The 143,823-nt window shown below is 42.2% G+C and overlaps 9 protein-coding genes across 11 annotated transcripts; 2 read left to right on the top strand and 7 right to left on the bottom strand.

Annotated features, from left to right (window-relative positions):
• Positions 1-6,178: 6,178 nt before the first annotated feature.
• Positions 6,179-8,568, top strand: LOC134464036 (uncharacterized). The gene is made up of 2 exons (XM_063217483.1): positions 6,179-6,705; positions 7,247-8,568. The coding sequence occupies exons 1-2, from the start codon at positions 6,295-6,297 to the stop codon at positions 8,384-8,386; spliced, it is 1,551 nt and encodes a 516-aa protein (XP_063073553.1). The 5' UTR covers positions 6,179-6,294; the 3' UTR covers positions 8,387-8,568.
• A 94-nt stretch (positions 8,569-8,662) lies between these two features.
• On the bottom strand, positions 8,663-10,773 carry LOC134464039 (uncharacterized). The gene is made up of 2 exons (XM_063217485.1): positions 10,303-10,773; positions 8,663-9,856 (listed from the first exon to the last, which is right to left on the bottom strand). The coding sequence occupies exons 1-2, from the start codon at positions 10,694-10,696 to the stop codon at positions 8,802-8,804; spliced, it is 1,449 nt and encodes a 482-aa protein (XP_063073555.1). The 5' UTR covers positions 10,697-10,773; the 3' UTR covers positions 8,663-8,801.
• A 10,825-nt stretch (positions 10,774-21,598) lies between these two features.
• Positions 21,599-44,998, top strand: LOC134464035 (adhesion G-protein coupled receptor G5-like). The gene is made up of 14 exons (XM_063217482.1): positions 21,599-21,691; positions 23,709-23,761; positions 26,151-26,346; positions 27,426-27,567; positions 28,285-28,428; positions 32,484-32,591; positions 33,072-33,117; positions 34,168-34,262; positions 34,463-34,590; positions 40,363-40,634; positions 40,850-40,940; positions 41,760-41,928; positions 44,256-44,382; positions 44,910-44,998. The coding sequence occupies exons 1-14, from the start codon at positions 21,684-21,686 to the stop codon at positions 44,996-44,998; spliced, it is 1,668 nt and encodes a 555-aa protein (XP_063073552.1). The 5' UTR covers positions 21,599-21,683.
• Positions 44,999-52,386: 7,388 nt separating this feature from the next.
• On the bottom strand, positions 52,387-67,510 carry LOC134464032 (zinc finger protein 436-like). Of its 2 annotated transcripts, none has more exons than XM_063217477.1 (10): positions 67,426-67,510; positions 62,097-62,333; positions 61,913-62,005; positions 61,092-61,271; positions 60,803-60,873; positions 59,979-60,033; positions 59,763-59,847; positions 56,212-56,279; positions 55,844-56,003; positions 52,387-55,599 (listed from the first exon to the last, which is right to left on the bottom strand). In XM_063217477.1, the coding sequence occupies exons 2-10, from the start codon at positions 62,106-62,108 to the stop codon at positions 54,413-54,415; spliced, it is 1,911 nt and encodes a 636-aa protein (XP_063073547.1). In that variant the 5' UTR covers positions 62,109-62,333; positions 67,426-67,510; the 3' UTR covers positions 52,387-54,412. The 2 variants fall into 2 exon arrangements, with proteins under 2 accessions (XP_063073547.1, XP_063073548.1); XM_063217478.1 differs by having other exon boundaries at positions 61,092-61,268.
• Positions 67,511-71,637: 4,127 nt separating this feature from the next.
• Positions 71,638-79,729, bottom strand: LOC134464038 (zinc finger protein 227-like). The gene is made up of 9 exons (XM_063217484.1): positions 79,450-79,729; positions 79,266-79,358; positions 78,063-78,242; positions 77,673-77,743; positions 76,744-76,798; positions 76,483-76,567; positions 74,041-74,108; positions 73,680-73,839; positions 71,638-73,520 (listed from the first exon to the last, which is right to left on the bottom strand). Exons 1-9 carry the CDS (start codon positions 79,459-79,461, stop codon positions 72,703-72,705), a joined length of 1,542 nt encoding a protein of 513 aa, XP_063073554.1. The 5' UTR covers positions 79,462-79,729; the 3' UTR covers positions 71,638-72,702.
• Positions 79,730-81,245: 1,516 nt separating this feature from the next.
• Positions 81,246-88,982, bottom strand: LOC134464266 (zinc finger protein 23-like). Its single transcript, XM_063217736.1, has 9 exons — positions 88,782-88,982; positions 88,378-88,470; positions 87,414-87,593; positions 86,472-86,542; positions 85,817-85,883; positions 85,223-85,307; positions 83,578-83,645; positions 83,129-83,288; positions 81,246-82,970 (listed from the first exon to the last, which is right to left on the bottom strand). The coding sequence occupies exons 1-9, from the start codon at positions 88,833-88,835 to the stop codon at positions 82,159-82,161; spliced, it is 1,590 nt and encodes a 529-aa protein (XP_063073806.1). The 5' UTR covers positions 88,836-88,982; the 3' UTR covers positions 81,246-82,158.
• A 2,406-nt stretch (positions 88,983-91,388) lies between these two features.
• LOC134464043 (zinc finger protein 135-like) lies at positions 91,389-92,828 on the bottom strand. Its single transcript, XM_063217489.1, has 2 exons — positions 92,154-92,828; positions 91,389-92,093 (listed from the first exon to the last, which is right to left on the bottom strand). Exons 1-2 carry the CDS (start codon positions 92,816-92,818, stop codon positions 91,802-91,804), a joined length of 957 nt encoding a protein of 318 aa, XP_063073559.1. The 5' UTR covers positions 92,819-92,828; the 3' UTR covers positions 91,389-91,801.
• A 3,343-nt stretch (positions 92,829-96,171) lies between these two features.
• On the bottom strand, positions 96,172-98,834 carry LOC134464265 (zinc finger protein 239-like). The gene is made up of 2 exons (XM_063217735.1): positions 98,807-98,834; positions 96,172-96,917 (listed from the first exon to the last, which is right to left on the bottom strand). The coding sequence occupies exons 1-2, from the start codon at positions 98,832-98,834 to the stop codon at positions 96,172-96,174; spliced, it is 774 nt and encodes a 257-aa protein (XP_063073805.1).
• LOC134464030 (uncharacterized) lies at positions 98,207-141,481 on the bottom strand. Of its 2 annotated transcripts, none has more exons than XM_063217472.1 (16): positions 141,271-141,481; positions 141,044-141,136; positions 140,705-140,884; positions 138,826-138,896; positions 137,945-138,005; positions 137,581-137,659; positions 136,383-136,450; positions 131,192-131,366; positions 114,585-114,646; positions 113,720-114,061; positions 111,427-111,768; positions 108,725-109,264; positions 101,602-102,081; positions 100,597-100,749; positions 100,183-100,275; positions 98,207-99,748 (listed from the first exon to the last, which is right to left on the bottom strand). In XM_063217472.1, exons 1-16 carry the CDS (start codon positions 141,280-141,282, stop codon positions 99,392-99,394), a joined length of 3,108 nt encoding a protein of 1,035 aa, XP_063073542.1. In that variant the 5' UTR covers positions 141,283-141,481; the 3' UTR covers positions 98,207-99,391. The 2 variants fall into 2 exon arrangements, with proteins under 2 accessions (XP_063073542.1, XP_063073543.1); XM_063217473.1 differs by having other exon boundaries at positions 99,516-99,744.
• Between the last annotated feature and the right edge of the window lie 2,342 nt (positions 141,482-143,823).

Raw genomic sequence — 143,823 nt, 5'->3', positions numbered from 1 at the left:
GCTGGAGAGGGCTTACTGGCACGCAGCAATTTATTTTTAAAATATAATTTGAGCGGGTTTTCACATGGCATGTGAGCGGTGTGCCATTGAAATTGGCAAAAGCACACACGACTGTCTATTAATGTAGTCTATTTAATGTAGCCTATTTAATATGGACTATGTCGACCACTTAAGACTTATTATGAGGAAATAAAAACACCAAACTGAAGCCTATTTTCCCCTGCTGCGCTGGTCCGATATCCTGCAGGCAAACTGTTAAAGCAACAACGTTGCCGACCTAGAGCTCTGGTATGATGCACACAGAACTTGACTTTTAGGTTACTTATTATGTCTAATGTAATATGGCAAAAAAAACAATGGCATAACGGAGGGTCCCGAGGCAACACTGCTATTTACTTTTTTTCCACACACCAACTCGCTTCGACTTGCAGTGTCCAATAGTCTAGACACATTTTTCATATTTGTGAGTGTTAGAAGCATTTTTTAGTAAAAGTTGGGAACCTATGTACTTAACATAATTTAAGTGTGCTGAATTCAACTAGACTGGTTCCCAAGCTGGATTTTGAGGTTTTGACAGTTAAATTTGAAAAACAAAATGGCTGCCAAAATACGCTATTTTTGACAGAGCATTTTTACCAAGTATTGCTGTACTTGGAAATAAATGCTCTTTTCTAACATTTTGTGTCCCATTAATGTTTCTTGATGAATGTATCTACTATAGAGGATTTTAAAAAGTATAAAATAGCTTCTAGAATGCTAATAATGCTAATATTGTAGGCTAGGTGTTAGCCTAAACGTTTTAAATATTTAGCTTTTCTAATAAGATATTTGTAGCCTATGTGTGTTTATATGGTTAAGAAAATTGATGTAAGTATTTTAGAAATACTTTGCATAATTCAAAGTATTTAGTGTTTCCAAAAAAACACTGAAAGTTGCTATTGGCTCTCTGAAAACTGTCCAGAAATCGTTAGATGACACCATGATGATATTACATATAACGTACATTTTGAAAAATGTTCAGACATATTTTACATATTCTATCAGATACTATTGCATACATTCCAGATAGTCTATACATGCTACTCAGCCTGGTTGTTAGTGGCCAGACATCTCTTGAAGATGATGGAATTGGTGGCAAGGAAAAACTTCCTCAAAGAAGAGTTCTGAATGAGGCTAAAGTCCTTGTTTATTGTGTCAGTGATGGCAAAAAATGGACTCCGAAACATGTAAGTCTTGCTTGTACTCTTCATCAAGCTATTGGGTAAAATATCTAATATGACTATTCAATCAGGCAGGTCATTGTCTGAGTTACGACCAGGTCCTCCAAGTCCAGATCCTCCTTAGCTGAGAGCACTCTAAAACACTGAACCAAGAGAGTGGTGCCATTATTCCAACAAACATTGTGGCAGATAAATTCATCCACTACACATGTGATAACATTGATATCCTGGATGAAACACTTGATGGGAAGAATACTTTCCATGCAACACAAATGGCAGCATGGCAGAGAGGCCAACCAATTGATGATTGTGTTAAATATATAGAGGTGTCTACTAGACATACATTAAATGTGCCAAATGCCCTGATGGAGCTACATCCTCTCTGGATTACTCATAGGACATTCAAGCCAACTTTTTCAGCACCCATTGCTTAAACATGCTTTGGAAAATCTGGAGAGGAGCATAGGTATGCTAGACAAGCAAAGGCTACGGATCTAGCTTTCTTCTTGCACTGTCAAAACTTAGACATGAAGATTTCTTGGTCAGTGTTCAATCAGTCACTGTCATCAAAGGAACAATTATTTGCCAATAGTCCTCGCTACTGCACACGTTTTGATACTTTGAATACAAATGCATTGTCATATCTTAACATTTTGGACAGGAACAGTTATCACAGTTGACCAAGCATTGTACTGCAGACTTAAAGAGTTAAAGTGGGCAATTTCAGAATAGAACAACAGATGAATACCTCGCCTAGGAGGACTTAACTTGTCAATCAACTTCCTTAAGGCCATAGGAGAACATATGAATGGATCTGGACTGACCAATGTATGGATGGTGGATTGCTTGGATAAGGCCCTGTTGAACTTGTTCTGGCAGGAAAGGCATCCAACAAAGCCATGGCACACAAGTTTGCTCTGCAATCCCTTTAGGGTCTTCTCATGCCAAGTCTTCTCTACCTGCCTTGCTAGGATGGCTAATGGTGATGATCCTCAGACAATTAGTGAACTGATTTCATTCCAGTATCAGGAAAAGGACAGAAATCTTCTGCATGATATTGCTGAGAGTCAATCTGATGATGTGAACTGGTGGCAGTATATGGATATGGTTACTGTTCTGCTGCAATACACAAGAGAACAACGTGAAGCTACCTGGGATCTGAATTTTCACTCTTTCAGCCTAATGTTACCCTACTTTAAGCGGTATGGCCATCTTAACTATGCACAATGGGGCCCAGTGTATCTACTTGATGAGTCAGCTTCCAGAACCATTTTGTCTGAATTCCAAAAAGGCCACTTTGTGGTCAAGAGATTGGCTCACAAGTTTAGCCAGATTCTGATCAGGCTATGAAGTGGGTAAATGTCACAGGCAATAAAAGAGCATAATTGTGATCACTGAGACAGCCTCAGCTTTGTGTAGGTGGACACTCTCTTTTAACCTGAGATCACACATTGCAGATCAAACATATGAAATGTACAGTGTCCTCCCCATGGCAGCAAGAAACTTCACAATGACGGAATCTACTCACGGCAGATTAGAAACAATACGGAGTAAAAGTTCTTTACAAACATTTGTGCGTACCCGGTTCCTTGGACTCACGTCTCCTGACTGAGGTCACGAGTACCCTGAAGGACACGAGTTACGAGAGCTTGAAAAGTACTAGCCTGCTCTGTCCCTTTGTTCTCTTGACTACGGTCGACTGCTGGCAAAGAATTTCAGTGGAGTCAGACTCTGACTCCCCCCTGGCAAAGTGCTTCGATCTCCCGCCTAAGGTGGACGACTCTTTATCCCAACTCCCTGCCACCACAGAGAATCTCATACAGTACTGACCACCACCCTAGTAGCTGATGTGGCTTCCCCAGCTCGAGCAGCTGCCTTGGAGCCCCTTGGGCATCACGGCAGGCCACTGCGCTTGGCACGAAAGCGCACCCTGTCACCAGGCATGGCGCGCTCCAAAAGTCCTGCATAATGCTAGCCTGGTGAACCAGCGCCACCCACTGGACGGCAAAATGTTTTGTCTACGGGTGGGTCTGGCCTCGCATAATGATTCAATGAAGCCAGAATGCCATGAATCTGGCAAACCATTTACAACGCAAAGGTGTGTTTTGAATCAAAGCGGGCAGGGTTTTGAGGGAAGGTTGTTCTCATCAACAATCTTCGGATGTATTATGCATCGAGGCCAGACTAAATTAGACATCCACATTTAGTCTGGTTTATCAGGCTAGCATAATGCACCACGAGCGCCTTCGCCTGACGCCTCCCTTTTTCCCCTCCTGCAAGGAAGCGAGATTTCTCAGGGTTTGTCCCCCCTTAGCCCACGGGGCTCAGGGGCCTCGGCTGAGAGCCCCTCCTGCTACTTTCCCCTCTCCTGCAGGTTGGAGTCTGGCAACGGACCAGGAGGAGGACATACTCCAGCCCAGGGGCCACCTGCCCCTATGGGTCTGGCAAGGGAACATTTGAACCTAACCGCTTTTCTGGATAACGTTATCAGGACAATTAAAAGGGCCAGGGCCCAATCTACTTTGACACTGTATAACCTGAAGTGGTCTGTCTTCCAACGCTAGTGTGACCAACGCGAAAGTGTTCAGTACCGATGGTGTTGTCCTTCCTACAAGACTTATTCGGGGGAGACTTTACCATTTAAGTCTACTTTGCAGCGATTTCATCGTGCCATGTAGGATTCGGTTCCAACACTCTGAGTGCCCATCCACTAGATACTTACGCCCCGTGCTACATCAGACGATACCCTCCTGGGATATCTCTCTAGTACTGGAGGCTATATGTGGGGCCCCTTTCGAGCCCCTCCAAGAGGGTTCTCTCCAAATTGCTTTTGCACACCACCTTTCAGATCCGTGGAAGAGAGGTGACAACACAACTTGTGCCCTGTGCACGCTTTACACATCTACATGAACAGGACTCACTCTTTTAGGAACACTGAGCAGCTGTTTGTGTGCTTCATCAAGCCCTCTACAGGGCTCACAGTTTTGAAATAGAGGTCTCCAAATGGTTGGTTCAAACCATTGCCCTGGCATATGAGTCCAAGGGTCGCCAACCCCCGGCTCAGATTAGGGCTCACTTTACTAGTGCAGGTCTCTACATCTTGTCCTCTCTTCAAGGGTGCAGCAGTTTCAGAGGTGTGCAGAGCGGTTGGTTGGGCCAACCCCGCCACCTTTGTCCTGTTCTACCGGCTAGATGTGACCAAGTTGCCACAGGAACATAGGGTTCTGGGCAGGACCACTGATTGTCTGTAGGGTGATAGGAACGCTATCCTTACAGGATGCTCTTGGAGTTCTGCCTAGTTTGGACCAGCATATGCGAACGATTCGACTGAAAGAGAGCATTAGGACATGAATATGTCTCCGTTCTCTGAAGGAGATGAGTGAGCCATCTCTCAAGACAACCTTATTGACGACAGCCGAAGAGATGTTTGGCATCAACGTGGCTTAGTTGCGCGCAACCATTCGGTTTTGACAAAGTGGACATCCTGCCCACACAGTTGATTGGACCTTTGGCGTGATTGCAAAGGTCTTCAGCTAATCGTACAGCTGAGAGTGCGCTCCCATAGAGATGGCTCACTCATCTCCTTCAAAGAACAGGGGACATATTCATGTCCCAATATTTAGTCTTTTAGATAATACTATCTTCTTTGCCTCTCTTTTTCCTTCCAAATCTTATTGAATGACAATTTTGTATGATAATGTGCTTCATGGAGGCTATTGCTATTGAATGCCAGTTTACGAGAATATCTTATTATTAGAACGGCATAATTATAGTATTTTTTTTATCTTTTTGCCATGACAATTTGCCTTTGTGTAAGTGTAGGAATACATGATAAATGCAAATATGTGAGCATTGCACATTTATTTCCATGGAGAAGTGGTACTTTCTACATATTCTGCCCAAAATCAAGAATTTCGGCGGCCATTTTGTTTTTTGCCCATTTCATGGTCAAAAACTCAAAATTCAGCTTGGGAACCAGGCTAGCTGAATTCAGGGTACTCTAATTGTCTTAGAAAACTAGGTTCCCAACTTTTACTAAAAAATGCTTCTAACACCCTTATAAAGGGCCTTTTTCTGGAAATGCTTCTAGACTATAACTTGAAAACACCTTGACACTTTAAAAAGAAAAAGAAAAAAGAGTTGTGCGCGATTCGAAACGCATCGGTGCCTGAGCACCTGTGCAATAAAAATCTAGCTATGCGATAGGACAGGCGACGGCTACATACCCAAATACGGGAGCCGGCGCGGCCACCAAGTTGGTCGCTCCACACAGTCGCACCGCCGTAATAGGCCTCAACTCCACGGAATACCTCTCCCGCGAAGGGCCCTACACGGATTCGACTCAGCGACACCAAACACAACAAAGGCACACTTGCCACGAGCACACAATCAATCTGCCGCTTCCCTACGAGGGGGCTGTGCCAATCTTTTATAGATGTGCCTAATATTGCCAATTGGTGCCTAATGGTCACATGGCAGACTAAATTATGCGGCTTAAAGGATTTATCCGGAGTTGGAACAAGTTTGCCTGATTTTTGCATGTTTGGGATGAAATACAGTCACTCTAGAGCAAAATCAAGGCAAAAGGATGCGTTTTGAGAAAGTTTGATAATATCACGTTAGCCTCGTTAGCCATATCAGCTATGCAATATGAAAGATGCGGGCATCGTTTTTCGGCGGTTACACACATTTCAAAAACACAACATTTTAAAGTCTTGCACAGCTCAAAACAACGTCACACTTACCTCGTAATATGTTGAGGGTATCCACACATAAACCAAAGTGTCCAAAGTCCTTCATGTATTCTTGAAAGGTCTGCAGAATGTGTTTTGTGAACCTACTACCTTGAGAATATCTAAATTACGGTCAAGACAACTATTTGACACTAAAGCCCACCAAGTAGATTGCCGAGTGCGTCGCACCATCAGCTATGATTATAGACAAGTTTACGTCACAAACACTGGGTGGCGCCATTACTCTTCTAAATGCATGGAACTTCCGCCGGAAAAGGGCTGCACAGCGTTTTCCAATGTAAACAAACCTTGACAGCCCACACTTAGACCGCACGCTAATAATGTGGGAACACAGTTTAAATACTTTAACAGGAGATGGCGTTACTATCCCCCACCCGGATTATGTGCAGAACTGGGAGGATAGTATGACAACATGGCCGAACGTAACGTATGGAAATATTTGTGCTTATTTCGTGGACTCCCTAGCAACGGATGGAAAAGCCATGGACAACTTAAAAGCCTCCGAGGCATATCAGTATTTGCACAGTCAGAAAGTTGGTCGCATAATGTCTTACAAGCACGAACGTTTTGTTTATTTGAAAGCCGATGTTGAACCAAGTCAGTGCTTGAATAGCGCCTGGCACAATGCTTGGGTGCTAACCACAGAAGCGGGAGACATCAAAACAGCTGGATGTACGTGTGTCGCTGGACCTGGAAGATCTTGTTCCCATGCAGCTGCGATCCTGTGGAAGGTAACTATTTGACCATTGTACTGTCTCTAGGCTTATATATCTTTTTATGACTTTAATTAGTTGAACTACATCATATTGACTTGGTTAGTGTACGTGTGTGATAGAGGATGATCATGATAACACATAGGGTTACAACTTACCACCTCTGTCTGAAAAAAAAAATCTTGGACATTTCAAACTCAGTCGACCTCTTTGCTTGTACACAATGGTAAGCTATCCTGAATTCATTGTCCAGGAAAGTTTTTTTTTTCCTGGAAAAATTGTGCGCGTGTGTGAGAGAGGATGATCATAATAACACATAGGGTTGCCACCTCTGTCTGAAAAAAATCCTGGACATTTCAAACTCAATTGACCGCTTTGCTTGTACGCAATTGTAAGCTATCCTTCATTCATTGTCCAGGAAAGGTTTTTTTTTTCTCCCCAGGATAGGTCATTAAAATTCTGGACAATCAGTAAAAAATGTGGACAGGTGGCAACACGAATAACACATTTCTTAACTCATTACAATACTAATGCCCTGTTTTTAAATATCTTTCTCTAGGTAGAAAATGCTGTGAGACAGGGCAAAACCGGGCTCGCCTGCACAGACGGACAGAACCAGTGGAATGCTGGGTCTAAAAGAAATGCTGGACAGAGGAAGATGAAGTATGTGAGCTTCAAGAGACATAAGAGGACAGACCTCTACCAGCTGCAATCAACTGCACAGCCATCCTCTTCCTCTCCAGAACCAGCACAGGAGGTGAGACTCTTTAGAAGTCATGAAGAGTGGAGGAAGAACGCACTTGCCTCACCAATGGCAGCACTTTTCAATTGCCCTGGGGATAGCCTCCTTCAGCTCTGCCTTAATGCCGACACCACCAACATCACTGATCCAACACCATGCCCACACCTCCATCTCCTAAGCCATGATGAGCACCACACACCACTGGCTTGTGAAAAATGCAGAACTTTTTACAATAAATACATTGATATGCCCACACCCAAGTTTGAGGAGATTGAGAGGGCTACCAAACAACAGAGCAAAGAACAGGTTTGGCATGATGCAAGGAGAGTGCGCATTACAGCAAGCACAGCAAAAAAGGTGCCCATTCGCTTAACCACAGCGCCTGAGAAGTTTTTGTCAGAGCACTTACATCCATCCTTCCGTGGCAATGCCGCAACTCGCCAAGGAGCAGAGGGGGAGGAAGTGGCAAGGGACCATTTGGAAACTCTGGGCAACCGCATTGAGTGTAAAGGGTTAGTGGTGTGTAAAATGGAGCCGTGGCTTGCAGCATCACCCGATGGAGTGATTAACAAAGACACTCTTTTAGAGATCAAAACACCAGTGATGGGAAACAAGTCAATGGATGAATTTTTGGCAACAAAGGGCTGTGAAATCACAACTGTGGCAAACGGCGATAGGGTAGAATACCTTATTGCCTCTAACGGTCAAAAGGGCTACTACATGCAGGTTCAGCTTGGGATGTACTGCACAGGGCTTCAGCACGCCAAGTTGGTCATCTGGAACAAAACGGAGCACCTAGAAATAGAAGTACCCTATGACCAAGACTTTGTTGAGGAGCATATCCCAAGGTTGCGCACATTCTACTTTTCCCACATGCTCCCAAAAATTGTTGATGATTTTGTTGAGGGAAGGTTACAGTTCTGCAGTAGGTATCTCAGCATTGTAAAACCAAAATAAGCTGCCTTATGTAGATGCATAAGGGTGCCTGCCAGCAGATGTCTGGTGTTTAGAAAATGTAATATATTAATGAATGTGATATATGTTTGTTGTACAGACTTGAAAATAAATGTTGATTAAATTTCAAATCATTATGAAACTACAATCATGTGTTCCCCCATCTTCTTTAGAGTGTTAAGCTTACAATTTCTTCTAACACAATTCATTCATAGTACACTCATCCTGGACATTAATAACAAGATTAATTAAATGTTTTGAGAAAATGAAACGAATGGCTTCAACAAGAAATACCATGTATTTAATTCTTACATTAAAAAGTGAAGTACAAAACAAGACCACACAATAACATCACTATAAAAATCATTTACAATATTAACAAATTACAATATTGTGCACAGGGATACAAGGCAAAATTCTAAATCTCATTAGGCATTCTGATCAATGGGCTTCTCAGGTTAACTAGGCCAGCACAGATGATCAAGATGTTGTCCAGTTTACATGCCATGCTGATGGGAACGGTCTGGGATAAAATCTTAAAGACCTTTAGTCTCTGGATTGCTCTTTCCACATGTATACGGACATTGGCTACTCGCCTGGTTCGCGTTATCTCCTCATTGGTCAACTGCTTACGCCTGTAGGTGAATGCAGGGATGTTCAAACTGACCTTTCTTTCACTAAGCAGGTCTCGAATGGTGAACCCACGGTCCGCCATGACCTCATCACCAGCCCTAAGATAATCAAGGAAACCACTGTCCATGGTGATGAACTTATCGCTGCTTCTGCCAGCATATGACTCAGATATAAACATGATTAGCCCATTAGGGGCCACAGCGACAAGATATTTAACAGTATTGCGTGATTTATACTGACTGAACGTGTCACTCCTCGAATCTTGGTTTGTTGCTCTCTGCATGGCACTTTCGGCACAGTCAATGATGCAGGTGGTTCGGGGATAGTTCCTCTGAAACGGTAAGGGCATGGTGGCACGAATGGTCTCTCTTGGAAGCCAGGGGATCAGGACTTTGAACTGTTCACCCATCACACAAATCCAGTGACTAATCACAATGCTCGCCATGGATGTAGACACACTGAAACGGTGAGAAATATCTCCTAATATTAAATTTAGTTTTAGCTTCATCAAGGTCATCAGGATTTGGTCTACAACAGGAAGGGTAATTGATGGCTTACTGAAAGGCAACAACGCCGTCACCATGGTGAAAAATTGAACCATGCGCACTCCTGTATACAGCCGAGACCTGGAATCATCAATGACTGTGGTGCTAGTCACAGTAGGATCCTCGCACTGCGTGGCCTTATCTACTTTAACAGACTGATATGTTGAACAGTATGTGTGGTCAGTCAGTGACGGATCCTCCCACTGGGTCTGGGCATCTCTGTATTTTGGTGTGGCAGGCTCGGTCTCGCAGGCAGGCTCTGTCTCGCAGGCAGGCTGACAGGTTTCAGGAGCATCTAAAAAGGGGAAGAGAACACAAGTAGCTGACATTAATATGTGCAAAAAACATAAGCTTATACTCTAAGTTGAGTAGTAGTCATCTATCTGAAAACATCAGCTGCATAAATTGTACTACAACATTACACTGTAGGCAAATTGTAAATTACTTTGACAATACAGAAGGCGTGCACATTAAAATGTTACTGTTACTGAGAGTTACTGTATGCTACGCCCTACAAACTTCAGGTGAGGTGATTTGACAGCAAATGAGCAAGTGAACAGACACTCAGTCGCCAGGTCTCCCATCTCTCCCCTAACATGAACAGGGCAATTTAAATATGAAAGTCCAATGATGACTTGATACACGGATATGTTGCTTACCCTCATAAGGTTAACAAGTTCATAATTTGTTAACATTTGCGCTAAGCGGAGCTAGCTAGCATGCTGAGGTTGCTGTACTTACCATCAGATGGAAGTCTACGTTTCTTTGGGGGGGCAGGGGTCCGGTCGGTGACTCGCCTCCTCTTCGGCTGGGTTAAGCGACTGTATCCCAACCACAGCTCTGGATACGGATTACCCTCGGTTGGCCTCTTGTCCACAAAGTGATGAGAACACACAAACACGTTGCGGGGTGGATTCTTTAAATTTAATGCCTTCAGCCAGGCCCGTGATTCTGCGTCGGCATCAGGCTTGCGAAAGAAAGTAAACAAAGGAGGGCATGGACATTCCCTCTTTGTGGCTGGTTTGTGGTCAAAACACTCTCGACCTAACCACTCGTTCAGGCGTTTCCTTGAGTTTGTGCAGCCAACCACTGCACACGTAGTTCCCGAACCACTTTTCCTCTTGACATTTTCCATGACAATGACCTTTTTTCCCCACTGCGTCGAACACGATCAAAGCTAACTTTCAATCGGAGCTCGTTAGAACGGAAGTGGCGGGCATATACAGGGGTAGTTAAGGAAGTAAACCGGAAACGGGTCAAAAACTTGCGTATTTCCATAGCGAGTAACCACAGCCAGAAATGTTCTAAGCTATGAGATAGCCGTCTCTCATTGGCTCCCATTATAGCCCCGTTGGCGCACGCAGCCAAGTAAAAGATGAATGGGAGCCTATTGGGCTAAATGGCTCAGCAGGGATTTGTGACGATTCTGTTCTCTGGTTTGTAACGATGTGTGCACATTCTGTACCTTATCATGGAAGTTGTATTAGAAGTGAAGTTAAAGGTTCCTGACATGGCTTTGTTCTCCCAAAGACGTGTTAGTTTTGTCCTGCAACACGCTAGCATTCGGCTAATACCTGCTGGCCGAGGAATCTCTGCGACTATTCACGACCAGAGCTGACGAGAGACGTACTCTGACTGATCCTCCTAGCAGAGACATCTACGGTCACACACCTCAACCCCCACCACCGTCCAACATGTTAATTGAAGGTGCCCAAATTCTTAAGGATGAGCGCAGTCATTTCCTTTACCCCATGTACACATGCTGCTTTTCCACCACCTTAAATGCAATAAATAACAGGTGTCCGCAACAATCCTAACATAACTTTAAACACATCGACATCTGAAGTCAGACTTAAAACTACAAAACAAATGGCGTATGCCGTAAAGTCGATTGTCACGTGCTATGTCATTGCTATAGTTGAAATAAGGGTCATTTTCACGAATCTAACACTTGACAAGATGCAAACGTGTCGGCAAATGCTTTCACTTACTCATATCTATCGAACGCGACTTCATTGTTTCCAGGGAAAAAATCACGCGGGCAGATAGTTCTAAGAGAAGCGTACAGCCCCATTGGCACCCATTCATTATTTACTTGGCTGCGATAACATAGCTGCAGTGCCACTCCTGGCCACACCAGCTAGTTGTCGTTCTTGTACAAGATTCCATTTTCTTTGCCACAGCTGATGGTGCGACGCACTCGGCAATCTACTTGGTGGGCTTTAGTGTCAAATAGTTGTCTTGACCGTAATTTAGATATTCTCAAGGTAGTAGGTTCACAAGACACATTCTGCAGACCTTTCAAGAATACATGAAGGACTTTGGACACTTTGGTTTATGTGTGGATACCCTCAACATATTACGAGGTAAGTGTGACGTTGTTTTGAGCTGTGCAAGACTTTAAAATGTTGTGTTTTTGAAATGTGTGTAACCGCCGAAAAACGATGCCCGCATCTTTCATATTGCATAGCTGATATGGCTAACGAGGCTAACGTGATATTATCAAACTTTCTCAAAACGCATCCTTTTGCCTTGATTTTGCTCTAGAGTGACTGTATTTCATCCCAAACATGCAAAAATCAGGCAAACTTGTTCCAACTCCGGATAAATCCTTTAAAGGCACACATCAGTATCTGCCACGGAAGTCGTGCAAGCAGGAGCCTCATTTAGAAGGTAAAAAAAAAGAAGAAAACCATGTGTAACACAAGGCTGATTGAGTTCTCTCTATTGCAAGCGCGTAATAGCCTACATAATAAGTAATATTACAGCAGAAGAGGGTGTCATTTTACAGGTAGGCTAGACCGGCTGTTCACGCATCACAAATGAACCGATATGGGCTATGTCCCATGCACGTCAGACTGTGGCAGAAAGTCATCCATTCAATTTACAAAGTTCTGTAGTTACGCGCCCAAGTTGGTGCTTTTTGTATAAGAAAGTCTCAGGATTTAAGTCTCATTATTTAAAAAAACATATTAATTATTTAAATTTAAATTTAAAATATGTCACAGGTGGGAGGTGCGCGTTTGAAAGCGGCACCCCCTCTTATTACCAACTCCCCCGAGGAACATTGTACACACCAGAAAACACCAAGACACAAGTCATTTCATTCAAATATTTATTTTCCATTTGAGAACATAGTCCTGTGTGCATGTGTGTGTGTTTGAATACAACCAGTCCATTCACGCTCTGTCCTCTGTCGTCTCTGCCAGCTGCAGCGATAGAGCCAGAGAGAGAGCGAGAGGGTGAGAGAGAGCTGAAGGCGGCATGCACCGCGGGTAGGGGGCTTGCTTCTAGTGAAGGCTATGGCGGCCAGGTGTGGGCACTTGACGGCCTGTTCCCACTTTGACGGCCATTTGACGCTCATAAACGCGACGCACCTCCCTTTTTTGACTGAATGCAGGGGCGTGACAGAGTACACTGAACAGGAATATCTCTTTCTGTCTTTCTACACGTTTATATCGATTAAGCAAGCTAACCAGCGATAGTAACATCAAAGTCTGCCCTTACCTTACTGTGGACATGTGTTTACTTCACACATTTCATAGCCATCACGTAGTTTTGAATGTCGTCAAAATGTACATAATCCTTTGAACATAAGCACAAAGACCTTGCACTTCATAGTTTCTTGTAGTGTATTGCATTAAAACGTATGATAACCAGTCATAAAACTACTTTTAAGCAGCAAAACATAGCCCTTGGTTTCATGGGAATTCCTCATGTACTCGACAATCATTGGATAACGCTCCGCGTTGGCCGCGAGTAATTAGCATAAAGTAGAAGCTCGCTCAACTTTTTTGACGCGCGTCAACTGTCAAAGTAGCCGCGCCGCGTATCCCAGAAGCCTTTGCGAGGGCGTCGCCGCTTTCCATTGAAAATGAATTGAAGGCGTCGGCGTCAACGCGCTCGCCGGCAAAGTGGGAACGGGCCGTAACTCTTCGTTGGTGAGCGTCCTCATCCACCAACTTCCCAACGATGCGGCCGTGCGTCTCGCTCTCTCTCCGGTGTGTCACCGTCCATCTTAGCACCTGCACATAAAAAACCCACACCCATCCTATTGGCCCAATCACCTTCCTCCCTTCTCTCGCTGGCACCTGAAATCAATGTAATCAGTGAGTGCGTGAGTTCTCAATTTGTCACCCTGTGACAAATAAATCCACTGCACCTTCCTTCAGCCCTGAAAGGCTGCTGAGAGTTGGGTTCTCTCCGTGGAACCGGTGGTGGATGAACAAGTCATTTCAATGAGATGGATTGAGTGTAGGCTATGGCATGTGCTAAACGGGGAATTAGAGGCGGGACCCGACTTCAGATTAATAGGCCTATTGTAGTCTAAATGTCTGTCTGGATTTGTAAGACTTGCCTTTTGGAATTTCTCACAGTTTGCTTTTGTTTTGCCTCGGTTTGGACACGACAACGGCTCTTCTCTCTGGAACTTCAAAATAAGGACAAGGGTTGTGTGCTCCATCATGTCGCTGGATGTTTTGGTAGGCCTTACATTGTTGCGATATAATTCGATTGAGTAACTTGGAATGTAGGCAACAAAGTTTATCTCTTCAAAGCAGTAACGTGGGAAAGTGTCTTACATCGCTGATTTCAGCACCACACCCGCGTGGATAGCTCATTTAGATTTAGAGTAGAGTAGAGTAGAGTAGAGTAGAGTATCGTTTATTGATCCCAGGGGGAAATTAAGGTGTCAAGTAGCATACACACATAAATACAGACATAAAGACATTGTCCACAAGACATAACACACATATTTACACATAAAATAAAATAATCATATATAGCTCGCTGTTGCATACTTATTGCCAAGGCATCTCTCTCTCTCTCTCTCTCTCTCTCACACACACACACACACACACACACACATACACAAACACACACACACACACACACACACCAAAAATATAAAATGTAAAGTGTCCACAGTGTTCACATGTGCCTTAGCTAAGTGGCACATAGTAGCCAAGACAAGGTGGCCATAAAGTGTCCAGGAGTGTCCATAGTCTCTTTCCTAGAACAATGTCCATTGTATTCCTTAGAAAAAGAGATGGGGGGTTAAACACAAGTCACCCCCTGTGTCACTCCACACACACACACACACACACACACACACACACCAAAAATAAAGTGTACATAGTCCAGGAGTATCAGTAGTCAGGGGGGTTACACACATCGCAAACTGAGTATCTACACACACACACACACACACACACACACACACACACACACACACACACACACACACACACACACACACACACACACACACACACACACACACACACACACACACACACACACACACACACACTCAGCTGTGCATTCCGCTGAAAAGGAGTCGAAGGGTAGAGAGTCCAGGTAAAAAGAGTATGCAGGAGTGGGATCTGTTTATGCAGTCCAGTCCCCTATGATGATCTCTCTTTGTGTGTCCTTCTGTGCAATGTTGAAAAGCTGAATGGCCCTGGGTACAAAGGACTTCCGCAGCCTGTCTGTCTTGCAGGAGATGGCGCGCAGTCTGTAGCTGAACAGGCTTCTCTGGTTGTTGAGGACTGGGTACAGTGGGTGCTTGTCGTTGTCCAAAATAGAGTCCAATCTGCCAAGTGTCCTCTTGTCGGCTGTGGTTGTGAGGGCGTCCAGTTCTATGCCTACAACAGACCCTGCTTTCCTCACCAGCCTGTCGAGCCGTCCAGCATCTCTTTTCCTAATGCTGCCACCCCAGCATGCCACAGCATAGGAGAGCACACTGGCCATGGCAGACTGGTAGAACATCTGCAGGAGTCTGTTGCAGACATTGAAAGATCTCAGCTTTCTCAGAAAGTAGAGTCTGCTCTGGCCTTTCTTGTACAGTGCATGTGAGTTGGCAGACCAGTCCAGTTTAGAGTCCAGGTGAACACCCAGGTACTTGTATGTGGAGACTGTCTCCACAGTCTCCCCCTCGATAGAGACAGGCACCAGGGGTGGGGTGGTTCGCCTGAAGTCAATCACCATTTCTTTGGTTTTGGTGGTGTTCAGCCACAGCTGGTTTGTTCTGCACCATTTGACAAAGTTCTCCACCAGTCCCCTGTACTCCCCCTCCTGCCCATCTTTGATGCATCCAACAATGGCCGTGTCATCCGAGAACTTTTGCATGTGGCAGGTCTTCGTGTTGTAGTTGAAGTCAGTGGTGTACAGGGTGAACAGCACGGGGGAAAGCACCGTTCCTTGTGGAGCTCCAGTGCTGCTGACTACAGTCTCTGATGTGAGGTCACCTAGTCTGACGAACTGGGGCCTTCCTGTGAGGTAGTCTGTGATCCAGTTCACCAGCCCAGTCTCCACTCCCATCTGCAGTAGTTTGTTTCTCAACAGTAGTGGCTGTATTGTGTTGAAGGCGCTGGAGAAATCAAAGAACATGATTCTAACAGCACTGCTTCCTTTGTCTAGGTGAGAATGCACTCTGTGCAGCAGATACAGAATAGCATCCTCAACTCCCACCTTCTCCTGGTAGGCAAATTGTAGTGGGTCTAGTGCGTGGTGAACTTGGGGTTTCAGTATGTTGAGCAGAAGCGCACGCTCGAATGTCTTCATTATATGGGATGTGAGGGCTACCGGTCTGTAGTCGTTTAGTTCTTTGGGGTGTGGCTTTTTGGGTACAGGTATGAGGCATGAGGTTTTCCACTGTGTGGGCACCTTACCCGCATGCAGACTCTTATTGAAGATGTGTTGCAGTGGCTCAGCTAGCTCTTCTGCACAGGTCCTGAGGAGTCTGGCGCTGACCCCATCAGGTCCGTTGGCCTTCGGCTTAAGCCTCCGCAGTGCGCTCCTAACTTGTCCTGTCGTAATGGTGGGGGGTGGCTGCTCCGTTTGTGGTGGGGGATGGGTGGGGAGAGGTTCCATCAGTGTAGGTGTGTCAGTGCAGGTTACTTCAGAGGAGGTGGGAGAAGGAGGAGGGGAGTCCAGTGTGAAAGCTGAGGGGAGAGGGGGGATGGAAGAGGTGCAGGGGACTTCAGAGGAGGGAGGAGGAGGAGGGAGGTCCAGTGTCAAAGCTGGGGGGAGAGGGGGGATGGGAGAGGTACAGGGAAATTCAGAGGAGGGAGGAGGAGGAGGGAGGTCCAGTGTCAAAGCTGGGGGGAGAGGGGGGATGGGAGAGGTACAGGGGAATTCAGAGGAGGTAGGAGGAGGAGGAGGGGGGTCCAGTGTGAGTGCTGGGGGCTGAGGGGGGATGGGTGAGGTGAGGGCTGCACAGACCAAAGGTGTTGAGATGTCTTCAGTGGTGGGAGAGTGGGGAGGGGGGCACTGCGTGGTGGGAGTTGTGCCACTAGCCGTGCAGTCTACAGATGGGCAATTAAATCTGTTGTAAAACAGATTAAGCTCATCTGCTCTGTCTTTGTTGCCCTCAGCCCCTCCACTCTTGGCGCCAAAACCGGTCATCGCTCTGATGCCCTGCCATAACTGCCTTGGGTTGCTTTCCATCTTCCTCTCCACTTTCCTCCCATACGCCTCCTTAGCAGCCCTCAGCTCTCTCTTCAGTTCTCTCTGGGTACTCCTCAACTCCTCAGTGTTGCCCTCCTTGAAGGCCCTCTTCTTGCTGTTTAGGAGTTCTCTCACCCTCCTAGTCACCCAGGGTTTGTTGTTGGGGAAGCAGCGCACAGTCTTGGTTGGGACTGCGACATCCATACAAAAATTGAGGTAGTCAGCTGTGCAGTCAGTGATTTCCTCCAGGTTTTCACTCTCCTGCAGTACACTCCAGTGTGTGGACTGAAAGCAGTCTCTTAGAGCCTCTTCTGCCTTATTTAAGAGCCTTATATGGATATGGAGGGAAACGTTGGCTGCCCTGATGACAGTGCTACACAGTAGAGTGGCAGCATTCTCAGAATGGTTCAATATAGGCCTACTTAAAAAAATGTAGGAATAGCGGCATGTAGGAATAGCGGCATGTAGGAATAGCGGCGGACGGTGGAAAACGTGTCGGTATTCCGACAATAGACATTAACGTCGGAATAGCGCCATGTCGGAATAGCGCCACGTAACAGTCTTGCCCCTCCTCATAACACTGAGTTTATAAACAACAACAAAAACATGTTTACTGCAGGACAATCAAAACGTTAAGTAATTCAAGCTCCCTTAATTTTCTGCAGAAGTGTGATACAAGGAATGGACCACTTTCATAGTAAGCTGCTTTTGGGTGCCTGAGAACCTTCAAGAAGCAGGAAATTATTACGCTGGCGGGCTATTACGTCTGAAATGCTCTTTTTTATTACATTGGCTGGGTTATTACGTTGGTGGGAAGTTATTACGTTGGTTGGTGTTACACTTCCCACCAACATAATCATTTCCTGCCAACTAAATTAAGTTATCAGAAAGCTGTCTATGTTGGCAGGAGGCAAGAATTATTATGTAGACAGGAAATGATTATGTTCGCCAGGCTATTATGTCTGAAATGGACATTTTTTTATTACATTGGCTGGGTTATTACATTGGTGGGAAGTTATTACGTTGGTGGGTGTCACACACCAACGTAATAATTTTCTGCCAAAGTAGTACTTATTACGTTGGCAGGAAGCTGTGTATTACGTTGGCAGGAGGCAAGAATTATTATGTTGGCAGGAAATTATTATGTTGGCCGGGCTATTACGTTTGAAATGCATTTTTTTTTTATTACGTTGGCAGGGTTATTACGTTGGTGATAAGTTATTATGTTGGTGGGTGTTACAGCGCGGAGCCCTGGAATCCGAGGATACGCTGACCTGCTGCCCTTCCCCCATCTGAAAGCTTAATATTTTAAAATCGCATATATATTATTTACAGACTGTTGACAGGGAAAGAGAGCGCATTAGTGTAGGACATAATTATGAACCTATGATGAATGATGAATTATGAATGTATGGTTTAAATGTCCATACTCATCAGTGGAGATTATCAGATCAGCTGTTGTCGATGTGAGAAATAGCAGACCTTTCAGTCAGGTTTTAGGGGTTTAAATAATAATAGAAATGTATCGATATATCGCGACATAATTTGACGATTGAATCAAATCGCATCGTATCATGGGTCACCTAAACGCGGCATGGAAATCTACAGGTATATTGAAGAGTGAAGTGTGGGTCACCAGACCAAACAAACAAAAACAGCTGAGAGCAAACTTAAAGCATCAAGGATATCTGGGCTTCCATAACTCCCATGCAATACCCTGCCATTGACTTCAATGTTAAACGCAGCATTCCAGTTACTAAGGCAAAGGGCTTATAACCAAATATTGAACATTGAAAGGTAATTTAGAAGGTACAAAATTCCAGCTGTTTTGATGTAAATGGGAAAGAAGAGAGAAATTTGGATTACAACACTACAAAACTGTTTTCCGTGATAATTTGGAACAGAGTTTTTTAACAAAGTTTTTTTTATTATTTTAAAAATTACCGTTATCATTGGAAGGTTCATTAAAAAACTTTTTGATTGTACTCCAATGGCTGATGATTTGAAAATTATGGTGACTGTCATTTATATCGATTATTTAGGGAAACAACAAATGTCATTTGCGTAATAATGTGTAATGTAGTGTAATGTAATGTAATAATGTGTCTGTTTTGATTTGGTCTGTTTTATGACCTGTCCTGAAGAAGATCTAAGGGGATGGCCAGGACGCGATGCAGTACCTCACCAGCGTTCGAACGTGCCAATGCTCCAGCCCCGAGAGTCATCTATGCCGACAACAACTGCTGCTGGTACATTTTCTTTTTTTAAAAGATTTTGGTCTTGGATTTTTGGTCTTTTACGACTTTTATTAATGATGGGACAGCTTGAGAGGTGGACAGGAAGCGAATGGGGAGAGAGACGGGTAGGAGTCGGCAAAGGACCCAGGCCGGGAATCGAATCCGGGGCGGCCCTATGGCAGACGGCAGGGCCGCCGATACATTTTCATTTCATCATAGCGTCCTCCGTAATGATATTTAAAAAAATAATTCAGATAATTATAATAATAAAAAGTTATTTAATGAAATACTATTGCATAGATCAGGGGTATTCAATTAAAAGTCACCAAGGGTCAGTTTTTCAAATTCCCTCCAGTGAAGGTGCCGAACATAGAATCTGTATAACTGTGAGCAGCACGGTGTCTGAGGTTATGGTGCAAAACAAGCTTTCTAGACAGAACAGATATTCGTCTCTATTTCTTAGTAGCCTTAGGATGGTCTGATTATGACACTGTTTTAGATGAGATTTCAGACTCATGTGAATGCATAGCAGAGATATCCCCAACCTTCACAGCTAGTGATCGCAAATTATGCACGGCCACAGATAGCACATGTATTTGTTTTTATTTTGTTCTGACCTTATGGGGGCCAGAATCTTGCACTCCCAGGCCGCATCTGGCCCCAGGGCCTCCATTTGAATAGCCCTGGCATAGATACTTTGTAGATGCATGCTATTTTTCCCATGTCATCTCAGTGACAGTAGCTCATTGATCCTGACGTGGGGTGCAGAGGGGTGCTGTGGCCCGTCTGGACGTCCGCCACTGGCTGCACCTCTGGGATGCTGTGGTGATCAAACAGAGCCACGCTAAGTACGGGGTCTTCATGAGCGCTATGGCAGGGGGCGGTGCTGGCCTACAATAAGGGGGACATGATGCCCTTGGTCCAGGCAGTGCGGAAGGGCAATGAGGAGCTGTACGCCAACCACAAGGACCAACAGATGCTCGCCTGATAGTTATGTGCTGCCCCCTTGTGAGGGTTGGGCAGTAGAACACACTGATCTTCAGCTTAGGCCTTTAATCCAGAAGAGAACACAGAAACATCCCTCATTACAACACCCACAAAGTGTACAAACTTCCTGTTTAGCAAAAGCAGGGCTGGCCTGGTAATATGGCATACAAGGCTTTTGCCTGGTGGGCAGACATGCTCTTGTTGTTATTTTTTAAGTCTGTTGGTCTTTTGTTTTTCTCAGGTACTGGCCCACAGTTAGTTTACATGGGGCGGTCCATTGGTCTATTTTTAGTAGACAGTGGACTCCGATGATCATATCGTAGAAGAGTAGGGGAATGTGCAGTGGTGTGCAAAGACATTTTGGAAGGGAGGTGTTGGGGGCATGTGGAACTTCCGACTGCCTTACTAGGCTATAGGCTATGTATTATATTTGGGGCATTATTTGTAACATGCTTTTGATCGTGAAACATTTGTAGATTATTTTGTCAACATGGACAATGGTATACATTGTGACAAAAACTTTTTTTTTTTAAATGTTCAAAAAGGTCATTTTTATCCAGTAGGTCAAAGGGGCAGCTGCTTTAGCTCCACCTCGTCCCTATCTGTGCACACCTAGAGTGCGTTTTAATATGCGACCTTGCCTCCTCCACTTGCGCTTGTCTCCTCGTCCCACCTCCTGGCCCCTCCTCGGGTAGAAAACGATATGTTTCCCAGCTGTCAGCCTAGCAACAACAACTTTTGAGGGACTGTTTTTCATTCACCATCCCAATTGCAAATGAGAAAAAGGCTCTACAATTGAGCTTTTGCAAGATATTGAAATATAATGCTGTTGTCAGTGATGTCATCATGACATTACTTCCTGGCACGAGGAGAGAAGCAAGTGGAGGAGGCAAGTGGAGGAGGCAAGGTTGCATATTGCAACGCACTCCTAGGGGAACGTGTGAGGGGCTGGTCTTGGCCAAAAATGCCCAGGCTGTTTTTGGTCCCAGTCCAGCCAGGTCATGTCAGACGTGTGACTGACACAGTAGGTTACACACTCCAGTCAGTGAGTGCGCTGCAATATGCGACCTTGCCTCCTCCACTTGCCTCCACCACTTGCTTCTCTCCTCGTACCAGGAAGTAATATGTCATGATAACATCACTGACAACAGCATTACATTTCAATATCTTGCAAAAGCTCAATTGTAGAGTCTTTTTCTCATTTGCAATTGGGATGGTGAATGAAAAACAGTCCCTCAAAAGTTGTGGCTAGGCTGACAGCTGGGAAACTTTATCGTTTTCTCCACGGAGGAGGGGCCAGGAGGCAGGACGAGGAGACAAGTGCAAGTGGAGGAGGCAAGGTCGCAAATTAAAACGCACTCCCTAGGTTACACACTCCAGTCAGTGTCAGAGGAAGCAGCTCTGGTCTCACCCATCACCTGCCTTTCAGCCAAACACTCCAGCTGTCAGATGGAAAGGTTAGTGCTGCTTACCAAGCTTAATTTCCTAAAATGAATAAAGCTCATTTCATGACCTCTATTTAATATTTAACCCCTTAAGACACGGCGTTATGTATTTGTTCTTACCAGAATGATAATGACCGAGTCATAGTGCATTGCTAAAGGCCCTGTTATGTCATAGCAGAGTAATACTACGGTAATTAACCTTTCAATTATTATTTTTTTTACATTCCTTTTTAAAAATGTTTTTTTTTGGGGGGGTGGGGGGTGTCGTGCCTTGTTGGACATGATAGGACAGTGAAAATTAGAGGGGAAAGTGGTGGGGACTGGGGAGACAGATGGGGTAGGGCACTGGGAAATGACACAGGCTGGATTCGACCCTGGGTCCTGATGTTCATGGTATGGGTGTCCTGTGGTGCACCACAAAACCCTCCTTTGATCCTGCTCATACTTGTTCAGTACATCCTTGTGTTCAACACTTCACCACATCGTCATTGTAACTTATTTGTGTATATAGTTGCAGGCTATTTATACGTTGACTCGATTAGAATCCTGACTACTTTGAATTAAGAAAAATCACCAGCTATGCTGTGTGGCAATAAAGCACTAACTTAAACTACTTAGGTATAAACAGAGTAGGACTTATTTTTATTGTTATTTTTTGTTTGTTTGTTTTATCTGTTTATTGTCACAAAATACATGATTGGCAACTTCTGCTTTTTCTAGATGTGTGACGCCGGTATATGCAAATATGAGTTTTAGTCAGTGCTAGTGTGTGGGCATTAGACAGCCCTGTCATGGAAATTTAAACATGCCCTGCCCTTTCACTCCACTACACAGTGCATAAACTCTCCAGAATACACTGGATTTGTTTACCATTAATTTGTATACGGTACATTTCCTCCTCAATTTGAATAGCACGAATACAGAATGTAGATGAGCTGACAGATAATGTACTGTAAGCTTATATCAGAGGTCCCCAACTTTTTCCAACTTTCGGCCCACTTGAACGTTTTTCGCAAATGGTCAGGGCCCACCTCTAACCCAGTAAACAATACAAATCAAATGAATAGTCAACACACGCACACACGCACACACGCACACACGCACACACGCACACACGCACACACGCACACACACACACACACACACACACACACACACACACACACGAGTTCGATATTTTTTTTTAAAATATTTCAAGACCCATTTGGAGTACTTTGGTGGGCCCTGTCCCACAGTTTGAGAATCACTTCTGTATATTACAGTATGTATACACTGGAGGTGGGACCAAGTCACAAATCTGCAAGTCAGCAGACCTGACGTAGTGTCTTAGGCGGTACTGTAGGCAGCATCTAACCCCGCAAATACACCAAAGGAGGCCTAGGAATCACTGGAATGTGTTCATAGCAGAGACGGTTTAAATGGATTATGAATTATAATAGAGAATCTTTGTTCATAGCAAGAGTGATCTGAGCTATGGAACCGCCAGAGTACGCCCATTAAGAGCGGAATGTAAATATTCCGACATTCCACTTAGCCTAGCTGTGGCGGCTGTTGCTGCACCACATCATAGCTAATTAGCATAATATTCACTGAAATATTCACTGTCACTCAAATCCCTCAAATCACCCTCTTGTCTCCCAAATCGCCTTTGTCTCTTCAAAGTCCATTACTTCTGTCGCCGGTGTCACTCTAGTTGCTTCTGATCCGTTCGTGCCATAACTGTGCCAATGTCAGTAATAATCAGTGTTGCCAGATGTACGATAATTATCGTATTTGTACCATAATTTTGTTAGTTTTGTCCTCTGTACTATCAAAAAACATGATGTATGATCATTTCAGAGTTGTCATTCAGTTCATTTAGATGCCTTGAAACAACAATTTGGGTCTTGTACGATAATTTCCTCCCAAAAAGCCCCCAAAAAAGATCATTTGCGGTTTTGGTACGATAATTCAGCATTTTCCATCTGGCAACACTGGTAATAATGCTGCTACCTGTTTTGGGAAGTGCAACTCTCTTCTGTCCATGCAGAAACGGAAGATGGATGATGATGGCTGTCGTCGTAATGTGTGTCCTGGTGAACGGTAAGCAGTAGGTGTGTGTGTGTGTGTGTGTGTGTGTGTGTGTGTGTGTGTGTGTGTGTGTGTGTGTGTTCGTAAAATGCACTTGTTTGTTTGTAAATACCGTATTTTGTTTGTAAATACCGTATGTGTTTTAATATAGATGACCTACTGTATTTTAGTGTATAACATACTATGTGTACAATATTTGGCTTTTTATTTGCCTGTCTGTGTCCTGTAATGTAGCATGTCACTTTGTGTATGAGGAGGTGCTTCTGTGTGTACGTATTGCTTGATCATCTGTGTAGGTTTCTTGAGTGTGTGTGTGTGTATGTTGGTGGTTATGGTGGCTGTTGTAGATGAAGTGATACTGACCCATTTTTGGAAATAAGCCTATTTTGCAAATTGGAGCCAATTTGGATTGGAGCCAATTTTGGTCCCCTAGCATTTATCCCATTTGGACTAGTGAATCCCATTGAAGTACACACACTAGTCCGTAGCAGTGGGCTGCCTGCTGAGCGGCGCCCGGGGAGCTGTGTGGGGGTTGGGGTTAGGTGCCTTTCCCAAGGGCACTTCAGCCGTGGTCCGGTTGGGCATTGAACCGGGAACCCTTGGGTTGCCAACCCAGTGCTCTAACCACTGAGCCACGGCTGCCCCCCTTCACGTACACCTCCCCTTGAGTTAAATGACTGGGGTTTACCTTTCTCCTGTACTTCCTGCCGTTCTGAGTATGGCAGTGCAAATTTTACCTCAAAGCTAGCAATTAACATTGAGCCCTATGAGACCAGCTGGCGGCTAACTGGTATCATAGGACTCAATCTTAACTGCTAGCTTGGAGGTAACATTTGCACTGCCATACTCATAGAACGGTTGAAGGTACAAGAGAGGTAAAACCCAGTCATTTAAGTCAAGGAGAGGAGTAAAATAGGCTTATTTCCAAAAATGGGACAGTATCACTTTAATGTGTGTGAATGTGTGTCTATCTTGGACAAGGCAACCATGGAAATGGGCGAGGCAACGGTGGGAATGGAACAGGGTACCCAGGAAGTGGACACAAAAAGGAAAAGGTAGAGGGTATGGATGGAGACGGGCAGGGCATGGATGGAGAGGGGCAGGGCAACGGAAAGGGGAAGGACAACGGAAAGGGGAAGGACAATGATGGAAAGGGGCATGGCAGCAATAACAAGTCTCTCCGGGGTAAGCTTCTGTGGCCCCCTTATGTTTGTGCTCACAAATTATGTCATAACTCATGTCGTCACTCTGGACAGAAAACTTGATGAAATAACTTTGAATTCACAGTACTGAGTGTCTGACAATTCGGATGGTATTTAGACACGCATGTACACATATAAAGCATGACACAGAGGACAATATTCCTTTTTGATGGCTTTTATGCCTTTATTTGGTAGGATATTGTGAGCTGGTGACGGGAAGCGAGTGTGTGAGAGAGATGGATGAGGATTGGGAAATAACCTCATGCCGGAATTAAACCCAGGTCCCCGGTGTAACACTGGGTGCATTCCAATATGCGACCTTGCGTCCTCCACTTGGGCTTGTGACCTCACGTTTTGCTGATGCCCCGCCTCCGTGGAGAAAACAATTAAGTTTCCCTGCTGTCAGCCTAGCCAAAACAGTTTTTGGGGGACTATTCATTTACCATCCTGTTTGAAAATGAGAAAATTACTTTGCAGTTGAGCTTTTGCGGGATATTGAAGTATAATGCTGTTGTCAGTGATGTCGTCAGGTCGCATTTTGGAACACGCACACTAACACTACTGAAGTAACACTACCACGGCCAAGGCCAAGACTAATATTGTAATATAACAGTTCTATACATCAGGGTCAAAAATGAGAAGGAATTCTCTGACTACACTCCAAATTAACATGTCTTAGGTACTCCAAGTTAACATGTCTGAGGTACTCATGCCATTACGTGTGGGCCTTGTTTTTAATGTTTCCATGTAGGACTTGTCATATTAATAAAGACATGTTAATTTGGAGTGCCTTAGTCAGAGAATTCATTCTCATTTCTGAACCTGGAAGTACTATACCTTGGACTAAAGAGCACCCAAAGCCAAGAAGCCAACAAACAATCTGGATAAGAGCATGCCGTGCTCCACAATCTGTCTTCAGTTCACACAAGAGCGAGCGCAACACTGCTTCTTCACAGTTCACCTCTTTTTAATTTTTTTCTTTGGTGCTGACGTTTCGGCTCTAGGCCTTCATCAGAGTAAATAAACTTCTTAAATAAACAAGTGCATCATGGGACACCCAATAGGAAGTCCCTTCCAATAATTACAACATGGATGTGAATACTATTTACATATATACATAAAAAGGGGGCACGAAGTAAGACACAGCATCAGTACTCCACAAACTGTAAATTCTCTACATCAATCGTTTTTGTTTCCAGATGCTGACTCTTCTCACTGTGCATGGGAGAACGAAAATGAGCAAGAACATGGACAAGCATGGCAACAAAACAGTGAAGAAGAAGATGGAAGAGAAGATAAAAGCGAAGAGAAGATAAAAAGAGAACGCATGGAAGATTGCGTGGAAGACATTGTCAACATCACAAAAGCTGATCCGCCATTAGATGACTTCATGAGGTTTGTAGCAAAATTTAAAGCCAGGGCTCAAGGGGTCAGTTGTCCCGGGCCTAGGAGAGAGGGATTGGAGGGGGTAAAATTGGGTTCCCATTACGTATTGAGTGGGGCTGCCTTTGAGATGAGTTTGTACTGGTCCTGGCCAAACCTGTCAGCTCAACTACCAAAGCCCAAAGGTTCTTTCCAATATGCGGACTCCCGTCCTCAACCTCTGCTTTGTGGCCTCGCGTTTCACTGCTGTCCCTCCTCCGGGAAGAAAGCAATTAAGTTTCCCCGCTGTCAGTCCTGCCAACAACAACTTTTGAGGAAGTTTATTTTTCATTCACCGTCCTGATTGCAAATGAGAAAATGACATTAGAATTGTGCTTTTGTGAGATATTGAGCCACACTTTCTATCGTCAGTGACGTCATCACGAGGTCACAAGGAGTTCAGGGAGGAGTAGTTAAGGTATTAGAAAGAACCCCAACTCGCCACCAATTACAACACTTCTGCTGAAGCTGATGGTTGATAAAGCTATAGAATAGATTGTTATCGTCGATATAGAGAAGGGTGCATCAAACCCAATTTGAGGAATACAAACACAAGCAGATAATCGGAGTGCTTCAGGGCATACCCTGAAGAAGGGTTTTAAGGCTGAAATGTGTAGGCAACTGTAGCCAAATAAAAAGTACAAAAAAAATCGCAACCTTGAGTGCATCAAACATAATTTGAGGAATGCAAAATCCTACTCTCCTCTTGCGGTATTGTTCCTTTTTACTACCATAACTTCCTTGCATCATTCATCAGTGACGCCCTGAGGCGAAACGCGTTGTTCACTCTAATAAAACGAGCATAAAATCAAGAAAGTGTACGGTAGATTTCTTTTTTTGAAGTATTGAACAATCCTGCACCACCTAGGTGATAGTGATGGTAGCATTGTGGAATAATAATAAATATGAAGTAAGATATTTGTAATGTCCAGTATTTACAACTTGTTGGTACTAGCTACAGGCAACAGGCAAGTAACAGGCATTCAAGTAACATGCATGAAGCAGCAGCAACGTGTGTGCGTGTGCGTGTGTTGTCTTACTGTCTACTACAGGCATGGGGATAAACTGAGGAAGTTTGTGGAAAAGAAGCCCATTGGCCGCTCTGAGTCATTCTCAAAAGATAACGTCTTCGTGTATCTCTACAAACCGGACAAGAAGTTCAGAGGTACCCGTCTTCATGCCAGCGACACTCCGGTGAGTGACTATTCCGGAATATTGTCAGTATTCAGTTTAGAAGAAATCCAGAGTATTCCATGTACATGTGAAGAACAGTACATCCTGTACATTACAGTACATTTGTACATTTCATTAAGCTGTACATTACATTACAGTACATTTGTACATTTCATTTTAGCTGCCCCTTTTATTATTTACAGGGTATTGGTTACAGTCCCTGGAGCAATGTGGGAGTTAGGTTCATGGCTAAAAGGCACTTCAGCCATAGATGGAGGGGTATGGGTTTGATTCAAACCTGCAACCCTCTAATCATTAAGACCACCTTTCTATCCATTAGATTGCCTCTCTCCCCACTCGTTTCCTGTCTCTGTTTCACTGTCCTGTCACAAAATAAAGGCACAAAAGCCCTAAGAAATATCTGAAAAAAAGAAAGATGGAGTCATTGAATATGAACACGTCAAGGGTAGCGTGTGCAGTACAACTGCACATTGAAATGGACAGGAATTGGCCCTACCGTGGCGCATATGGTGGGGCACTTGTTTGCTATGCAGGCGACCCGGGTTCGATTCCCAGCACGGGTCCTTTGTCCATCCTTCCCTGTCTCCCTCTCCCAACTCATTTCCTGCCACCATCTACACTGTACTATCGTGAATAAAGTTAAAAAGACCACACAAATTCTTTAAAAAAAAAAGAAATGGACAGGAATTGTCCTTTAAGTGTCTTAATGGTTTGCAGGCTGGTGTGGCTGCTGAGGGTGGTGCTGAGGCTGAGGATGCCGACAGCAGCAGGGTGCATGTGGACCTGCCAACGGAGCTCCTGGAGGATGGAGAACAGAACAGCATTGTCTTCTGTGTCATCAACTCAGTCCCTCAGCCAGAGGCAGGCCTACTGTGTGTGTGTGTGTGTGTGTGTGTGTGTGTGTGTGTGTGCGCGTGTGTGCGCTGCGTGTGCGTGTGCGCGTGCCTGCCTGCGTGCGTGCGTGCCTGCGTGCCTGCGCGCTTGTTCATAACTGGACTGTGTGATAGATGGGCATGTGTGTTTATGTATAACTCCACGTGTTGTGTTGTGCAGAAGAGGACCCCGTTTCTTGAAAGTGCCGCTGCTAACCAATTAGCAACTTGCAAATGAGACATTGCGCAGGGATTAAAGTTTTCCGTCGCTACGACGGAATTCCGTCAACTGGATTTTCGTTTGGACGGATTTCCGTCCGTATAATTTATGTCAATTAATTCACAATTTTTAGTTTCCAACTGATCTCAAATCGAGAGCACTCCTGGTCATGAGAAGGGGACGAGAGGTGTGTTTGGTGTAGGCCTACGGATGTATGTGATACAACATTCACTCATCAGTAGCCTAGTTTTGGGTCATCCCCTGTTCTTCCGTGTTCCAAAAAAAAGTACACGAGCGGTCAACAATTCTGTGGCAGCGCAACGCGAGAGATTAAAAAAAATAAATAGCCAAAATTGTTGCTGATGGCAGAAAAGAAAATAATTGTAATACAATGTATAAAGTGCAGTGACGTTTCCATATCATTGCACCTGCCGTGGCAGATATTTAGAAAAAAATGAATAGTTTACTTCGACTGCGTATGATGTCCTTTTCATGAAGGGTTTGCCTTTTAAGCATTGTGACTCTTACTAGCATTATTCATAGCCCCAATGGGACGACTATGGCAGCTAACTAGGATAGCCTACCATGCGTTTCATCCTCAAAGTTTAGCGCGTTTGACTGGCTGCGTGTAGAGCTAGTTGTCTTTTTGACAACGGATAATTCACAGTCTCATCTGTACTCATAGCAGATTAACTTTGTTGTTGCCGATATATATATTCAAGAAATAAGTTAAAAATGGGTTGCATTTGGGTCAAGGATAGGCTATCCCTGGCAGAGCCAATTTATGCCACGTCTTGTTCTGGGAAGCAGTGTTCTGATGGGTGGACTCATGGTCGATAAATGCCGTTTCGACGTTTGTTTCACTTTCCAGGCTGGTTACTGTGTGACGCTATTTCTGCTAACTGGAATAGTGTGCAGCAGCAACAGTTGTGTGCGCGCTTTTTTTTTGAGTGGCTCAACGTCTGTGCCCATCTTCTCGTACTATGCGTTTCGTGAGTTCAGTTAGCCTATTTGCGCACTGCGCACTCAGGACTGATGGGTGGGTGATTTGCCTTGATTCGAGTGGAAAGCTGCGCGACAAGCTTGGGAAAGTGTGTTACTTTTGTAAACGATAGACGTATGTCTGTGACTGTCGTGTCTGCTGCGTCCTGTCAGCTTGTAGAACACGTGCGCATAGGAAGAATCGGGGACGTTTTTTAAATCAATGGTAAGCGTGTGCTTGCAGGGCTCCAGACTAACTTTTTGCACTGGTTGCACTGGTGCGCCTAAACATTTTTTTTAGGTGCACCAGCACAAAACTTAGGTGCACCGAAATGTTTTCACCACCCCATACACACACGCACCTCAGCTTTAAAAAATAATTATTAAAAATAATAACAATAGCAACAATAATCATTATCATTATTATTATTGCTATTATTATTATTATTATTATTATTATTATTATTCTATTATTTTAAAAGACCTGGAGCCTTTCATATGCTATAGGTTAGTCTTCCAAATGTGCTCCTTATAAAAGACATGAAAGTAGGCTACTGGCTACCTAACTAACACATCTTGGCTACAAGCAGTTTGGCTGGTAGAAAAGACCAAATTAGTAGCCTTTTAGTCAGTATGTGTTTGACTAGTAAGATCAACATACCAGCCTTTTCTGAAATAAGGCTACGCACACGGCACAAGCACAGAGTTACAATATGAAGATGGATGGATGGATAGATAGTTTTTTTTAACAAACCCTGCTAAAAAATGTAATGATTTTTAAAATCATTACACACAAATAGCCTAGCCTATGTTTACAGTGGAATCTGAGGTGAATTGGGTTTCGTCTATTTCCCAGTTTTTGAGCGCTCTCCCTCTGCATAATGATTGTGGTATCTTAGCAAGCGCTACGAACAGACACGACAGCACTAGTGCGCTTGTTCGCTCACTCTCTCTCGCTCTCTCTCTCTCTCCCTCCCTCCCTCTATCGCGTGCTGTCTCGAGGTGCATGAACGATGCCTTGCCGACTGATAGTCAGTATGTAGCCTGCCCTAGTGGCTATCAAAAAACTCACAGAAGTTCCGCGTCACCTGTTGTTTTGCCAGCTCTGCACACGACTGAAACGGGCAATTATCCGCGCACCCGTCTGCGTTTTTGTGTGCCAATGTTTAATATCCGCTCAAGCCATTTAGTTTTTCCCCGTGATTGTGACTCTCTCGTGTTTAAAATATCCTCAAGTCATTTTGCTGTTTTTACCGTGATTTTAACTCTCTCGCCCATTGCAAAACTCGCTGGCACATGTGAACTCGGATAGTTGAGCGAAGTTGAACATTCTATTCTGAAATGTCGGGCTGCCTGTGAACGAGGAAGGGGGAGAAAGCTACCGGTAGTTCAGCGGAGTTGAAGGAATGACCGCATCGACACGCTTTATTGTGTGAGGATGGGCCACTTCTGTAGAATGACTATTAATTTTATGTCCATTAAAACGGTTGTTTGGTAATTGATTTTGTTCTACTGATGGCTGGTCGCACCGGTGCGCCTAAAAATATTTTTTAGGCGCACCATTGAAAAAAATGGGCGCATATGCGACCAAATTGGTCGCACTCTGGAGCCCTGGCTTGGCACCGCACATCGAGAAGCAAAAAAGTAGCCAGTAGTTTTCAAAACGGTAGAACACAGAGGTAGACATACCGCACCCTGTTTGTAAACGTCAACAAGTTATTTGTAACAGGATGAATACTGAAAAAGGCCGAAGGGTGAAAAACATACAAATAATTAAAGCTAGTTTTCTCCCTCTGATTGCTATGATCAGGGCTTTTTAAATGTCAGAAATACAACTGCAAGCAATGCACACCAGTGCTTTCACCAGAACAGTGTTTGCCCATTCTAATGTGAAAGACAAAATATAGCCTACTACTACAACAAAAAAACCCACAATGGGATCACTCACTGTATCAACACATTGCAATTCCAAGTCAATAATTCTGTGAGATCAGCTACTATTTTGAAGCAGCATTCATTGTGAATCCATTCTGCATGATGTTGTGAACAATTCATAAACAATGGGTAGAAATAAGAGGGAATAACCAAAACATGCCCCAAATTTCAGTTCAATCTTTGCAGTCTGATATAGTATCCATTATCCCTCCATTCTCGGCCAGTTCTAGTCAATCTGGTGAGCGGCCTAGGCCTGCCCGCCCTCTTTCCTTTTTTTTGTATTTAGAAATTGGCATCTGTAAACATAGCATTGTAGGCCTACATCTGATTGAGCACATCTGATCAAGTACCTACAGGTACACTCATACTGAGTCTATATAGGTCTACTGAGTGTATAATGAATATTCATTGTTCATGTGAAGTGTAAAGATTTATGTTGGTTGAAGTTCTGATTTTGTGGCACTTTTTGGTATTACTGGCGCCCTCAAGACATAGGCCTATTCTGCTCTAGGCGACTGCCCCGTCTGCCTATGCCGCTGGCTCTGGCACCATTCCTTGCATGTATGTTTCGTCATGAGGGCAGAGCCTGGCTACATTGGTTTTCGTAGGGTTACGGAGTGATACTCGATCGGGTGCCTAACCGGTAAAAAAGTTCAGTCAGATTACTTTTTTTTGCTTTAATCCCTGCATTGCGTTGCAACCTGAAATAAGTTGTTTAGCCTAGTTAGCAGTGATGCTGGCAAGTAGCGCATCCTTGGACTGAGTGGATGGATGTGTGCGTGTGCGTGTGTGGACTCTGTGTGCTGGTTTTGTGTGCAGAACTGGAATGTGCTAGACTGACTGACTGACTGACTGACTGAGTGTGTGTGTTTGTGTGTGTGTGGACTCTGTGCTGGTTTTGTGTGCAGAACTGGAATGTGCTAGATGGGCGTGTGTATGGACTCAGCGTCTCCAATAAGACCATTCAAGGATTACAGGAGCCCATCAACATCACAGTTCCTCTGCAGAGCATTAATGTGAGTTTCTCAATCATACTTACTGTACTAGTCTTACATCATATATTATATTACATTGCGTTACATTATATTATATTATAATTATATTATATTGTGTTATGTTATGTTCTTACCTGTATATACATGTCCATGTAGTTGCTCATTTCCCATGTTTATAACACAATAATATACTTATTGTTCTATTGAATTATATTATATTTTATTTCATTAATCATTATATTATATTATGTTATTTTATTAATCGTTATATTATATTATGTTATATTATATTAGCCTATATTATTTTATATTGCATTATATTATGTATATTATATTATATTAGCCTATATTATATTGTATTGTATTATATTATTTATATTATATTATATTAGCCTATATTATACTATATTTGCCTATATTATCGTGTATGTCCATGTAGTCATACATTTTCCATGTTTATTTTACCACAACATCCTGGTCATCACCATCTCCTACCTGTAGGGCACACTGAAACCACTCTGTGCCTTTTACAACTTCTCAAACAGCGGTAGGCCTTCCCTTTGTTACTGTTAAATATAAAGCCCTCCAGTATATGGACAAAATATCAGTGTTAATATGACTCATAAAGGTACACTGTGCAGGATATGGTCAAAAAAGGTACTGCAACTATGCTGCTCATTGAAACTGGGCTGCCTATTGCCAAATTTGATCTTTAAATGAAAGTTTACTAAGTAATAAACTAATATTTCCTTGGATGGCCCAAGTTCAGTCATTTTTGCAGCTAAAAATGGCTATTTCTGGAAATTCAAAATGGTGAATGGGTAGCATGATTTCTGGAAATAAACAACTAAAAATCTCACACTGTGTACCTTTTTAAAGAGTTGAAATTAACTCTGATAACATTTGGTCCCACTCAAAAATAGTGTTCGTTTTACGTTATGGTCAGTGTAACATTTTCAGAGTTAATTTGAATAAACTTTTACTGCCACAGTACTACACAAGGCCTTATGGCAATGTGGTCATTGCCACTCTGGTGAGAGATACTTTACAGCTACTTTACTACTAACAGGGGCAATGTCTTACAGGGTTAATTGTTTTTAATATGTTCAGTTTGTTTAAATTGATCAGCATTTCATCAGGTCTTTTCCTGTGTTCTTGTTTAATTTGTGCTGTGTTAATCTATGTGCACCTGCTCTATTTTCTTGATCATTGTTGTGAAAGTTATGTTTTGCTGGTCTATTACTTTGTAGGGATGTACTGAATCCATGATTCAGTTCCAGATTCGACCGGATTCACCCTTGTTGTTGGGGTTCGGTTTCGGGGATCGGAGTAGGATTTGGTATTCTGTTTCGGATTTGGCCAAATCTTAAGCAGTGGATAAGGTATTCGGCAGAACCTTTAAGCTATTTGTCACCGTAACCGAATTCGGGTGGATTCGGCCTTGTTGACGGGGGGTTGTATTTGGCAGAACCTTAAAATCAGGATTTGGTACATCCCTACTACTTTGCATGTAAAGTGTTTTGGGAGCATGTTCGTTGTGATACAAAACTCTAACAACCTGAAATGAAATTGAATTGAATTGTTTTATCTTGTGCAGATTTCAGTATGGATGGGTGTGTGACGCATTGGAGTGAGGGGGACGTACAAGTGATCTGCTCCTGTGACCATCTCACCTACTTCGCCATACTCATGGTACACTGGTGTGCGCGTGTGCGCGTGTGCGCGCGTGCATGCATTTTGTCATCTGTCATCATTGTGTGTGTGTGTGTGCATGAGCAGCACATGCGTTTTGTCATCATCTGTCATCACCGTGTGTGTCTGTGTCTGTGTGCGCGTGCACGCATGCGTTTTGTCATCATCGTGTGTGTGTGCGCGCGCTTGTGTGTGTGTAGGTGGTGAGGGGAAGTGAAAACCAGGTGGTGAAGGACCATGAGCAGTCTCTGACTTACATCACCCTAATTGGCTGCAGCATCTCCATTGTCTTCCTCATCTGCACCGTCCTCCTCTTCCTCATACAGAGGTGCGTGTGTGTGTGCGAGAGAGAGACCACAGAGAGAGACCACAGAGAGAGACCACAGAGAGAGACAGACAGACAGTGTGTGCATGAGAGAGAGAGAGAGAGAGAGAATGTTTGTGTATGCATGAGAGAGAGAGAGAGAGAGAGAGAGCGCGAGAGAGCGTGAGCGAGAGAGCGTGAGCGAGAGAGCGTGAGCGTGAGCGTGAGCGTGAGCGAGAGAGCGCATTAAATTGGTTTGATTTGAATCCAAGAGAAGTTAAAAATACAAAGACAGAAAAGGTCAATGACAGGATGACAGATCTTGAAAGACCTTAAAGGTGCACTGTAGGATGTGGCCAGAGTAGGTATTGCAACTACCTTGCTCATTGAAACTATGCTGGTTATTGTCAAATATGATCTTTTCATGAATATTTACTCAATAATAAACCAATATTTACTAGTATGACCAAAGTACAGCAATTTTCACTGCTAAAAATGGCTATTTCTTGAAATTCAAAATGGCGGACCATGGAGAAGATCCCCCTTTTCATGTATGAAAAACGCAATTTTCTCAGTCATAATGAATACTTAGAATGAAAAAGGTAAATTTGTGAATGGTCAGCATGAATTCTGGAAATAAACAACTAAAAGTCTTACACAGTGCACCTTTTAAAAGGTTATGTTTGAAAATCGAAAAATGCACCAATCTTTTGTTTTCTTAGGTTTTCTGAATAATGATGGTGTTTGAAAAAGTGTATTCTATCTCCAAGCTAGCATATAAATCTAGCCTGGTAAACTAGCTGGCGGTCATTTTTTACCTGCGAGAGGTCTAGCCTTGCATAATGATTCAATTCTGCCACTATTCCCTGAATCTGGCAAACCAATCACAACGCAGAGATGTGTTTTGAATCAAAGCAGGTGGGGTTTTGAGGGAGTGGTGACGAAGCTTGTGACACTGGGAAAGCACAACAACAAGAAAGATAGCGCTGATTGGTCAGAGTGTTGGCCTAATAGGCACAGGCACAGTTTGAAAGACAACGGGTTGTTCTCATGAACAATCTTCGCATGTATTGTTCATCGGGGCCAGACTAAATTAAACATCCAATCTCTCATTTAGGCTGATTGATCAGGCTAATATAAATATTATGTTTCCAGACTGGAGCTATATTGGACCTACTGTAGCTCTAGATCTATAAGCAGGGCTGGACTTGGGGAGAAATAAAGCCCAGGCACTTTTTGCTTAAAGAGGCCCTTCATAATTAGTGGCGCAGAACTGACTCGCCTCGTGGGCCCCTATTTATATATATAAAAAAAAAAAATAATAAAGAAAATGGGGGCCCACGAGGGTGCAGTTCAATTCAGCTTGCAACTAGAAGTAACATCACCAGAATATGAGACCGGCTGAACGAACAGGTGTAAGGTCCACCTCAATCATTTAAGGGAGGTGTAAAATGAGCTGATTTCCAGAAATGGTGTGGTATTACCACCAGTGATGGTGCTTTGACAAAGCAGTTTCAAGTTTGTCAGAGTACACGCTCAACTTCTTGGAAAAAACGTATTGACTTTGGGTGCGCGATAAAAAGGTATCAACTTAAAGGGACACTGTGCAGGAAATGGTCAAAAAAGGTACTGCAACTATGCTGCTCATTGAAACTGGGCTGCCTTTTGCCAAATTTGATCTTTACATGAAAATGTTGTAAGCAATAAACAAATATTTTCTAGTATGGTCCAAGTACAGTCATTTTTGCAGCTAAAAATGGCTATTTTTGGAAATTCAAAATGGCGGACCATGGAGAAGATCCCCCTCTTCATGTATGAAAAGTGAAATTTTTCCAGTCATAATGAATACTTAGAATTTGATGCTGGTGGTAAGTATTCATGAAAAAGGTAACATTAGTGAATGGGAGGCATGAATTCTGGAAACAAACAACTAAAAATCTCAGTGTCCCTTTTAAAGATGAAAAATCCGCACTCACAAGCTACTGTATGTCTCATTATTCCTTTATAAATTACCACCATGTCCACAAGCAAATGCATTTCGGCTCTCAAGCCTTCATCAGTGCGTGGCCATGTCCACAAGCAAACGCGTTTCGGCTCTCAAGCCTTCATCAGTGTGTGGTAGCTTGTGAGTGTGGCTTTGACAAAGCCGTCAGTGACAAAGTAGCTCTGCACTCCACCACACAATACAAATTTCCCTTTTTCGCTCAGGGTCCACAAGTTCCACAATATTATAACAAGAACTAGAACAAGTTGTCTTCCCTTTATAGTTTTCCCTCTTTGAATACATCAGAATGCTTAATTTACAGTTCCTCATAACCAAAACATTTGCCTGGGAGTTTGTTGCCTCTTGCCTGACACAAGCTATGATGGTGTATGAAATCCTGCTTACCAAATACTGGGTCAGGGCCTACAGATGGGTAGCCAAGCTGTGCCCTCCTAGTGACGCAACACTTTCAGCGTTGCAACTAGTCAGGTCAAGAGCAATGCACTTTCTGATTTCCTGAAAATACGGGAACTCCTCGCACTTTGTCGGTAAGCAAACATCCATAAGCAAACCAAGGGAGGCTGGTCAACCATGCCGTTTGGGAAATTATTATGCTCTTGGTCAGACCAAGTCTCGAAGAGATTTGAACGTTGATGATAATCAGGCTAACAGATGGGCTGCAGATCACCTTGTATCAGGGCTGTTATGGGACCCCAAAAATGGCCCGGGAAATGGGCCAGCCAGGGGCGTGAAGTATACCCCCACAGTCCCCGTGAGGCAGGGGAGCCATACGAGGCGGGGGGCCCTTGACTTGAAGAAACGGGCCCCCCCTCCACATGATATTAGGCCCTCTTTTTTCGTTCGGGGGCCCATTCTTGGTAGCTTGCAGGGGGGCCTGAAGTACTTGCGTTATGCCAGTGGGGCCACCGCATCCAAATGGTGGTGTGGTCCTAAAACAAACAGCCACGGAAGACGGCTGCCCTATATACCAGATGACCAGTTCAGCCCTGACTTCATTCCCCTGTTCACAGTCATCCCATCTCTCTGCATCCTGGCTCAAAATTAGCCTGCCTTCTGTATATTGCCAGATTATATCACAACTAAGGTACTTTTTCCACGTAGCAGAATATTTTTTTTCTCCTGTTTAGGTGTAAACACATCATGTGGATGAAAATAAATACTCCATTGTAACATCCCTTTCAGACCCCTAAATAGGATATTTTTAAAGCCTGCTTTTTTATATCTGGATTTTATATCGGCTATGTGGAAACGGAAGGCCAAAACCAATGTAACCAGAAGAAAAAAAATATCCACATATAAAAATATCCTGCTACGTGGAAACAGCTCCTAAGTAAGTGGTATGTAGTCTGGCAACCATCATGTTCTCGTAGGAGGTCGATCTCACCCCAAAGGAATTTAAAACATCTACTGTACATCCATATCTGATGGGAAGCTTGATGAAATGCTGGTTTCACATCTGGTGTCCACATGGTGGATCTGCCAACAAGCTTCCATCCGTCTAATAAATAATACAGCACATACAAAAAATAACTGGGTTAAAAATAACGCAAATTGGGTATTCTTATTCCCAGTCACTGAGTAACTATTCAACAGCACACATACTGGGTTATTTTTACCCGTTGGATTGGGTTAGTATTTTAATCCCAGTAAAATGGGCTCATTGAGCAATCCAGTCATGGGTGATTCTGCTACTGGGTTAATTTAACCCTTTTGTCAAATAAATAATACATGTCTGGCCCTCTCCCCATTCTATGGCCAGACACTCGGGGGAAGATTTCAGGCAGGGTTTCCATGCCTCAAAGGCTAGTTGTGACTTTAAAAAAAAATACTGCCTTTTCATGCAAAGCGCTTCTGTGGTGAAATTATAATCACAGATGCAGTCAGTTTGTCTGCTGTGTGTGTGTGTGCATGTGTGTGTCCTAAAAGGTGGAAGTTCCTCAGACAGGTGCACGAAACAAATACAGGTTTGACTGATTCAGCTTCCTGAAATACAGAGCAACTGCTCTCTCTCTCTCTCTCTCTCTCTCTCTCTCTCTCTCTCTCTCTCTCTCTCTCTCTCTCTCTCTCTCTCTCTCTCTCTCTCTCTCTCTCTCTCGCCTTATTCAAGAATCCGCAAAGTCTGTTTGCGCATGCATGCAGCAATGCATTCTAGATGAAAATGTTGCATGATGGTTAGATTTCTTTAGCAAATTTCAGTCATGTTGAGCAGACAACGTGACCTGCCACATGGCTTCAGACTATCGCAAGATCAATGCAACTGCAGACGGACCTTGCAACTCCCGCAGTTGCTTATCCCCGTTGATGCTCGTCTGCATATCACCTCTGGGAGATGCACCCCTGAACTGTGGCCAACAGTTCACTCACGTGTGTGTATAGGCTATTTGTACACCCCTAGGAAAGTTTGCACTGCAGCCCACTTCAGCTCCTCCTGCCCACCTGTCACCCCACACCTCACACGTGGTGTGCAAGTAGATCAAATTGGTGCGAGCTCATCGTTTCGTGCACATTTGTGGTCGTGTGTGTTTCTGCTTGTGTGCGTGCATGCGTCCGTGCATGCATGCATGTGTGCACTGTGCATGTGCCCTCGAAGGTGATTGAGTGTAGCCTCGCACACCATCCTACGTACTTCCGCCAAGAGACTTGGCTCCGCACTACGTCTGGTACCTGTTTTCTGTGGAGCGATGTTGAGCGGCAGAATTTGGCCGGTGTTCTGATAAACGGTCCTACATTGTAATTTTATCCTAGGATGTTCTGTCAGATATGTCTGATATGTCTGTTAAAAGGTCCTACATCGCCAAAGATACGGTCAGACATGTTTGTTGTTGGGGACCCCCTCGAAAACGAGGTATCCTATCTTAAGGGGCTATCCCTCTAAACTAGCGTTTCTCAACGGGGGCGGTACAGCCCCCCAGGGGATGTTGGAGAGCTCTTGGGGGGGCGTTGAGAAGGAGACAGCTGATAGAGGGCGGTGCTTAGTTGCCATTGGGGGGCATTAGTCCATTTCATTTTTTAATACTAAGGGGGGCGTTGTCAGTCTTATTATGATGTCAAGGAGGCGTTGGCAGACTTGTGAAGAGGCCAAGGGGGCGTTTCTTCAAAAAAGGTTGAGAACCACTGCCCTAAACAAATAAATTGAATTCAACAATTTATCCTGATTTTTCAGAAAATTTCCTTCCCGCTTCCTGCAATCGCGTCAGATCAAACGACCTCCAGACCATGAATACGAAATGAAATGGTAGTATTATGGGATTGTCAGGACCAGGCTAGCTTGAGTGTGCTGAGTGTGTGTTTCTGTGTGCATGCGTGCGTGCGTGTGTGCATGCGTCCTACAGACATATGCAGAAGTTTGACGTCTCCAGGCGTGTACATGTGAATATGGCAGGAACTCTATCTTGATCGAGTGTGGTGTGTGTGTTTCTGCTTGTGTGCGTGCATGCGTCCGTGCATGCATGCACGTGTGCACTGTGCATATGCGTCCTCTAAGGTGATTGAGTGTGCTGAGTGTGTGTTTCAGTATGTGAAGAGTTCAGATGCAAAACCCCCTAACTCCATTTCTGAAGACCTGCACTTCTATATTTTTAGGGAGCCCCGTTGTTGGTTTGGTTTACATTCATGTACTTGATAATACATATAAATATTTAAATTACATGCATAAAATAAAACATGTGCAATTTTGATATGTTTTTATTACATACAAATGAATAATGAAATGTTTTTGAAAAGGCACTTAGGGGGTTTTGCCTCTGAGCTCTTCATGTGTGCGTGCGTGCGTGCGTGCGTGCGTCCTACAGACATAAGCAGAAGTTTGACGTCTCCAGGCGTGTGCACGTGAACTTGGCTGCTGCCCTGATCCTGCTGAACGGCCACTTCCTACCCAGCTCCTGGGTGGCGTCTCTGGCAGCCCCTGCTGGCTGTGTGTATGTTGCGCTGGCGCTGCACTACTCCCTCTTGGCCACATTGGCCTGGATGGCAGTAGAGGGCTTCCACCTCTACATGCTGCTGGTCCGAGTGTTCAATATCTACATCAGGAGATACCTGCTCAAGCTGGCTCTGTTCGCATGGGGTAAGACACACACACGCACACACATGCAAAATCAGATAGATAACACATGCAGGCACTGACGCACACACACACACGCACGCATGTAGAAATACACACACATGCAGAAACACATACACCTGTACTACTGTTCAGAGCCTTCAATATTTACTGTCTGTGTGCGTGCCTGCGTGTATGTGTGTGTGCATGCGTGCGTGTGCACTGGCACTCTACTGTAGGGGTACCTGCTGTGGTGGTATTGCTGGTCTACGTCATTGACAGAGATGCTTATGGACTCCCCACTGCCTCCAACAGCACCACACTAGAAATGTACGCATGTCTACACACATACAATCCCCTCCTTAAGTTTTGGAACAGCAAACCAAACGTCCTTGTTTTTGTTGTCCAACGTCAGCAATTGGGTTTGAGACGCAACGATGTGCATGACAAAAAAGTTCATAATGTATTTAAAGCTGGATATGTTGAATATTTTTGGATTCATGGTCTACATCATTGACAGAGATGCTTATGGACTCCCCACTGCCTCCAACAGCAGCACACTAGAAATGTATGTCCACACACATGAGAGTAGAGTAGAGTAGAGAAACTTTATTGATACCTAGGGGGAAATTAAGGTGTCAAGTATTATGCCCACATGGACATGAAGATTTCAAGACATGTAACACACGTTCACATGTGACTAGCCACAAGAAAGCAGGCTGCCAGTAGGCCAGGGGGAATATTGAGTTTATCATATCAAAGATGCTGAAATATCAGATTCTTACACATGGAAATCTGGTGATTCATCTGATGAATTTCTGGCTTTTTCTGGCACTTCTTAAAGCAGAAAACAGAGAATTCAGCTCTGAACGTTCCTCGTGCCCATACACAAGACGTAAAGCTAGCCCTTATAAAGACAATTTTTTTAGGCAAACCAACACTGTTTTCTTTATATATAATATACTGTTTTATGACTGTGAAACAGAATGTAAAATACAGTAAATAGACTGATACATTATATAACTTTGTACAGTATGTTGTAATGTCATATTTATCGGCAATGTTACAGTACTAGTACTTTGTATAATATAATGTTCATATATACAATACATAATATATAGTGTGTGTGTGTGTGTGTGTGTTTGACAGGTGCTATGTGCATAACGATGCTGTGAAGTGGGTGAGTGTGTGTGTGCCGGTGGCGCTGCTCTACCTCTGCAACGGTGCCGTGCTACTGGTGACGGTGCGACAGCTGTGGCGCATGCGTGCGAGTGGCGCCTCCTCTGGTCAGGACCGGAAAGGCGCCTGCAGTATCATGGTATCGTACAGTATAATACAGTATTCAACACAAGTGTATAATACCTACATTCATATCACTGTCAGGCAGAAACTTTGTATCTCCACTTTTGATGTTTTTTTTTTAATTTATTGATTTATAAATCATTATTTTCTAAATAAACAATCATTTCTACATTAAACTTGGTTATTAACTAATGTATCATTGACATACACTTAAAGGCTGACGAGTAGTACTGATTTGTATTTTATAATGACTGAAGAAAGAACATTAAATAAAAAATAGTTGAGATGTGAGGTTTCTCCTGGACAGTGACGATATGATATCTGATACAGTATGTGTGCATCATGACTGGCGCCCCCTCTGGTCAGGGCTTGAAGGACGCCTGCTGCATCATGGTATCATACAAAGTGAAAGTGAAAGCCCATTGGGAAACTCCAACTCCCATTGTCATTGTGACACAGCACTCCACAGCACACAAGTGAACACTGCACACTGCACACAACGAAATTGCATTTATGCCTCACCCGTGCAAGGGGGCAGCCCTCAGTGGCGCCCCATGGGGAGCAGTGCGGTGGGACGGTACCATGCTCAGGGTACCTCAGTCATGGAGGAGGATGGGGGACAGTATATAATACAGTATGCATTAGGGCTGTAACGATCTTGGATCGAACTGAGAAATCGCGATACTCAGAGTCACGATACTGTGTCGTGACCTAGTGGTTAGAGAGTTGGTCTTTCAATCTAGGGGTTCACATGCCTTCCCCACATGACCCTCTCCGATTTACCCGATATCTCACATACAGATACCTTTTGATGTCAATTGAAAGAATACCAAGTATTAGCACCCTGCGTCTAACGGTTGCGGAGATTAAGCCCTTCAAAGTTGGGGTGCCATGCCCACCTTTCAAGCATGTGAATTGCATACAAAATTTACAAGCAGATTTTGACACCTCTGGTTTTAGTTTGAAGGAAGATACAGGCCTAAAAATCACCATGGCCCCTCGATATGACCCTGTCTACTAGATGATGTACTTACAAATAGCATGCGTTGATTATTTTTGGCTATATTAAGCCTTAAAAACTGAATTTGTGAAAAGCGTGATGAAGAGTCTTGCCATTTTGGGGTTCCAGATCTTAGAAACTATGTATGCTTTGGGAATTCTAATTGATTTTCCATCATATTTGGGAACTGTACAGTGTATTCCAAAAAAGTACAGCACTCAGACTTTTAATGATGGAATAGGAGGGACTCAAAAACGGCTTTTGGCCAAAATGACCTTACGGTACCCTCTACTTCAGGCCTCAAATTAACCATGTGGGCACTTGATGACTGGAACGCCCTTTTAACCCCATATACAGTAGCACTATATCAAACATTCAAGCAGATGGCAGCAGGCAAAACAGACACTGTGAAAAGATATAGAAAAAACATATACTTTGAAGGCCAAGATTAATATGAAGAACTTTATCAAACATTCAAGCTTGGAAAAATGTTGTTTTTCAAAGTGCTACTGTATATGGGGTTAAAGGGAGTTCCAGTCAAGTGCCCACATGGTTAATTTGAGGCCTGAAGTAGAGGGTACTGTTTTTGAGTACCTCCTAATTTATCTTTTAAAGTCTGAGCGCCCTACATTTTTTGGAATACACTATACAGTTCCCAAATATGATGGAAATCAATTATAACTCCCAAAGCATACATAGTTTCAAAGATCTGGAACCCCAAAATAGCAAGACTCTTCAACACGAGTTTCACAAATTCAGTTTTTAAGGCTTAATATAGCCAAAAATAATCGGGGCATGCCATTTGTAAGTACATCATCTGGTAGCCAGGGTCATATTGAGGGGCCATGGTGATTTTTAGGCCTGTATTTTCCTTCAAACTAAAACCAGAGGTGTCAAAATCTGCTTGTAAATTTTGTATGCAATTCACAGGCTTGAAAAGTGGGCATGGCACCCCAACTTTGGAGGGCTTCATCTCCGCAACCGTTGGACGTAGAGTGCTAATACTGGGTATTCTTTCAATTGACATCAAAAGGTACCTGTATGTGAGATATCAGGTAAATCGGAGAGGGTCGATTCTAGGGAATCATGTGAATTGACATGGAATGACCCAGGTTCGAATCCCCCCTGACCTCTCCCTACATCTCCATCCATGGCTGAAGTGCCCTTGAGCAAGGCACCTAACCCCACATTGCTCCAGGGACTGTAACCAATACCCTGAAATATAATAACTGTAAGTCGCTTTGAATAAAATGAAAGTGTCAGCTAAGTGCAATGTAATGTAATGTAATGTAAGATATCTGATACAGTATGTGTGCATCATGACTGGCGCCCCCTCTGGTCAGGGCTGGAAGGACGCCTGCAGCATCATGGCCCTCTCCTGTATGCTGGGCGTGACCTGGGGCATCGGCCTGCTCAGCTCCCTCTCCCTCACCGCCATGTACCTCTTCTGCATCCTCAACTCCCTACAAGGTGTGTGTGTGCGTGTGTGCGCGTGTGTGTGCGCGTGTGCGTGTGCGTGTGTGTGCGCGCGCGTGGTGTCATTGCCATGAACAACTGGTTATGATGGCATGGAATCATATGATGTGATGTACAACATCATAAGACATAATGTATTATTACCATGGGACTGCATCATTTGACGACATAGTTTGGTGAATAACAACAAAGTAACCGATGAGGCAAAACAGTCAAAGCTTGTTGCCCCAGACCACAAAACGATCCCTGAAGCCTAATGTTATTAACATCTCGGCGAGGCAGCCGAGCGAACAAGTTAAGCGTCCAACCATTCAAAACACAGGAGGTGCTATGTCATGGCAGAACAGTGTTGAGGGAAAAAGATGTGCAATATACTATCACAATGCCCTCTGGTTAGAAATTTCCAACCAGAATGCATTGTAATTTAGCGTGCGCACAGGCACACTGCACACATTCGCGCAGCCTGTGACATGATGTTATAATGTCATCATGGTCATGTGACAATGCTCCGCCCCCTGCAGGTGTCTTCATCTCTGTCTGGTTCTTTGCATCGCGACGGTCTCAAAGCAAAAACACAGAGAGCACCACCAGCACACACACACACACATAGGCACACTTACACACACACACACACACACACACATACACACACACACACAACACAACGTGACACACAACATCATCATCATCATCATCATCATCATCATCATCATCATCACCATCACCACCACCACCACAAGGGCCGCTGACTGCTTTGGCTGGGCACAGGATAAAGTCATCTGAAAGGGCCCCCTACCCAGAACATACAAAGTAATGAGGATTCAATTCTGCTGCCGTCTCAACTGACCCCTTTGTTCCCCACTGCTGGCTTCACTGATCCATCATCATCATCATCATCATCATCATCATCATCACCACCATTATCATCATCATCATCATCATCACCACCATTATCATCATCATCATCGCCGTCGTCATCATCATCATCACCACCACCATTATCATCATCATCATCATCGCCGTCGTCATCATCATCATCACCACCATCACCACCACCATTATCATCATCATCATCATCATCATTTGAGCTCAAATGCAGTGACACTGGCTTCACTGATCATCATCATCATCATCATCATCGTCATCGACTCACTCAGCTGCTGCTACCGCATACTCTAACAGTATGTGGTATGACTGTGTGTGTGTGTGTGTGCGCGTGCGTGCGTGCGTGTTGTGACTGTGTGTGTGTGACAAAATCTTTCACTAATCTATTTTCTTGTATAGTATATGGTATGTGGATCATTGACATTTTTTAGTAGCAGATGTCAGGTGGTACAACCATAGCTAATGCCCATAAAATCATTAATCTTTGGTAGTTAATGTACAAGCGATGAATTTGATTCATAGATAGTCCAGTAAAAACAAACATTAGCTGTAGTTGCACCATCTGCTGCTAAAAAATGTCAATGACCCATGTATATGCAATATCCAATGATATTTATAGAATTGTTTGGCTTATAAAACAAATGGATAACACTTTACAATAGCGTCCTATTCACAGCTTTATGAACACTTTATAAATAATGAACTAGTTATCAACAAAATGTTAACAAATGTTTATAAATGGACAAGAAATACTATGCTAACACAGCAGACACAGCGCAGTCTCAGCTGTCCTGGAAGTTTCTCCTCCAAAAACCAGAAGGAATGAAACCACATACAACTCACACAGTATAAGTTGATTCCCACGCCACTGCAGTCAGGCGAGGTCTTTGCATTGAGGCGTTGCTAGGCAACCGCCTTAGGCTCCTCGAGCTGTAGGGCCCCCCTCTGACCCCCTCGGCAAATTTCACATAGGCCTATAGCTGGTAATTGGGACCCTTTGGACAGTACTTCACAGATAAATGGTGGTTTTCATAAATAACGAATTTTGTATGTTTAAATTGGAAGCAAGAACAACACAATACATTACCAAAAATACAGATTCCGTGCACACCCTCCCTTTCGCGTTAAAATGGAATATTCTATCCATGCGTGCCATGTGCACTAGGCGAGTTCCTAAACACAGGGCTGATAGTATTTAGGCTCCATGCCTGATTTCAGGATTTTTTTTTTTACGATCACCCCTGTAAACATTCACACAACAACGTCTTCAGATAAGAAGGATAACGGTCAAGCGCCACACTCAACAAACTCTTCATGATCAGTAACATCAAGCGGAGCACAAAAAATGCAGAGCACAAAAAATAGTGTAAAACTTAAACATGAACGTTTTTATGTTGAAAGGAAAGAGCAAAGTTTTGGGACTTTTGCGGTGAGTATTTTGGAATGCTGGGGTGAAGAACTGACTGAGATGACGGAGATCTCACTGGAGGGAAACGGGAGACTGGGAGTGAATTAGTCAGATGGGGAGCAGTCAAATGTTGTGTGCTGACAAATGGATAATAAACCGTAATGGCTACCTACACACAAGTATTTTTAGAAAAGAGGCTCACAAGAATACTGTCTTACATGCGAAAAGTTTTCATCCCCCCTCATTAATTAAGAACATCCCTTTCGGGCAGTTCCAAAGATTACGACGAATTTGTGATGACTCGCGGGACTATGACTTAAAAAGTAAAGAAATGTATGGTCGTTTTGTTCAACGTGGCTACTCCTAATACATTGAATATGGCGCTGGAGAGGGCCAACTCCATTGAACGTAGCTCCTTATTGACACGTAAACCCGCACCTGCTAAACAGGATAGGGTATTCTTTTCCACGCGCTATAGCACCAATGCACCTTCTATAGTCAATGCGATTAAATCTAATTGGGATTTGTTAAAATTCGATACGTCCTTGCAAAATATTTTTCATGAGCGACCTATTTTCACGTATAGGAGAGCCCCCACATTGAGGGACAGACTGGTGAGAAGTTATACGCCGGCAAAAGAAAAAAGTACATGGTTACTTACGGTGCCCAATGGCACTTTTAAATGTGGACACTGTAATGTTTGCGACATTGTCTCTAAGACAAAGGGATTTACCCACCCTGTCACTCTTTCTACATACCCTACCAGGCACTTTATAAATTGTAAGAGCACCCATGTGGTTTGAGGCGCACTAAGAGACGCTTCCAGGACCGCCTTTCTGAACATAAATATGCGGCACTTTGTTGTGACCCACAATAACAAAACGGTTAAGTTCAGTGCTATGGGCATTGACTGTGTCCCTTCTACCCCTAGGAGAGGGGACAGACAAAAAATATTAAATCAGAAAGAGAATAGGTGGATATATAAATTAAATGCGACATCAACTCCTGGACTGAATGATTCATTTTGAGATGATGCCTTTTCTATAGTAGCCTACACTGCGTTGTAATTTTGATTTGGTATAGGGGAACCCCCTTTTTTATACAGTTTCATGAATATTGTATGGATTTTTTTGTTTCATTTTGTGTGTTTTTAGGACGACGAGGAGGCGGTGCGTCATGACCAGTTTCCGCCTTCCTGTCAATCACCCGTTAAACCCCTGTCAAACTTTTCTTTTGTTACCTGCGCTAGTGACGCTTCAGTATTGATTCTGCCCTGATGAAGGCCACTCCTTGGCCGAAACATGTTGCCGTTTTTAACTTTTCTACAATGATTTAGCCATTTAATAAAGCTATTTTAACTTTTTTGGGAAGAGTGCCTTGGATACTTTGTTTCTTTTGCATCCTATTTTTTGACCAAAGAGCACCTTCAGACTACCAACCAAAAATGCTGTAGCCCTCCAGACTACCAACCAAAAATGCTGTAGCCCTCCAAACTTTTCCTATTGTTCCGGTTAATAAACCCTTTTGAAGTATTATGTAAGCCACCAGATAATCGACAAGACACCGGATAGACCTGCTGGCAGCTATATGTTTCACTTTTTTTGCAATCCGATCCTTATTTATGATGTAAAATACCATAAAATATGTATAAAACCAAAACATTGACTGCATGTTACTATTGCGATCGTGTCATTTGTCATTCAATGTGCTTAAGAGTAGAGAAAAAGAAAAGAGAAGAAAAAGAAGATGATTTATCGAAGATAATTAACCAAATCAGCAAAGGAGATGAGAATAAAACTGTATTTAATTTCTTTTAAAACAATATCTTGTTGGGGCAGTTCTAATTCGGACAGGAAGTTGGTTCCAGAATTTTGCAGCATACCGACTTGCCATTTCCCCCCGTCTACTAGACCCTAGTAGCTGGGAGGCTTAGACCCTTTTTAAGACCAGATACTTCAGTTTGTGATACAAGCGTCAAACAGGTACAGGTACTCCTTAGACCTTACTATTTTCAAAAAGTACGCGGGCCACTTCAAATTCAAGATGGCTGCCCATTTTCCAAGAGGGCCGCCATACAGATATGAATTAGCAACTGAAACAACTGTTCAAATGGTCATACAAGCACCGAAATCGTCATAGATAGGCTACTCCTTAGACACACATCTGTTGAAAAGGCATGCAGGCCACTTGAAATCCAAGATGGCCGCCCATTTTCCTAGGTGCCCACCATAAGTGTAAGGTGACTGAAACATTTGATAAAATAAGTGTTATCAAGTACTTAGTGATACAACATCACACTTGGTACAACTCCATGACATGACAAAAAGATGTCGGTCAATTGAAATACAAGATGGCTGCTCATTTTCCAACATGACTGCCACAAGCACAGTAAAAGTGACACAAGCGCCAAACTTGGTAAAAAAAAAAAGAAAATGTTGAAATAACTAGAGATGCACCAGATCCTGATTTTTAGGATCCTGCCGGATACCGGATCCACTGCTTAAGATCCTGCCGGATCCGGAACCGAATACCGGATCCTACGAAAGGGTTGAAACACACAGCCTACTGGGGGCCCTTTTTAACATGTTGTCTCAAACTATTTTGACTGAAAAGCCTCGGCTACCGGATCCTGGATCCTGGAACCGGATCCTGTGAAAAACCCTATTATCCTGCCGGATCCAGAACCGGATCTTGGATCCGGTGCATCTCTAGAAATAACTCCGTTGAAAAAAATAGACAGTTCGCTTGCAATTCAAGATGGCCGCCCATTTCCCAAGATGCCTACTTTACAGACCAGTTACGGATCCGACGTTAACTGAAACAGTGGTTCATGGTGTGATGCATGCATCCAACATGGTATAAATACTCCGTAGACATTACACTTTTGAAAAGTAGCCTACTTGGAATTCAGTATGATCATCTTGTGTACCTATGTAGGCCTATAGGGACATTTTTACAGATCTACACACCACTTCGATGAAACTAGATACCGGTAATCGTACTGTTAAAATACTGTTTGCTGATACCAGCGAACCCAGACTTAAGTTTTCACATAGTTTGCCTCACCAGGCTGATGTTGAATGACACATTTGATCCGCTGTTGGAAAATCTCTGCGATGGATGGATGGAGTCCAGAAGGCTGTACAGTATATCTACACTCTTTTCTAATCCCCAGTCAACAGGACTCTGTGTCTCTGTTTGGCACCGTTTTGTCTCTATATGCCTGTGTCGAGACGTATTCCCAAGCTAGATCAGCACGGGCCAACAGTACTTGATAATGATATTGATTTCTTTGAGAGATTTGATGTGACGGGTGTAGATACCAGACTGTTTGCTCAGAAACGGACTGCCTTGTAAAGCCATTTCTCCAAGTCTTACATTACAAAAGGTGTGGGGGTTTCTGCATTTGGTACAATAACTGTATCCATATTTGGAACTGGTTGTGAGAAGGTAGATTGAAAACGATATCCAAGTGTGCTAAAATTACATCATTCTGTGTTTGACATTAAGCTGCATTTTGGCTGAGCAAAAGCCTATGCGTGATGTCATGAATGCTTTGTCCAGTTATAGGCCTATACAGTCTATGGTACAAGCATGACTGGAGATACTGTATGAACACAATTTTCTGGACAGCCCTTCCACCCATTGCACATTTCCCAACAATTAACAAAATATGGATGGCATTCATAATACTATGAAAGGTACGATCCATATGATCTTCTGACCTGCAGATGGCTATAGCTGCCAGTGTGAGGATTGGGACATTTTAAAATTCCTGTACTAGACAACAAGATAACATAAATTCATCGAAGGGATTATGGTAATCTCTCAAATGTCCTGAAATCAGAGATTATGAAAATGTCTCCATTAATAAGAAGCAATGGAAGCCATCTTGGATTATACATGGCCTTGTCATGTTTAAAGTAGGCTATTTTTTTTTCAAAAAGGATCATGTCTAAGGAGTATTTGTGCCGAGTTTGGTGCTTCTATCACAATTCAAACTTTTTTCAGTTATGGAACTTCTGTAGTAGGTGAATGGGTGGCCATCTTGAATTTCAAATGGTCCATACACCTTAACAACAGAGTTGTGTCTGAAGAGTATTTGAAGGGTTTATTTGCAAAACGGTGTATCTCCATTTTGTAGAATGTTGGGAAATTGACATTTTATATTGGGCATTCCATTGAATTGCATTGCAAAATACATTTTATATAGGTTAAAAAAGTATGTTCTCAAAATCTTTGAATGGTAAGAATTCACACATAGGTGATAGGACCTCTGAACAGTCATTTCCAATAATAAAATGCAAAAGCCAAAAAATGGAGATACACCGTTTTGCAAATAAAGCCTTCATATGTAACACGTTTGGTGCTCATATCACTATTTGAACAATTGCTCTAGTATCTCCTGCAGTATTCCCACAGGACTTTCTGGCAGCCATCTTGGAAAATGGGCGGCCATCTTGAATTTCAAGTGACAGGCATGCTTTTTCAAATGAGTTAAGTCTAAGGAGTTTTTGTACCAATTTTGGTGCTTGTATCATTATTTGAACAATTGTTTTATTTTCCTATGACACATCTGAACGGTGGCCATCTTGGAAAATGAATCATCTTGGAAAAGTCACCGGCATGCTTTATCAAAAGAGGTACATATAAGGAGTATCTGTTCCAAGTTTGGTGTTTGTATCACAAATTGTTGCCAATTTATATGTATGGCGGCCATATTGGAAAATGGGCAACCATCTTGAATTTGAAGTGGCCTGCGTACTTTTTGAAAATAGTAATGTCTAAGAAGTATCTGTACCGATTCTGGCGCTTGTGTCACAAACTGAAGTATCGGGTCACCTATCTCCCTAGCTATAGGCACAGCCAGTAGAGGAGATTCTGAAGACCAAAGACACCTGTTAAGATGATATTGCTCAAGCGTATTTACAAAATACTTAGGGCCTAAGCTAGCTTAGAAATCTAGACGCCTTTAATTTGCATTTTGCTGTGGGGGTTTGGCGCACCAAGCTAGGCCTCAGCCATTTACTGACATGAACTATCAAGAGTTTTAAACTCAATTCTAAATCTCACTGATAGCCAGTGCAATGACCAAAGTAGGCTACTGGAGTGATGTGGTCTCTTTTCTTTGTTTTAGTCAGGATTCTTGCTCCAGCATTTTGTATAAGTTGCACTTGCCTGAGTGATCTTTTAGGGTATTGCAATAGTCAGTTGACCATCCGTTCCGTAGCCGTGATCCGTATCAGGCCCAAAGCCGGGCCCTTGTAAAAAAAGGAACCAGGCTAGACTCATTTTGCGTATCTGGCCCAAATGCCAGATGGTCAACATCTGGCCCGGACCCGGCCCAAACCTATTTTGCTGTCTGCGGGTAGGTATTGTGCTGTCTCTCCTTATTGCTTTAAGATGAAGGGAGACTGCCTGGGTATGAAAGTAATACAGGGATAGTAACACCACCTATTTCACCAAATAGAGGAATAGGGTTTTTTTTACACTTTCAATGTCATAAGACTTACTTTATGATCTCTTGTGGAAATGTTCAAGTAATTATTAAAAATAAATGTGCTTAAAAAATGTTTTAAATATTTCTGAGTTAAAAAAGTGAACTTTTTTTATTCCTTCTTAATTTTTGTCTACTGTTTTTATTACTACATTACATTACATTGCATTTGGCAGACGCTTTATACCAAAGCGACTTTCAAAAGAGGACATAATCAAGCCAACATCACAAGCAAATACAAAGTGCACAGGAGATATACAGAACAACAAGTGCAATTGCAAAGAGGGGTTAGTTTTTTTTTATTTTTTAATAAAGAGGAAATAACGAGTACACACACACACACAAACACACACTCACAAACTAAACTAAACATCATGTCAGGAGTCTGCCCTGGGGCAAGGCCAGTTCAAGCATTAGTCTAGTAGATTCTCTCGAAAGAGGAATGTCTTTAGTTGTTTCTTGAAGGCTGCAAGAGATGTGCTTAGTCTTGCTGCCTCTGGGAGACTGTTCCACCACTTGGGTACCACAACGGAGAACAATTTTGACAGGGAGTACCTAGAGCGACTGGATGGCAGAGCCAGACGGCTTGTGCTGGATGAGCGCAGTTCTCTTCCAGTAACATAAGGCGTTAGTAGGTCCTTCAGATAAGCTGGGGCCGTTCCTGTGATGGTTTTGTAGGCAAGGGTCAATGCCTTGTGCTTGATCCGGGCGGCGATTGGTAACCAGTGCAACTCAATAAATAGAGGAGTAACATGGGTCCTTTTGGGTTGATTGAATATCAACCGTGCCGCCGCATTCTGGATCATCTGCAGAGGCTTTAGCGCACAAGCAGGTAGACCTGTCATGAGTGAGTTGCAGTAGTCAACGCGGGACAGGACCGTGGCCTGGACCAGTCGTTGTGTAGAATATTGTGTCAGCACAGGTCTGACATTCCGTACGTTGGACATCTGGATTCGACAGGTCCGGGTGTCACTATTGTGAGTTACTATTATTGATAATGTATGAGTTATATTAGGTAAAACAGCAGTTCCTCTAGAAAATAATGGTTGCATTGCTACTTGTTAATCTCTGAGCACCCTGCCACTACAAACAGCAAAGCCATGGATGACATGGTAGGTTGTAACAAGTTCTTTCCCAAACAAGCCAGAAGGTCGAAAATGTATTAGCATTGCATATCAATACTGTTAAACAAGTACAAATCTTGTGTTTGTTCATTTAGTGTTTCAAATCTTGTATATCAACTTGCTTGTTAATTGTCCTTGTGAGGAATGGATGAGATACATGATGGTAAATCTATTTTCAAAACTCACTGTATACCTCAGGAGGGGTGGTTGACGTTTAAGGGCGTAACACGATTTCTTAAAGAAAAAAAAAAATCCAATTCCTGAAAAAATGGAAAAAAATAAAGCTCTTAGTGGTCCATGGAATTTCGCCTGATTTTCGCCATTTTTGGGAAAACGTGTCCTGCGGTGTGACATCATTGGTGTGACATTTCTCTAAGATACAATAACATTATTAATATTCTGCACAAACATATCCCCCATGCTCTTTCTACTATTGTTCCTTAAACCCCCACCCCACACACACACTAATACCCACCACCACCCGCCTATGCATCGTATAGGCAGACAGCTGTGATTTCAATGCATGGTATCACTGTATTACTTGTAATAATTGTGTGAATGTGACAAATACATTTCCTGGTATCCTTATATCCTTGCATGATACATGAAAAACAAGTAAGGATTGATTAACACATTGCATAAGCATGTCACACCGCAGGACATTTGACATATAAACCTTAACATGAATCTTAATAAAAATGTTTCTTATCATCTAAGACTAATATGAAACATACATCTTCTTACGTTTAAATTTGTTTCTAAGAGAAAAGTAACTGTTTTGTAGGTTTTTAACCAATGTTACGGAAAAACAGGGTGTTACGTCAACCACCCAGACATACATTTCATTACAATTTTGCAAAAGAATAGAACTGTATGATTTTGGGTAATGAAGTTTGCACGTTTCTACAAGGTAATAACTTTACACACATGCATTTACAAGTTACTGTAGCCTATTTATAAGAATAAAACTTCAGAACTAGCCTCATAAACTAGATGAACGCGAAACAAAATTTGCCTGGCGAGTTGGTCTAGTAGTTCTTCCCAAGTGTAACACGCATGTGTGAATGTGTGGTGAGATGTCGTACATTTACACAGCGTTTGACACACTTTTTACAGCGGTTGGGTGGGCTGGTTTCCTGTGTGAGTGCGTAGGTGTCTTCTTAGATGCCCCAACAGAGAGAAAGATCTTCTACATGCTGTACACTGGTGGCGTTTCTCTCCTGTGTGGATGAGCTTGTGCCTCCCGAGGGTTCCATCCTGCCGGAAACTCTTCCCACATTGTCCACAGGAGTACGGTTTCTCCCCTGTGTGAAGGCGCTGGTGTTCTTTGAGATGTCCCGATCGTCTAAAAGATTTGGTGCACTGTGTACATTGGTACGGCCTCTGTCCTGTGTGGATGACCTGATGCCGCCTGAGTGTTCCCGATTCCCTGAAACTCTTACCACACTGTCCACAGTGGTGGCGCTTCTCCCCAGTGTGTGTGCACTGGTGCTTTTTGAGAGCTCCTGATTCTCTAAAATACTTTCCGCACTCAGTACAGTGATACGGCCTCTCTCCTGTGTGGATGAGCTTGTGTTTCCTAAGGTTTCCTGCTTGTGTGAAACTCTTACCACACTGTCCACTGTGGTGGTGCTTCTGCCCTGTGTCAGTGCGCTGGTGGGCGACGAGAGCATTGGCCCTCGTACCACGTTTGCCGTGGTGGTGTGTTTTTCCTGTCTGTGTTTGCTGGTCTTGTTCAAGATGAGGTGTCTCTCCTATGTCAGTGCGCTTGTGTGAGGACAGATCATTGGCCCTCGTAACACGTTTGCCGTGATTTTTGTGGTGGTGGTGTGTTTTTCCTGTCTGTGTGAGCTGGTCTTGTTCGAGATGAGGCATTTCTCCTGTGTCAATGCGATTGTGTGAGGACAGAGCATTGGCCCTCGTAACACGTTTGCCGTTTTGTTTGTGGTGGTGGTGGGGTTTTTTTCCTGTCTGTGTGTGCTGGTCTTGTTCGAGATGAGGTGTCTCTCCTGTGTCAGTGCGCTTGTGTGAGGACAGAGCATTGGCCCTCGTAACACGTTTGCCATGGTGGTGGTGGTGTGTTTTTCCTGTCTGTGTGTGCTGGTCTTGTTCGAAATGAGGCGTCTCTCCTGTTTGAGTGTCCTGCTGGGGCTTTTCCATTAGTGACTTTCTGGAGAAATCCTCTCCACAAACAGGAGACTTAGATGGCCTCCCATTACCCACCTCTGTCTCTGGGACAGCTGTGAATTTGGGGACTGCAGACGATGGCATTTCTGATCCCCTTCCTGCTATTCCTACTGAAAACACACACACACACACACACACACACACACACACACACACACACACACACACACACACACACACACACACACACACACACACACACACACACACACACACACACACTTAACTGAACAACTGTGAACAGAACGTGTATAATAATCACAATTAAATAAACAGCATTTTTTTTTTAAAATAAACAGTCTTTTTTAAAATACACTCTTAATTTAGTGATTGCATGAACAGTTAAAGTCTTACCATAATTGGGGTTTTCTTCTACTTCATTGTTCTCGCTGGTTGTTTTTTGCTGACCTTGTGTTTCACAACAGTCAACCAATTCAACTGACAATCTCAAACACTTGATCGCATCTGGATCAGAGCTGATGATTTGAGTCATGTCTAACTTTTTATCTTCCTCCTGAAATGCATCGACCAAGAACAAAAAGTACAATTGCTCAGAAAAAGTACATTTTCTGTGAACAGTTTCTGTACAAAATAGCTTAATATTCATGTAATTTGACACTTATGGAAAGAGATAACTGAACTGCCATTGGTTCAAAATGTACATTTCAATTGTTTACAAAAACTTAATAATAATAATTTCATGTTAAAAATATGGTGACTACCTGTACCAGTTCCATTCTAATGTCTGCAGATGAGGAGTGTGTCTGTTCTGTGGAGGTGTCCGTTTCCTCTAAAGAACAAGAAAATAACCGAAGTGACATACAAATACAAAGAAACATATATATAATTGTTCATTAGGCAGCAGGTAGCAGACATTGGTCCTTGTGACGGTGAATAACATAGCGCAGACCTAGTGATCGAGCAAAAATCAAAACTGTCTGCGGAGACCTGTGGGCCACAGGTTGCAGCGAGAGCATACACAGCCCTTGATGGTTCAGGTCAAGGACTTAAAGGAATGGTTCGGAGTAGATTCACCCTAATGCCATTTGAACCGTGATATCTATCCAGTAACCCACCCGTAGTGTTTTCTGGCTTGGGCGAACATTAGCACAGCTACCGAGTTATTTATGGTTATTTCGAATAGTTTGCCGCTGCATTCGCAGTATCTCCAAACTTTACCCCACAAAAATTATATGTCATGACACCAAACGCCTACAGTAGTACAAATATGGTCTCTACTAACAAAACAAAACAAAGTTTATTATTATCCACACAAGCCGATTGTATTCCGTCTTTCTAAATCTGCGCCGTCTTTACTGCCGTAAATCCGTAAAAGTCCTCAACAAAGTTTCAGAAGAGAGTATTAAAAACGTTTTCTTTGAATTGTGATTAAGGCTTATATTTTCAAGGCAACACTTACTAGATATTTCAAATGTTACCTACTATCAATTAGACAAGGATTTTTTTCATTGTGCATTGATGAGTTTCGTTGAGGACTTTTACACGCTTACGGAAGTAACAAGGGCGCTGCTTTAGAAAGACAAAATACATTCGGCTTGTGTGGATAATAATAAACTCCTGGACTATTTTGAAACTTTCAAATGCATCATTTTGTGACCATATTTGAACTACTGTAGAAGTTGGGCGTCATGGCATGTTATTTTACTGTATTAAGTTTGGGGATACTATGACATGGTATATATACCAATATTGATGTCAAATTTACTACCATTTAATACCCTTTTTCACTACCTTTTAGATTTTTTTAAAAACCATCACGACACTCCGATGCGGGTATATCTTTTGTAATTTCTACCTCCTTAACATTACATTACACTTTAGTTTTTTTGCTAAAAGACGCACGAAAGGGAGCAGTGTGGCGGGACGGTAGGCTACCATGCTCAGGGTACCTCAGACATGGAGGAGGATGGGGTAGAGCACTCGTTAATTATTCCCCTCACCAACCTGGCAGGTTGGCAACCTGATGCCCTAATGATAACTTCATAGATTCCAGAGTGCTGTTCAACAGTCTGCTTTCTACAGCATAGACCTAGGGCACGACTCTGCTATGAAGAAGGTCAGGTAGGGCTACTGTTGCGCGAATCACTGGTGTATGAAAAAAACAGTGATAAACGGTGAATAAACAAAGATTCTTTTTCATCAAAATGGTACGACTACAAAAATCAATACCTCGTTTTTCAAAAAATAATACCTTATGAGCAAATATACTACTTTTAAGGCCATTAAATTTTGGATTTTTAATTTATCACCTTTTAATACTATTAAAAACCCTGCATACACCCTGCTATGAATGCCCAAAGGCGCTTGTACTAAGCTATTCGGGATCACTCGGCAACTCGGCCAATGTTCTGCCAAGGTCGGAAACACTCCAGCTGGGGTACTTGACTGATGTCACGGTTCAAATGACCCTAAGTTGAATCTACTCCAAACCATCCCTTTAAGATCAGAGGGCTGCAGGTTTGAACCCCACCCTTCCACTCCCATACACACTCCATGGCTGAGCCGCCCTTGAGCAAGGCACATAACCCCCATGCTGCTCCAGGGACTGTAACCAATGCCCTGTAAATAAGTCACTTTAAATAAAGTGTAATGTAATGTAATGCATGTGATCCTGCCCTGTTCTGCAGACACACTGCCCTGACCCAAATCCTAGCCTTACCTAGCAGCCCTTATAGGGAGCACCACTGAAGCACATTGTAATGGCTAGGTAGGACAGCTTGTGTGATGAAACGGTCTGCACACTGTGTATTAACTCCAAAAATACTTTATTTCATTTTATCATACAGCAACGTTTCGATCCAACAGAGGGATCTTCCTCAGGCAATGAGAACAATGGTCTGGGATGACTCATATCACATGACCTACAGGTAGGCCACCTGGCAGAAAGGTGAGCCTAAGGTGACAAGTGGCATAGCATGCGCCTTGACGCGCTGGCATACAAATTCAAGACCAGTGATCACAAGAAAACAAAAAAACAGAAAAACTAAACAGATTAAAAAGATAAAAAACACACTGCAAAGACAATCAGTCATAATGGTCTGCACAATCATGAATAAGGATTTTTTTTCTGTGCAGAAGACACATTACATCAGTATATCATAGCCTAATCATAGTAAGGGCTTCAAGTCAAATTCCATGTTGAGACCTTTGGGGGACAAAGTATTTAGCATGTAGATATAGTATGCTTCCCTTCTCAGTAGAATATTATCAATGTCTCCTCCGCGTCGGGGGGTGGGGACCTGCTCAATGGGGCTCTGTTCTCATGCTCCACATCAGTTGGTCCAGTTCAAGTGACTATCTTTTCTAGTGAGTGACCTGTTCACGCGCAGCATGGAGCTTTCTGATTAGTAGCTGATACAGAGCCGTTCTATCAGAGCTATCTGTTGCTTTCAACACCACAAAGCAGGGGCAATAGGTAGAGCATACATGAGTGCAATTATTGACGAAACAAAACATGGATCAGTTTAGGAGCGTGATTTTTCTGGCTTTGACGATCCCAAAGCCGGGTTCTCTGAGATCGCGATTTTCGTCGATTCGATCTTTCAGCCCTAACACTGGATGAACCTGCTAGCAGCTATGGTGTCGTTACAGTTTGTTTGTTTTTTCAATTGGATTCTTATTTATGATGTAAAATATCATAAAAGCTGTACAAAACCAAAATGTTCACTGCATGTTATTACTGCAATAGTGTCATAGTTTATAAATGACGTGTTTCCTGCAAGCATTTACTTGCCCAGATGAATGGTGTTTCATGGACATCACCCAATATCACCAAACCCAATACCTTCAGGAATGTTCCAAATGGCAGACACAAAGCCATCATGGGTGAGTAGAAAAATGCATTTTATACCATAATACTGTAAATAAGGGCCAGATTGCAAAACAAATGGTCTTGTCCTTCAATGGCATGGCATGCTTCCAAAATGTTGTTGAGTTTTCCAAACTTTTGGAAGCTTATGAGATCTTTCCTTTCCGCCTGCACTTTCCCCTTATTGTTTGACTTTTTAATAAACTACCACTTATGTCCTATCGTCTTCCATTTATGTTATTTGGGTTGAAACCATGTTGGAGTACTTTACAAGCCATGAAAGCTTCCCCCAAAGGCCCAAGGTAAACAAACCAGACTCATTGGTTAAATCCCTACATGTCTTTGTTCTGCCTGCTATGGATGGCTAGAACTGATACAGTGTGCACTGTGTGTGTGTGTGCGTGTGCGTGTGCGTGTGCGTGTGAGTGCCTGAGCGCATCATACCTGATTGACTGCACAGATATGCATCATTAGCATCTTCCTCTTTAACTGCAACAAGAACATTCTGCTGGACACCATCCTCCTCTTTCTGCAAAACACACAGCAGACATTCACTGTTTGTGTGTGTGTGTGAGAGAGAGAGCGTGAGAAAGAGCAAGAAAAGGAGAGGGAAGGGGACAGAGAGAGCATTTGTATGTGTGAGCGCGCAGGTTTGCGTACCACAATATTGGTCAGGCTCTCATCCTGTTGCCACTCAGTCACTTCCTGAATCGTCCTGCAGCAGATAGAGATCTCAGAGGTCAAAGTTCAAAGTGATGACAATAGCTGTGTTTGCAGACGCATACATTTGCCCGATCACAACGAGATCTGCTTGGTCGTAAAGGGGCAGGGATGAATGCTCAGCAATCAACGTAGACAGTGTATTTTGTACTTTGAAAGTTACATAGACATTTCTGAGTGCGTTACAATATACAAGCTTGCCTCCTCCACTTCTCCTCCACGACTTGCCTCCTGGCCCATCCTCCGTGGAGAAAACGATAAAGTTTCCCAGATCTCAGCCTAACCACAACAACTTTTGGGGGACTGTTTTTCATTCACCATCCCAATTGCAAATGAGAAAAACACTTTACAATTGAGCTTTTGCAAGATATTGAAATATAATGCTGTTGTCAGTGATGTCCTCATGACATATTACTTCCTAGTACGAGGAAACAAGCACAAGTGGAGGAGGCAAGGTCGCATATTATAACGCACTCACTGCGTTCTGTTTGAAGCAGCGAGTGAACTGCCTCACAGACGTGTGAACTGCACACATAATTCAAGTCAGCTAGATGAGTGCCAATCAGGGCCGGTACTGACCACAAGGAGGAGGTCCCATGCCAGTGCAGCGAGGGTAGAGAAGCTGTCCATCTCCACAGCACTTGTGTGTGTCTGTGTGTGTGTGTGTGTCCTGCCTAGGCCAACCAGGCTAATCATCAAAGACAATGAAAAATGAATGAAGAAATGAAAGTTTTTAAATGGGTGAAACCAAATGATATGATTACCCATGATTACTCTGGTGGCTCTGCAGCTGCTGTTTCAGGTCCCCCAGTTCATTCTTCAGGACAGCAATACTCTGCATAAAACAACAGCATACACACTCACTCATTGTGCATCTATAAAAACTCACGTCATTGCTCTAATTGTTATAGAAGCGTGATCTCTCAATCTTGTGTATACTGGACCTGACACATTTTCAATGTAGTAGACATTGTTCTCTGAAGAGGTAGTTGAACTAAAAGAATTGCCACTACCAAGTAAAATTCATGAGTTATGACGGAGACAAACACACACCTGTTTGGCTTGTGTTAGAGAGTCATCTTTCTCCTCCAGTTGTTTCTGTAGCTCATCCACCTGGAGCTTCAGCTGTCGGTTTGACTCCACCTGCTCTGATAGGCTCCTTCCATTCTCAGCTGCGCTCTCTTCCACACGGTGGATTAACATGCACAGAGTTGTATTCCTCTGGATCTCCTTCTGATTGAAACACACACGTTCTAATTATGCATTGTAAAACAGATTCCCTAGGACAGACTACCCAAAATCAGTGATAGCATGACCTGACACATTTCCTACCACTGTTGACACTCTAGGGATGCGTTCCAATATGCGACTTTGCGTCCTCCAGTTGTGCTTGTGGCCTCATACCAGGAGTAATACGTCATGATGACATCACTGACAACATCATTATAATTCAACATCTCGCAAAAGCCAAAAGCACAATTGTAAAGTCATTTTCTCAGTTGCAAACTGGATTGTGAATGAAGAATAGTAACCCAAAAATTGTTGTGGCTAGGCCAGTGCAATGACCAAAGTAGGCTACTGGAGTGATGTGGTATCTTTTCTTTGTTTTAGTTATGATTCTTGCTACAGCATTTTGTATTAGTTGCACTTGCCTGAGTGATCTTTGCAATAGTCAACTCTACAGTAATAAAAGCATGAATTAACTTCTCCAACTTTACATACATACAATTTGTGCAAGAGGGTGCATGCTGAATGTGATGCCTCGTGCTAATCTTAACAAGTGAGTTATGGTGCTTTTGACAAGTGTAGCCTACCTACATTAGAGGGTTGATCATTGACGTTGTAGTTTTGTAAAGAAACAAAGTGCTGCTTACCTGCAATGCTTCTGTTATGAATAGACTGGCCTTCTCAAGGTCACTACAGGCTTGCTTGTGATTCACATTAATATGGTGAGAAATCCCAATTATCTACAACAACAAAATACATTTCAGTTGAAATGAAACATTTGTATAAATTACAGCTAATCTGTTGAAAATGCTAATTTGCCTTAGAACTCACATCACAGGCCATTGTTGGTGCTCTGGTATGAAGCTGAACGTCAAGTCAACGACAGGTGTATCGAAAATATGTATGGAAATATATTAGGCCTAGCATGCAGCCTGTTGATTTGAAAGTACCGATTTCCACAACAATAACAGAAGCCCAGTATGCACGCTTGCTAATTTCCTTCTCGTGAACTTCAATGAAAACAAGTGGACACGTGCCTTCAGTTCGACAGACGTATGGGCTACTGACCTTTTTTTTTTTTTTTTTTTTTTTTTATTGTACAATTTTGAGCAATACAAAACATACGAACTTGAGACAGAAGACAATAACAGACAAAATAAGGTCAAATAAATTAAATAAATAATAATAGCACAGGACAAAAACAAAGAAAGAAAATATTTTTAAAAAGGAAAAAAAGAAGAGGGGGCTATCTTACATTACATCGAAGCTGTCAAGTGTATTAATGAGTTGGATACTCTTCTTAGTCTTTACAAATTTAAGGGATCTAATGTACAAAGACCATTCATTCTTAAATGCCACCAGTACAGGAGTTGTTTTGACACATTTACATCTGTGGATGAAGAATTTCCCTAAACAGATTATTACATTTAGTAAGAGCTCTATGTTCTTATCTTTGTGTAAGTACCCATATTTGATTATGTTCAAGTCAAAGAGAGGAATGTCTGGAAAGCATTCACACAGCCAGTCGTACATATCACTCCAGTAAGTATTACTATACACGCATGTGAAAAATAAATGATCCGTGGTTTCTATAGTGTCATCACAGAATATACAATTATTCAGTTCAATGTTAAATCTGTGCTTTAGGAGCTCCCTAGAGGGGTAAATGTTATTAAAAATTTTAAAATGTAATTCTTTTGTCTTTGGAGGGATAGGAAGTTTTAGGGATAGAGTGCGTAGCTTTTTAAGAGTAAGTGAGTCTGTATACTGGGGATTGTCTTTGCGTTGATGGTAAGGAAATAAGTGAGATGTGAATAGCCCACGTATGACTTTGTTAGGGATGTCTTTACTGGTAAAATCATCTTCACCAATTCTTAAAGTACTGGGAAGGGCTGGGGTGGAAACTGCAGGTGCTGAGTTTTGGATCATTAGAAGGAAAGCTGGAGGGAGACATTTTAAGACCTTGTTGTATTGTTGCCGGTTGCATTGGAAATTATATTTTACACAGAATTGTTCAAAAGAAAGGACATCCCCATGCTCATCCAGCAATTGCATTGTTGTCCATATGTCCCTCTCCAACCATTCATCAAAGCACAAAGATTTATTTCTGTGGAGGATATACCTACAGTTCCAAATGGGTGTGTTATGTGGAGTAAAGTTGTGTTTGTACAGAAGATTCCAGTATAGTAAGACTTGAGAGTGAAAAGAGGATATTTTAACAGGCAACTTATTGGGAGTAAAATCACAGTGCAGGAGAAATTTGATACCGCCAAGCTTTTTAAATATTTCCCTAGGGATACAAAACCAGAAACTATTGTAATTACTAAGGAATGTTTTTAGCCATTTAATTTTTAAAGTACCATTAATGCATTCAAAATCTATTGCTTGTAAGCCACCATCTTCATAATTTCTTACCATTGATGCCTTTCTTAGGTAATGATTTTTTCTTCTCCAGATATAGTCAAAATTTAATTTGTTGATGGATTTTATCATTTTATCAGGGAAGGGTAATGAACTGGCAGGGTAAACACAACGGGAAATACTCTCAAATTTAGTTACATATATGCGACCATAAAGTGATAGATCTCTATTTAGCCATCTATCTAATCTGGATTTGCATTCATTTAATTTGGTATGCATGTTTAAAGATTCACTTAGGTTCGTGTCTTTTGTTATATGTATTCCAAGATATTTAACTGAGGATTTTATGGGAATGCCATACACAGAAGAGTGGTGGGAGTTGTGTAAAGCTAAAAGTTCACATTTTTTAAGGTTAAGTTGTAACCCTGAGGCATTTGAGAACCCTTTAATGTACTCAATGGCCTTTGGGACTTGTTCGTGATCTTTTAGAAATAAAGTGGTGTCATCAGCTAGTTGACTGATTTGAAGTTTGGTATTGAAAATTGTCATGTGCTCAATTTCTGAGTTTTTAATTAGGATAGAAAGCATTTCTGCAGCAATTAAGAATAGATAAGGAGAGATGGGGCACCCTTGTTTTATACCTCTACTTGTGGTGAAACGGGGTGATGTACCTTTGGAGAGAGAGACAGAGCTGTTGGTGTCATGGTAGATGCATTTGATTATGTCCCTGAAAATTGTTCCAAACCCGCAGCACTCTAGAGCCTGAAAAATAAAATCATGTTCTAGAGTGTCAAATGCTTTATAAAAGTCAAGGAAAAGAATAAAACCATCATCCTGTATATAATTGTTATATTCTATTAAGTCTAATACCAGACGTACATTGTTATGTATAGATCTGCCTCTCATAAACCCTGATTGTGTTTCACTTATTATTTGGGGGAGACCGTTTTTCAGTCTATTTGAGAAGACATGTGTTAGTAGTTTATAGTCATTGTTAAGGAGAGTAATTGGTCGCCAATTTTCAAGATTTTTTTCATCTTTACCAGGTTTGGGAATAAGAACTATTACACCTTGTTTCATGGTGTTAGGGAGTGACAAGTTGGTCATTATTTCGTTTAAAGTCAGGAATAGAATGTCTTTAATGTCTTCCCAGAAATGTTTGTAAAAGTTTGCCGTGAGGCCGTCTTGTCCAGGTGAGCGATCTGGTGTTAAACATTGCATAGCCTTATCTAATTCGTCATGAGATAGAGGTGCATCACAACTTAATTTGAAATCCTCTGAAATAAGTGGGATGTGCTCTTTAATTGTATCAAAAAAGGTGTTAGCTGCCTCTGGTGAGAAGTGGCTTGAGTATAATGAGTTGTAAAAGGTGAACACCTCGTTTGCAATAGTTTTGTGGTCAGAACATTCTGTGCCATTTATAATTAATGTTTCTAAGTTGTTTTTCTCCTGTCTCACCTTTTCTAATCTACAGAAGTAGGCAGAATTTCTTTCACCTTCCTCTATCCATTTGGCTCTTGATCTGATATAAGCCCCTTTTGCTTTTTTGGTGTAGATGTTGTCTAACTTAGTTTGTAAATTAAGTAGTTTTCTTTTGTCAGTGTCACACATAGTGGGCTTGTTACAGCATACATAAATTTCCCTTAATAAATCATTTTCCTCTAGCTGAGCAGTGTGCTTCAATTCTTTGCTAAAAGATATAGAGAAACATCTGACCTTATATTTGATAAATTCCCATTTTGAGGTAAAAGATAAAAGGCTTTCATCCTCAGAAATGTCTTTGATGATGCTTTTTATCCCCATGCAAAATATTTCGGAATTCAGCAGATTTGCATTGAATTTCCAGTAACCCCTATTGCGTTTAACAGAGTTGGAAGGCTTTAGTAGTAAACGTATGAGACAGTGGTCTGATAAAGGGGCAGCAGAAATTGAACAGTCACTGATAAATTCGTTAAGAGAGTCAGAAACAAGCCAGAAGTCAATTCTGGACTTACATGAGCCATCTGGCTTGAACCAAGAGAATTCTTTTTTGTCTTGATGTGAAGAACGCCAAGGGTCTATCAAATTGTGAACATTACAAAAATTACTCAGATGAGGATTATAGTGATGGTTAACAAACTTGGTAGGACAACGGTCTAACCATTCATCACAAACCATATTGTAATCCCCCCCCAGTGCAATGATGTCTGTAGGGTAAGTAAGTTTAAGTTCTTTGATGATGACGTCAATTTCAGAGAGCAATACCTTGTTTTGGTTGAGGTTGTTGTGACCATAGACATTACCCAAAATAAAAAAGGAGTGTCCAATTGAGAATACACAAAGAATCCAATGTCCATCTGAGTCTTTTCTGGTGGTGAGAATTTTGCCAGGAAAGTTGTGCAGAAGAATAGCAGTACCAGCAGAGCGGTTAGTACCATGTCCAAAAATGATTTTGTCGCCCCATTGGTTAGACCAGAGCTTTTCGTCAGCCTCTATGGAGTGAGTCTCTTGTAGTAAAACAATGTTCGGCTTCTTATGTTTGCAAAAAAGAAAGACAGCTTTTCTTTTGATACTGTCTCTGAGGCCCCTTGCATTAAAAGAAATTAAATTAAAATCTTCTTTGATAGAAAACATAATGGAAAAACAACAAAAAGACACAAAACAAGTAAGGGTGGAAAAATAGAACTCTGAACTTGAAGTAACTTCTGGGAGTTACAGGAATAAACCTTTCCTGTAGTAGGTAACTAGGCAAAATGAATCCCCTTTAGGTAATCAATACAAGCATGTCCCTCTATACTTTACCACTTTAGATGGTTTCAATTGCAACCCCGTCGATGTATCCTATCGGCCCCTTGAAGTAACCACGTTGACCAGCATCTCTTGCCGCCTTGATCTGTGGCCACACAGCCTCTCTTGCCTTCATGTCCTCCGGGAGAAGGTGTTCAGCGAATTTGATCTTGAGCTTTGAGCACACCGGTGAGCCTTTGGATAGGCTCCAAAGCTCGTCTCGGAAATGTCGCATGGTGAACTGTATGATGATGTTTCGATGTTTGTCGTCCTTCTTTTGGCCCAGACGGTGCACAGAATCGATGACAAAGCTGACCTTCTCCGACCAGTGTGGGACAATCTGTGTGATGATACGGAGCACTCGTTCCCGTGTGTCTTCGTCGCCATTTTCCTTTAGCCCACGCAGTTTCAGGTTCCATCGACGCTTGTAGCGCGCCAACTCCAAAACCTTATCTCGGAGCGCGGCGTTCTCTTTCTCCAGATTAGTAATTTTGTTTTTTACAGCAACATTTTCGGATTTGCATTCTTCGATTTCTTTGGCATTAAATTCAACAGCTTTGGTCACCTCAGCTATGTTTGAGGTGTTTTCTTTCAATTGCACGTTCATTTCTTGTAGCATAGCTGAGAGGTTGTTTATAGCAGCAAGTATTGTGGCATTGGTTACCTCAGAGTCTTTCATGGTGGACTCGCGCAGTTTCATTTTCTTTGGATCATTTGATGGTTTAGTTGGAGTTTCGGGCAAAGGACGGGAGTTTTTCGCAGCCGAAGTCTCCATGTCCACAGGTGCCACGCTGTTGCAGTAATCGTGTGGGGCTAGAGCATCAGCGGTTGACTTCTCAGCGACGTTGTCCATGGTCAAGATTTGCGGTGAAATACAACTTAATACGTTCGGAAATTACTTAAGAGGTTATTTTTGAGCTTTGTGACGAGAGGGACTTGATTTATAAAAAGTTTGGGGAATGAACCGCGAAGAGCACTGGATGAAGTGTGCACTCAGTTCGCCATCTTGCCGGAAGTCCCCTGGGCTACTGACCTACTCTAGAGAAGAAAAACATGTTGAATCACAGAGGCGCTCTATCAAACCTTTACAGGCTACTGTAGTGGTGTTCCTTGTGTTGTTTTCAAAACACATGAGCAGTGCACTGCAGTCTTCTTTCAACCTGAGCTTCAGCTGTTCGACAAACGTTTATCGCCCCCTGCTGGTACGGGGGAAAAAATCTAGGGACAACCAGTGGTTCTCAACATCACATTTAGCCGACTGGTGATTTCATCACAATATTCTAATTTTGTGAGCTGCTTAATTCATGGTTCTTTGGAGCTGGAAGCCCAAAATAGGCAAGAATAAACAAACAAATTATTGGCATAGTTTAAGGTGAGCCATGGATCTAGGCCTATAATCTATGAAAGTGTAACATTATTGATGGAATTATGGAAATTTTACAATGTTGTAATTTTATGGCCAGCACCTGTATTTGTCAGTTAATTCACAATCGTATGTAATTTGTGCCTGCACACATACATTTGAGTATTAACTCTAATGTTTCTCTTCTGCTTTGTGTGCGATCTAATATCTTACAGTGTGAAGAGGCAACAAGGGAGAGATGGACACCATCAAAAATGTGGAGATGGATCTGGTAGCCAATCGCTCTGGCACACCCAACAAGAAACAAAACAATAAAGAATAATGAAATGCATACATTGTGAGCAGCTCATTTTTTAAAAAAAAACATTATTTGCCGTTGCTTAAGGTGCAATGTGTAAGATTGTGGCCAGAATAGGCATTAGTATCTGCTGCTCATTGAAACTGTGCTGTCTACTGCCAATTTTGATCTTTGCATGAATATTTACTAAATAATGAACTATTTACTAGTATGACCAAAGTATAGTGACGTTTGCAGCTAATAATGTCTATTTCTAGAAATTGTAAATGGCAGACCATGAAGAATAATATCAATGTAACGGAGGCTAACTAGCACAGAGTTGGCGTGGAACGTTGGTAAAACCTCCCTCCAATAGCCTCATACAGTCTCGTGCCGTTGGGCCGAGAGACTAGTCTCTTGGCCCAGCGGTATCGTACTGTGTCTCCCATTGCCGAACCGTTGTAGTTGACGAGGATGCAGGTTCGATCCCCGAGGGGGGTGAACAGGTGCAAGATGACCTCCGTCACAGTGGTGCCGTGACCCGGATGGGAGTGAGGTTTAAGGGGGAGAGTGTAACGGAGGCTAACTAGCACAGAGTTGGCGTGGAACGTTGGTAAAACCTCCCTCCGATAGCCTCATACAGTCTCGTGCCGTTGGGCCGAGAGACTAGTCTATTGGCCCAGCGGTATCGTACTGTGTCTCCCATTGCCGAACCGTTGTAGTTGACGAGGATTCAGGTTCGATCCCCGAGGGGGGTGAACAGGTGCAAGATGACCTCCGTCACATCAACATGCTGTTAATTGTCAGTGCTGTTAATTGGAATGAATGAGATACATGATGGTAAATCTATTGCAGATTTTGGAATATATCACATTGAGTTCCATTGTTTTCTATGCTGTAACAACCTACCCCAGCATGTTTCTACGCTGTTACATACCCCAGTAGTGCATGATTTCAGACTTTATGTGACGTAATTGAGGGCATTCAGTTGTCATTTGTAGTAAACATAGTGTGTGCTTTGCTAAAAGTTATCGAAGTGTAGCGTTTAAATAAACAATTTTAGAGATTATAAAGTGCTTTCCAAAAAAATGTTACACAAATCACTGATCTAAGTCTCATCAGTGTTGCTTCCTTAAGTTATCACAAACTACTTATGGTATAGTTATTCCATCACATTAGCATAACTTCTAATCTAACGCTTCAGTGATAATTATTAATCTATGCCGATTTGATGACGCTATCACATTTATAATCAAATGGTGGACTTCATCTTAACCAATGCACATTTCACCTCAATTTCATTTAATCTTTTCATTTCCCATTGCTTACATGTGTTATGTATATAATGCCCTGTACATTTTTCACATTTTATTTAGCTTTTTTCCATTAGCATCAGAAAAAACCTTGTGAACATTGAAGTGGTCTGAAGCATATAGCTGCATTACCTACATTTGATGGAAAACATATTGATGGTGACATAGCTCTGTCTGATGAAGGTCTAAGGGCCGAAAGCTTGCAAGTCAAGTAAAGCTTCTTTGCATAAAAATATACCTGAAGTGTGCGGATTGTCTTCTTTTTATAAAGAAATTTCTTCTGAATCCTGCACCTTCTAAACAGATGAGCAGTGGCCTATCACAACTTAAGTTGACATTGTGTGACATCTCCAAAATTCTAGAAAAAATTGTAGCTTCTCAACTCCATTCCCATCTAACTCTTAACTCCCTCTATGAGCACTTCCAGTCTGGTTTTCGCCCCCGACATAGCACAGAAACAGCCCTAGTTAAAATCACTAATGACCTGCTCATGGCTGCTGACTCTGGCCTACTCTCTATTGTCATTCTCCTTGACCTCAGTGCAGCCTTTGACACCATCTCGCATTCCATCCTTCTCCACAGACTCTCCTCAATTGGCATAAGTAACACACCCCTTGACTGGTTCCATTCTTATCTCTCTGGCCGTTCTCAATTTATTCAAATGAAGTCTTTTAAATCCAAGCCCTCCCCTGTCACCTCTGGTGTGCCTCAAAATTCTGTCCTGGGGCCCCTCCTCTTCATCACCTACCTCCTTCCCCTTGGTAATATCTTCCGCAAATTCAAAATTAATTTCCATTGCTATGCTGATGACACCCAGCTCTATTTATCTGGCAAACCCTCTAACACTCTCCCTCCCCCCTCCCTCACCACCTGTCTTTCTGAAATCAAATCCTGGTTCACCTCAAATTTTTTGAAACTAAATTCGAACAAAACTGAAGTCCTACTTATAGGCACCAAATCCACCTTATCCAAAGCAAATAGTTTCTCCTTCTCAATTGATAGCTCTCCTGTCTCCCCCTCCCCTCAAGTTAAGAGTTTGGGTGTCATGCTTGATGGCTCTCTATCCTTCCTCTCCCACATTAACAACATCACACGGTCTGCTTATTTCCACCTACGCAACATTAACCGTCTCCGCCCCTCTCTCACCTCCCATTCTACCTCCATCCTTATACACAGTCTTGTCACCTCTCGCATTGATTACTGTAATTCTCTCCTCTTTGGTCTCCCTCAAAAATCTCTCCACAAGCTCCAACTGGTCCAGAACTCAGCTGCCCGCATCATAACTAAAACCCCTTCCTGTCACCATATTACCCCTGCACTCCAACATCTCCACTGGCTCCCTATCAAATTTAGAATTCACTTTAAAATACTTCTCCACACCTTCAAGGCTATCCACAATCTTGCCCCTCCTTATCTATCTAATCTTATTCACATTGCTATTCCCTCCCGCCCCCTCCGTTCCTCTTCCTCCATTCTCCTCTCTGTCCCTTCTGCCCGTCTCAGCACCATGGGGAACAGAGCTTTCAGTTGCTCTGCTCCTCAGCTGTGGAATGCGCTTCCCCCTGACATCCGCAACATTGAGTCTTTACCCCTGTTCAAATCAAGACTTAAAACTCATCTATTTCAATTAGCCTATTCTTTATGATTCTTTAACTGTATTTTGTTTTATTTTATTTTTATTTATTTTCTATATATTTATTTTTGTTTACAATCTGTTTATCTGTCTTGTTTTATTTTGCCTCTCTCTGTACAGTGTCCTTGAGTTTTTTGAAAGGCGCTTTTAAATAAAATGCATTATTATTATTATTAAAAAAAAATCAAATGGTGATTTCATAATACCAAATAACAATACCAAAATGATGTTATGCACAGATTAATGTATGTAGACCATGTCCTCCTAGTTTGGTGGTCATACAGCATTCCGTTCACAAGTTATGAGCCCCCCAGGCTCAGGAATGCCAAAAAATCCCAGTCTGGATAGGGTTAAAGGGACACTGTGTGAGATTTTTAGTTGTTTATTTCCAGAATTCATGCTGCCCATTCACTAATGTTACCTTTTTCATGAATACTTACCACCACCATCAAATTCTAAGTATTCATTATGACTGGAAAAATTGCACTTTTCATACATGAAAAGGGGGATCTTCTCCATGGTCAGCCATTTTGAATTTCCCAAAATAGCCATTTTAGCTGCAAAAATGACTCTACTTGGAACATACTAGAAAATATTTGTTTATTACTTAGCAAACTTTCATGTAAATATCAAATTTGGTGATAGCCAACCCAGTTTCAATGAGCAGCATAGTTGCAGTACCTTTTTTGATCATGTCCTGTAGGCCTACAGTGTTCCTCTAAGTAAGAGACGTGAAGAAGTGGCTGCACATTATTGCAGTATCTAAAACAATCTTGGTTGTTATTTTACGGGACAATTTAAGAAGGGCTACTAAACTGTTGTGATGACAGCTGCGCATTTTCGCCCAAGTGAAATTTTAACAATTGACCTAGGTATCATTATGCACTAGCGTCTCTTTTCATTTCTCAGCGTTCCAGTTTAATGCGCTGCTGCAGAAATAATTGATCATAACCGCTCTCTGATTGGCCAGGATTGCCCTGCTACGAGAACGCGCAGATACTCTGGTCTAGGCAACTCGGGGTAGACAATCAGCGTCGTAGTACAGGTTAACCCCCAGTCACGGTAGCCAGGTTTTGGTCAACCCCAGTTTACCAAGTTAACCCTGGGTTAGTTCTGGGTAGGTTGAGCTCCATCCGTTCGTAGCACAAGCCCGGGAGGTCAGATAATGAGATGGACCTCAACAGACACATAGTTATTTTTTTTTCTTCCTCACGTTGACATTTAATAAACCTCTCACTCAATTAAATCTTTCCTGTTACAGGTGATTTAGGGGAACCAAAACCATTTTCTAACCAAAAATAATGAAACTGAAAGAATTAAGAATGAATAAGACAATGTTTTAGTGTTTTCTTTTAAGTCAGCAATATACATACATTTCATTAAAAATTTGAAACAGAATAAAACTACATGATTTTGGGTAAGGAAATGTGCAAGTTTCTACAAGGTAATAACTTTACACACATGCATTTACAGGTTATCTATAAGAACAGAACTCCAGAACTAGCCTCGTAAACTACATGAACGCGAAAAAAAGTTCGCCTGGCGAGTTGGTCTAGTTCTTCCCAAGTGTAACACGCATGTGTGAACGTGAGGTGAGATGTCATACATTTACGCAGCGTTTGACACTTTTTACAGCGGTTGGGTGGCTTTGTCCCCTGTGTGAGTGTGTAGGTGCATTCTTAGATACTAAACAGAGAAAAAGATCCTCAACATTCTGTACACTGTTAAGGCCTCTCTCCTGTATGGATGAGCTTGTGCCTCCTGAAGTTGCTTGCTTCCCTGAAACTCTTCCCACACTGTCCACAGAGGTACGGTTTCTCCCCTGTGTGAAGGCGCTGGTGTTCTTTTAGTCTTTCCAACCGTACAAAAGATTTGCCACACTGTCCACAGTGGTGGCTCTTCTCTCCTGTGTGGATGAGCTTGTGCCTCCTGAGGTCTCCTGCATGTTTGAAACTCTTACCGCACTGTCCACAGTGGTGGCGTTTCTCTCCTGTGTGGATGACCTGATGCCTCCTGAGGTCTCCTGCATGTTTGAAACTCTTACCACACTGTTCACAGTGGTGGCCCCTCTCTCCTGTGTGGATGAGGTTGTGTCTTTTGAGATGCCCCAACTGAGTAAAACACCTGCCGCACTCTGGACACTGGTACGGTCTCTCTCCTGTGTGGATGAGCTTGTGCCTCCTGAGGTCAACTGCATGAGTGAAACTCTTTACACATTCTTCACAATGGTGGCTCTTCTGCCCTGTATCAGTGCGCTTGTGTGCAGAGAGAGCATTGGCCCTCACAACACGTTGGCCATGATGTTCGTGGTGGTGATGGTGGGACGTTTTTCCTGTGTGTGTGTGCTGTTCTTGTTCGAGGTGAGGCTTCTCTCCTGTGTGAGTGCCCTGCTGGTGCTTTTCCATTGTTGACTTGCTGGGGAAATCCTCTCCACAGGCAGGAGACTTATATGGCCTCCCATTATCCACCTCTGTCTCTGGGACGGCGGAGAATTTGGGGACTGCAGACGATGGCATTTCTGATCTCTTTCCTGCTATCCTTTCTGAAAACACACGTACGTACGTACGTACGTACGCACGCACGCACGCACGCACGCACACACACACTTTACTGCACAGCTTTGAACAGAATGTCTATAATAATCACAATCAAAAACAGCATTGTTTTTAAAATACACTCAATTTAACTGCTGAAGTCTTACCATGATTGGGATTTTCTCCATCTTCAATGTTCTTGCTGGTTGTTCTTTGATGACCTTGTGTTACACAACAGTCAACCAATTTCACTGATAATCTCAAAAACTTGATCGCATCTGGATCAGCGCTGATGATTTGAGTCATGTCTAACTTTTCATCCCCCTCCTGAAATGCATTGTCAAAGAACACAAAGTGCAATCATTTATAAAAAGTTTCTGTACAAAATTAACAGAACAGAACAGAAAAATAACTATTAAATGTGGTTCTCTACCATCGCAAGAAAACTGCCATTGGTTCAAAATGTACATTTCATTTGTTTACAAAAACTTTCCTGATCATTTCTTGGGAAAAATAAAAGGTGACTACCTGTACCAGTTCCATTCTAATGCCTGCAGATGAGGAGTTTGTCTGTTCTGTGGAGGTGTCCGTTTCATCTAAAGAACAAGAAAAGAACAGAAGTGACATACAAATACAAAGAAACAAAATAAAGGGAAATGCAAAGTAGAAATATTGATTAGGCAGCAGGTAGCAGACATTGGTCCAATGCAATGTCATGTTTATATCACATTGTTTATGTTACTGCATGGGGCGGCTGTGGCCTAAAGCCTGGTTTAAACTCAGAAACCAACCTGTCTGTCATGCAGACATTTCCCCCCCTCCACCGTCACTTGGTGTGCACCTCCAAAAATGGCAGCAGGAGCCGCTGTGATTGGTCCTCTTGACTCTGCGCCCAACTACAAGCAGCTTCTTCCTTTACCTTTACCGGGATGATTGTTTGTGAGATGAAAATACGTGTGATAGTCATTCAGTAACTTGCCCGTGCTTTGTAGCTTCATTTATTTACACGAACGAACCCAAAGACAACACATGCACTTGCAAATTAAGACGCTGAACTTATATCGAGACAGTGTTTCCATAGAAACATTCCGCTTTGTTCTCGACAATGAGCCCCTTCCTTGTTCAAAACTACCATGGTGGCTGCAAAAATGCAAGTTGACATTTCTTAAATGTTTTATGCTAATTGTCGTCAAGTCTGTGTAGGTACAAAGCAAGTAAAGTTTAGTCCTTGTATTGAAGGCCGTTTGAACAATCCTCTCGTTGCCCCTACTGTTGTGACGGTGAATAACATAGCGCAAAAATAGTGATTGAGCAAAAGTCAAAACTGTCTCAAAGACCTGTGGGCGACAGGCTGCAGCAAGAGCATACACAGCCCTTGATGGTTCAGGTCAAGGACTTAAGATCAGAGGGCTGCAGGTTTGAACCCCACCCTTCCACTCCCATACACACTCCATGGCTGAGGCGCCCTTGAGCAAGGCACATAACCCCCATGCTGCTCCAGGGACTGTAACCAATACCCTGTAAATAACTAAGTAACTTTGAATAAAGTGTAATGTAATGTAATGCATGTGATCCTGCCCTGTTTTGCAGACACACTGTCCTGACCCAAATCCTAGCCTTAACTACAGCCCCTAGGGGGCGCCACTGGAGTGCACTGTAATGGCTTAATAAGAGCCTGCAGTGTAAAGGGCGGGTTATGCTTCCTACTTGTGCCACAGAGTGAGCTTGTCGCAGCCATGATGCAGTTAATTTTGGTTTATGCCCTGTTTTGAAGCACGGTCTGCGCGATGTCATTCCACGCTCAAACTGCCTTCAATACAAAGAGTAAACTAGACGTGTCGGTTGTTTTTTAGCATCACAGACTCGACGACAATGAAAATGAAACATTAAATCTTTATATCACGTGCATGTTTGATCGCACTGGCAGCCACAGTGGTAGTTTGGAACAAAGAAGTGGCTCATTTTGTCGAGGACGAAGCGGAATGTTTCCTCGACCTCGGAACCACTGTTCAACTGTCCAAATAACTTCAGCGTCGTAACTTGCAAGCGCATGTGTTGTCTTTGGTTCGTGTAAATAAATCAAACAACAAAGCACGGGCAACTTATTTAATGAAGAGCTCACAGTCCATAGACCGACGAAGGTTAGAACAAGGAAGTAGCGCTTGTTCTCGACTCGAGGACAGAGCAGGCTGGTCGAGAGGACCAATCAGAGACCTATTTTCGCACTTCACGCCGTCGCTCCCTGCGTCGAGACACAATTTTGGGGAGGTGCCCCAGAGTACCTGCGTGATGGGGGGGGGCTTCACTCCGTTAACTGCGCGGCTCACTGCATCACGACGCAGGGACGCTGGACTGGAGGCATAAACCACCCTTAAGCCACCAGATAATCGACAAGACACCGGATGAACCTGCTGGCAGCTATATGTTTCACTTTTTTTGCAATCGGATCCTTATTTATGATGTAAAATACCATAAAATATGTATAAAACCAAAACCTTGACTGCATGTTACTATTGCGATCGTGTCATAGTTTATAAGAAAGCTCCAAATGGCAGGCACAAAGCCATCATGGGTGAGTAGCAAACTGCATTTTATACCATAATACTGTAAATAAGGGCCAAATTGCAAGAAAATGGTCCTTTCTTTAATGGCTTGGTATGCTACCAAAATGTTGTTTTCCAAACTTTTGGAAGCTAATGAGATCTTGCCTCTCCGCCTGCACTTTCCCCTAATTGTTTGACTTTTTAATAAACTTCCACTTGTTCTATCGTTTGTGTCTTCTTCCGTTTATGTTATTTGGGTTGAAACAATGTTGGAGTACTTAACAAGCCATGAAAGCTGCCCCCAATGGCCCAAGGTACACAAACCAGAGACTCATTGATTAAATCCTTAAATGTCTTTGTTCTGCCTGCTATGGATGTTGTGAACTGGTACTGTGTGTGTGCGTGTGAGTGCCTGCGTGCATCATACCTGACTGACTACACGGATATGCATCATTAGCATCTTCCTCTTTAACTGCAACAAGAACATTCTGCTGGACACCATCCTCCTCTTTCTGCAAAACACACAGCAGACATTCACTGTTTAAGTGTGTGTGTGTGTGTGTGTGTGTGTGTGTGTGTGAGAGAGAGAGAGAGAGTGAGCAGGGAGGAAGAGAGGAGGGAAGACAGAGCAAGAGAAGGAGAGGGAAGGGGAGAGAGCATTTGTATGTGTGTGCGCATATACGCGTACCACAATATTGGCCCGACTCTCATCCTGTTGCCACTCAGTCACTTCCTGAATCGTCCTGCAGCAGATACAGATCTCAGAGGTCAAAGTTCAAAATAACAATAGCTGTGCTTAAAGACGCATATATTTGCCCGATTACAATGAGATCTGCTTGGTTGTAAAATGGCAGGGATGAATGCTCAGCAACCGATGTAGACAAAAATATCCAACGCAACTTTCAAAGACAAAATACACTGCGTTCTGCTTGAAGCAGCGAGTGAACTGCCTCACAGACATGTGAACTGCACACATAATTCAAGTCAGCTAGATGAGTGCCAATCAGATCAGGGCCGATTACTGACAACATGGAGGATGTCTCATGCCAGTGCAGCGAGGGTAGAGTAGCTGTCCAGCTCCGCAGCAGAAAATCTGTTCCCGCATACCATGTGACATGAATGTGGAGTCGAAGTCATGGCAATAAACCACAAATTTGAACCAGAATGTATTATAATTTCGTAGTGGGCATGTGCCTACTGGAAATTGCTGCAGGATGCGCCATCAAGAGCAAGCGAATTGTGAAACAAAAATCTATCCGTCTTATTACCCCGCCCACTAACCCCGGCTATTTCAATGTTTCCAGTGCTCTCACAGGATTTCCAGTAGCCACTGCTACCAAAACAGTAATGGCGCCGCCCTTGTAGCCGTGGACAATAAGGTAGATACTACAGGTGTCCTTTATAGCGTGTCTGAGCCATGTCTAAGCCAATCAGGCAAATCATCAAAAAATAGATTTTGAAAAGATTGTTATATTATAATAGTTAGATTCTTATAATATTATAATAGATTAAACCGTGTGTGTGTGTGTGTGTGTGTGTGTGTGTTAAATGCCGAGGTCAATCAGGCAAATATTCAAAGAAAAATTAGATATGAAATTTAGATGGATAAAACCATACCTATGATTACTCTGGTGGCTCTGCAGCTGCTGTTTCAGGTCCCCCAGTTCATTCTTCAGGACAGCAATACTCTGCAGAAAAGAACAATTGAGCATACACACTCACTCAATGTGTATCCACTATCCATACAAACTCACATCTTGGCTGTAGTTGTTATACAAAAGTGATCTCTCCCACTTGTGTATGCTCGCCCTGACACATTTTCGATGTAGACATTAATTGTCCATATTAACCAGCGATAGGTTCAACTACATGTTTTCACAAAAAATACAGCCAACAATGCTTCAAACTAAAGGCCTGATTAATGCTGTAGTTCTCTGAGGTCGTTGAACTAAGAGAATGGGCACTTCCAAGTCAAATTCACGAGTTATGAAGGAAATAAACACACACTTGTTTGGCTTGTGTTAGTGAGTTGTCTTTCTCCTCCAATTGTTTCTGCAGTTCATCCACCTGGAGCTTCACCTGCCGGTTTGACTCCGTCTGCTCTGATAGGCTCCTTCCATTCTCAGCCGCCCTCTCTTCCAGACGGTGGATTAACATGCACAGAGTTGTATTCCTCTGGATCTCACTCTAATTGAAAGACACACACACACACACACACACACTAATAATACATAGTTCAAACAGGTTCCCTAGGACAGAGTGCCCAAAATCAGTGATAGCATGACACAGTCCCTACCATTGTTGACACACTCAGTGTTACCTGCTTCCTGGGTCTTTCCATTTCAATTCACACGTCGTCCTCCCGAGGTGACCCTCTCCGATTTGCCTGATAGCTCTCATAGAGGTACATTTTGATGTCAATTGAAAGAATGTGAAGTATTAGCATCCTACGTCTAACGGTTGTGAAGACTAGGCCCTCCAAAGTTTGGGTGCCACACCCACTTTTCAAGCCTGTGAAATGCTTCCAAAATTTACAAGCAGATTTGGACACCTCTAGTTTAATTTTGAAGGAAGGTGCAGGCCTAAAAATCGCCATGCCCCCTCAATATGGCCCTGTCTATCAGATGAAGTACAAATATCATACTTTGATTTAGCCTTGAAAACTGAATTTGTGAAAAAGAAGAAGAGTTTTGACATTTTGGGGTTCCAGATCTTGGAAACTATGCATGCTTTTGGAGTAATCATTGATTTTACACAATGTTTGGGAACTGTACAGTGTATTCCAAAGTTCTAGGACACTTGACAGAATAAGGGAGACTCAAAAACAGCTTTGGGACAAAATGACCCTACGGTTCCTACTTCAGGCTTCAAATTAACCATGTTGGCATGTGACGCCTGCAACGCCTTCTTAACCCCTAACTTTGGAGGGCCTAGTCTTCACAACCGTTAGATGTAGGATGCTAATACTTGGGATTCTTTCAATTGGCATCAAAAGGTACCTGTATGTGAGATATCAGGCAAATCGGAGAGGGTCACCTGGGGAATCATGTTGACATGGAATGACCCTCCTGCTCCAAAAGTCACCTTATTGGCAATGGGGGCAAGAGGATGCAGTGGTTTGTGGAATATGATGCCTCAGTACATTAGAGGGTTTTTTCTTCATTAAGATGTTGACGTTGTAGTTTTGTAAAGAAACAAAGTGTTGCCTACCTGCAATGCTTCTGTGATGAATAGACTGGCCTTCTCAAGGTCCGTACAGGCTTGCTTGTGATTCACATTAATATGGTGAGAAATCTCAATAATCTACAAGTAAATACATTCTCGTTAAAATGAAACACTTGCATGTCAAGTACAGCAAATCTGTTAAAAAATGCTCATTTGCCTTCAGACTCACATCACAGGCCATTGTTGGTGCTGATATGAAGTTGGATATTGAACTTCAAGTCATAGACGGATGGATCGGCTCGATAGGGTCATAAAATATCTTGTGGTGCCTATTAATTTGAAATGACAAATTTACAAAAATGACAACGGAAGCCCAGTATGCAAGACTGCTGATCTTTTCTTTTCGTGAACTTCATTGTGAAAACAAGTGACTTTTCATACGCCTTTAGTTCGATAGACATATCGTGACCTACTTTAAAGAGAATGAATTATAAACATGCTGAATCACACATGCTCTACCAAACCTTACCGTGGTGTTTCTTTCTCTCTTTTTTTGATCAATGACGTTGTAAAGCTAGTGCGCTTATTCAAAACACAAGTGCATGCGAAGAAATTGTTTATGCCCGTGCTCAATTTTCTTCTAACCTGGACTTAAGCTGAGTTCAAGTGCGACAAAGTTTTATCGCCCCCTGCTGCTACGGGGGAAAATCTAGGGACATACATACAGTGATTCCAGTGACAGTAGATAGAAAATAATAATAATAATAATATATATATATATATATATATATATTTCTCTAGATGATTACATTGCATTACATTTAGCAGACACCTTTGACCACCCCCCCGACCTCATCAAAAGCCTTCCAACACATTTCTTATTATTAAAACTGAACTGGACTAATTATGTCGCCCATTGCCAACTAAGCACTGCCCCTTCCCCTCTTAGCTGTATCCTTCTCTACGCCCCACTAGAGCTTCGCAACACCTACATGGGCAGCTGTAGAGCCCCTGCTGACAAACATTAATGCATCAAAATTAAAATAATAGAAATGGATAGGCCCACATATTAATTTCTGTACGGGGATGTGACACTACATTGACTCTAAATAGGTTAGTTAGTTGTAGCCTATTACCAATCACAGAAAAGCTGCAATTCTATCGCAGTGCTGATTTTAAATATCAAATTAGTGCATTTCCCGCTGTAATACTGCAGTGGTAGTGTTGTGTTTCTTCAAAGATAATGTGTAGACAGTTTTGCAATGTAACACATCAAAAGCAAAATGCATGCTTTCCATTCTGAATGATTAGATATAATGTACATTCACTGTGCCATATATTCAACCATGCCATGTTCAAATAATTTCAATCACTTTCTTCTTCATTCTAATATTTGGCCTGAACTGCATCCGATTGTCTCTTGACCATGTCAACGCCTACCATAAATGCATCGAGTTCCTGCCTGATTATTTGCAATTTGTGTCAATGAACAGTTAGGAATGTGTGCCTAATGTGGCTGGTAAGTGTAGACGCAAATTAACAAGTCATTCTACATCCTCCCATCCTTTCCTCCAACCTGTGACCTCATGCCTTGGTGTCACCACTCCTCTGAGGGGAAATCAATAAGATTTTCCTGCTGTAAATTTCAGCAGAGCGGCTTTTGTTATGTTTGTTGTTTTCCTCTGTCCTTTTACTTGTGCCCTCATGCTTTTGCTGACACACTGCCTCCGTGGAGAATACAATGGAGTTTCCCCTCTGTCAGATACACAATAACTTTAATGCTTTCGCGATGGCATCTTGCCTCACATCACAATGCCACAAGCACAAGACAAGGACCGGACGGGAGGTTAGATAAAGAGATGGACACCAACAGACACCATTTTTTCCTTCTTCTTTACTTTGACATTTATAAACCTCTCAAAATTAATAAACCTTTCCTATTACAGGTGATTTAGCCCAGGGTAACCAAAAATATTAAAATGTTCTAAAGCTATAATAACTAGCAAAATAATGAAACGGAAAGAATTGAGAATGAATAAGATAATGTTTTAAGTGTTTTCTTTTAAGTCAGCAGTATGCATATATTTCACTAAAAAATTGAAACAGAACTATGATTTGGGATACAAAAGTTATGGATGTCGTTCAACAAGCTTTTACAAGTTTCTATAACATGCATTTACAAGTTATTCATAAGAACAGAACTTCAGAACTAGCTTGGTAAACTAGAAGAACCCGAAAAAAAATGTTGCCTGGTGAGTTGGTCCAGTTTTTCCCATGTGTTAACAGGCATGTGTGGATGTGGATGTGTGTGGCGAAATGTTGTGCACTTGCACATTTGAAACACTTTTTACCGTTGCAGTTGGGTGGACTTGTGTCATGTGTGACTGCATAGGTGACTTCTTAGTTGGGCTTCTCTCCTGAGTGAGTGTGTAGGTGCCTTCTTAGTAGGGCTTGTCTCCTGTGTGAGCGTGTAGGTGCCTTCTTAGTTGGGCTTCTCTCCTGAGTGAGTGTGTAGGTGCCTTCTTAGTCTGTCTTGTCTCCTGTGTGAGTGTGTAGGTGCCTTCTTAGTTTCCCCAACTGGGGAAAAAGATCTGACACATTCTGAACATTGGTGGCGCTTCTCCCCCGCTTTCTCCTGAGGGTTTCTGCTCGGGTGAAACTCTTACCACACTGTCCACATGTGCGTGATTTCTCCCCTGTGTGGATGAGCTGATGCTTTTTGAGATCTCCAAACTGTCTGAATGTCTTCCCACATTCTTCACAGTGAAATGGTCTCTCTCCTGTGTGGATGAGCAGGTGCTGCGTGAGTTTTCCTGCTTGTGTGAAACTCTTACCACACTGTCCACATTGGTAGGGTTTCTCTCCTGTGGATGAGCTGGTGCTTTTTGAGAGTTCCCGATTCTCTTAAACATTTACTGCACTCTGGACACTGATACGGTCAATCACCTGTGTGGGTGAGCTTGTGATTCTTGAGGCTGACTGCATGTGTGAAACTCTTTTCACATTGGTCACATTGGAAGGGTCTCTCCCCTGTGTGAAGGCGCCAGTGGGTTCTGAGATGTCCCAATTCTCTAAAACACTTTCCGCACTCGGTACATTGGTACGGCTTTTCCCCTGTGTGGATGAGCTGGTGTTTCTTGAGGTTTCCTGACTGTGTAAAAGTCTTCCCACACTGTCCACATTGATATGGCCTCTCTCCTGTGTGGATGAGCTGGTGCAGTGTGAGGGCTCCTGTTTGAGAGAAACTCTTACCATACTGTCCACATTGGTACGGTCTCTGTCCTGTGTGGATGAGGTTGTGGTTCCTGAGGCTGACTGCATGTTTGAAACACTTGCCACATACAGTACATTGGTAAGGTTTCTCTCCTGTGTGGATGAGCTGATGTATCTTGAGGTTTCCTGCCTGTGTAAAAGTCTTTCCACATTCTCCACATCGATTCGGTTTCTCTCCTGTGTGGATGAGCTGATGTATCTTGAGGTGTCCTGCCTGTGTAAAAGTCTTCCCACATTCTCCACAGTGAAACGGTCTCTCTCCTGTGTGGATGAGCGTTTTTCCGGTGTGTGTGTGCTGGTCTTGTTCGAGATGATTCTTTTCTTTTGTGTGAACGTCCTGCTGGTGTTTTTCCATTGTTGATTTTCTGGATAAATCCTTTCCACAGACAGGAGACTTACATGTCCTCCCATTATCCACCTCTGTGAATTTGGGGACTGCAGACGATGCCATTTCTGATCCCTTTCCTGCTATCCCTTCTGAAAACACACACACACACACACACACACACACACACACACACACACACACACACACACACACACACACACCTTAATGATCACAATAAAGAAATAGCATTGTTTTTTTTTAAACAGTCTTAATTTAGTAATTGCATGAACCGCTAAAGTCTTACTACCATTATAGGGGTTTTCTCCATCTTCATTGTTCCTGCTGGTTGTTCTTTGCTGACCTTGTGTTACACAACAGTCAACTAATTGCACTGATAATCTCAAAAACTTGACTGGTTCTGGATCAGAGCTGACGATTGGAGTCATGTCTAACTTTTCATCTTCCTCCTGAAATGCATTGTCAAAGAACAAAAAGTGCAATTGTTTAGAAAGAGTACAATTTTAACAATTTCTGTACAAAATAGCTTAATATTCTTTTAATTTGACACATATGGATGGGGAAAACTGAACTGAGGGGGAGGGTTGTTGTTTTTTTTATTTTTTTTTAACAAATCAGCCTTTAAGTGTGGCTTCCTACCACTGCAAAAAAAAAACAACCATTGGTTCAAAATGTACATTTAAATTGTTTACAAAAACTTTCCTGATAATTTCTGGGGGGAAATAAATGTGACTCTACCTGCACCAGTTCCATTCTAATGCCTGCAGATGAGGAGTTTGTCTGTTCTGTGGAGGTGTCCATTTCATCTAAAGAACAAGAAAAGAACCGAAGTGACATACAAATACAAAGAAAGAAAACAAAAAGGAAAATGCTAAACAGAATTGTTGATTAGGCAGCAGGTAGCAGACATTGGTCCAATGCAATGTCATGTTCATATCACATTGTGTATGTTACTGCATGGGGCAGCTGTGGCCTAAAGCCCGGTTTATGCTCGGAAACAAACTAGGGCTGCAACGATTAGTTGACTAATGGACTATAAAAATTTGTCGACAACAATTTTCATTGTCAACTAATCATTTCATTTAATTCAATGCTTTTTTACTTACTTTACTGCAAGATACAACGTCCAATTCATACGTGCTGGGCAGTTTTAGGTTTCAATAAAGCAATAAAAGTATTTCTAATGTAAGTAAAAAAGGCACTATCATGATTTAAAGGTCATTGTGAGTTTTTTCACTTCCCTGCTTTGGAGGCCGGGAAGGTTTGTCGGAGGTTGGAGCAAGTATTTTTTTTTCTGTGACTAATCGTGACTAATCATGACTAGAGCTGTCGATTAGTCGACTATTGAAATAATCGTTAGTTGCAAGTGCAACCCTAAAACAAACCTGTCTGCGCCACTTCGCGCAGACATTTTTCCGACTCCGCCGTCATGTGGTGTGCACCTTCAAAAACGTGACTGCCCACAGACGAACTACACAGACAACGGCATCAGGAGCCACTGTGATTGGTCCTCTTGACCAGAGCAAATCTGCGCTCAACTAACCTTCACCAGGCTGACTGTTTGTGAGAGGAATTAAACTTAATTCCGAATAAAGTGGGTGGTTTATTCCTCTTTTAATTCCGAATAAACATGTTCCTCTGTCATGTAACCTTTTATTCAGAATTAACAATCATTCCCGTCGTTCCACACATGCTCGTTGGGCACGCGATGACGCAAGACGCATGCAAGACTCTTCTAGGTGGAAAACATAGCGGACTTGTGGTCGATTTCTAACATGAACGTTTTTGCTCACTTTAAAGACCCTAAGAGACTATAAATGTTGTGGCCACCGTATATTGATGTAAAAATGCACCACAAACTGCACAACAAAGTAAGTCCACATTACCCTTTGACCACTCGTTTTTCTAAGCTGGCTGGGTAAGCTAACGTTGGCATTTTAAGTGATCCACATCTTAGGGCCATATGCTAAGGTTTGGCCCAGGCAGAGGCAAATATTTTGGGGCTGAAGATGACCAACTCTCCCTTTAGTTCACGGATGTACCGGAGGTTGGCAAACACACCCCCGCGCCTTATTTGTACTTGTAATTTGTAACTTGTAATTACTACTGTAATTTGCAAATTCACCAAGTTATTGGAGCAAACCGGTTGCTACATAGGCTACTGGTGACATCGTTAAAAAACGTTGTGATAATTAGCAGCATGTTTTTACACCATTTTTTACCTAGGCTTTCAGCTCTAAGGGTTTAGCTCACTAGGTTAAGAGACTCATTGATTAAATCCATAAATATCTATTGTTCTGCCTGAGATGGATGATGTGAACTGGTACAGTGTGTGTGTGTGTGTGTGTGTGTGTGTGTGTGTGTGTGTGTGTGTGGATCATACCTGACTGACTACACGGACATGCATCATCTGCATCTTCCTCTTTAACTGCAACAAGGACATTCTGCTGGACACCATCCTCCTCTTTCTGCAAAACACACAGTAGATATTCACTGTGTGTGTGTGTGTGTGTGTGTGTGTGTGTGTGTGTGTGTGTGTGTGTGTGTGTGTGTGTGTGTGTGTGTGTGTGAGTGAATGAGTGAGTGAGTGAGTGAAAGCCGTGAAAGTGAAATCCCACCTGGGAAACTCCAACTCCCATTGTCATTGTGACACAGCACTACACAGCACGCAAGTGTTCACTGCACACAACGAAATTGCAATTTATGCCTCACCCATGTAAGGGGGCAGCCCCCAAAGGCGCCCCGAGGGAGCAGTGCGGCAGGGTGGTACCAATTCTCAGGGTATCTCAGTCATGGAGGAGGATGGGGGAGAGCACTGGTTATTTACTCCCCCCACCAACGGGTCGGGAGTCGAACAGGCAACCTTTGGGCTACAAGTCTGACGCCCTAACCACTTACCCATGACCTGTGAGTGAGTGAGTGAGAGAGAACAAGAGAAGCAGAGGGAAGGGAAGAGAGAGTATGTGTGTGTGCGCGCAGGTGTGCATACCACAATATTGGTCAGGCTCTCATCCGGTTGCCACTCAGTCACTTCCTGAATCGTCCTGTAGCAGAGACAGATTAGAGGTCAAAGTTCACGATGATGACAATAGCCGGGGCTGCAGACGCATATATTTGCCCGATCACAACGAGATCTGCTCGGTCATAAAGGGGCAGGGATGAATGCTCAGCAACCAACATAGAAAGAAATATCTAACACAACTTTCAAAGACAAAATACACTGCGTTCTGCTTGAAGCAGCGAGTGAACTGCCTCACAGACATGTGAACTGCACACATAGTTCAAGTCAGCTAGATGAGTGCCAATCAGGGCCAATACCTGACGACAAGGAGGAGGAATTGTGAAACACAGGATTTCTACCAAAATAGTAATGGCGCCGCCCTTGTAGCCATGGACAATAAGTTGGATACTACAGGTGTCCTTTATAGCGTGTCTGAGTGAGCCATGCTTAAGCCAATCAGGCAAATCATTTTAAAAAAACGATTTTGATTATAAGATTTTAATATTATTATAATTAGATTGTGTGTGTGTGTGTGTGTGTGTGTGTGTGTGTGTGATGCTTAGGTCAATCAGGCAAATCTTCAAAGACAAAGTAGTGTAGATATGAAAGAGTTTAGATGGATAAAACATACCCATGATTACTCTGGTGGCTCTGCAGTTGCTGTTTCAGGTCCCGCAGTTCATTCTTCAGGGCAGCAATACTCTGCAGAAAAGAACAATTGAGCATATACACTCACTCTATGTGCATCCATAAAAACTCACATCATGGCTGTAGTTGTTATAGAATCGTGATATCTCACTCTTGGGTAAGCTGGCCCTGACACATTTTCGATGTAGACATTGTTATTTGTCAATCACCAGCGATAGATTTGGCTACCCGTTTTCACCAACGTGTGTAAGTGTGTACGCAATAAAAAATTATAAGTATTAAGTTCACGCAATGTAGACACAATTAAATATTATAAATTACAATGATTCTTGCTTGATACATTAATCAATACCTTAATGACTTTACTTGGGTACCAAAACACGTTTTAATTTGGCTTTAATTTGGCCTAATTATAATGTTTGCCAGCAAAATTTTGGTGAAAACCTCAATACAAACTAAATTCTGCTCACCCCCTGAAATCTCTGGTGCACCCCCAGGGGGTGCCTGCACCCCAGGTTAAGAACCACTGTTTTAGTCAATGAAATGGGTGTGTCATGACCTGACACCGCCCACCTGTCAATCTCCTGTCAAACTGTTTTTCTGTCGGTTACTTGCGCCTGTGAAGCTTTCACAATTGACTGAATCCCTGATGAAGGCCACACCTTGGCTGAAACATGTTGCCGTTTTTAACCTCTCTGCAATGATTTAGCCGATTATTAAAGCTATTTAAACCTTTAGAAGAGTGCCTTGGATACTTCAACTTCAGTTGGTGTGTCATACCATTTTAGTCATGTGTAGCAACTACACAAATACCATATCAGTCGGTCATTTTTTTTGGTGCATTACCGTGTGTTTCTTTTCTCTCTCATAACTTCTGAATACATGTATTATACATGTTATAAGTGTGAAGGAGACAAATGCACACCTGTTTGGCTTGTGTTAGCGAGTCATCTTTCTCCTCCAGTTGTTTCTGTAGTTCATCCACCCAGAGCTTCAGCTGCCGGTTTGACTCCACCTGCTCTGATAGGCTCCTTCCATTCTCAGCCGCACTCTCTTCCAGATGGTGGATTAACATGCACAGAGTTGTGTTCCTCTGGATCTCATTCTGATTGAAACACACAATAAACACTACATGATACAGCAAGTATTGGGATTTGGCCTACCCTCCTACAGGCTTCTGCATCAATCTAACCTTGCATTATATTGCTGCAAAAGTGTACGACGGATACATTTTGGCCCATATAATTAATAGGAAAGTAAATTATCCATCAAAACTGTACATTTTTAAAATCCCTAAGGTGTCTACATGTGATATAACATAGACATATCCCAGACACTTGCATACACCTACATCTATAGGCATGTATTGCGAAATGTTGTGGGTATCATTATAAAAGTAAGTAAAAATGTAAGAAAGCTACCACTTACAGTGGGCTATCATACCAAATAATGTCCCTCAGGTGGAGGATAACAAAAAACATTGATAGACTTTGCCACCTCAGGTGATACCAATATGTGGAAATTTGGGCCCTGAACCACGCGCTATACATGGGTTCTAAATGTTTGTAAACACGATATTGTGAGGAGGGGCAGCCAACCACGTGAGCTAATTTTTTGAGCGACAACGGAGTTGTGCGCAGCTAGGTTCGCGCAGTCAGGGGAAAACACAAATTTAGAACCCATATATGATGGTGCTTGCTTCACCTGCCCCCTGCTCCAAAACTCACTGGGTAAACAATGGGGGCAAGATGATAGAGTGATACCACATGCTGAATGTGATGCACAATGCTAGTCTAAACAACTGTCCTATGGTGTCAAGTGTACATTAGAGTTGTTTACATTAAGACGTCGTTGACGTTGTAGTTTTTAAAAGGCAAAGTGTTGCTTACCTGCAATGCTTCTGTGATGAATAGACTGGCCTTCTCAAGGTCACTACAGGCTTGCTTATGATTCGCATTAATATGCCGAGAAATCCCAATCATCTACAAGCAAATATATCTCCGTTAAAATCCTTACAAGAATACATTTCAGCAAACCTATTGAAAAATGCCCATTTGCCTTCAAACTCACATCACAGGTCATTTGGTGCCGCGAATATGGACGGTCAAGTCAACAAACGATAGCTCGGCTCGATAGTGCCATAAAATATTATTAATATTATGGTGCCTATTCATTTGAAATGACAGGTATAAACGAACAATAACAGAAGCCCTGTATGTACGATTGCTGCTTTCCGTTTCGTGAACTTCACAATGAAGACCATCCATGATAAAAACGTGCTGTTTTCACACACCTTCAGTTCGACCGAGGTATGCTTCCTCCTCTTGAAAGATGGGGTTATAAACATGCTGAATCACAAAGTCTCTACCAAACTTTACGGTGGTGTTGTTACCACAGATTTTCTAGGAAAGGGGCTGTGGTGTTATAGTCTTCAATTAGTGACGGTAAAAAGCTAATGCACTTTTCCAAAATACATGATTGAATCCATTCTTTGTTGTGCCTGTGCTGCACATTCTTCTTCAAACGTAGACTTCCGCCGCGTTCAAGTTCGAGAAATTTCTATCGCCCCCTGCTGCTACGGGGGGAAATCTCGAGACATAGGTTGTCTCAAATGCCGCACTTGTGCACTTCAGGCACTGTTTTTCAGTGCCTAGGGCGCTCACGCTGAAAATTTCATTTGAGCCAGTGAACTGAAAGTGCCAGGTTGACCCCCTAACAATGGTGGAAAAATGCAGTGCTTGAATGATGGACACTGCACGCACTAAACGGTGGCCATGTTGACTATGACATGGAGGAAATGTGGCATTCAGTTCAGTACAAGAGTTTGTTCAACAGTCTCCTAATTCTGCAAGTAATGTTGATGGGATACCAACCTTTTCATGCAATCCAAAGTATTGTATGTGTGATTGTTGACCTTTGGGGTGAAGGACATGGAAATACAAGCACCAGACGCTGTGCATTGTAAACAGTTGCCAACTCATATTTTGGCGAGCTAATGCCATGCCCAGCCGCCACGTCCAGCGAGGACACAGTGCATAGTGCTCAAATTTTTCCACGTCACTATGCACTAAAGACCTCAGTGCACTGTGCGCACTGTGCACTGACTGTCAGTGCACTGACAAAAGTGCATCATTTGAGACACAGCCCATCATTCAAGCACTGCATTTTTCCGCCATTGTTAGGGGATCATCCTGGCACTTTCAGTGCACTGGCTCAACTGATTTTTTCAGCGCGAGCGCCCTAGGCACTGAAAAGCAGTGCCCGAAGTGCACAAGTGCGTGATTTGAGACACAGCCTGCGCCTCATTAGATGTAGGCCTGTTCCTTTCTGTACAGGAGATGTGGCTTTCTACATTGATTGGAGCAGATTGGACTCTATAATGGACAATGACCATCTCCCCTTGCACTCAGTCTTTGCCAACCAGAGAAGTCTGTTCAGCCACAGATTCATTGCCATTCCTTGCAAGATGCTGCGTAAGTCCTTTGTCCCCAGGGCCATCCTAGCCTGGTCCTGACCATCCCATAATACTACCATTTCCATTTCATATTCATATTAGGTCAGAGCCAAGTGTCTTGGCGGAAGTACGTAGGATGGCGCGCGAGGCTAGGGCCATCCAGCTATTTAACACAATTCAGACACACTGAAGATTGCTAGTGACTGGACCGCATAAAGAGTAGAGTAGAGTAGAGTAACTTTATCAATCCCCAAGGGGAAATTCAGGTATCCAGTAGCTTACATAAATACACAAATAAACAAATGCCCACATGGACATTTCAAGACACAAATAACACAGGAATAGTCAGGGAGGGGGAAATAAAAATAAAAATAGTAAATATAAAGAATATGAAAATGTAATATGTAAAACATGTAAAAAGGTAATTGTGCAAAAGACATTCTGTGACTTGGGATAGACTATGTGCAGAAAAACATGCTCCGTCTTAACATGACCTGGAACAAGTGTTGACAGATATACAGTCAATCCGGAAAGTATTCACAGCGCTTCACTTTTTTCACATTTTATTATCTTACAGCCTTATTCCAAATGTTACAAAGGAATCTCTGATGTCAAAATCCTACACAAATTATTCCATTATGACCATGTGAAAAACAAGTTGTCTTGACAGTTTTGAAAATTTATTAAAATTAAAAAATGAAGAAATCATTTTTACAAAAGTATTCACAGCCTTTGCTTAATACTTTGTAGAACCACCTTTGGCAGCAACTACATTCATTTTTCATTTCGAAATGAAAAGGGATTAAAAGGGAGGTCATCGGTGTGTGTTTCAACCTTTCAGTATATTGAAATTGTACATTTTGAGTCTGCACCTGGCTAAAATAGATGGGTGTGAGTTTTCAATGAAATCCTATGGAGAGTATCATGATCTGCTTCTGTGGTCACAGTGCATGTTGACATGCAGGATTTCATTCAAAACTCACACTCATTTATTTTAGCCAGGTGCAGACTCAAAATGTACAAATTTGAGCAGCAACAGACTTTTTTTTCATCCTCGCTTTGACATCTATTAAACCTCTCACTCCATTAAATATTTCCTGTTACAGGTGATTATCGGCCTGTTCCCAGCAGCAAAACATGGCCCTTGGTTTCATGGGAATTCCTCATGTACTCGACAATCATTGGATAACGCTCCGCGTTGGCCGCGAGTAATTAGCATAAAGTAGAAGGGAGCTGAACTTTTTTGACGCGCGTCAACTGTCAAAGTAGCCGCACCGCGTATCCCAGAAGCCTTTGCGAGGGCGTCGCCGCTTTCCATTGAAAATGAATTGAAGGCGTCGGCGTCAACGCGCTCGCCGGCAAAGTTGGAACGGGCCGTTAGGGTAACCAAAAATATTTCCATTTTCTAAACCCAGAATAACAAGAAAAATAATGAAACATAAAGAATTGAGAATGAATAGGACAATGTTTTTAGTGTTTTCTTTTAAGTCCGAAGTATACGTACATTTCAAAAATCTTAAACAGGACAGAAATGTATGATTTGGGTAATAAAGTTGTAGATATCCCTTAACAAGCTTTTGCACGTTTCTACAAGGCAATAACTTTACACACATGCATTTACAAATTATTTATAAGAACAGAACTTCAGAACTAGCCTCGTAAACTAGATGAACGTGAAAAAAGTTTGCCCAGCGTCTTCCGAAGTGTTAACCCGCATGTGTGAATGTGTGGTGAGATGTCGTACATTTACACAGCATTTGACACACTTTTTACAGCGGTTGGGTGGGCTTGTGTCCTGTGTGAGTGCATAGGTGTCTTCTTAGTTGCCCCAAATGAGAAAAAGATCTACATGCTGTACACTAGTGGCATTTCTCTCCCGTGTGGATGAGCTTGTGATACCAGAGAGTTCGTGTGTGCCTGAAACTCTTCCCACACTGTCCACAGAGGTACGGTTTCTCCCCTGTGTGAAGGTGCTGGTGTTCTTTGAGATGTTCCAATCGTCTAAAAGATTTGGAGCACTGTGTACATTGGTACGGCCTCTCTCCTGTGTGGATACTTTTGTGTCTCATGAGGTTTCCTGCTTTCCTGAAACTCTTGCCACACTGTCCACAGAAGTATGGTTTCTCCCCTGTGTGGATGAGCTGATGGCTCCTGAGGTCGTCCTGTCCACAGTGGTGGCGCTTCTCTCCTGTGTGGATGAGCTGGTGCCGCGTGAGTTGTTCTGCTTGTGTGAAAGTCTTTCCACACAGTCCACAGTGGTGGCGTTTCTCTCCTGTGTGGATGAGCTGGTGTCTCCTCAGGGCTCCAGAATGTGTGAAACTCTTAACGCACTGTCCACAGTGGTGGCGTTTCTCTCCTGTGTGGATGAGCTGGTGTGCCCTGAGATTCCCCAACCAAGCAAAACACCTGCCGCACTCTGGACACAGGTGTGGTCTCTCTCCTGTGTGGATGAGCTTGTGATTCTTGAGATTTCTTGCATGAGTAAAAGTCTTCCCACATTCTCCACAGTGAAACGGTCTTTCTCCTGTGTGGATGCGCTGGTGCCGTGTGAGTTTTCCTGCCCATCTGAAACTCTTACCACACTGTCCACAGTGGTGGATCTTCAGCCCTGTGTCGGTGCTCTTGTGTGAGGAGAGATCATTGGCCTTCCTAACAGGTTTGTCATAATGTTTGTGGTGGGAGGATGTCTTTCCTGTGCGTGTGTGCAAGTCTTGTTCGAGATGAGGCTTCTCTCCTGTGTGAACGTCCTGCAGGTGCTTTTCCATTGCTGACTTTCTGGAGAAATCCTCTCCACAGACAGGAGACTTACATGGCCTCACATTATCTACCTTTGTCTCCGGGACAGCTCTGAATTTGGGGACTGCAGACGATGGCATTTCTGATCCCTTTCCTGCTATCCCTACTGAGAATCACACACACACACACACACACACAGACACACACATACCTTAACCACAAAGATGGGAACAGAATGCCTATAATAATCACAATAAAAACTGCATTATTTTTCAAATAGTCTCTTAAGTAATTGCATGAACTGCTAAAGTTTTACCATTATTGGAGTTTTCACCATCTTCATTGTTCCTGCTGTTTTTTCTTCGCTGAACTTGTGTTGCACAACAGTCAACCAATTGCACTGATAATCTCAAAAATTTGACTGGATCTGGATCAGAGCTGATGACTGTCATGTCTAACTTTTCATCTTCCTCCTGAAATGCATTGTCAAAGAACACAAAGTGCAATTGTTTAGAAAAAGTCAATTTCAAATAGTTTCAGTACAAAATGTATTTATATATTTTTGTAATTAAACACTGAAGAATGGAGGAATGAGGAAATAACTTATAGGAACAGTCCACCCATATTTGATTTTCACATATTTGCAGTATTTCCAAGCATTATTCATGAACGTGCATATCTATTTCAGTACTTAGATTTATTGGATCAGAATAATTAGCATAGCTTAGCATAAGCTTAATCACTGGAAGTGGATGGGGGCAATAGCATCAAGCCACAAGTGAGCACAGGACGGGATTAAATAGCTGTTTTGCACTCTTAACTTAAATTCATTTTGAAGTACAGCTCCAGGCCACTTTATTAGAATAGCATGAAAAAGTTGATTTATTTCCACAATTCCATCAATAATGTTAAACTGTCATGGATTGTAGATTCATGGCCCAGTTGTAACTATTCCAATCATTCAATTTTTTCTTTTTACATATTTTGGCCTCCCAGCTAAAAAAAAAAACATGAATTGGGGAATTCGCATCATTAGAATATTGTAATAAAATCACAATTTTCTTCATCAAAATTCGTTTCACATCAGTGCACATCAAATCAGTTGAAATTTGGTACTTTCTAAATAACATGCAATGTTCAATACTTGGTTAGGACTCTCTCTGTCTTAATAACGACCATGATGCGTTTAACATTGAAGTCAATGGCAGAAACAGTGCATGGGAGTAATGGAAGCCCAGATATCCTTGATGCTTTGCCGTCAGCTGTTCTTGTTTGTTGACCTGGTGTCCCACACTTCACTCTTCAATATATCCGTAGATATCCATGCTACGTTTTGGTGTTAACTCACCAGTTTAATTCTAACTCACCAGAAATAAAACCCCATTCATTTTCAATGGGGTTTCATTTCTGGTGATTTAGAATTAAACTGGTGAGTTAGCGCCAAAACGTGGCATGGAAATCTACACCTTTGCACCTTTAACTGTTTAATGGCAAAACATGTTTTTAGTTCACTTTCAAACCCACCTCAGGCTGCATGTTTAGGCTGCTGGAACTTCAAGTCATCCAATGCTAGTTGAGGATTGTTTCGAGTGGTCTTAGTAGGCCTATCGAGGGACTTTTATGAATTTGAAATTACATATTTAGCCAAGTAATTGCAACAGCTTGTTAAAATTAATATCGCTTTCCTTTTACATTTCCGTTAGCTTTATACGTTCTGGCTTCACACTTTATGCCAACAACCACAGATTAATGTGAAAGTGCCAACCATAGCCTTTCTACCTACCTACCTACCTACCTACCTACCTACCTACCTCTATAAACCCTCTCTGAAACAACTTCCAATGCTAACCAGGTGCTGGTACACTCCTTCAAAAACGCAAGGTTATCGCCCCCTTGCGTCTTGGGAGAACAGCAAGAATATCCACAACATTTTTTTTTTCTTTTTTTTTTCATTTAAGGTACACTGTGTAATACTTTTAGTACCGGTAGTTTATTTCCAGAATTTACGCCAGCCATTCACGAATGTTACCTTTTTCAATAATTGCCTACTTACCACCACCATCAAATTTAAATATTCACTATGACTGGTAAAATTGCATGTTTCATACATGAAAAGGTGGATCCCATGTCCATCATTTTTAATTACCAGAAATAGACATTTTTAGCTGCAAAACTTGCTATACACTTTAGTAGATATTAGCTTATTACTCAATACACATTCATGAAAAGATCAAATTTGGCAATAGGCAGCAGAGTTTCTAAAGCAGCATAGTTGCGATACCCACTCTGCCCCCTTGCACGGGTGAGGCATAAATGCAATTTAGTTGTGTGCAGTGAGCACTGTGTGCTGTGGACAGCTGTGTCACAATGACAATGAAGTTTCCCAGGTGGACTTTCAATTTGAATAGCCTACATTTAAATTTGGTGATGAGTCGAGTTTGAGTTTGAAGTTAACAGACTAGATAACTTGCTTCAGTTGAATGGAATGGCCGTTTGGAGATGGCACACAATGGCAGTTGCGAGTGTCTTACTGCCACCCCTACAACTAGTCAGTAAATCAATCAGTCAATCAGTATCTTAGAGTACATGTCCAAATGCATAATAACAACCACAATACATCAAGTGAGGGCAAGGTCACTTTAAGATGAGTAAAATCTCCTAATATGACGTACAGTAGCACTACTTCTATTCAGCAATAGCCTACAAAAGTTATAGAGCTCTTCAATCCATATTCACACTTGTATGGTCTCTTAACATCTAAAACCACATCCAGGACCTCATTGCCAAAGGGAGTCATTCTCCCATTCGCTTTAGTGGTTAAAGGGGCATACTTTGACACTTTATTTTTAGCTTGATGTTTACAAGAACGATAAACACAAACATGTCATTATTCAGAAGTCTACAAGACAATTCTTGCGACCAGAGATTTCATGTCCAAGGCATGCTTATAAAATGGTTAGTCAAGTCATAATAAAAGGTAAAATCCTATTCTATTCCGTTATAATTGTCAACATGCTTTGGCCATAGTTGGCATAGTTGGGCCTTTATCATGGCAAAGTCCTTAAAACGAATCAAATAATAACCAAATTCATGTATATAGTCCAGTGGTTTCCAAACGTTTTCTGCTGGGACACTCCTTTTGGAACTAAGAATATTTGCATGCCAGCCCCTTATATTCCTGAAAAAAAAACATTTTTTGTGAATTGACATTGCTAAAGTCATTATTGAAATTAACAGGAATAATAAATACATTTATTAACCAAACAAGAACATAAGCTTACTGCTTCTACCGGTAACTAATCTATGTAATTTTGTTTGTTAACCAGTGGTTTCTTTCCATTCTCTACATCTGCAACTCCTCGAGTGGTCCTGACCCCCAGTTTGGGAACCCTTGTAGCCCATATTGTGTGTTTGAGTGATATTAGTGTGTATGTGTACTGTTGACGTTTCAGAGGCATTTTAGAAGTCATTATCGGCCTCTCTTTCTCTCTCTTTATTGTGCTTGGTGACCCTTGTGAGTTTGCTGGTGCCGTCTCAGAGCACACGACTGTGAAAAGCATTCCCCACACTGTCCACATTGGTAGGGCTTGTCTCCCGTGTGAAGGTGCTGGTGATCTCTGAGGCGAGCTGGCCGAGAAAAACCTTTGCCACACAGTGCGCAGCGATATGGCTTCTCTCCTGTGTGAATGAGCTGATGCAGTTTGAGATCTCCTGATTGAGTAAACCGCCGGCCACACTGACTGCAGTGGTAGCGCTTTTCTCCAGTGTGAATCAGCTTGTGTTTAGCGAGAGTGTGTCCGTGCGAGAAGCTCTTGCCACACTGTTTACATTGGTATGGTCTCTCTCCTGTGTGAAGGTGTTGGTGATATTTGAGATAGTCTGCACGAGAAAAACCCTTCCCACACATTCCACAGCGATGGGGCTTGTGTCCAGTGTGAATGCGCTTGTGCGCGTTGAGGTCTCCAATACGTGAAAAACACTTGCCACACTGTCCACAGCAGTAAGGTTTTTCTCCAGTGTGGATCAACTGGTGTCTCTTCAAAGATGTCTTCGCCAGGTAACTCTTTCCACAGAGAGAGCACTGGTATGGCCTTGCCTCTGTATGGATCCTCTGGTGTTCTGTCAGACTGCTTTTGCACTTGAAGCCGTTGCCACAAACGGAGCAATTGAAGCCTGTCTCTTCTGGGAGAGTTGTGGATGAGGGTAGGCGGTGTGATCCTCTTCCTCTCCTCTTCGTTCCTGTTAACGAAATATAAATAAACCATTACAAATCAACATGCATACTGTATTTCCAGAATCCTCACAGTAAACAATCATTAATGAGGCATAATGTAGGATGATGTCGTTTGCGCAGTGCCCATGGCATGCCTGTCTCAAAATCTACGCAGTCATGAAAAAATGCTGTTTAAATAAACTCGCTATGAGAATGTTTTCCATCACGGAATACCAGCAATTGATACACATATGGATACGGTATGTAAAGCGATTTTTCATATGAGAAGTGTTCCCCAGGACATTCAAAGCGGACCGCTCTGTCAAAAATAGCATGTGGGGTTTTTTGACAGTGGACCGTGGAAGTGATCGCGAGAGTCATCGTTCACCTACTAATGACTCAAATAAACATCGGCTGACTCGGGACAGTTAAACTTAATTAAACATTTAATCCTACCTATAGCCTCTTTAAGACTACAGGCTGGTTTTGGTATATTTCAACATTTTCTATCTGGCAACACTGATTCTGAATAAGATGCCGTCAGGGCTGCTGACAGCTTCAGCCGAGCCAAGTAATTTTTTTCACCACTAGACAGTTCGGGAACCCTATTTGAAATCCAGGCCACCCCATATAGGATCCGGCTTTCACATGACTAGTCACATATCTTTTGGAATTAGGACACCACAATGATCACACAGTACAGTGTATTTTATTCCAGTATATTTATTTTTTATTGATATGTAACAATGGAATCATAATACAAACATATTGATGAAATAATGACACACGAACATTGGTGCCAGATGCAAAACAAACGAACAAACAATAAACAGTAACTTGGTCATTATTAACAATTCTTCATTTTTTCTTCTTCATTCTTGTCCTCAATTTACATTGGTTTATTTAATTTTTGACCATGTAGTAGCATACTGGATGTGCAAAATGAAACACTACTGTATGTACCTCGTGTGTGCCACACAGCAAAGGCATCTGGGACGGAACTGAAACTTTCTAACAAGTGCCCTGTGCAGAATTATTTCAGGAAAACAAACACCACAAGACACAAAAAGTACAACTTGCACCTTCTACACCTGTCATACAAGAGAAGCAAAAGAGAGCAATTTCTCTATAACAATACAGTACATTCTGCCATTATGAGCTTAAGTGCCTCTTGTATAAAAGTAGAAAAAAAGACAAGAGAGGTCATGCCGATGGCTGACAGCACTGGAAAACAGTCAGCAGTGCTACCATCTTTTATAGGTAAGACCTGTGGTCTTCCGTCAATGCAAATCAATGGAGAGCACGCCAACCTCTGTCAACAAATGGCTAAGAAATGTATAAATATGAAGTGACACATTAATCAATCAATGACAAGATTTGAAATGTCAGGCTAAAATTATACTTAAGTCATAAGACTTGATCAAATACATTTACAAAAATCAGTTCCAATTGGGAAGGTAGATTTCTATTCACATATCTAAAATATTCTACTTCTATGGTGTTCACGGAAATAAGCCATTTGTTTAGACAGAGGTGGATGAGCCCCTTCTCCGTTCATTTACATTGCACAGGTCTACCTTCACAAAATAGTTTTCAGAGTGAGAAGTCTGTACACTTAGAATCCTTTTTGCTGGTTTTTATTATTTCATGGCCATTTCAGGCCATTTTAAAATACAACAAAAAGGATTCTAAGTGTGCGGACTTCTCACTCTGAAAACAACAGTTGGCCTTCGTCCTGCACCTTTCCCTGGGATGTGCACAATCCTCTCCTTCAACTGAATCTACCTTCACAAAATGCCCACCAGGATTGCCATGGTCTTATTCTCTACCGGCAGTGATACTCAACCTTTTTTTAATTAACACCCCCTGGATCTCATCAAAAGCACCCCTAGGGCCCCCTGCTGAGAAACACTACTCGACGGCCTCTTATGCCTCTTTTCCATTGCCGGTTTTCTGGTAGGCCTACAGCTCGACAAAGCACAACTCGTCCGACCCTTTTTGCTTTTCGAATAGGCGCGACACAGCTCAATCGTGAAGCAAAAAGTGGCGGCAGAGTCGCGCTGTGTCGAGCTGTAAGGACTAGCAGAAAACCAGCAGTGGAAAAGAGGCATTACATGGCAGTGGTGTGCATTGGAGCATTCCTTACGATTCAATTCGATTACGATTTGGGAGGTAACGATTCAATTCAAATCGATTCAATCGGATTCTGCGATGCATTGCAATTTCTATTGAAAGCAAGGACAATTTTTTTCATGAGTTATGAGGCAATACAACCAGTCAGACACTGAACAACATTGTATTGGCTGTTCTCTGTATCAGTCCTGCAGCTTTCAATGCTTTGAAGTGCTTTAATCTAATATTAAAGTTCATTTGCTCAGGATATGCCCATCCTGGAAATTGGAAAAATATGCTGCATCGATTATGGCACTTGCCGAATCGATTATTGAATTGTCCTGCCCCACATTGCGATGCATTGCTGAATCGATTATTGTTGACACCGCTATTGCATGGCAAGGTCACCCTTCAGCCTCAGCATCTTGATGGGCAGCTGACCTCGACCTAGCTTCAGCATCACCTGCTGGATGAAGGTGAGGGTGTTTTTGAAGCACTTGGGGTACTGCAGGTGTAACGCGTAGGTGAAGCCGAAGAGGAGGCACATGGCGTGGGGCAGGTTTGGCAGGGCGTCCATGAGGAGACGGCCACCCTGGATGATGCCCACTCTGGACGGGTTCAGCTGCGGCAACGTCGAGGATGAGGAGGAGGAGGATGAAGATAAGGACGAGGATGAGGATGGGCGGCTTCCGATGCAGTCATCCTCATAGCAGAGAAGCCCCAGAGGGACGTCGGAAAAGTCTTCCTGTGGTGCGAGTGAAACGTCATCAAGTTAATATCAGTTTCAATGAAACATGATCCTTTATCTTTCTTTTGTGTGCTTTGAAAGTTTGAAGCAGGGGTGCCGCTAGGGGGTTAAAGGTGTTACAGATTCTAAGGGCCCAAGCACTGACAGTGCTGACTTAAGGGGCCCTTAAATTAATGGACCCTACAATTTCTGGCGACGCCCCTGGTTTGAAGTAATGTGACTCTGAAGTTGTGATACACAGCATGTTTTGTTTATAAATTATACATTTTATATGAATGTGCCACTGAAGAAGTTACTTCACTTGACATTGTATTGCTGTGTGTGTGTGTGTGTGTGTGTGTGTGTGTCATGATGTAAGACAATAAAAATGCATTTGCATCACAAACAAAAATTGTATCGTCACAAACAAAAAACAACACCACTTTACTCACTGAGCTGCTCTTGAAGAACATGGAAGCATCATCCCCAAGGATAATAGGGAGTCCCCTCAGCACAAGACATCTGATGGCTACTGGATCCATGATCTATAAAAGAGGTATGGTCAAACATAGTCAATATGGTTGATGACCAAGAGAAATCAAATCATGCGCTTCTCTGCATAACAAAACTAACTCTACTCACCCCTAACCATCTACAGTATAGCCCTGTGCACTTACTTGTCCTGCTTGCACACTCAATAGGTCCTCAACAATTTTATTACTATACTTTGTCTATTCTACAAAATATTTCATAATGCTGTACTCTGTATTGACCCCACAGAGTGTACTTTCTTGTATGTCCTCTTTGTAACTTTGGGTAAAAGCGTGTGCTAAATGTAAAAGCAATGCAATGTAATATGAACCCACCGTTGTCTGGTCCAGGAGGTCAGCTAACTGTTGACCTGTGCGACCCGGTTTCTTCCTCAAGATCTTCAGGAAGTTGGTAGACAACCCATCAAGAGCACCAAAGAACTCCTCTTTGAGATTCCTATCAACAATCCTGTTAAATTCCAAGCACACCTGAAAAATATGACAAATAGTTATCATTAGCCTGATAGACAACACTCATCATTAATCTGTTTTTTTCCCCCAATGATTTATGCAACACAATCAAGGACAATCTATATGCATGTGATTTGTGTTTGGTGCCACCCGCAGACAACCCAAAACACTACAGGCAGACACAGACAAACACAACACAAAACTTTAAAAAGGTGCACTGTGTAGAATGGTGGCCAGAGTATGTATCGCAACTGTGCTGCTCCTTGAAATGGCGCTGCCTATTGCAAAATTTCATCTTTTGATGAATATTAACTTAATAATAAACTATTATATACAAGTATGAATAAGGTATAATACGTTTCGCGGCTAAAAATGTCTGTTTCTGGAAATTCAAAATGGTGGTCCATGGAGAAGATCCCCCTCTTCATGTATGAAAAGTGTTTTTTTTCCCCTGTCTTTTTAGTGGAAAAGGTAACAATTCTGAATGGGCAGCATGAATTCAGGAAATAAACTGCTGAAAATATTACACAGTGCAACTTTAAAGGTGACTACCCTCAAATGCTAAGTATTCATTGTGACAGAGAAAATTGCACTTTTCATACATGAAAAGGGGGATCTTACATATACATTTTTAGCTGCAAAAATACTGTACTTTGGTTATACTGCTAAATATTTGCTCATTATTTAGTAAATATTCATGAAAAGATCAAAATTGGCGATAGATAGATAGATAGATAGATAGATAGATAGATAGATAGATAGATAGATAGATAGATAGATAGATAGATAGATAGATAGCATCTGCATAGTTGCAGCAGCTACTCTGGCCACCATCCTACATCCCGCAACTTTAAGGACAATTTCACAAACCTGGCTCTCTGTGAAAAGTGCCGGCCAGCGTTGCATTATCTGACCGACATCAGGGATGCTCTTCACAATCTCCTCTCTTCGCAGGGCAAACGTGACGTGCATGTTCCTTTTCATAAAAGTGCCGTCTTGGCTTTTCTTCCGCACTTCCTTGACCATGGCGTCTCGAAGAACCTCGAGCCCTGCGGCGTCCATCCCATCAGGAAACTGCGGTAGGTAATTCAGCTCCCCCTTTCGCGGCTTCTTTATGTTCCGCGCGGGAAACTCGCCGTCGGCGTTGTTTCGTCGTCCACGCTTGCCGCTGTTGACCACGACGTCGGCGCGGCCCAGCTGCCGCAGCTTCGTGCGGTAATTCCCCATTTTAAACTTCAGGCTGTAGATCCAGCCCTGCCGGCCGGACCCCCCGCTCGGCTCTCTGAGGCATGGGTGCTTCTCCACCAAGGCTTTGGCCACGATGTCGATATCCCACTGGTTCGGGTAGGCCTTGTGAAGTTAAGTAAAGTAAGGTAAAGTTTATTTATACAGTTCTTTTTTTCATACACACACATACACACAAGAGTGTTGGCCACAATATTATGCTGAATACCAATCTAGTAAAATATAGTATTTGGGTGGGGAACCGTTTTCATTCCAGCAGTTTCATTCGAAGTCCTCCAAGAGCCGTACTATGAAAACAAACCAAGATTTCCCTACGTATATGCTCGGCGGCCACCTTAGTAACATATCCCACCTTCACTAGGTCCCCTGATTATAAAACTTCATTGTATTGCAAATGTAGCTTCTAAGATTTCTTTACGAAACATGTCATATTTCCTGTGAATTATATCGGGGGTGGGTAAGACTGCCTAAAGCTGGGCTTACACTGTGCGACTTTTGCCCCGATTTTGCCCCGATTTGGCCCCGATTTGGCACTCGCGCGACTTTTTGGGAGTCGGGCCGATTTCTTGCTCAATCGCAGGTCAATCGTGAGTCTCGCATCGTGCAGTGTACATGGGGTAACGACAAGCGATTTCGCCTCACGATAGTGCAATCGCGGGGTCGCAAGAAAATCAAAACGGTTTGAAATTCTGGTCGTGGCTCGTGCGTAAATCGCACAGTTAAAGCAGTGCTACGACCCGATTTGACACTTCACATGCACAAATTAATAGGGCTGTGCGATTCGCTGTTGAGCGCGACCTCATCTCCACCTCAGGTGCGCATGTTCCCTCCTCTGCAGACCAGGGAAACATGCCTGTCGCGTCGTACGGTGGAAGCATTTCGCTCGCATCCGACTGTCGGCTCGTGTAGTGTGAGGACATGAGTCGTGAGCTGTGAACTTCTAAACAGTGAAATTCCATCGTGCAGTGTGAGCAGAAGCTTAAGACCCACGAGTGAAAATATTGCACAGTGTATGCCTGGCTTTAACGGCCCTCAAGACATAGGTTCCCCACCAATGAGATAAATTAAAAACTCAGCCTAAAGGGACAAATATATCTTACCAAATACAGCATGTGCTGTAGTCTTACCTGACTATATGGGTTTTTTCTCAGACCTAAGAGCTTTCACCCCCTGGGTCATTTCACGTGAAATCAGACGCTTTGGGACCCGACCGATCCGGATTTCAATCATACTTGGTGTGCCTTTTTAGTAGCAAGGTAGCACCCCAGAACTGCATTGGTTTGAATCTGACACTAATATTAAGGGAGAAACAGACTAGGAAAGGTTCACATTTTAGGGTAGGACACTATACATTCAGCCTTGAATATATCAGTCAGTGTTAGTCACAAAAAGATGCCTGTGGTGTTATTTGAAAGCTCTTTTCTGGCTCTACATATTACACAATCAGCTTGGAATACAACAACTCTCAGAATATGAATTATGATAAATTGAAAAATTAAAAATTGAATATCTAAAAAAACTATATTTTAAAATGGCCAGTTCCTTGTCCAAACGTAGCCGGCAATGTCATTAGCAACACCTCAAATGCTGGTGTTCGGTTCTTTATTCATTTCAGAGAGAATTTGACTCAAAAATATGGCATCATACAGACCACTTACTAATAATATGGTAATACCATAGTAGCATCACATGACAAAACAAAAACAAAACAAAAATGGTCAGTTTCCATGGTCCCAGGTTTCAGAAACTAAGGCAGATGTCCATTTATACACACCAAATGATGATATGTGAATGTTTGAACATTCCTTCTCTGTGTACCTGTGTCATCTTCCCTTTACCATACTTTAAAGAGATAATCAATGGCTACACTCTCATTTTGTACTCTACCAGTGCATTTGAAGCAGCAGCTGTGTCTTTTGTAGATAATGTATAAGTACGTCCCGTTGCAGTTAGGTTCCACTACCAGAAGCACATCCTGATGATCATGACAAGTCTATCTGGTCTGAAGGGAAAAGTGAAGGATGGAGATGGTCCATGAGGATGCAGGAAGTTCAGTTTCACCTCTCCAGTGCTCAGCATACATTCCTCAACACATGCTAGCCACCAGTTGCCATCATATACAGCTACAACATACCCTTTGATGCTTGAAAATGTAACACATTCCTTTACTGAGCTCACTCTTTCAACTCCTTCTCTGAATGCGGAAAATGGCCTAATGTCCATTGACAATGGGCAGAAGCTGTGTAGTTTTTGAGTACCTGGAATAGTTCTTGCAGATTCAAACCTCTTCAACAGGTTCTCAGCTTCATGATGGTGCATCTCTCTCAAGAACATCCATTGCCAGTTTGCCACAACAGAGATGTACCATCATGAAGCTGAGAACCTGTTGAAAAGGTTGGAATCTGCAAGAACTATTCCAGGTACTCAAAAACTACACAGCTTCTGCCCATTGTCAATGGACACAGTGGAAGTTAGGCCATTTTCAGCATTCAGAGAGGGCAGAGTTGAAAGAGTGAGCTCAGTAAAGGAATGTGTTACATTTTCAAGCATCAAAGGGTATGTTGTAGCTGTATATGATGGCAACTGGTGGCTAGCATGTGTTGAGGAATGTATGCCGAGCACTGGAGAGGTGAAACTGAACTTCCTGTATCTTCATGGACCATCTCCATCCTGCACTTATCCCTTCAGACCAGATACCTGTAGACTTGTCATGGATCATCAGGATGTGCTTCTGGTAGTGGAACCTGTAACTGCAACGGGACGTACTTATACATTATCTACAAAAGACACAGCTGCTGCTTCAAATGCACTGGTAGAGTACAAAATGAGTGTAGCCATTGATTATCTCTTTAAAGTACGGTAAAGGGAAGATGACACAGGTACACAGAGAAGGAATGTTCAAACATTCACATATCATCATTTGGTGTGTATAAATGGACATCTGCCTTAGTTTCTGAAATCTGGGACCATGGAAACTGATCATTTTTGTTCTGTTTTTGTTTTGTCATGTGATGCTACTATGGTATTACCATATTATTAGTAAGTGGTCTGTATGATGCCATATTTGTGAGTCAAATTCTGTCTGAAATGAATAAAGAACCGAACACCAGCATTTGAGGTGTTGCTAATGACATTGCCGGCTACGTTTGGACAAGGAACTGGCCATTTTAAGGGCGTATTCACACCTACCACGTTTGGTCCGGACCAAAGGACCAAACGGACCAGGTTCGGACCTTTTGGGATGGTCTGAATACAAACCAGCGAATCCTGGTCCGGACCAAACAAGCGGACCGAGACCGAGCTGAAAGGTCGGACTCGGTCCGGATCAAACGAACCCTGGTGCGGACCTTTTGGAGGTGTGAAAGCAGACCGGCCCTAATCCCAAACTTTTTGCTTTTTTGTACTTCGGGAGCTTCCGTCGTTTGTCGAGATTAATGGGAAACAGAGTGTAAACAAAGCGACTCCACAATTTGTCATGTCCATGTCTTTGGTGTAAATTCGACAGAGTGGTTTGTTTGCAACAATATTAATATTAATAAAATAATAGCCTAAACTATCGCAATCGTGGGCGTAGGCTAGGCCTACATTATTGTAGGCTACGGTCATTCATATTTTCAATGAGGATGGCTTGTCAGTGGAGCACAGGAAAGGAAAAAGAGACTGTTAGTTTACCTATCACAGCATTTTAAATGTTGATTGGGGCAAATCCGAAAAGCATCTACTGAAGAAACGGAAGAAAACACTGTAGTCCGCACAGTATGGATTCTGATAATGATAGCAATAATTACGTTGGCACTTATCCCCCTGGCTTGCTAGCTGTGCGTTGGATGGATGTAGGCTAGTGGAATAGCCTAGGCTACTTGAAGAAGTTGTGATGAAGACAACGAAGGTAATTCATTAATTTACCCGCTGTGGTGGCATGTTGGCAAGTTTGTATGATCCAAACGCTATGCCCGTGCTCATCATGTTACCTTTTTCTTGATGGAGTCAGTGCGTGAAATAGCCTGCAAATGGTGGCCAATACTCTAATGCAAACGTATGTAAATGACAGAGAAGAAAGAATGGCTTGGTGCGTGGAATAAGCTCGCCAATGTTTCACATTGAGCCTGTTTTGCGTTGTTCCCAGACATCCCAAGTGTAAAACACTGATTGCAGGGAGGTGGTTATTCTAATATTGATGAAACCAGCCAGCAATCTCGCCCGCACGCTATGACATTATAAGAAAGAAAGAAAGAAAGAAAGAGGGATAAAATGTGGCCATCCCAACTCGCGGGATCAATCAATTGTCTTTCAGGAAGACTCCCTTCATGTCATGAGCTTCAGATAGTCTGCGCTATATTTCGTGTGAGCGCTATGCCATACATGCCGTGAACGTTTATTTTACATGCCGCTGAACTCTTTGGTTGCGTGTAGAACTAGGCCTATTTGGACATAGCCTTAACTTGTTGCGCGTGTCGTTTCTGACCAATAGCTGAACGACCTCAGGGCGCGTGGCTTTCTTGTCGATTTTGGTCCGCTTACTGAAATGTACACAGTCTGAAAGCCAACCGCACCAAATTTTTAAAATTAGGTTCGGACCAAACAAAGTGAACTATCGGACTTTCCTGGTCTGAATACGCCCTAAAATATAGTTTTTTTAGATATTCAATTTTTAATTTTTCAATTTATCATAAATCATGTTCTGAGAGTTGTTGTATTCCAAGCTGATTGTGTAATATGTAGAGCCAGAAAAGAGCTTTCAAATAACACCACAGGCATCTTTTTGTGACTAACACTGACTGATATATTCAAGGCTGAATGTATAGTGTCCTACCCTAAAATGTGAACCTTTCCTAGTCTGTTTCTCCCTTAATATTAGTGTCAGATTCAAACCAATGCAGTTCTGGGGTGCTACCTTGCTACTAAAAAGGCACACCAAGTATGATTGAAATCCGGGTCGGTCGGGTCCCAAAGTGTCTGATTTCACGTGAAATGACCCCCCTATAAACCATGAATCAAGTGAAAAAGGGAGTTTTTCCTCACCCGTTGCCACCAGGGGCCACATTTGAGTGCCCAAATTCAATGTGACTATTTATCACTTATCCTGGACCCAACCTATGTGGACCTTATACAGTGCCTCTCAAAAGTCTACACACCCCTGTTCAAATTCAAGGATTTTGTCATGTAGAAAAATGACTGAAAGACAAATAATTTCACAACTTTTCCCACTTAAATCTAAACTATTATCCTGCACAATGCAGTTGAAAAACAAACCCAAAGCTTTAAAGGGAAAGAATAGAAAATAAAAAACTTGAATTAGCATGGTTGCATAAATATGCACACCCTTGAACTAATACCTTGTTGCAGCACCTTTCCTTCGATTACAGTACTCAGTCTTTTTTTAGTAAGACTCTATCAGCATGGCAAACGTTGATGTGACAATTTTTTCCACTTATCTTTGCAAAAGCACTCCAAATCTGACAGATTGCGAATGCATCTCATCTGCACAGTCCTTCTCAGATCGCCCAACAGATGTTCCGTGTCATACAGGTCTGAACTCTGTCTGGGCCATTCTTAAACCTCAATCTTATTCTAATGAAGCCATTTTTTGTTGATTTTTGGCATGTGTCTGAGGTAATTGTCGTTCTGAATGATTAAGTTCATCTGCATCATCACCTTTCTAACAGGGGGCAGAAGGTTTTGTGCCACTACAATGGCCCCTGTGGAACTGTTCATAATTCCTGCCTCCCTGACTTAAGCCCCAGTTACAGCAGAAGAACAACAGTCACATAGCATGATGCTGCCACCACCATGCTTCACTTTATGCATGGCGTTACCTTGGCATTGTAGTGTTGTTTTTCTGCCAAACATACCTCTTGGAATTATGTCCAAAATGTTCGACCTCGGTTTAACCTGACCATAACATATCTTCTCACATGCATTTGGGAGATTACAGAAGTATTTTTTGCTAGATTTACTCCACCAAGAGATTGAATTTGGTCATAATTCCAAAGGGTATATTTGGCACAAAACATCACCCCAATAACACCATACCTAACATGAAGTATGGTGGTGGCAGCATTGTTCTTTTGTGCTGTTTTTCTTCAGTTGTAACTGGGACCTTCATTATGGAGGAGAGAATTATGAAAATTTCCACAGGGGCCGTGGTAGTGGCACAAAACCTTCGGCCCCCTGGTAGAAAGGTGAAGATGCAGAGGAACTAATCTTTCAGAACGTCAATTTCTCCAAGCACACGCCTAAGTCTACAAAAAGAATGACTTCACCAGAACAATATTGAGGTTTTGGAATGGCCCAGACAAGCCAAAGGTGCTGCAACTAAGTATTAATTTAAGGGTGTGTATATTTATGCAACCATGTTAATTGAAGTTTTTTATTTTCTATTGTTTCCATTTAAAGCTTTATGCTTGTTTCTCAATTGCATTGTACAGGTTAATAGTTTAGATTGAAGGTGGAAAAAGCTGTGAATTTATTTGTCTTTCGGTCATTTTTTTACATCACAAAAACCTGACATTTGAAGAGGGGTGTGTAGACTTTTTGAAGCCACTGTACCTCTATAATTTATGACTCTACTTTTGTCTACTTCTTTTGTCTTCTTGCTATTCTTTCTTGTTTCTGTCTCTCTTTTCTACTTCTCTTTTTAACTCCATCTTTAACATTGATGTTTTTTTTACCATTTGTTAAGCACTTTGAGCTGCATGCCTTGCATGATATAGTGCTATACAAATACAGTTGTTATTATTATTATTACCTTGTAGCTGTAGATCTCCTCTGCCAACGTCTCCAGGATGCAGTGCTTCAGCTCCTTGGTGGGAAACAGGAACTTGCCGTCGCGCAAGTACATCTGGTTGCCTTGGCGTAGTCTGTACTCCACGTTGGCAGAAAACTGTGGGATGCAGAACACCTCGGGCCACGGCTTCTTCTGACCGCCCTGCAGAGACGACGACGAGAAGGCGGGCAGGACGTGGTTGTCCTCTGAGACTGTGTCAGGTGAACTGCCCCCCAGGAGCTCGTGGTGAAGCTCGCTTAGCGGCACTGGGACGAGGTCAAGGAGAGGAATAATTCGGACGGTGGGCTTCGCGGGGAGTTCGGAGATGTGTGAGAGGTGGGTGAGTGCGCCGTCGAAATCGGGGTCTTCGTACTGCAAGACGAAGTTGTAATCGAGGTCCATTGCTTGTTTCAGCCAGTTCACCAAGTCATCCACCGTGTTTGGAACCGGAGTCATTGTCATTCTTCGTGTATCCCCGTTACAAGAAACTACTCTCATTGTCAGCTGATTCTGTGTAGAAATCTAAGGGGGGTAAAAAAAAGACACATTGAAAGTTTCCAAAAATAACTTAAAGGGACATTCAACCCATTTGCATTAGGCTTTCCATTGTTCGACACCCAGTCATACTTTTGAATGGTCGTGCAACACTCTCTCAATTCCCCCTGATACAGGAGAAATCCATATTCACCTCTTAACACTTCCTCCTACAATGATGTAAAAATGGTCATTTTGCATCATTGTAGGAGGAAGTATAAGAGAGGTGGATTGTTGTTGAGACTACAAGCCTTTTTCCCACCCTTTCAACCCCGCCCATAGGGGGTTCGGCCTAACACAGATCAGTGTGCAAGTGCTTTTGAAATCACTGGCATTCTTCAATAAGTGCATTCGATTTCGCATCAACGCATGCATGCGCATGAAGACAGCAATGCACCCTGGATCAAAATGCTGCATGTCGGTTAGATTTCCTGTCAAACTTTGAAATTTCGTCGACGTTGCGTTGACGAGGTGACATGTCACATGGTGTCAAATTATCGCGGGATGCATGCGACTGCAGTCAGATCTTGCAACCTCTGCAGTTGCTTATCCCCTTCAACGCTCGTCGGCGGACTGCCTCCGAGGTCACGCGCCCATGAACTGGTTGGTCAACAACTCACTCACGTGTGTATATGGGTCTTGTCTCACACCTCTACACAAGTTTGCGCAGGTCCCCACTTCAGCTCCTCCTCATTGCCTGTCCCCCCACTCCTCACACGTGGTGTGTTAGTAGAGCAAACTGGTGCAAGCTCATCGTCTCGTTCATATTTGTGGCCGACTTTAGATGCGCTGTATTTAATAACACCCACATCGTGACAACAAGTTCTCGCTCACGCCCTTCGTCAATGTTGATCGACAGCAACGAAGTCGTATGGGGCTAGTAAGGCCTGGGTGTGGCCTGTGGAGCTTGAGCATTGCAAATTAGAAATTTATGCTACTATTCTATTATGAGGATTGTTGTCACAAATCCACAAGCGCTAAAAGGTCATTTTCTGCCTTTTCTCGGCCAAGAAGGCACCAAATTAGAAATTTATGCTACTATTCTACTACATATATGACCCACATTCAATACATATTCATGTCTCCACCGGTGGAATGCTCCTTTAAGATCACTTTAGAATTATCATAAGTAGGGCTGGGACTCGATTAAATTTTTTAATCGAATTAATCTATAGGCTTTGGAATTAATTAATCGAATTAATCACATTTTAATCACATTTAAATATCTAAAACGAAGCCAATTGGAGCCAATTGGAGCCAATTTTGGTCCCCTAGGGGAAATTCTTTCTCTGCACTTTATCCCATTTGGCCTAGTGAATCACATTGAAGTACACACACTAGTCCGTAGCAGTGGGCTGCCTGCTGAGCGGCGCCCGGGGAGCAGTGTGGGGGTTAGGTGCCTTGCTCAAGGGCACTTCAGCCGTGGTTCGGTCGGGCATTGAACCGGGAACCCTTGGGTTGCCAACCCAGTGCTCTAACCACTGAGCCACGGCTGCCCTCTGACTTGAGAACAGTGAAAAATTAGTTTATAATATTATTAATTTTTAAAAGAAGGGAGAACTCTTCTCAATTTCAGAAGGCTGTTCACCATCAGGCGTAATACTGCACTCCACTGGTCTAATCCAGAACTATGTAGCTATATTATACTGCGATTAATTTTTAAAATCGTGTTAATTAATTAATCGCATTGTGTGATTAATTAATCTAAATGAATGCATTAATGTCCCAGCCCTAATCATAAGCCTACTCTGTATGTTGACATTGGAAAGAGATAATGGAGGAAGGAAAAAAAGTGGTAGGAATAATAATGATTATGATATCATGCAATCATGCAGTCATTTCTTTAAGACAAACACACTTGAGCGAGCTGCCAAAGGCTGAGTAATCTGACTGAATTCAGGGAGAGTGTTAGGATCGGCGTGAATGATATATATATATATATATATTTTTTTTTTTGTTAGGGTTTTTTCTTTTTAAGTGATATGCTACCCCAGGTAAAATTAAGTTGCTCCCCTAAGTCTCTAGAGTTGTGTTGTGTAGGAAATGCTTTTGCTGCCTTATTCAACTCCAGAGACATGGAGAAGTGATTAATTTCACCTGGGAGTGCAGTATCCCTTTACATCTCAGAGATGAAATGAACTAGAGCTTACCTCTTGCTGCTGAGCATCACCTCTGGATGTTGATGCGTTTACTGTGATGCCCTTATTCAGCTCACAGCGTCCTTTCCTTAGCGGCTTTGGGACGAGGTCAACAAGAGGAATAATTCGGATTGTGGGCATCTCAGGGAGCTGGGAGATGTTTGAGACATTAACAAGTGCACTGTCAAAGTCGGGGTCTTCGTACTGCAATCTCAAGTTGTAATCGAGGCGCATTGCTTTTTTCAGCCAGTTCACCAAGTCATCCACTGTGTTTGGAAAGGGAGCCATTGTCATTTTTCGTGCGTCCCCGTCACAGGAAATAACTCTCATTGTCAGCTGCTTCTGTGTTGACATCTAAGAGGGGTAAAAAAACCACAACTGTCATTTTTTTGACAGGAAAATAACACATCACTTCAAAAGTATCATAAGCTTACTACATGTTGACAGTGGAAAGATATTGTAGGTGAGAACAAAAGTGGCCACAGTCTGAACAATCTGACTGAATTCAGGGAGAGTGCTAGGATCTGATTTTTTTCCCCTTAAAGGGGTATGCCACTATTTTGGGGCTTAATACAGTTAAAATCGTAAAAAAAGAGACACATTGACAGTTTCAGAATTCACTTCAGAATTATCATAAACCTAATCTCTATGTTGACAGTGGAAAGAGATACTGTAGGAGAGAAAACAATGGTAGGAACAAGAATGATCATGGTATCATGCAATCATTTCTTTAAAAGAGGTCATCATGCCAGAGTGCATCACGCCTCTTTGCATGTTAAAGGGACACTGTGCAGGAAATGGTCAAAAAGGGTACTGCAACTATGCTGCTCATTGAAACTGGGCTGCCAATTGCCAAATGTGATCTTTACATGAAAGTTTTCAAAGTAATAAACAAATATTTTCTAGTATGGTCCAAGTAGAGTCATTTTTGCAGCTAAAAATGGCTATTTTTGGAAATTCAAAATGGCGGACCATGGAGAAGATCCCCCTTTTCACGTATGAAAAGTGCAATTTTCCCAGTCATAATGAATACTTAGAATTTGATGCTGGTGGTAAGTGTTCATGAAAAAGGTAACATTAGTGAATGGGCAGCATGAATTCTGGAAATAAATAAATAAAAATCTCACACAGTGTCCCTTTAAGACGGTTAGCAACGACAAGAACCGAGAGACGGACCCCTGGACCGTCTATTGCGTTTTTTGCATCACGCCTCTTTGCATGTTAACTAGTGCTCCACAATGCCTGTGACAGTTTGGGCATGGTTTTGGTCACGGTGCAATTTCACCCCAATTTCACCATTTACCTGTATCCCACATGTTTCGCTGTTCTTCGCAAAAGTAAAGCAGCAGAAACGTTGATTTACTGACACGTTAAGGTTACGCATGGTTGTGTTCTGGGCCAAACAGAGCATTTTCACGTTAAACAACTGAGATTTGAAACAACACAACGGGAAAACTGCACAAACCTTGTCACGAGATAAAAGCAGTTTCCCGCTGCATAGAAGAGCATGTCTTAACTTGCAAAGATATCGCACCTCATCGCAGAATGCACTTAAGCAATTGCATAAAATAAATTTGCCTTTGCATGAGGTCAGTCTGTTCTAGGACTGTGCAATACATCGTATTTTTATAGCGATAACGATATTTCAGTGTATCGATACCAAATTTCATAATATCGATATAAACAATATTTTGGTCAGTTGCCTCTGCTGCCAAAAGAGACAGCAACAGAGCCTTCCCCTCGATGATATCAATATTGAATGAAAATATCGTGATATTGATATTTCCCAATATCGAGCAGCCCTAGTCTGTTCTTTAAGACAAACAAAAAGCACCTGAGCTAGCTGCCACAGTCTGATTAATCTCACTGAACTCAGGGAGAGAGCTGGGATTGTCATGATTGACAGTTTTTTGTGGGTTCTTTTTGGTTGCATCTTTAAAATGATACTTCACTCCCAGGTGAAATTAAGCCACTCCACACAGTCCCTAGAATTGGATCAGGGAGGAGAAGAGCATTCCAGGCAAACCAAGTATTGCCACAATCTAGCAGCATGGAATTTTGAAATGGCTACATTGGGTTATAACAACTATGCTAAGATATGGTACTGCTAAGGTCCGCTGCATTAGCTTATCTTAGGATAGTTGCCATTTCAAAAATGTCATGCTGCCAGATTCAGGAAATGTTTTCATTGCCTGGAGAGCGCTTTTGTCCTTTATTTCAACTAAGGACAGCGGGAAGTGAGTTCATTTCACTTGGGGGTGCAGTATCCCTTTACATCTCAGAGATGAAATGAAGTACAGCTTACCTCTTGCTGCTGAGCATCACCTCTCGATGTTGACCCGTTGACTGTGACGCCTTCATTCAGGTCGCTGCGCCCTTTGCTTAGAGGCACGGGGACGAGGTCAAGGAGAGGAATAATTCGGATGGTGGGCTTCTCAGGGAGTTCGGAGATGTATGAGAGGTGATTGAGTGCAAGGTCGAAATCGGGGTCTTCGTATTGCAAGACGAAGTTGTAATCGAGGTCCATTGCTTTTTTCAGCCAGTTCACCAACTCATCCACCGTGTTTGGAAGGGGAACCATTGTCATTTTGCGTGTGTCCCCGTCACAAGAAACAACTCTCATTGTCAGCTGCTTCTGTGTTGACATCTAAGAGGGGTAAAAAAAACACAACTGTCATTTTTTTGACAGGAAAATAACACATCACTTCAAAAGTATCATAAGCTTACTACATGTTGACAGTGGAAAGATATTGTAGGAGAGAACAAAAGTGGCCACAGCCTGAACAATCTGACTGAATTCAGGGAGGAGAGTGCTAGGATCTGATTTTTTTCCCCTTAAAGGGGTACTTTAGTTTCACTAGCTTAGCGACATGCTCCCTCTTTTAACTTGTCTTAAAGCAAGACAATGGCTTACATGAACAATAAGACACTTTACCACCTTTATAAACCCTGGCCAACGATTTTAACTGCATAAAGCCCCAAAATAGTGGCATACCCCTGTAAGGGATACGCTACCCCCAGGTATAATTAAGTCTCTCCCCGGAGTCCCTAGTCTTGCATTGCCTGCAGAGCGCTTCTGCTCACTTATTCAACTCTAGGGACAGCAGGAAGTGACTTAATTGGGGGGGTGGTATCCCTTTACATCTCAGATGAATTGAACTAGAGCTTACCTGCTGCTGCTGAGCATCACTTCTGGACATTGACGTGTTTACTGTGGCGCTTTCATGAACACCTGCAAACGAATTCACAGCAAGGTTATCCGCTGCTACAAACACACAGCCACTGCATTTCATCACATTACACTACACTGAGCTGATGCTTTTGTGGTGTAATTACAACACTAGTTCATGACATTGCATAGCTATTACATCATTTACTCCATTATACCTAATGAGATAGATGGACTGTGTTATTACTGAAAAACACTGAAAACCCACCACAAACTTGATCCAACCAGTGCAGAGTTAACTAATCGTAAAACAAGTACACAGGTCTACTGGTTACTCAGATAAGTTACTTGTGATGGAAGTTACTTGTGTTTTTTTTTTTTTTTTTTACTTTTGACACCTCTGCAAGATATTTGTTACACGTTACCACAGTGTTACAGGGTTTCATGACATTGGTCCGACAGCCCATCAGTCCGGCTGTAAACCCGTTGAGATGCAAGTAACTGGCTGAGAATTACACGCTTAATTAAAACCCATTACTTACATTTGAACAAAACCAACCAGAAAGGGTGCTGCCATTTTACGGCAATGCCTTTTGCGTCCAGTGGTAGGCTACCTAGCCTTCTAAATTGTTTGAAGCAGACCCAAATGTATGATTTAAAGGTACACTGTGCAGGAAATGGTCAAAAAGGTACTGCAACTATGCTGCTAATTGAAACTGCGTTGCCTATTCCTATTGCCAAATTTGATCATTTCATGAAAGTTGAACAAGTAATAAACTAATATTTTCTAGTATGGCCCAAGTACAGTCATTTTTGCAGCCCAAAATGGCCATTTCTGGAAATTCAAAATAGTCAACCATGGAGAAGATCCCCCTTTTCATGTATGAAAAGTGCAATTTTTTCCAGTCATAATTAATACTTAGAATTTGATGGTGGTGGTAAGTATTCATGAAAAAGGTAACATTAGTGAATGGGCAGCATGAATTCTGGAAATAAACAACTAAAAATCTTAAACAGTGCACCTCTGAGCGTTTTGGATGATGGGCTGTCAAGCCAATGACCTGTCAGATGGCTACAGTGCCTTCAAACTTGTGCAGAGTTTATCTACACATTAGAACTGTCCCAACAGTATCAAGATTTAAAAAGAAATGCAAAACAGCTTTATTTTCATTTATCTTCATATTTACCTCCTCCCTGTAATACTTTCTGTATTTTCCCTTCCTTTCTATACTGTATATTCTCCTTCTTCATCTCCCTGGCACATTGAATGACAGTTATGTATGAAAATATGATATGGAAATCCTGCTGCTATTGCTAGTGCTGCACATTAAGACCACAATGATGAGACAAGGTTATGGAAAAAAGGTTGCAGACCTCAACGTTTGTTTGACTACGGAGGTGTAATAGGCTAGCATAGCAGAGTTTAACATTGATCTACATCAGGCATGGGCAACTGGAGGCCTGAGGGCCACATGCGGCCCACCTCCTCACTCAGTGTGGCCTATAGATAAAACTTAAATAATAATAAAAACATGAATCAATTTGTTGTAATTATACTATTTGCTGATACAGAACACTATTTCTTCCAAACAGCATCGTCAGTCACTGGGCAAGCAACTGCACCTCGAATTCTGTGAGTTGCAGTCAGATCCGTGGTCATGTGGCCCTCCAATGGTGGTGATGAAAAAATGTGGCCCTTCTAAAGTAGCTCATCCTTGATCTACATTTTGCAGGTAGATGATAACTAGTACCCTGGCTTCACACTGCCTGGTTCATAATCAATGCCATATACAGTGCAACTATAAACCCATTCCCTGAAAGGTGCTCTTTTTATCGTAAATGCATTATATTTACAAATTGAATAATATTCACGAAGTAGTATACATGAGGTGAACTGTATTCACATGAAATATTCATATTTACTGATATATTGCTTCATCTAAAATGTCAGTTTTTTTAAATAGTGTATGCGTAGATATTCCTGTGCACTGAAGTGGTAGGTTAGTGGCAGGTAGTATGACATATGACTTGCATAGTAATTTGTGGTATATGTAGAATAGTTGTGTTTGGAGTATGCTCACATCCAAATAAACAGGTGCTGGATTATGCTAATCGTACAAGGAGGAAGAGAGATCCACACACTGTTGCTGCTGCCGGTTTATCAAAGGCTACAGAACGTTACGAACCTAACATGGTCGGTGACAAAGACCACGTAAAGGTCGAAACGTGTAACCGTCAAAACATCTACAACTAGAATGGTGTGTGTATGCTGCTTTTGACTTTTTAATGGAGTGTTATTGTTTATTGAGTCAAAGGTGGGTCCCGAACATTTGTGAAAAGGGAAGTTGAAAAGGGTTGGGAACCCCAGACGTAGCACATGTCATACAACAAGGTCAATGAACGTGCCTCATATTACACAATCGGAGGTATAAGCCAAGTTAAAATGCAGGGAGACATAAAACTTAGTTAGTAGTGTAATAATAAAAAGACGTGGCTATAAAAGACACAGGTAGAGATGGACATCAACACATTCATAGAGTAGACATTCCTCATGCCACATGGAAAGGGCTCAAGTCACATGTTTAACCCTGTTAAGTGCAGCCCTTTCATGCAGATGGGATGCTGAAAAAGGCTGAACTACATCATAACAAAATGTCTGTCTTGGCATGGTATAGAGAGAGAAATGTAATTTCATTTTCATTGTATGACTTGTGCATATGAAGAAAGTGACAATAAAAGCTGACTTGACTTGACAAAATTGCCATGACATTACTCAGAGCTTTATAAGTAACTTGCTTGCATTTCTTTTTAAGCAAAAATACAGTAAGGTTGAAATTGAGCAATTACTTTCATACCTTTACTAACATGTCTTTTCAAACGTACATGACTTGAATTTTACTGTAATGTTTCAGTAGTGTTACTGTACTGTTACTCTAAGCAAACTACACCGATTCAAAAGTACATTTCAAACCTTGAAGAGAAACAACTCACCTCATTCAGAGCACAGTGTCCATTGTTTTATACTGAAATTTTGGACACAAGCTGCTCACCCGAGAACGGTCAACAATTGTGGAAGCGCAGTGTCAGTTTCAGAATACCAGTGAACCAATGGGTGCAAAAATGACGGTATAGACGTGACCTGGCCGGGTGACCTGCCCATAATACTTCTCTTGATTAGTATTCATGGTCTGGAGGTTCTTTCCCGGGGAGGGTTTAGTCGTCTGTCCACTCTTTTCCATTGGTGGACAAAGTAAAAGTAAAAAAAGAAACACAGTTTCTTTCCAACACAAGTAACTTATCTGAGTACTTGTCTTACAATTCGTTGATTCTGCACAGGTTGGGTTGAGTTTGTGGTGGGTCCTTGTTAGGTTTTTATTGTTTTTCAGTAACTGTTGCTTCTGTTGTAATTACACCACGAAAGCACTTTTACTTTTTTCACCACTGCTCTTTTCAAACCAGAACTGAGTGTTATCCTCCCATCCTTCTAATCGTGTCAGGTCAAAGAACCTCCAGACCATGAATATGATTGAAGATAAGTATTATGGGCAGCTCATACTAGGCTAGACGTGTACTGAGCGGTATTTGACGTTCATTTGCTTAGATCAGTGGTTCTCAACCTTTTTTGAACAAGCACCCCCTTGACCTCATCTGCCTGAAGCTCAGACTGAAGTTTTCATGTTGAAGTGACAGACACAAAACACTACATTTTAAAATATTACACAAATAGCTGTTTAGTTTCTCCGCAGTAAATGTATGTTGCAAGAATGTAAATCCAGCAACATTAAATATTTCCAACCTTCAAAACAATTCCATGTGTGGATTTCTACCAATACATAGCATCAACTTTGACAATATTCATTCATTCAGTGGCAAAATGCACCAAAACTAAATACATTTCTTCCTCTAGTAAAAAAAATATTGAGTGCAAGAAAAGTCAAAAGAACCATTGCTGCCAGTTGGTGATGGCACTTGATATTATAAATGTATTTTGATTGTTTTAAAGTGTAAATTATTGTTGTCATTGTTATTGGACTGTACATGGCAGCAGCATTCCTACCATTGGAAAAGGGAAAATCTAAGCTCAAGTTTCAAAAAGTACCAACATGTCTTTATTCACTACCATAATTTGACACGAACATGCATGGTTGTGTAAAATGTGAGGAAAAAGAAAAGTATGAGCAAAAACGGTGGTACAGTTTTCACACTACTTGCTGGATCACTTGTTTGTGCACGTGCCTGGTAGAATATGTAGCTTTAGTTATTTATATTACAAACGTATGCTGCCCATTCACAAATTCAACCTTTTCCATGAATATCAACTAAGTAGTAAACAGACATTTTACTTTACAAACTTTAGTTGTGATAGGCCACCGCTCATCTGTTTAGAAGGTGCAGGATTCAGTAGAAATTTCTGTATAAAAAGAAGGCAATCCGCACACTTCAGGTCTATTTTTGTGCAAAGAAGCTTTACTTGACTTGCAAGCTTTCGGTCCTTAGACCTTCATCAGGCAGAGTGCATACAAACAGTGCTTGTGGTTAATATACATCATTACTGGCACCTGTGGTGCAGCACTCTGAGTCAGTGAAGCATTCTGGGAAATGTAGTGAAAGACAAACATGAAACATGAACAGAGAAAAAACAAGAACAAGTCCATGCTTTGCAGACATCAGGCATTAGCCATCATAAATCAGAGCACAAACAGTTCAGAATTAAATCCATATTTCTTAATTATATAAACACACTCATGTCAAAATCCTCGTTTAGACCTGATGGTTGCAATGCATTTAGAGTATATATCCAAAAAAGTTCTCTTTGGCATAATTTCCTGTCGATGTCACCTCCTCTGTGTAGGGTTACTTGCTCTATACCTTGAAATCTAAGGGAAGAGAGAGGGTGTGACAGATCATTAAAATGACAGGCAACAGGATAGTTTTCATCTTTTCTCCTGATGGAGCTCTTATGTTCACTTATTCTTCTAAGCATGGACTTGTTCTTGTTTTTTCTCTGTTTATGTTTCATGTTTGTCTTTCACTACATTTCCCAGAATGCTTCACTGACTCAGAGTGCTGCACCACAGGTGCCAGTAATGATGTATATTAACCACAAGCACTGTTTGTATGCACTCTGCCTGATGAAGGTCTAAGGACCGAAAGCTTGCAAGTCAAGTAAAGCTTCTTTGCACAAAAAAAGACCTGAAGTGTGCGGATTGTCTCCTTTTTATACTTTACAAACTTTACAGTCAAAGATTTCTATGATTGGTAATTCAAAATATTGGACAGATAAAAGATCCAGTCATGTATGAAAAGTAGGGGTGGGCAAACATGAAAATCTTTAATCGCATTAACTCAATGACTTTCTGTGATTAATCGCGATTAATCGCATAGCGCACGAAACCCAAAAATAATAATAATAAATCATAAATAAAATAAATAATAAATAAAATAAAAATATTTTTTTAATAAAATAAAATAATTAATAATAATTTGCATATGTACTGTGTAGATAACCTATGTAGGTCTAATATAATATTCCACAATGGAAATGTAGGCTATTTGCCAACCTATCAGTCTAAATGTAGTAGGCTCTATGCCTATCCAATGTAGGCCTACTAATGAAACAAATTTTTGCATACAATACTACACTAGGGCTATTTAAGATTGCAGGCTACTGAAACTGATATATTAGAAATTATAAACTCAAATTAAGATGGTCTACATGGGCCTACAAGAAAAAAAGAAAAAAAACTTGTCACTTAACCCATTGACGCCGGTTGTTGCGTTACGCAACATTGGCCCTGACGCCGGTTGTTGCAAAACGCAACATTATTGATTTGTCAATATTTTCAAGACGCATGGGAGATGCAATGCACAATATTTTGTTCAAATACACAAGAGGTGGGTGTTCTCGATTTTTTAAAGATCATGTGGCAAAAAAAAGTTTGATTCGTCGACAAAAATGTCAAATGAAATCAACCATGCTCGCTTCTGCAGACGTGGGTTGTTTAGCCATTTCATTTCACACAGGTAAAAAAAAAAGGGGCAGTGGGTCACGAGAAACGCTGTTACAGCAAACGTGATGTTCAGTTGAAAGGTAATGAAGAGATTTTAATCGAGGAAAGGAAATATGATTGAAGACCCATTAGATAGAGAGCAGGAGTGTGATTTGCCGCGGCCGCATGAAGAGGTATGCGAGTGGCTTCCAAATAGACAGTCAGCTAGATTTCGCCCCCGACGTTACCAAAAATTCACTCCGACACTCGGGGCAATTGGCGGAAGGTGCCAATATCTGAGGAAGCACGTCCTTTAGATATAGGCCTATTTCAGAATATTTTCACTGAGGAACTTTCGGATATGGTGATAGCCTATTGGTGAGGCAGACAACGGTAGACATGCGGATTATAGACGCGCGGCCACACATCCAGCTCAAAGTGGAGCCCCGTTTCAAAATAGGATGAAATTTCTCATCGGTCTCTGCATAACGTTTGGAGGAATAAAGCGGCCATACTCGCCGGTGGGAGAGCAAGTGGCTGTATTAGACAAATGTCCCCCGATGTATGGCAGAAATGACTGCCTAACAATTACAATAATAATGATTATTATGATTTAGTTATAGTCGGCTATTGTAACAGTAGCAATAGCCTAGTAGCCTAATAGCCTATAATAAATAGCAGCATCAAGCATTATCCTGAAAGCACATGAAACTTTTTTCAATAATTTGATTATGAGATATAATTTTTTTTTAAGGAATATGTGTTGGTGTTAATGCTGAATGAGCATAATCCTGTGAAAGCAGAGTATTTTACCTTTTAAATGCAATTTATCCCATGTCCCTATGTGTTCCAGAGGCTGAGATATTGAATTTTTCATAGGAGTTTCCTAGCCTGAGTATCATCCTCCGTAGTGACCGCGCTGGCTCAATACTTTCGCTTGCTGACCACGGAGTCTGACCCTGCAGCCACCCCCGGCAGTTGGAATTCAGATATTCGTTCAGTATCTGAATAGCCAATAGGCTCGCTGATAGTCTAAGCCCCTCCCCAGCCCAATAACGCTGCCTCATCCATAAATGCAATATTATACATGTGTGCATACTAAGGTTTGCAATTAAAAATGTTGTTGAGAGTAGTACTGCCACATGATTATGAGATCGCAAATGATTTTGCATTAATATTGAAATGGTATTTTGAAGTGATAATTTCTGACCACGCTATGAACCTGCTAGTCAGTTCGCTGCTAGTCTGAACCACGCATTCTTTGTTATCCGTGGGCAGTCAGCTAACTGTATCTTTATCATTTTGTGTACAGATATGAATGTACGACAGCAGCTGCATGATGTTGTGTGCACTTAATGTTTCACCAGGTAGGCTTTGTTTTGCTACTCGATGTCGTTCTCATTCTGTTTATTTCACCAATGGAATACTGTAATGGAATGTCCCGTTTAATGAGGGAATGTTATCGTAGAATGTTGTCCATGATAATATGTATGTAAAAGACAATGGCTCCATGTCTCGTGCTGACAATTCACTATACGATCACAAGCAGCCAGAAAGAGTTTACTTCGCTGGAGATATGAATGTACGACAGCAGCTGCATGATGTTGTGTGCACTTAATGTTTCACCAGAATAAATGCGAGTTGGAGCCAACCTTTGTCGCCTTTCCTTGCCTTCGACCTGCCGCCGAATGCGGTCTGTTACACTGGGGCAGCGTTATTGGACTGTTGGTCTCTCAGGTCACCCAATCAAATGAGGCCCCGCCCAGCACGCGCAGCTTGAATTCCCTCATTAAGTGAGATAATTTCCAACTGCCGGGGGTGGCTGCAGGGTCAGACTCCGTGGTCAGCAAGCGAAAGTATTGAGCCAGCGCGGTCACTACGGAGGATGATACTCAGGCTAGGAGTTTCCAACCATTTTTTCTTGTCTCAAAAAACCCTCGGGCATTGGGGACCTTTTCTAAAAACGGGCTCAGGCGCCAATGGGTTAAAAAAACTATATGTTAAAACGGCTTGCCATAGGCGTGCGTCTGTGAGATATGTCCCGCCTTCTCTCACTGTCAAAGACTCCCACCTTCTCTCTTATCTGTCGCTATTTTTAAGGTGTTTCAGCGACTAGAAACTAATTGACTGTCTGTTGGCATTGACAGCAATTACATCTTTCAAAACAATAACGTTGACATGACTAACACTATCTTAAATGCTGACGAACTTGCCGATGTCGCGAAATCATAGCCTACCATGTTGATGCAGCCTACTATGCACGCGCAGCGCCATGTAGATAGATACCAAAACGTTGCGTGAGGAATGTAATATCTCGCGGTTCGCTTTTTGATCAGGGCTTTAGTAAGTCCGCGTGGCGTTATTGACAGCTGATAGACAGCCAGCACAACAGTACCCTTTTCATGCTGACCATACAATAGACTAACCTTGCGAGCTGCAAAGGCGAGCCACATGCTGCTTCAGAGTTGCGCAAGGAGGACCAGAACTGTGTAGGCTACCGAAAATGTCCATTCAGAAGTTGACGTCCTTCTGTAGGCTATGCCTGTTTTGTTTTGACTACTTTTCTAGACATTCTTCTTCTCTGTCAGCAGTCACTGGAAGCAGCAACAAGCGCGCTGACGCTTTCAAAATAAAAGCCACGAACGACGGTCATAAAAGGCAAACCCCCCCCCCCAAAAAAACACGAAAAAAACCCTGCTGCGCTATAGCGTTAACAAAATTGTCGGGCGATATTGACCTCAATAGTTAACGCACCGTTAACGCGTTAACGTTGCCCAGCCCTAATGAAAAGTGTACAATAAGTCATATACTAAGAAAGTGATGGTGGTGGTAAATATTCAAGAAAAAGATGACATTTGTAAATAGGAAGGATACATTCTGGAAATAAAACTACAGCAAATCACATACTCTACCTTTAAGCAACCATATAAAAGGGTGATAATTAATTCTTAAATTTACAAGTATTCTGGTGTCTGCTAGTAGCACTTGCGTGTGCAAAACCTTTCCCACAATGCTTGCAGTGGTAGGGCTTTTGTCCCGTGTGAGTGTTTTCATGTTCCTTGAGATGTGCTGCCCGAGAAAACTGATTTCCACACTGTCCACAGCAGAACAGTCTTTCTTGGTGAATCCGCAGGTGTTGCCTGAGATTTCCTGTGTTGGCAAAACGCTTCCCGCACTGTCCACAGCAGTACGGCCTTTCTCCTGGATTGATGCTCCGGTGTCTCCTGAGATGTTTTAACTGGGGAAAACTGTTGTTGGAGTCAGCGTTAAGTTTTGTCTTCTGTACAAGCACTCTTGTGTCATCTGAGATATTCTGGCCATGAAAAATGTCTGCCAAAGTATTTGCAGTGGTAGGGCTTTTTCCTGCGCGTATGTATTGGTTTCGTTCAAGGTCAGACTTGTCTTCCGTGTGACCTTCCTGGTGCGTTTCCATTGCTGCCTTTCTGAAGAAACTCTCTCCACAGAGAGGAGACTTATATGGCCTCCCATTATCCACATCTGTCTCTGGGACGGCTGTGAATTTGGGGATTGGCAGTTGCAATCCCCTTCCTACCACCGCCACAAAAGAAAGAAAGAAAAAGGGGAAAATACATAATTCAGCCTTTGTACAAGATTCCTACAATCCCAAACAATGTTTGTTGCTGTCCTTTTCCAGGTATCTCCACGAACAAACAAAAAACATGTACGTATGTATGTATATATGTATGCATGCATGTTTGTATATGCGTGACTGGATTTCAAACAAAGAGACACTGGTCTCAGAGAAAAACTGAGAAAATGATGATTTGATTTGAAATGAACAAAAGATTTTTTTGTGATTTTCAAGATTTTTTTTTTAAGAATATGCAGGTTGAGGTTTGAATCTCAATATGCTTACGTGTGGCCTGTTCCTGAGGCCAATCACATAGTCAGGTCCTAATCTAGCTCTAAAAAGCCCAAAATGCGGGACGAATTGGAATAGTAATGGTTCCTACTTTTAAGTGATCCTTACACCCCCTTGCATCACATATTAAAAATCTACAGATTGATATATAGCGAAATTATATATGTTTTTTTTTTCAAGGTTCAAGTTGAAGATTTCCCATTCATTACCATTTTTCACAAACAACTTTCACAAAAGCTCATAAAAAGAAAATTATTCCTATTTGAAAACATTTTATTACTTAACCAATGGGATTTAATGGATAAATTGGTCTGGTTGTATGGTATCTTCATGTTTGTGGTACTGGCTTTACACGGCTAGGTAGACAATGAACTGAAATAAACCAGAATAGAATGTACATATATTACAATGAAGTAACAACAAGATCAAGGAAACAAAAAATATACAGTTTAACTTAAAGATTTCGAACAAAAAACCCTGCAACTTCCAACACAGTCTGACAAATAGTTGAGGAGGAGGCATTCCTTTAAAAAAAAAAAAAAGAACAAAAACAAAACAAAACACAGCAAGGCAAATGTGTCTAACCTCTACAATTTTAGAAGTATTTTAGAAGTCATTGGGGGCTCTCGATTCTGCATTGTGCCACTCTCTAATTGTGTTGAGTGCGCTCGTGTAGCTTTGCCTCTCTTAAACGTGAAAAAGGTTTCCCACACTGTCCACAGTGGTAGGGCTTTTGTCCCGTGTGAATGTTCTTGTGTTCCTTCAGATGTTCTGCCCGAGAAAACCGTTTCCCGCAATGTCCACAATGGAAAGGTTTCTCTCCTGTGTGGACTGTACGCAGGTGTCTTTTGAGGCTTCCAGAATTGGCTAAACTTTTGCCACAGAGTCCACAGTGGTGCGGCATCTCTCCTGTGTGACTTAGCTTGTGCTTTTCGAGATCACCTCTCTGGGAAAAGTGTTTGCTACGGTCTTGGCAGCTGTAGAGCTCAAACTCTGTGTGAACTACCTGCTGGTGCTTTTTCATCGCTGCCTTTTTGGAGAAATCCTCTCCACAGACATGGTACTTATTGTCCACATCTGTCTCTGGGACGGCTTTGAATTTGGGGAGCGTAGGCAATGACCGCTGCGTTCGTCTTCCTGCAACATCCATCAAAAAACATCATAAAAGCTCTGTACACTTTTTGTCCAGACTGCCCATATACCTGTAGGTCACTATATTCCTGAAACGTTGTGAATTGAGGATATACAGTGGTATGAGAAAGTGTGGGCATCCTTTCGATACATCCACATACAATTGTTTTCGTTACATCTATAAAAAGACAGATCACAACAATATCAAGCACACAACACAACAATTCCGCAACTGAAATGTTTAACACCAGAGCGTGTGTGGTGGTAAACAAGTGAGTTTTACAAAAGAAACTGTACCATCTGTCAAGTCAAGCATGGTAGTGGGACTGACATGGTTTGGGGATGCATGAATGCCGTCAACATTGGAAATCTGAATTTCACCTAAAGAAACATGCATGTCAACATGCACTATGACTACTGAAGCAGATCCTGATATTCTCCATAGGGTTTCATTCAAATTTCATACCCATCTATTTTAGCCAGGTGCAGACTGAAAATGTAAAAGTTCAACGTAAGAGAAGGTTGAAACGCACACCAATGACCTCCCTTTTAATCCCTTTCATTTCGAGACGTTTCGGGCCAACATGGACCCTTCTCAGACACTGTCTACAGGATTTTAACCTGGGGTGTACTCACTTTTATTAAACGTTGTCAAACGTTAATGGCTGTATTTTTATTTTTTTGTGAGTCAACAACAAATTACCAATTTCGTTGTACCTGTACAACAACAAAAAAAGCCATTAATTCAAATTTAAGTGCTTATAATGTATATGTTGTTAACAGCTCACTAATCATTGTCTCGAAGTGAAATTTCTTTGATGCTGTCCTATGAAAAGATATACTCATAAATCTGCAAAAATGTGAGGGATGTACTAGGGCTGCACAATTAATTGAAAATAATCGAAAATCGTGATAAATTAGTGAAATGCAAGTCGAAGTTTTAATCGTGATTTAACCGTGGCAATAGTGACCTACTTTTGAGAGCGTCCTTGAAGCCAGAACATACTGACAGGCTGGTGTTTCTGGCCAGAAATCTGTCCACCTAAAGGGCTCTGCATACTTCACGTGCGCACTTTGGCGCGTTTGGCGCGAGAACCATTAATGACGTCATCACTTGCGCCAGACTATTCATACTTCAAAAGCGCCCTTTTACAGGCTTTCGCTCGCATTGTCGGAAGTGCCCTCTGCTGTTCATGAGAGAAACGGCAGTATCTTTCGCAACTCGCAGCTTGAGTTCTACGGATGTATAAAATAGAAAGCCAAACAAGGCTGCTGTAGGGCTACTGAACGTCTGACTTGTGACTTACCACATTGAAACATATATTTTTTGTTGTAGCCTACATTGCCAGATCATTCCAAGACCATGTGAGAGCATTGTTCTGGCGGCAGAATTTATAAATAGATCGCCGAACACAACGTGCTTCTGAACAAAGTAGGCCTAAACAATTGTTTCACTGAACAACATTTAAGAGAGAAGATAAAATAACTCTCTAGGACATTTTATTATCCTCAAAATGATGCAGGATCCATTCTGTAGTAGCCTACAGTAGTTGTAGCCTCTCTTCGCAACTCCTGCTTTGTCTGCCTACCTGCATGGTCGCTGGTGGCGCACGACAAGTTACAAAAAATGTGGGGTGCACGACGTTGCGCCACGGCAGCTCGCGCCACGGCGTGTGACGTCATTTTGGGTCACGTGACGGCGCGAGTGAGGTCGCGAGTGAAGTATGAAGGAGGCTAGCGCCAGTCACGCCAAGTATGAATCCGCCTTAAGTTTCATGCTATTGCCTTTACATAATTATTACAATTCATTTATTTTGCTCACCCCATACATAGTTCATTCTTGGTTATGTTTCATCTTTTTATATATATTTTTTTAAATCTGCAAAAAAATCAATTATCGTGATTACGATTTTGACCAAAATAATCGTGATTATGATTTCTCCCATAATCGTGCAGCCCTAGGGTGTACTCACTTCTGTGACATACTGTATATGACATGTTACTAATTTGTTTGAGTTTGTGTGGGGAGTCTCCACAGTGTAATCTCTACAGTTTTGGCAATGTTTTAGAAATCATTGTGGGCCTCCCTCTCTCTCCCATGAACTGTTTTTTTTGTTTTGTTTATACCTTCGTCCTTGTGTTGCGGGTGTTACCACAGCTAGGCAGTGAACTTCAATAACAACAAGACCACATCATTGAATAGAATATGCATATTATTATTGAGTAAAAAAAAGGAACAATATCAAGGACACAAGAATTATATACAGTTTAAGTTCAAGAGATCAATCCGAAAACCCAGTGACGACAGTCTAAACGTTAGGGGACATTACAGTCTCCCAAAGAGAAAGGATAAACATAAGAAACGTATATAATGATCAAGATATGGTCTAGCGACAACTCTAAAAACAATTCTAATGACATACACAAGGTTGGACCCCCCTTTTGCCTTCAAATCTGCCTTAACTGTCTCGATACTGAATTTGGTACTAAAGCCCCTTTTCCACATACAACCCAGCTGTGTTGTGTTTTGTTTCGTGACAAACTGCAAGAAGCCTTAGCCTAAAAACTCCATGTTTTTATGCGCTTCAGAGACAGAGACATTTCGGTTTTATAGGCGGAGGGCAACTTTTCTTAAAAAGGGCTTAGACTTTTCTGCAGGTGCATCAATGGGTTAATACATCACCCCAGTGAGGCCCATTAACATTTTTCACTTGCTGGCTGCAAACAGGGGGAATCCACCTGTGCACATCCCTTCCTGCCATTTTTTTTAAATCCTGCACAGAACCCTGAACCCATGGCATACAACGGCCAAATTACAAATTTGCACACATGACTTCTTTACAATCAAACAACAAGAAAACAAATGTGTTCAGCACTTAATTTAAGCAGCCATGTAAAATGCTGGGGTTTTTTTCTTGTTTTTTTAGTCTTTACAATTACTTTCACGCTGGTGTAGATACAAAGCTGTTGCGTGTGCAAAACATATTCCACAACGATCACAGATGTAGGGCCTCTCCCCCGTGTGAAGGTGTTGGTGTTCCTTGAGATACGCTGCCCGTGAAAAACCTTTACCGCACTGTCCACAGTGGTAAGGCTTCTCTCCTGTGTGGACCTGCTGGTGCTCTTTGAGACGACCTGCCTGAGAAAACCGCTTCCCACAGTGTCCACAGCGGTAAGGTTTTTCTCCAGTGTGAGTGCGCAGGTGAGTTTTTAGGTTTCCTGACATGGTAAACCGCTTGCCGCACAGTGCACATTCGTGTGGCCTCTCTCCCGTGTGGCTCAGCCCGTGCTGCTTGAGACCGTGTGCTTGCTTAAAACGTCTGCCACAAATCTGGCAGCTGTAGGGCTTGAATGCCATGTGAACAATCTTCTGGTGCTTCTTCATTGTTCCCTTTTTGGAGAAATCCTTTCCACAAACAGGACACTTATATGGCCTCCCATTGTCCACTTCTGTGTCTGGAATGGCTGTGGATTTAGACAACGCAGACAATGACGACAGTTGCAAACTTTTTTCCAGCAACTTGCACCAAAAATAAATCATATGAGCTTATTTTTGGACAAAAATGACTACAACAACTCAAAATATCTTTGAAAAACAATCAGGGCAAGCTAATTTTGAGTTTAGTTTTAAGTTTTGCTGTGATGTTGCACTACTTTCAACATTCAGATCTACTCTTGGCACATGAACCCACACTCTGATCGCTTAACTCTCAAAGCGTGCATTACACAGTACTCCACTGACATGTACAAAGGTTGTGGAACAGAGATAGCCTGGTAAACCAGCGCCACCCGCTGGACGCTGAAAAATATTCAGCTGCGAGTGGGTCTGGCCTCGGATCTGAGAACGTTTTGAACACTGTGCCCTGAGTCTGGCAAAACCAATTACAACGCAGAGATTTGTTTTGAATCAAAGCGGGCGGGGTTTTGAGGGAGTGACGACGAAGCTCGCAACACCGTTGGGAAAACACATCAACGGGAAAGACCGCTGATTGGTCAGAGCGCTGGCACGGTTTGAAAAAACAACAGGTTGTTCTCATCAACAATCTTCGGAGGCATCGTTCATCGGGGCCAGACAAAATAACTCCGGTGTCGCATTTAGGCTGGTTTATCAGGCTAGAACAGAGAGGCAAAATCTCCTTGTTTTTGTTGTTCACTTATTACTTTTGGGTTTAAGTCCAAAAGATGAGTATGAGACAAGAGTTCATCAGCTTTGATTTCTTGCAAAAAGCATGTGAATGATGGGTGTTTCTTGTTCATGCTTTTGAATTTAAAGATGATTTTTCAAACTTCAAATAGCAAATAGCTGTAACGATATTGTATCGAACCGAGAAATCGTGATACACGGAGTCACAATACTGTATCGCGATACAAAGAGGCAGTATCGTGATACGCCATTTTAAAGTTTTGTTACCCATCAGCCCAGAAAACAACCACCGTATATGAAGTGATCATGCTTCCAAGCCTCAAATCATCATCACTATTATATCATATTTCAACTTTTAAAAATTAGTAGTAGCCTCTTGTAACCTATTATGTAACCAATGCCTCAAAGCCTCTTGTAACCAATTAATTATCAGGTTTTATTTCATGATGTTGACAAATGTGAAATCATGGGGTGTATCGAACCGCAGGTCATAAATCGTGATAGGAGCCAAATCGTGAGTTGAGTGTATCTTTACAGCCCTACAAATAGCCATGTTGTAAATGGGATAGGGAGCTGAACACAACTGGACAAACACAACCTCTTTGTGTATGGTTGCAGTTTGGGACTACTATTATGACTATTTGTGTGTGTGTCGAAAATGTGTAAAAGACCTTGTAGCCATTATAGATTTGTACACAAGATTTGTTGCAAGTCCATCCATCTTTTCAAAAGTAAACAAGAAAATAATAAAATAAATCAGCCTTCTTGAAAGTGTTGGCCTACAAAATGTTAGCAGTTCATTATAGAGTGTTGGCGCACAGAACTTGGTGCAAATCTGTGTGCCCCTGTTTCAAAGTTATATCGAAATCTGTCCATATTGAAAGTCGATGTTTCCCAAGTTGAGCCACACAATAATATTCTTGCCTGTGTTTGTGTTCAATATACATTAGGGTGCTTTTGCACCCCTCTGTAGCCCAGTGAGGTTGTCATTCAATTGTTAGAAAGATCACGCACACAGTCCATTCCAAAAGCAAGTCAATTTAAATACAACGTTTTGGTCATCTGACCTTGTTATGGTAAAACAACAAGCACAATTGAAACACAAACTTAAGACGTTTGGTTGACTAGTTTTACCACTTGGCTGTTTGTAAAAGAAAAACAAGTTTGTAAAATGAATGATTACAATGCCCACCATGTTGGCATCCATGTGTATATCATTACCAAAACAGAGGCAACAACCTGTTAAAATATGTAAAGGTGCCCTGTGTAAGACTGTGGCCTGAGAAGGTATTGCAACTATATTGATCATTGAATCCTTTATTATACTGGTAATGTATGCAGTGTGTGTGTGTGTGTGTGTGTGTGTGTGTGTGTGTGTGTGTGTGTGTGTGTGTGTGTGTGTGTGTTTGTGTTTGTGTGTGTGTGTGTTTGTGTGTGCGCACGTACGTGCATGCTCTTACTTGTTGTATTGGGGTTTTCTCCATCGTCATTGGTCCAGTCCGTTTCTAGTGGAGCTTGTTCTGCACAGCTGTTGGCCTCGTGGGCTGATGACGTCGATGCCCTGACTGCATCTGGAGAGGACTGGCACATCACAGAGTTGACGTTTGGAGCCATGTCTGATCCGTCCTCTGCTTCCTAAAACCAAAGACGATTGACAAGGTGGAGACAGTTCATAAAAAGTGACTCCTGGGGCCCTGCCGTGGCCAACTGGTAGGGCACTACCCATGCGGCTGACCCGAGTTCGAATCCCGGCCCGGGTCCTTTGCCGACCCCTCCCCGTCTCTCTCCCCATTCGCTTCCTGTCTACCTCTCGTACTGTACTGTCCATAATAAAGTCTAAAAGACCAAAAAAATATATATTATATATTAAGGCTGTAACGATACACCCAACCCACGATTCGGTTTGTATCACGATATATGACCCACGGTTCGATATGCCCCACGATTTCACCAAAAAAAATGAAAAAAAAAATTGGGAAAAAAAAATAATAAGAAGAAAATAAATTATATATATACTTTGTAATTAATATCTTTTTTGCATTTACCTGCCTGCATTAATTTTGTAGGTTTACAAGGCTGAATAATGTTGCAGATATAGGCTACCACTGCAACCTGTTCCCAGGTGTTGACATCAAAACACAACACAGAGAAATAAGGGATATTAGTTCACCAAGGAAAAAGGCTTATAAATAGGCTAAAATCATATGTTCATCATATGAGAGAGAGAGAGAGAGAGAGAAGGAGAGAAGAGAGAGAGAGAGAGAGAGAGAGAGAGAGAGAGAGAGAGAGAGGAGGGGGGGTCAGGGTGTATGGTCATTGGCAGCTGTCTTACTTTATCAAACATAGCCTATCCAATTAATATCCAAACATTAAAACAACACAGGCCATATATCGTCAGGAAACATGTTGTATTAAGTTAGGCTACTTAAAGAAATGCAACACTTAATTTTGATTAAGTTAAATATTTCCGTAGCTCTTTTTGATCGTGCAGCAGCGCGTGCCCGCCTACAATCAAACCTCGAAATGAACCTCAGTTAGTTCTCACTGCTACGTAACGTGCACGTTTTTCGTTTCGTTTTGTGGTTTGACATTTTATCAAGAGCGAGAATGAATGCAGAGGCTGAATGGAGCATGCTTTCTGCTTATGCAGGCGGTAATTTTACAATATAGCCTAACATTAATGTGGGAAGAAATAATGCTGCCTAATATTCTGCCTCAACGTTCGTCCGACTTCGGGCACCTCCCTACAAGCGATTCCAGGCTGGTTTATAGGCAGGCGGAGCATCTCGTGCGCTCTCTCTCTCTCTCTCTCTCTCTCTCTGCTCCAACGTCAAACTCCACTCGCAATAGGCTACATCGCGCATGCATGAATAAAACAAAAATCTTGACACGTTTATAAAAGCCTTCTTGGTCTATTGTTCATTTGTCCTTCACCTTCCGATGTTTGCCCAAGTTTTTCGTCTCACGGAGGTTGCTGAGGCAATGGATAACAACAACGTGCTGGTTGGAAGGAGCATGTTATATGAGAAAGGGGTGAATGGAACTGTTACTCGAACGTGTGCGCCCTTTTTCTACTCGTCTTTTTAAGCGCATATGCAAACTCTTGCCTGTATGTTGCCTGTTGTGTTCTACACTGAGGGTAACAACTTTAAAAGGGCACATCGCGATTCTGTGAGGAAGCTTCGCGATAGGGGTTCGTGGGTCTGCGTACCGCGATCTCTCGGTTCGATGCAATATCGTTACAGCCTAATTATATATACATATATGGATCCCAGGAGTCACTTTTTAAATATGACATAACCCTCTAAATTGCAGTCCTATGGTACCACCATACCCCTTAGGAGACTATGAGACTTGGAAAATGAATGGAGTTCAATGGAAAGTCATGCCAAATTAAGAGACGTTTGTTCCATTATTGATACATGCTACGACTTATCTAGGTGTAATAAATGGTGCTCTACTCTACCATATAGAAAATCCTTGCTAAAGGGACGTACACAAACGTCACTGCTAGTTACTCGCTCAGCGGATGAAGTCAATAGAATCTCTACGTGTTCCTACGAGTCTCGCTGGCGAGGAGAGTACAGGCGATGTGGGCGGGTTCTGAGATAAACTTCTTTGAGCGACGCGAGTTAAGCGAGTAACCAATTGGAATGCAGAATACAGATTATTGACAGGTGACGTTGCCCCTGTGGTGTTCTGACCACCCAACTTCTGCACGCAATCACACTTTGGTTAAAAGTGTTGAGGAAAATACATACAGTGTACACCATCAAAGGCTCATATACATGGTTGTGCACAGCACACGATCAACGTTAAACAGCGTAGACCTACATTTTGTTTCGTACGGACGTTATTGGCGCGGACAGCGGGAACCATGACAACCAGTAAACAAAATCACCCAGAGCGAGTGGCAAGTAGGCGAGTGAGCAAGTAGCGAGTAAATAGCAGCTACGTGTGTGTACGGCCCTTAATACATAATTCAACTAAGAACAGAAATTAAGCAATCATTTGAGTAACAATTTCAAACCATTTCTCCATTCGATGTCCGAATATTCTTGGGAGCAGAAACCCAAATACTGTGATAAATAGAGACAAATACCCAATATTTTGAAGACCTAGATTAATATGAAGAACTCTGACAAACAAAGCTGATTTGATTTGAAGCTTGAATGTTTGATACAGGGCTATTGTACATGGGGTTAAGAGGGCGTTCTAGTCACAAGTGCCCACATGGTTAGTTTGAGGCCGTATGGGGTACTGTAGGGTCATTTTGCCCCAAAGCTGATTTTTGAGTCCCTCTTATTCTGTCATTTAAAGTCCGTGCTCTAAAACTTTTGCAATACACTGTACAGTTCCCAAAGACGATGGAAAATCCATTATAACTCCAAAAGCATACATAGTTTCCAAGATCTGGCACCCCAAAATGTCAAGCCTCTTCATCCTGCTTTTCACAAATTCAGTTTTCAAGGCTTAATATATCCACAAACAAATAATCAAGGTGTGGTATTTGTAAGTCCATCATCTGATAGACAGGGTCATATATGGCGATTTTTAGGCCTGCATTTTCCTTCAAACTAAAAGAGCGTCAAATATCTGCTAGTAAACAAGCGTCAAAATCTGCTTGTAAATTTTGGATGCAATTTTCACAGGCTTGAAAAGTGGGTGTGGCACCCAAACTTTGGACGGCCTCATCTCCTGAAACGTTTGACATAGCATGCTAATACTTGGTATTCTTTCAATTGACATCAAATGGTATGTACAGTGCCTTCAAAAAGTCTACACACCCCTCCTCAAATGTCAGGTTTTTGTGATGTAAAAAATGACAGAAAGACAAATAAATTCACAGCTTTTTCCACCTTCAATCTAAACTATTAACCTGTACAATGCAATTGAGAAACAAGCATGAAGCTTTAAAGGGAAACAAAAGAAAATAAAAAACCTCAGTTAACATGGTTGCATAAATATACACACCCTTAAATTGATACTTAGTTGCAGTACCTTTGGGCTTGTCTGGGCTATTCCAAAACCTCAATCTTATTCTAGTGAAGCCATGCTTTTGTAGACTTAGGCGTGTGCTTGGAGAAATTGTCGTTCTGAAAGATTAGCTCCTCTGCATCTTCACCTTTCTACCAGGGGGGCGAAGGCTTTGTGCCACTACCACGGCCCCTGTGAAAAGTTTCATAATTCCCTCCTCCCTAATGAAGGCCCCAGTTACAGCTGAAGAAAAACAGCACAAAAGAACAATGCTGCCACCACCATACTTCATGTTAGGTATGGTGTTATTGCGGTGATGTTTTGCGCCAAACATACCCTCTTGAATTATGACCAAAAAGTTCAATCTTGGTGAGGTAAATTTCTCAAAAAATACTTCTGTAATCTCCCAAATGCATGTGGGAAGATGTGTTATGGTCAGGTGAAACTGAGGTTGAACATTTTGGACATAATTCCAAAAGGTATTTTTGGCACAAAACATCACCGCAATAACACCATACCTAACGTGAAGTATGGTGGTGGCAGCATTGTTCTTTTGTGCTGTTTTTCTTCAGCTGTAACTGGGGCCCTCATTAGGGAGGAGGGAATTATGAACATTTCCACAGGGGCCGTGGTAGTGGCACAAAATCTTCGGCCCCCTGTTAGAAAGGTGAAGATGCAGAGGAACAAATCTTTCAGAACGACAATTTCTCTAAGCACACGCCTAAATCTACTAAAGAATGGCTTCACTAGAATAATATTGAGGTTTTGGAATGGCCCAGACAAGCCAAAGGTGCTGCAACTAAGTATTAATTTAAGGGTGTGTATATTTATGCAACCATGTTAATTTGAGTTTTGTATCTTATTTTCCCCCTTTAAAGCTTGGAGTTTGTTTCTCAATTCCATTGTACGGGTTAATAGTTTAGATTGAAGGTGGAAAAAGCTGTGAATTTATTTCTTTTATTATTTTTTTTAATTATTTTTTTACATCACAAAAACCTGACATTTGAAGAGGGGTGTGTAGACTTTTTGAAGGCACTGTATATGCGAGATGTCAGACAAATCTGAGAGGGTCACCTGGGCAAGCCGCGTAAATTGACATGGAACAGCCCAAATGCAAATATTTTCCAGGACTATAGCACTAAAGCAACATTTACATGTTCGTCACCCATCTTGAATGTGGCTTCTTCCAATCGAACATGTCTTGCGCTGGTTACAAAATAATTTAAATAAACAAACAACCGTTTTCAAGCTTTATGTTTCAATTGACCTCTGGCTAAGATCCGCCCAAGAATGTTAATTGACCAATCACAGTGCAAAAAGAAGTCTGACAAAGGTTCGACACTTTTTGACTGATAGCGCTCCATTGACTTTAATGTAGATGGTTGTCTTGTGTTTTCGGTCCCAGGAAGATATTAATGTTTTATTTTCAATAATATAGTTGGAAATTGTGTCTGAGGCATTTGCAACACAGATGCACGTTTGCCCGAGTGAACAACTGCCACGATTCACTGGCAGTCACTGTAAAAATACCACGGTGATATCAGAGTTTATCTGAACGTCTATCTGTCCGGCCTAGTAACTGTAACCCAGGGGAGCAGGACTTAGTTAAAGACAAATTGGATACACACCTGGTCTGATCATTTAGAAAAATAGAAAAACAAATTGTGACGTTACCTGCAGCCGTTCAGATTTAATGTCTGCAGACGAGGAGGCGGTCTGTTCCACAGAGATCTCAGTGTCATCTAAATAACGAAAGAAGAAAAGAGCAGACTTACAAAAACAAGAAAAAGGGAATGTGTAGAATGCAGGTGACAGGCAAGATTGAAGAGACGAACAAATGTGTGCCAGGAAATACCCATGAATAAATTAATGAACTGTTTTCTATTATCCTGCAGGCCAAGATGGTCAGAGGTCAAATAAAACAGGCATATTGTTTTAGGCTGGGGACATGCTTGCTGCAGCATACATGTGCAATTGTTGTGCACAACCACATGGCCATCCACAATTTATGTCAATTTTTTGCACCGTAGACCACCACACACAAGGCACACTGGCAAGTGTGTATATGGTGCAATATTGACAGAACCGCAAGGGACAATCTTGCACGAGGGGTAATCTTCCAGGTTCACATCGTGGTAGAGTCCAACAATGATGGAAAATATTTACGACAACATTGTTGGCTAGTTGCACCCTACATGCTACCTCCAGTATTGTGAGTATACAAGAGTTGAGAGAGCCAAATAAAAGCATTTACAAGGGCATAATGCAGGATGACTTTGTTTGTGCGGTGCCCATGGTATGCCTGTTTAAATCTACACAGTCAAGAAAAAATTAAGAGTTCAGATGCAAAACCCCCTAACTCCATTTCTGAAGACCTGCACTTCTATATTTTTAGAGAACCCCATTGTTGGTTTGGTATACATTCATGTACTTGATAATACATATAAATAGTTATATTACATTTTCTTTTTTTAAATGCAATTTTGATAGCTTTGTTTTAAATAAAAAATGAATTAAGATTATTTTCTGAAATGGCACTTAGGGGGTTTTGCATCTGAACTCTTCAAATGCTGCTTAAATAAACCCGAGGGGAGAATGTTTTTCATCACGGAATGCCAACAGTTGATACAAATATGAATACGGTATGTAAAGCGATTTTTGTATGAGAAGTGTTTCCCACGACACTCGAAGCGGACCGCGCTGTCAAATGTTGCATTTGAGGTTTTCTGACAGCGGACCATGGAAGTGGTCGCGAGTCACCATTCACCTACAAATGACTCAAATAAGCATCAGATGACTCGGGGCAATGATTAATTAAACTTTTAATCCTATCTAGAGCCCCTTTAAGTGTGTGTATGCGAGACATGCATACCTGATTGGTCACATGGATATCCATCATCAGCACCTTCTTCCTTAATTCCAGCATCTTGCTGGGAATTGCCCTCCGCTTTCTGAAAAACACATAGGACATTTTCAGTGTATGTGTGTCTGTAGTGGTATAGTCTACGTACAGTAGAACGCAGGTTAAAACAGTTTACACACCTGATATTTTCAAGGAATTCAGTACACCCACCTAAAATTGATTCATCCATTATTTAGAATAGCACAAATACATACAGTATACCCACCTCAAAAAATGCTCAAATATACAGTATACCCACCTCAAAAAAGTAGACTACACCACTGTGTGTGTGTGTGTGTGTGTGTGTGCGCGCAATTCATGTAGGTTTGCGTACCACATCATTGGGTTGGCTCTCCCCATCCTGCTGTAGCCACTCAGCCACTTCCTGAATCGTCCTGAAGGATTGACAGAGACATCAGACGTCAATATATTGCAAAGTTATTGCTTAAGAAATTTAATTTCAGGGGGATTTACATCACAATCTAACACTGTGCTGTCCGGTTCTCGATTCTGATTGGCTGATAGCCGTGGACAAACTAGCGTAAACCTACACCTTCCACCTAAAGATTCTATGCGCGTCTAGATTAGACCCAGTGCATCTACGTCGTTAATGAGAATATGTTGCAGTTGGAGTAGGGAGTCTGCAAGAAGAGCATCTTTACACCACCTGTGGTTGGGGTATCAGTGTGATTGCAAAGACATTTAATTCCTGCGGTGTTTATCGCCCCTTGCTGAGTTTTTGTAGTGAAATATGTGTCTGGCAACGCGACGAACGCGCGCACGCCGATTAACGTTGCCGGGGTAACCACAAATCACTTCCTCAACTTGTCAACAGACGTCGCGGATCAATTAATTGTTATTAAAGTGTTTTTAAGGAAATTTCGTCATCGATTAGGTATAACAGTGTTAGCTAAGCAATAAGCCACTTGAGTCCGTGGGTTATGCTCTATTGATAACGGGTGAGGGGAGGTTTACGGCACTCCACTTCGCGTCGTGCTCCACTCCCCTCACCCGTTATCAATTGAGCATAACCCACAGCCTCTCGTGGCTTATTGCTTCCTTTCATGGTCGTGCACAACATGGCGTTCCAGACCATGGTAGTGAGTGGCACGTCTCTAATATCGGCGAACCCTCCAGCCACCTTGGCAAACACATTTTCCGGGGGAAACACTGATGAGTGTGTGTGTGTGTGTGTGTGTGTGTGTGTGTGTGTACCTTTGACTATTCTGGCGATTATGCAGCTGTTGTTGCAGGTCTCTCACGTCATGTTTCAGGGCAGCAATACTCTGCAGAATAAAAACACAAAACACACTCACGCAATGTACAGTGCATGCAATACATCCATCCACAAGCCTCTAGCACTGAATTGCTACATTGAACATTAGCCTAATTTGACATTGCGCAACATCTACATGCCAAGAGAGTCAGCAATGTATTCTGGGCTAGATGTTGCATAATGGTTAAAAATCGTGTTCAATTTGACCAAATGTACTTCCGATGTCACAAAAACGCGACAAGCCACATGGTCCCAAACACTCACAGGATCAAATCGATTGCAGACAGACAGTTGCTCATCTCCTTTGATGCTCATTGAGAGGGTCGCCATACCGCCTCCACCGTGACGCACCTTTAAATTGGTTGGCCAAAAGTTCACTATTGTCTGTATCGATAAGTTGTCCCATACCCCTAAAAAAAAGTTTGTAATGCATCCCACATAAACTCCTCCTCCCCACCTGCTCCCCTACACCTTGCATATCATATAGCCTGGGAACTCCCATGCTGCCTTTAGTTCTACACAATCGTTTCGATCTGAAAGACTGAGCATGACTGGCGATCATGGTCCCTGTCTCTGTAAAATCAGAGAGCGGAACGGGCATAATGGCCAAGCACTCCGACCTTTAAAGTTTCTATGTCAAATCAGAGAGCAGGGTAGTGTGTCATAATAGCCAAGTATTCTGCCCCCTACGGAATTTACAATAGGCAACTCCCCAGACCTAATCTCACTTGTGATTAGGTCTGGTGTTAACCAGGCAACATACCATATGCTACGTAGATCAAACTGGTGCGAGCTCATCATCCTGTCAGGATTTGTGTTCAGCTTGGCTTGGGTTAGGGCTGCACAATTAATCGAGAAATAATCAAAATCTTGATAAGATAGTGAAATCGAACTCATGATTTTAATCGTGATTTAATCGTGGCAATAGTGACCTACTTTTGAGAGCGTCCTTGCATGTCTGTCTTTTGGCTTAGGCTGGGTTATTTATTGGGGCTATTTATTTCAGTAGATGGGGAACATCAGTGAGCATCTTTGGAATATGCTGGAGAAAGCTTTACATTACGTTCACACTCTAACGTCATCACAAGATCTTGGGGAAATTTTAATGGGAAATGAAAAATGGAAATATATCCAGGCATTGTGTAACAGAGGCCACCTAGCAGATTTCAGTGGGGAATGTTACTAAACCTCCCTTCCGAAGCCTCAATACAGTGCGGTAGCGATGCCTATCGGACCAGCCCTTTAGTTAATGGGGGGCAACCGCCATTCCGACAGTATTTGATTGCCATTCCGAGCCATTCGGAAGTCATTTAAACATTGTTGCAAGTACTTAAAGGCACGTGAACAACGTTCTAACTCTATTGACATTTGCAACAATGTTGTTGCGACACGAGCGGAAAGTGGAGAGAGTGACAGTGCAATTACAGGATTAGTGTATAATTTTGTCACGGTCTAAATGCCATTAAAGGTAGGGTCTGAGATCTTTGAAAAACAGTTCCAGCAAGCTGGAAAAATGGTTCCTGCAATAAAATGTCAATGTTGGAGTGGCGGTATGTCTGAATGGCTGTATGTAACCTTAGTTAATACAGTACTTTAGTTTGACCGTAATTGTAGCAGTGTTGCACTTTGCCATCGTCTAAAAGTGATTCCTCTCTAAATAGTTGCACCTGCAAAGGAAAACCTTTCAATGTGTGCAGGTCATACTCTCCATATTCATATCAAAACATTCCTGTGTGTGGTCAGTCACTGAGAAGAGAGAACTGGATGGAGTAAGGTTACAAAACGGTGTTAAAGTGTAAAGGAGAGACAAACACACACCTGTTTGGCTTGTGTTAGTGAGTTGTCCTTATCCTCCAGTTGTTTCTGTAATTCATCCACCTGGAGCTTCAGCTGCCGGTTTGACTCCACCTGCTCTGATAGGCTCCTTCCATTCTCAGCCGCCCTCTCCTCCAGACGGTGGATTAACATGCACAGGCCCGTGTTCCTTCGGACCTCGCTCTGATTGAAACACATACATTATGTTTTTTGGAGACAGTCTTACCTCTGACAAAAACATATCTCCACAACCAGAGCTAATAAAATATTAATGTAAAGATGAATTTATCTTAGTTGATCTTGCTTACCAGCTGACCTGTAAAGACTCGAAGTGTTGCCTACCTGCAAAGCGTCTGTGATGAAATGGCTGGCCTTCTCAAGGTCACTGCAGGTCTGTCTGTGACTTGCATCAACATGGTAGGATAATTCATTTATCTAAAATCAAATGTATTACATTTAAGTTCAAATAGAACGAGGTACACAAGAGTGCCGTGTGTACCTGTCTTTTGTATGCCGTTTTCGTCGTGCATGTACAGGTAAAGATCTTCACACGTGTGCATTAAACTCACCTCATACTCCATGGTTTTTGATGATCCGTTGTTGGAAACTTCAAGACATCGGACCACGTGATGCTAACAACAACTGATGTATTTTGTTCTATCGGGCCTTGAGCCTCGCTGTGGTAGCAAACGACAGGTTTAGCAAACTAATAATAACAGAGTGTTGCCTTTAAAACCGAAAACCACTGTTGGTGTTAGTGTACCTTTCGTTAGCTTCATATTACTATAAGCTGAGGTCGACGAACATGTCAAGTGAAATGACAGTGGGCTAGACTAAATTACCTTGCGTCTGTTCGTGTCCTGACACAACACGACAAAGGAATTGTGCAGACGCCCAACGACGTAATGCACACTTTGTGTACCTTCCAAATTGTGGAAAATAGTGGTCTGTGTTGTTTTTGACGAGCCAATGTGCGCCTGAAGCATTGGGGTCTAGCTAGGCAATGATTAAAAATTCCCGTGTAGTTGTTGGAGCAATTCCAGTCAGAGACGTTTTTGGTTCACTGAGCTGAAGCACCAACAGCAGTTTTATCGCCCTCTAGTGTTCCGGGGGGAAATCCAAAGGAAATCCAAAAATACATAGGCCTAAACATGCGTATTTTACAGTGGGGTAGATGTAAGAGTTCTTGCTACATTCAACATGAGAAGTAGTAATATTCAATTGTGTAGCTAGCATATTAGATTGTTCATCATCATTCATCCTACATGAGCGATACAGTATTTGATAGGTTTGTAACACACACACACACACCGACACACAGGTGCTTCATACCTCTTTTGAAGAGTATTAATCAACATGAATGTAATATAATGCTATTAAAGCCCCCGATGGTGGTGACAGAAAGTTTATGGTTGGGAGTGGGACAATACCAGTGTCCAAAGAAATTAATAAATTGAGGAGAAAATAGTTAATTTACAGGAGCTTCAGTGATTGTGAAGCCTACCGTAGAGCTAAGCAGGGGTGAGGAACCTTTTTCATTCGAAGGGCCACTTCAAATTCCTACAAGGGCTGTAAAAGTCCTCCAAGGGCTGTACTATGAACACAAACTAGGATTTCTCTCTGCAGTTTAGGCCAATGTTGAAGGCAGCCAACTTTAAAACAGACCTCACCTTCTCCGGGTCACCTGAATATAACCTAATCGTATTGAAAATGTAATTTCTAAGATTCCTTTACAAATTATTTCATGTGAAGCAGCATGGAGTAGGCCTATTAAAATGATGTTGGGGGCCGGATAAAAAGGCCTCAAGGGCCGTAAACGGCTCTCGAGACGTAGGGTCCCCACTCCCACCCCTGAGCTAAAGGTTTGAAAAGAGGTCCTCAATAATGACAATGACCTTGTGCAAACCTGATTTTATTGTCTTAAAAAAATCTGACGGTGGTGACGAATTTGCGCGACACCTTTTGAGCGATCAGAAAATAATAATAAATATTGTTTTACACTCACTATGTAGGCCTACATATCTGTAGAACCACTTCAATACGTTCTTCCACATCATGGATATTATTCAATTCCATCAGTGATGTTTATTTTATTTTAAGTCAATTGAAATGATGATGTCTGTCCTTGGAACAGCCGTTTTTACAGGGTGTGGTCAGGTGTATAGTCATGTAAGCTAATAAAATTACACTTTCAAAATATTTCAAACAACTGTACATTTGTGTGATAACATAACCCTTGGTCATTACCTGGATTCATTTTGTTCATGAAAATGTAGTTGATTTTCAACCAAATAAGCACGTTTATCCAGGATCAAAAAATGAGAATAAATTCTCTGACTAAGGCTCTCCAAATTAAAATGTCTTCACTGCCCTAAAGAAGGCACTCATGCCGCTACGCGTGGGCCTTTTTAATATGTCCATGTAGGACCTGTCACATCAATAAAGACATTTTAATTTGGAGTGCCTTAGTCAGAGAATTTATTCTCATTTTTTGATCCTGGAAGTACTATACCTTGGACTAAAGAGCACCCAAACCCAAGAAGCCAACAAACTATCTGGATAAGAGCACGCCATACTCCACAAACTGAAAGCACGTTTATCGCTGGAACATGTTTTTTGCCAAACTTTCAAGAATCAGTGACCTAATAAAGTGGCGGGTGTTTTTTTTTTTTTTTTAAGCTATAGGCATTTAAAATTAACATTCATTCTATAAACTACTGACCACATATCCTCCCCTCATGCATTTCAAATGACAATATTGTCATTTAGAGCATTTACTGTATTTGCAGAAAGTTACAAATGGTCAAAATAACACAAAATATGAAAGTTTTCAGACCTTAAAAAATGCAAAGATGAAATTCCTTTTAAAACAACATAATAGTGGTGTGTTAGTTTATGAAGGGTTCAGAAATCAATATTTGGTAGAATAACCCTGGATTTTAACCACAGCTTTCATGCATTCTGGGCATGCTCTCCATCAGGGATGTCAAACTCAGGCCCAGGGGCCAAATATGGCCCGCGGAGCCATTTTATTCGTCCCGCCAGATCATTTCAAAAGTGTATTACAGTTGGCCCACATACACCATTAATGTATAGAGTAACAAGACTTGAACATGAATTTT

The sequence above is a fragment of the Engraulis encrasicolus genome, chromosome 15, assembly GCF_034702125.1.
Source record: "Engraulis encrasicolus isolate BLACKSEA-1 chromosome 15, IST_EnEncr_1.0, whole genome shotgun sequence".
In the NCBI taxonomy this organism is placed as follows: Eukaryota; Metazoa; Chordata; class Actinopteri; order Clupeiformes; family Engraulidae; genus Engraulis; species Engraulis encrasicolus.
The sequence above is the reverse complement of the archived record's forward strand: the minus strand, read 5'-3'. Positions and strand labels throughout refer to the sequence as shown.

Excerpts from the sequence above, each read along its gene's own strand:
- LOC134464036 (XM_063217483.1), top strand. The coding sequence starts at position 6,295 with ATGTGGGAACACAGTTTAAATACTTTAACAGGAGATGGCGTTACTATC. Across the intron at positions 6,706-7,246 it reads CAGCTGCGATCCTGTGGAAG|GTAGAAAATGCTGTGAGACA; the intron begins GTAACTATTTGA and ends ATCTTTCTCTAG.
- LOC134464039 (XM_063217485.1), bottom strand. The coding sequence starts at position 10,696 with ATGGAAAATGTCAAGAGGAAAAGTGGTTCGGGAACTACGTGTGCAGTG. Across the intron at positions 9,857-10,302 it reads ACGTAGACTTCCATCTGATG|ATGCTCCTGAAACCTGTCAG; the intron begins GTAAGTACAGCA and ends TCCCCTTTTTAG.
- LOC134464035 (XM_063217482.1), top strand. Across the intron at positions 28,429-32,483 it reads ACTCAGTCCCTCAGCCAGAG|AACTGGAATGTGCTAGATGG; the intron begins GCAGGCCTACTG and ends TTTTGTGTGCAG. Across the intron at positions 40,635-40,849 it reads GCTGGCTCTGTTCGCATGGG|GGGTACCTGCTGTGGTGGTA; the intron begins GTAAGACACACA and ends ACTCTACTGTAG.
- LOC134464032 (XM_063217477.1), bottom strand. Across the intron at positions 61,272-61,912 it reads TCATAACAGAAGCATTGCAG|AAGGAGATCCAGAGGAATAC; the intron begins GTAAGCAGCACT and ends TGTTTCAATCAG. Across the intron at positions 56,004-56,211 it reads TTAGAATGGAACTGGTACAG|GAGGAAGATAAAAAGTTAGA; the intron begins GTAGTCACCATA and ends GATGCATTTCAG.
- LOC134464038 (XM_063217484.1), bottom strand. Across the intron at positions 76,799-77,672 it reads AGCCACCAGAGTAATCATAG|GACGATTCAGGAAGTGACTG; the intron begins GTATGGTTTTAT and ends TATCTGCTGCAG. Across the intron at positions 73,521-73,679 it reads TGGAGAAAATCCCAATCATG|AAAGGATAGCAGGAAAGAGA; the intron begins GTAAGACTTCAG and ends GTGTGTTTTCAG.
- LOC134464266 (XM_063217736.1), bottom strand. The coding sequence starts at position 88,835 with ATGTTTATAACCCCATCTTTCAAGAGGAGGAAGCATACCTCGGTCGAA. Across the intron at positions 85,308-85,816 it reads ATATTGTGGTATGCACACCT|AAAGAGGAGGATGGTGTCCA; the intron begins GCGCGCACACAC and ends TGTGTTTTGCAG. Across the intron at positions 82,971-83,128 it reads TGGAGAAAACCCCTATAATG|AAGGGATAGCAGGAAAGGGA; the intron begins GTAGTAAGACTT and ends GTGTGTTTTCAG.
- LOC134464043 (XM_063217489.1), bottom strand. The coding sequence starts at position 92,818 with ATGCCATCGTCTGCAGTCCCCAAATTCAGAGCTGTCCCGGAGACAAAG. Across the intron at positions 92,094-92,153 it reads ACACAAGCAGAACAACTCAC|GAGCCATCAGCTCATCCACA; the intron begins GCGGCACCAGCT and ends GGACGACCTCAG.
- LOC134464265 (XM_063217735.1), bottom strand. The coding sequence starts at position 98,834 with ATGGAAAAGAGGCATAAGAGGCCGTCGA. Across the intron at positions 96,918-98,806 it reads GAGGCATAAGAGGCCGTCGA|GAACGAAGAGGAGAGGAAGA; the intron begins GTAGTGTTTCTC and ends TTTCGTTAACAG.
- LOC134464030 (XM_063217472.1), bottom strand. Across the intron at positions 138,897-140,704 it reads CACTAACACAAGCCAAACAG|AGTATTGCTGCCCTGAAACA; the intron begins GTGTGTGTTTGT and ends TTTATTCTGCAG. Across the intron at positions 102,082-108,724 it reads AGGAGATCTACAGCTACAAG|GCCTACCCGAACCAGTGGGA; the intron begins GTAATAATAATA and ends TAACTTCACAAG.